General features: G+C 48.7%; 2 protein-coding genes across 4 annotated transcripts in view; both read right to left on the bottom strand.

Annotated features, from left to right (window-relative positions):
• Positions 1–25,241: 25,241 nt before the first annotated feature.
• Positions 25,242–77,169, bottom strand: Pitpnb (phosphatidylinositol transfer protein beta). 3 transcript variants are annotated; one of them, XM_032886379.1, is made up of 12 exons: positions 77,076–77,169; positions 74,673–74,703; positions 72,172–72,317; positions 64,746–64,837; positions 64,186–64,193; positions 63,327–63,401; positions 61,715–61,798; positions 42,699–42,776; positions 32,944–33,054; positions 30,377–30,499; positions 27,981–28,064; positions 25,242–27,050 (listed from the first exon to the last, which is right to left on the bottom strand). In XM_032886379.1, exons 1-11 carry the CDS (start codon positions 77,093–77,095, stop codon positions 28,017–28,019), a joined length of 816 nt encoding a protein of 271 aa, XP_032742270.1. In that variant the 5' UTR covers positions 77,096–77,169; the 3' UTR covers positions 25,242–27,050; positions 27,981–28,016. The 3 variants fall into 3 exon arrangements, with proteins under 3 accessions (XP_032742270.1, XP_032742269.1, XP_032742271.1); XM_032886378.1 differs by lacking the exon at positions 27,981–28,064; XM_032886380.1 differs by lacking the exon at positions 27,981–28,064 and having other exon boundaries at positions 72,172–72,286; positions 77,076–77,139.
• A 45,996-nt stretch (positions 77,170–123,165) lies between these two features.
• Ttc28 (tetratricopeptide repeat domain 28) overlaps positions 123,166–143,448 on the bottom strand; it is a 407,017-nt gene continuing 386,734 nt past the window's right edge. Inside the window, exons 14-23 of the mRNA XM_032886506.1 lie at positions 142,426–142,570; positions 134,511–134,690; positions 133,407–134,127; positions 132,266–132,390; positions 130,455–130,686; positions 129,878–129,954; positions 128,732–128,755; positions 127,331–127,460; positions 126,129–126,236; positions 123,166–125,639 (exon numbers count right to left, since the gene is read on the bottom strand). Coding sequence (XP_032742397.1) covers positions 124,081–125,639; positions 126,129–126,236; positions 127,331–127,460; positions 128,732–128,755; positions 129,878–129,954; positions 130,455–130,686; positions 132,266–132,390; positions 133,407–134,127; positions 134,511–134,690; positions 142,426–142,570 — 3,301 coding nt within the window. The 3' untranslated portion in view covers positions 123,166–124,080. The remainder of the gene's footprint in view (positions 125,640–126,128; positions 126,237–127,330; positions 127,461–128,731; positions 128,756–129,877; positions 129,955–130,454; positions 130,687–132,265; positions 132,391–133,406; positions 134,128–134,510; positions 134,691–142,425; positions 142,571–143,448) is intronic.

The raw sequence follows: 143,448 nt of genomic DNA on the forward strand, positions 1-143,448 counted from the left end.
CTGCCTCTGCCCTTTGGGTGCCCTCACCCCTGCCCTTGTATGCCTGTTGTCCTACTAGCAGGAGCTGGTGCTCGTCTGCCTGGGGCCTCTTGCACAACAGCGTGAACCCTCTATGGTGTGCACACACACACACACACACACACACACACACACACACACACACACACACACATATATATATATATATATATATATATATATATATATATATATATATATATAAGTTTCTTTCAAACAGACACATTGCCCCCTAGTGCTCAAACGAACTCAGAGTCCCTGCCGGCACCGAGCCAGGAGCTGCAGAGCCTCAGGCATCTAACAGGGCCTTCTCCTTCCTCTCCCCCTTCCTGTACCCCACCAACACCATCACGACTGAGCGTGTTGGCACCAGCAAAGGAAGGAAGGGACACAGATGGGCTGGGGCCCTGAGGCTACTGGGGGTGATCTGAGCTGGTAACATGTGAGGAACTGCCTGGAATGTCCCCCTAGCTGCTCAGAACAGCCTCTGACTGGGGCTGCAGAAGGGTTTCTGAAGTTCACATGCAACCAAACACACACTCAAAACGCCCAGCCCTAGGAGCAGGAGACACGGTGCTCCTATTTGCCCATCACCCCACACAGATCCAAAAGGGACCCGCCAGCACGTACACAGAAGACAGACGGTAGAGAGTCCTAGTAACAGGCCAGTGAAGTGGCCTCTCGACTGTGTACAAGAGCCTTCCCATCTAAAGTCCGACTTCATCTCCATGATCCCTTCAAGGTCCAGACCTTGACCCATTTGACAGATGGCCTCTCTTGGTCAAGGAATTCGCCCAGAGCGAAGTAACAGCGGATCCCAAATTCCAGTCCACAGACAGCATCCCGGGGCTACTGCCAGGCCTACATAGCTGTGCATGGCCACCCTGGAACTTTCCCCAACAAATGTTCTTTCCCTTCCCCAAGTCTCCCATGCACTCTAGAGCTTAGACATTTGACACTCCTCTAAAAATGTCTGGAGGAGCCCACTTCTCCAACATCTTGCCACAAGTAGCCCCAAGATGAAACTCTCTGTAGACCTATGGGTTTAAATCTTATCTTCACCTTCATGGGCTGTGTTACCTTGGGCAAAATACTACCCTCTCTGAGCTTCTGTTTTCTGTTTGGAAAGGAGCATAAGGGTGATTGATCATGTTTGCGAAGCCAACAGACCTCACATGTGGCCGGTGAGTAAGCCGCCCTCCAGCCACTGCTCTCATTGAGCCTCTGTTTACCTCTGCATTTGAATGAATGAAGGCAGTGGAAAACAGTGGCCCCACTCAGCCTTGCTCAGTAGCCCAGCTATCAAAGGTAGACATCACAACGGGCACTTTACCCCCACCCCCTACCCCACACCCACCCTCATTCCTCCAGACCCACCTCACCCCCCCATTCCCCTGCTCCAAACTAGTACCCGTGAAGCAGGCTAGATGGTACCCTGGACAGAAACCTCCAGGCAGCCCCAGTGTGACCAGGAGAGAAGACCAAGGGGCTGACTAGTAGGTGCAAGGGATGAGACCTTCCTGTAGCCACAGGCTGCTGGTTGCTAAGCAACAACGATTCCTCCTCTCTACACAGGATACCCGATATCGTCTGAGAGTGTCTCTTCTAGTTGTCCACTGAATGCCAAGGTTCCATCTGGAAACTCAAAGAAAGGTTAGAAACAATTTTGACCTTCAGATCAGATCAAGAGAGTCCCATTTTTTTGGGCATGAGGATTCCATCAGTAAGGGCTTAAAATACCTATGATGGGAGGGTAAAGAAACTAAAAAGTGTTCCCAAAGGTGGGTTTTGAAGGTAGAATAGGAGTATGAGAATCAGTTGAGGCCAAAGGACCTTTCCAGATATAGAAACCAGGTTAGAAGGATGTGGGACGTTTCAGGCAGCATTTGAGAGAACAAAAGGACCAAGACCTGGATCAAGAGACCCACCAGAGAGGGTGGACACGTGTGGGCCTGGGGAATACCATGAAAGATCAGAAGCAAATTCCTAGAGACCTGAGAACCATTCCTTTCTTTGCCCTTCAAGGTGGTCCCAGAAGTCATTCTCACCTGGTTTCCTTGGAAACCAGGCCTGGGAGAGGGAGTCCTGTGTTTGTCCCTAAGCAGCTAGCCTAGAATGTACCATACTATTTGAACAGACTGGAGTTTCGTCTTGTGGCACAAGGCTCGCTCCCTGGGAAACAGGTCTGCCCACTTGTCCCTCGTAAGAGCATTTGGGTATGAGAGTCATAACTCTCAGGTTCAGAGCCACTGCCACTGCCCTGACCGGGCAGCAGCCTCCTAAGGTGTCTTATACCTACAAAGCTGCCTACAGAGGTGTCTGGGAGGGAAAGACGTGCAAGAAAGAACCTGGATCACTGGATAGATGGATAGACAGACAGCTAGATAATTAAGAAAGGAAGGAAGAAAGAAAGAAAGAAAGAAGACAAATGAGGAAGATGGATTGGATGTATGGAAGACAGGTAAACAGATGATGAAAGAAAAGAAACAACAAGGAAACCAAGAAGCAGAAAGAAAGAAGGCAACTGGATAGACAACAGACAGCTAGATGGAGGATGGATAGATAGTAAGAAATGATGGATAGGGGTTGGGGATTTAGCTCAGTGGTAGAGCGCTTGCCTAGCAAGCGCAAGGCCCTGGGTTCGGTCCCCAGCTCCGGGGGGGGAAAAAAAAAGAAAAGAAAAAAAAAAGAAAAGAAAAGAAATGATGGATAGATGAATGGATGGATGGGTAGACAGACAGACAGACAGATGATAGAGGGATGATGTGTGATAAACGGGCCATTCGTAGGTAGGGATAGATGGTTAGTTTAGGTAAGCAGGTGATGTACAGGGTTAGTAGCAGGCAGGGTGACTATTAGGTCACTGTTAATATAACCAACAGCCGCCTTTGGTTATTAGCAAGTTCCATTGCTCTCCACTTTCTAAACTGTTTAAACTGAAGCTCAGATAGGGGAAGCGATGTACCCGAATTCACAAAGCAATGAGCCAGAACTAGCACCTAAGTGGCTGGTGCTGGCCAAGGCTCTCCCTGCTCCACTCTGCTCAGCTCCTCAGAATCCAAGCTGTCGTCCTAAGGGACTGGCCCGATGCCCTGGAGTCCCTCAGTCTAGAGAGGGAGGCTCCTCCACTCTTTGCTCCTCCGCTCTTTCCTTCCGGGCAGCCTGACCTCAGTGACCTTCCTGATGGTCCCCTCAGAAGGAAGGTTTTGGGGGGCAGGTGGATCCTGTGCCACAGAAGCCTTCTTGGCACTATAGACAGTTCAACTGCACGGTACCCAGCTGCTAGGGTGTGGGGACTCCATGAGTGCTTCAGGACTCGGCTGCACTGGGGCCCTTTGTGTCACACAAGGCAGTTAAGCACAGCCTGAAGCTGCCCAGCTGACCAGTGATTGAAGCTCAGGTAGCAGGCACTGGGGAAACACTGCCTTGGGCACACAAAAGTTGAGGGGAGACTAATGTCTAGAGGGAACATCCCAATAACAAGAGCTAGTCCTTCCTTTGTGTTCTTGTTTTCCTTGGTTTTGTTTGTGTTTTATGTTGTTTGTTTTGTTTTGTTTCTTTCTAAAGCGTCTTATAGCATAGCCCTGACTGGGAACTCACTAGATAGACTATCTGGGAATGAATTCTGATGAATCTCTTGCCTCTGCCTCCTGGAGTACCACGGTCACAAGCCTGCACCACTGCCTGGATGGGAGTCTTTTCTGAGCACACAGACACTTAGGGATTTCTGAACCCTGAGAGGTGTGGCTGCCTGCTCCAGGCCGCACAGATACCTCAGACCCCAGACTGTTGGATCCCAAAGCCTCTTCCCCAGTTACTAGCCAGGAGCTTCCATTCTTCATCCTGTAAGCCAAGTGTGATGAACCCAACTCCTGTCCCAAAATAACTCGCACCAGCCCCGCGGGCTGAAAAATGAAACCCAGCAACTCCAGGGCCTCCCTTAGAGTGCCCGATCAGCAATGGAAAATAAAATGGGAGTGAGCGAGAAGACACAAACCTGTCTAGCATGGTGATCACACACACACACACACACACACCACCACCACCACCACCACCACCACCACCACCACCACCACCACCACCACCACCATCTATTCTGGTGGCAATAGGACTCCGTCCCACTAGACCTGAGCAGCAAGTGAGCTTCTAAACAGGCTTCACAGAGCCTCCCAAATCACGTTATCCCCTCCTCTGTCCGCCTTTCTGCCTTCACCTCCTCAGCTGCCCACATCAAGACTATTGTGTCACTCCTGAGCTGAGGTTGGAGGTAGCTGCAGAGAGAAGCCCCCCACAGCCACAGAGAGGTCACCTGTCTCAGTGACTCCCCAGGCCAGTTGACCTGTGACAAACAAAAGACAGCAGCGATGGCTGCCCTGGGTGCTGGGCAGGTAGGACCCTGTTCTAAAGCGTCCTTAACCCCCTTCTACCAAGGAGAGGATGGTGCACAGCTTAGAGTAAATCCCCCAGGCCTCATTTTCTTTTGGCTTCAATACTGCCTACAAGGAGAGGTGTTAGCAGCTTGGGATGAGGAGATGGGGTTGGGTGTGGCCCTCCCGTGCGAACCCAGGAATGTAGAGAACCTAGTGGCTCCCTCTGCTGGACTTCTGAGGGTGTGGAAATGGTGGTGGCTTTGGGCATCCTCTTGGGACCCAGCTGGAGGGAAGTGATGGTCCTCTCATGAGGGCTCTCCAGAGGTCAGTCCTAAGTCCCACACCAGTCCCACCAAGGGATGTATATGTACCCATTTCACAGAAGGAAACATAGGGACAGCATCCCACAGAGGAGTGTACCTCCCTCTTCCTGCCCATAGGAGCTGTGGCACAGCTCAGTGGCAGGGCACTGGCCTACTACTACGTGCAAGACCCAGGACAAACCCAAGGGCCTAGCTAGGAAAAGAAGCTCTGAGGGGGAATCTTGGGAACGCCCCTCACCTTGTGAGGCTGTCAGGATGGGACAGGGTAGGAAGGAACTTGCTGGCCTTTAGAAGCAGCCTAGAGAGTTGTGGCTGGTCCTCTCCTTATATCTTCCAGCTGCCTCGGTTGTCCTGAATTTGCTGTGGCCATGTAGCCACCCATTCTCTGGATGCTGTACTGTAGCCAGCCAGGGAGAAGAAGGCTGTATGGATTCCATATTGGCCACTCATAGCTACCACACCCTCCTGGCCTCAGTTTCCCTACTTGCTAATTGGGAAGGGTAAGAGAGATCTTGAGAACATCAGGAGGGTGAATGGGGCCCAGGCACTTTGCACGTAGTTAACACTCAATAAACGGTTAGCTACTGCATTGGAGGGAGGCCCTGAGGCCCTGGAGAGTGGGTAGCTCCCTGGGGTAGCCCCAGGGAGGGCGGGAGCCAGGCTTCTCAGAGTGGCTTCCCCAGTCCCTGGCTGTGCTGCAAGGCTCCTGGCCAGTGCCTCCCTAGCTCTAAGGAAGGCCCCTACACAAAGAACCCACCCTATTCAGGCAGACCCAGCTGTGCAGGGGCCCACCCTGCCTTGCCTGCCTTCTTCCCAGCTGAGGCTTAGCCTCCTCCACCATTTGCCACCGGGGCCACCTGGGGAGCGCTGGTCGGGCTCCAGGCGCCAGCTGCCCCCACCTCTGGCTGAGATGAGCTCATCTGGGTCTGGTAACGTCTAAAGCAGCCAGGAATGTTTGCTCAAATGTTCCAGGCTCAGGGAGCAGAAAAGCAGCCAGTCGGCCTCCGCCCCTTCCCCTGCACAGAAAGCAATCTGCCATAACTCAGGCGGCCTCACCAAGCTGGGGATGGATGCTGCACCTCAGAATCTATATCACCCTAAAGGAAAATGCCTCTTAAATCACAGGGAGCCAGGAGAAATCGGGGGCGGGGTGCAGGGACACAGAGACGCTCCAAAGGAGAGGACTGTAGAGGAGGGGGTTGCCCCAGGCCCTGGGTCTCTTCCTGTCACAGCTACAACCACCACCCCAACCCTAGGGAAGTCTCGGATTGAGGGGGAGAAGCCTGGAACACCTCCCCACCCCGACATCCGAAGGATGCACATGTGTGTCTTGCACGCACGGGAGCACACACGCACACATGCACGTGAACAAATGCTACATACCCGTAGCCATGTCCTGGACTCCCCTCCCCAGCCCTTACCTAGACAGCAGCCAAGATCTAAGTGTGTTCAAACCAGGTCACACGCAGGCACCTACGCATCCCAGCAACATCACTTGAAGATGGCAACCGGGTTCTTCAGGGTTGTCTGTGAAGCCTGAAGAACTAGGCCATCCAGTCCCTTCAGCTTCTGCTCTGCTCCGCTGTCTGTTCGTGTACACATTGCATGCTCACCGCCCCACCCCACCCCTTCCCTAGTTACGATGCCCGCTGATGGGTGATGTAACCCCAGACATTCCTACAGTTGACCCCAGCTTTGAAGTACCCTCCCAACCTGAGCTCTGGGCGGCTCAACATTGCCCGATACCTCTGGGGAAACTCTATGTGACTGGGTCCTAGCAAGGCCCTGAGGTGGGAGAACGGAGACAAAGGGAAGAGAAGAAGCACAAGGCCTTCTGCAGAAGGCAAGCTGTTTTCAGACGTCACCTGCGCCTGCATGGACCTCTTGGTGAGCCCTGGATTCCAGGTTGGTGGACACGCTGCTCTGATCCCTCCTTCCTCACCCCGTGACTACCTTTGTGCCTCTGTTGGAGTTGTTCTCCTAAGGACGCCCTAGATTTAAGCTCCCTCCTCCCTCCATCCAGTACAAGGTTTTTATTTTTAAGGTAGGGTCTCCTATTAGCCCAGGCTATCCACAAACTCAGAAGCCAAGGATGGCTTTGAATTCCTGATTCCTCCTGCGTCTACCTCGTCAGTGATGATCTATCACAGATGTGCCCTACCATACGTGGTTTGGGCGGTACTGGCCATGGAACCCAGGGTTTCACGCACATTAGGGAAAAAAGTACTCTACCCACTGAGCCACACCTTCACCTGTGGCCAGGTGACTCCATCTGGACCCTATCTCCAAATTAGGCTCCCTGTGGACGTGAATATGGGGGTGGAGGGGGCACCATTAAATTCAGCACATGTCGATTCTTTCAAATGCCCTAGAATGTTTCCCCTGGGGAAACCAGAGTCTCCAAAAAACACTACATAAAATCTACAGTAAAAATGTCAGGCCATTTTGTCCAAATTCGGCTTGTGCCATTCAATTCGGCGTTCAAATGTATTTCTCTAATAACATCACAAAACACTTCATTCCTGCTACTGTGGCTCTGCCCTTCAGCTTGCACAGTTTTTAATACGTCCACTGCCCCCCTCCCTGGTCAACCAAAAAGCAGCTGGCTGTGTGCTAAGGGGAGGGCTCGACGCTGTGCGTGTTTGGCTTCAGTTCAAACTCGATTATGGGCTCGGCTCATAATAGGATGCATGTATTAATACATGAATTAAAAAGAAACAATTGTTTTTAGAAAATAATTAGAATTACCTTGTTATAGGTTTACGGTTGTCCTGGTAGCATCTTATAATAACTGAACGTAAACAACGAACGTGGGTCCACAGCTCAGCCGAGAGCCGGTGTTGACTATGCTTACTCGGAGAAAATAAAACTGCAAGATGGCTCAGTGGGCAAGCATGTTGGCTGCCTAGCCTGATGACCTGAGTTCAGTCCCCGAAACCCCAAGACATGGCAGATCTAACGTTCACGTGCTATCCTTTGACGGCCACATGAACTGAAGTTCATGCATGCCATCCCACAATAGTTTTTGTCTTCTGGTTTCTCGAGACAGGGTTTCTCTGTGTGTCGTCCTGGCTGTCCTGAAACTCGCTCTGTAGACCAGGCTGGCCTCAAACTCACCGAGATCCACCAACAGTTGGGATATGTGACCGTGTGAAGCTTTTTAATCCCTGAGGAGAGGAGTTGACGCCTTCATGCATTCAGCAAGCAGCCTTTGCAGAGAAATCGGTACTGGGGGAGTACAGCCTCAGGGTCAAATCCAAGTTCAAACTCCTGCTGGGTAACCAGCCACGACTGTGCAGGGGGAACCCAGACCGAGTTCATGTCCTGCTCCACTTCAAGAAATGGGAGTTGCTGGCCTGAGAACAGGACTACTGTATCATGGGGCTGGTAGCCTTTCCCGAAAAGGACCAGCTCGCAGCAGCTCTGCCACCACTACAGTGGGATACGTTTGTGTCCAGTAGCCACCGATCAGTGTTAGGGTAAGATCCCCACAAGGCTTCTGGCCCAGCTGACAACGGCCCTGTTTAGCAGTACAAAGCATTCACCTGCAAAACCTTCAGAAAGTGTTTGAGGAACATTTTTACAGGAATAATGTGTGGCCAGGCAGCCCTGGCTGGGAACTCTCTGGGGTCTCAGAAGGCTTCTGCTTCCCGTGGCGGATGTCCAGGTACGCCGGAAGCTCCTTCCAGACCCCAGCACCAGATTCAGGGGAAGCTCCCCGTCACACATACACCTACCCAACAGCCCCCTACCTGTTCCTTTTTCGGCTGCCCTCTGTCCTCTCTGCCCTGGAGCACTGAGTTGCAGAAGTGACAGGTGGCTGCTTCCCTAACTCTCAGGACCAGGAAATCACTATAGACCAGAGTTGGGGAAACTTACTTGATCTTGATTGTGGAAAACCGATTCAGACTCACTAGGAAGTGCTGGCTTCCCATTCTTGCTGACCCCTACACACACACACACACACACACACACACACACACACACACACACACACACAGAGGGGGGGAAGCAGGTGTTCCAATGAAACGTACACTCAACTGTTCCTACAACTCTTCCCAACAGCCCCACGTCCATCAGTAGATGGTGAAATCAACCAAGCGTGGTCTATTCGTGCAAAGGAATAGTATTCAGCCATGGAAAGGTGTGTGCCACACATACAGTGAGCCAGCGCTCGAAGCTGAGACATTGTGTGACAGACACTCAGGTTCTTTCCCAAGTGGTTCTATTCAGAAGTCATGGGTAGAACAGACAAAGCCAGAGACTCAGGAAGGCACGGAGCACTTACCAGCATAGGGGGCAGGCAGGGCAGAGAGACAGGAAGCAACTGTTCGGTGGCTGAGCAGCTGGGAGCTCGGTGGCATGGAGCTGGTGTGTAATTGACGATGGCTAACGCGTCTCTCTATCTATCACAACTGAGAAAATAACACAGTGGAACTAGCACTGGAAAGACCAGAAGACACAGGTTCGAGCCAAGGCCCAACTGATATGCTGGTTCACCTCAGGGACCCTCCTGGGATTGGCGTCATTGCCCCTGGCCTGGTAGTTCGCACAGCTCTGAGGTATAAGGATGTTCAGGGTGTGGTGTGACAGGCCAGTGAGGAAGAAACACTACCAGTGAGCAGCATGAGGCTCCCAGGACAGCAGGCAGCTGTGCTCTGACAGCTAACCCTCCTCCCTCTGACAAGGGCCCTTCCACGGGTGGTTTTTACGAATGCTCTGGAGGAAGACAAGCTCCACATCTGATGGGGCAGTGTCTCATCCTCGCTTGACCTTGCAAAACATACTCCTGAAAGTCTAATCAGGACGGTGGGAGCTCTCCAAGCTGTATTTGCCACAGACCTGGGTTAAAAGGATGGTAGCCCCTGACAGCACATGAAGGCATGGCCATGTCCTTTCTCATCCTGGACCTTTACCGATGATGCTGTTCCACCACCAGGAAACCCCTTCTGCAATATTTGATACTGCTGCTATAACAAACCACCACAGGCTTTTAACTTTAAATGACACAAATGATTTTTAATTAATTAATTGATCAAGGTCTTAAGGATCTCCACTAAAGGACTTGGTTCTAGGAATGGTTGTCCAAGGCCCAGACATCCAGACACTGTGCTACTAAAGGTGCCACTCTCCCATTTCTAGTTGGCTGGCAAGAGACTGAAAGCAGTCTTGGCTGGATGTTGAGCAGGATGAGCTGCACAAAGCAGGTGCTTGCACAGCAGAGTGAGCTGCACTGAGTAGGTGCTTGTTCAGCAGGGTGAGCTGCCCAGAGTAGGTGCTTGTTTAGCAGGGTGAGCTGCACAGAGTAGGTGCTTATTCAGCAGGGTGAGCTGCACAGAGTAGGTGCTTGTTCATCAGGGTGAGCTGCACTGAGTAGGTGCTTGTTCATCAGGGTGAGCTGCACAGAGTAGGTGCTTGTTCAGCAGGGTGAGCTGCACTGAGTAGGTGCTTGTTCAGCAGAGTGAGCTGCACAGAGTAGGTGCTTGTTCAGCAGGGTGAGCTGCACAGAGCAGGTGCTTGCACACAGCACCATGTGGTGCTGGACACATGGATCTAGTTCACGCCCTGTTCTCCCAGAACCAGCAAGGCACCTTGGACATCCATTGCTTCTTGGAAGTAGATTTACCTCTTAAGAAAATGGATTCAACCATAACAACACATTCGTAAGATGGGAGAGGCAGCTTGGGCTTGGAGTGAGAGCAAGAGCACAGTGGTGGGCAAGAACCAGAGCCTGCTGTCTCTGTGATAGAGGACGTGGCCACCACACACCCATGAAGCTACACAAGGTCAGGCTCCAGTTTCCCGTAAGGGTGACTCTGCTCACAGCCTGACTTCGGAAAATATTCCCAGCGTTTGCCGTTCTTGATCTGGGCCCAATGCTGAAATTATTCCAGGCCTTTTTCCTTCTCTTAGTTAGTCTTTCTTTTTGACATCTTGAGCAGAAGGAGCTGTTTTTTTCATTTCAGGAGGGGAAACACACACACACACATACACACAACACACACACACACACACACAGACACAGACACACACACACACACCCAGGAACATTTAACACACTAACACACACACACTCACACACACAGACACATACACACACACACACACCCCAGAAACATTTAACACACTAACACACACACACACACACACACACTCACACACACACACACCCCAGAAACATTTAACACACTAACATACACACATATACACACAGACACACACACAGAGACACACACACACCCCAGAAACATTTAACACACTAACACACACACACAGACACACACACACTCACACACACACACCCCAGAAACATTTAACACACTAACACACACACATACACACAGACACACACACACTCACACACACCCCAGAAACATTTAACACACTAACATACACACATATACACACAGACACACACAGACACACACACACGCACACACACCAGAGCCATTTAACACACTAACACACACACACATATACACACAGACACACACACACACATACGCACATGCACACACACTTACTCACACACCAGAACCATTTCAAGAGGACAGAATGTCCCCTGTCCTGGGAGAGCAAGGGGCCTACCTCTCAGCCAAGCTCACTCACTCGGCATCACCCTGGGTTACATAAGTGCGGTTTGGACTTGGAGGTTGAACACAGCCTTGGGTTTTGAAAGGAGGAGAAGGAGTTGGGAGTGAGGAGCTGCCTGGCTCAAAATAAATCTAGAAACTCAATGCAGGAGTGGGGAGGGGGGTGAGAGACTCTGATGGGGGAAATATTCAGACGTGCAGTCTGGAACGGCCGAGCTCGAGCCCGGCCATCACAGGCTGGGAAGAGGGTGGTCGGAAGTGAGGGGTGGTGCAGTGTGGCCTTAGAAGGGATGAAGACTGACACCATTCTCATTCCCCTGAAGGGAACAGCCAATCCCTCGGGTGTTCAAAGCCAGCTTGCACTTCCATGCAGAGCCTGAAGCCCCTGGGTTGGACGTTGGACATACTTGGCATTTTCCAAGTTCTGGTCAGGCAAGACATTGTTCCAGAACAAACAGTACAGGAGAGGCAGAGTTGCCAACTCATGGCTGGGTCTGACAGTCCCCACGCTTTGAGCCTCACCTTCAGAAAGACCCTTCAATTTGGGGCAGATGGAGACAGTTAATCACCTTGTAAGAGAGAACAGCGTTCCATCATGGTGGCTAGGGACCAGTGTCCTTGAGTGGCTTATGATCATGGGGTCCCTGGCTGCCTCTCCTGGTAGATTATTTATGCTCAACTTACACAGAGGGCAACTGAGGTTTGAAGATGTGCGGGGACAGGAGGGAAGGAAGATAGGTTATCTTCTCATTTGTTTTTGTGTGTTTTAGATAGGTCTATGTGGCCCAGGCTAGCCTCAAACTCATGATCCTCCCGCTTCAACCTCCTAAGTGTTAGAGCCACAAATGTGTGCCTTGTAAAAAATCCCAGCTTCCTTAGCTGCGTCCCAGGAAGTGAAGTTCTTCCTTTGAGGTGCCTGGGTTTAGGAGACATTCCTGAGTTTGCTTGGAGCAAGTGGCTTCAGCGTCACAACTCTTAAACTTAAACTGTGGAGATTGCCTATCCTAACGCGAGCAGGGTCTTGAGTATAGGGTGGGCAGGAAGGACATCAAGGACAGTGGCGATGAAATGAGACGGCGTTAAGGTAGGTACAAGCCTAGAGGGTTTGGATGGCAGCATGAGAAAGTGGGACTTCGTTCTGAGGGGGCTGGGGAGGCGTGGGAGTGTTTACACAGCACTTGCAGGGTCAAGTTTGTAAGTGAAAAGCTGCCTCTAGCTGTTAGCCCGGCAGCCATGTTGGAAGAAGAACAGCTGGAGGTAGGAGGACAGCTAGGAAAAAGAGAGAGACCGCACTTCCACTGGCTGACAGGAAACAGAAACCAAGACTACAGAGATGTCCGGTGGTTAAGAGGGCTGGCTTCCCCTGCAGAGGACCTGGTTCAGTTCCCAGCATCTACATGACAGCTCCCGACTATCTGTGTAACTCCAGTTCCTGGGAAATCGGATGCCTTCTTCTGATCTCTTTAGGCAGGAGGCAAACATATGGTACACATTCATGCATGTTGGCAAGCGTGTGATTTACATACATACATACATACATATATGCATACATACATGCATACATACACACATATATGCATGTTGGCAAGCGTGTGATATACATACACACATACATGCATGTTGGCAAGGGTGTGATATATATACATACATACATACATACGTGTTGGCAAAACACTCACACACATGCATTACAGTAAAAAAGTTCACAAAAAGCAATGGTCTTGTATTAACACATCCCCAGGCTCCGGGCTCCAGGGAACCCGGATCATCCTGCACCGGGTAGAATCCTCTCTGAGGAAAGCAGAAGTGGTGGTGTTTAATGGACAAGGCTGTTGTTACCCTTCCTGACTTAGCTTTGTGTTGTCCTTGTTGTTCTGCACATGCTGGATAGCTCTGGGAACCGCACAACTGAGGCAGGGCTCGGCGGAGCACAGAGGCTCTCACCGCGTGCCCTGCCCTCCAGACAGGGCTGAAACAGTCTCGGTCTCTGCCTCAGGAGCCCCACCTAGAATTGGCTCAGCAAGGACTAGGGCTAGAACTCTGAATGTATGTCAGATTCTGCGTGGCCAGGGAGAATGTCTTGACCAAAACAGGGGTAGCCTCTGAGTCCTACCTGATGGAGTTCACGATGGCCTTAGGGAACAAGGCTGAGGTGGGCTTCCCTGGGTGCTCACTGGTAGGGAGGCAATTCCCTTCCCTTCCATTCCAGGCAGCCTGTCCAGAGGCCCTGCAGTAGTACAGGCCACAGAGCACCTCAGGAATGAAATGATTTTTAACAGAATCAGGTACAGCAGTGTGTACCTAATCGCTACCCTACAGGCTGAGGTGGGAGAAAGCCAGACCCCAGAATCTGAATGAGGACCTGTCTTTTCTTGCGGGGTGGGGGAGCCGCTAGGACTGGCCAGGAGGCCACTTGCACATTGAAGCTGAGTTTCTACCCATGGGATCTCATACGCATGGGCTTTTGTAGGAGGGCATCTCCCCATTTACAGTAAAAAGGGAATGGAATGTGAGACTCTAGCCAGTCTGAGCCTGTAGGGGTGCCCCTGTAGGGGAATTGTGGGCCCAGCTTTGCATGACGAGCTCACTGTGTGTTACTCCATTACTGGGTCCCCTCTGTGACCTGTGGCACAGGGTTCACTTCAGAGAAGAAAGACGAAGCTCAGAGAAGTAATGGGACCCACAGTCTAGGAGACTTGGAACAGGGCTCCTGTAGACCACACTTAAAGCCTTGCGTCTTGCAGCCTCTCTGCGCCCATACCTAGCCCGTGGCTGTCACACAATGTGTGTAGTTTGTTCAGCTCCACCACCATCCAGATCTGTGGATGGCTTCGGCTGATCCGTAGGCTCCACCAGCCCCTGATCCCCAGGTTCTCAACCATCATGGACAGACCGCAGCGTCCTGCAGCGTGGGACCACTCCCACCATCCTGCCAGGCTCTCTCGTCGCCCATTCCTTCGTTCGGAGGACAATTTCACCACTGTAGCAAACGAGACCCCTTGGCAGAGATTAGGGGTAGGATTGTTACGTCAGGAGGTCCCAGGAAGTGACAGGAAAGCTGTGTTCTGGGCAGGAGTGCTAGGGACCTTGGGAGATCTGTGGGTTTCGCCCAAGATTCCCTAACGGGAGACCAGGGAGCTGGGCTATTTGTCCACCAACATTCATCTCTCTCCATCTGATGTGAGCTCCTGGGGGGATAGGGTATGTGTTCTTAGGCAGCCAGGGAGCATAAGAGCTGTGTATAGGTGGCGGCCAGGGTGGCAGAGATGTGGGTGGAGCAATAATCCATGGACCCCTCCTACCCACGTAACCTCCCTCCCCCAGCCAACGGGCCCTTACTCTGCTTCAGGCGTGTGATGCTGGCTTATCGAACTCTGTGCCTACGTCAGAAAGCAGCACAGGGGTTGCCACCTGCTGGGCATAGGACTCTTGAAACTGTGTTCCATCCAGCCACTTGGGGTTGTCGACCCCTTGGCAACGTTTGTGGAAGACAGGGGACATGTGTTAGGCCTGCTGCTTTTCTCTTATTGTGAGAGTGCATTACAGTCAAGACACCATTGCTTGTAAAAATCCATCTCGACTTTAGAGGTACAGAAAGAGTGCCTCTTTGAACAGATAGGCTGTGGTACTGTCCCAAGTTAAGATGCTGTTTTGTTCTTATGTCCGTAGCGTTGGGGATGGTCCAGTGGCTGACGCGTACTGGCCCAGTGCTTACCACTGAGCCCCGGCCCTAAACCAGAGCATTCCTGAGGCCTGTGTTGTCTTTAGCAGGTCACCCTGGTGTCAAGGCCAGGCACTTGTGTGGTTAAATGCCAGGATGGAGGAGAGTGAGCCACAGAGTGAAATCAGCCGGTGCTGGTCTGGAGCAATCACTACAGGGCCCCCACCCACCCAGCACCCTCCTGGGCCTCCACCAAGATGATTCAGCCCCAATTATCCCCTAATTGCCTCAGCCTGTGGACTCCCAGCTGGGGCCCTCCTCCCCAAGTCTTCTTGACTGGATCCTACAGGGCTACAGGCTGGCGGGCAGTCCCCTTTGCAATGGAATGCTACCTTCCAGGCTTCTCTAGGCTCTTCCGAGCCTGCTTTTGTCCCTCCTTCTGCAGGCCTCCCTCTGCACATAAACCTGCGGGTTCAAGCTGTTCATGAAGTTCCAGCTGTTGCAAAGCACTTCTTTGGAGGATCCCTGGGCCTCACGCTGACCCTGCTTCCTACCTACCCAATGACCCGCTTTGGGTAGGGACAGCAATGACTCTCAAGCCTCTTATAGAGGAACTACCTTACTCAACATCTCTGTCTCATGCAACAGCGTTGGCAGAGGAATCAGGAAAGACGCAGAGGGACTGCCCGTGGATGGAAAAAGACTCAGGAAGGGGTGCCAGAGCCAGAGGACAGGAAAACCCTGTACATGAGGCTCCCACAAAAACGAGAGGATGCTCTAGAATCTCGGGGGAGGGGAAAACACACTAGGATGGAGGTTTCCGTCTTTTCTTGGCCAAGTCCCTTTAATTTGAAGCCTGCCTTCTGAACACGTTGATCCAAACCCTGCAAATACTTAGGTATCTAGGAGACACAAACAACATTGCTCTGGGTAGAAAGAGCTCTAGGTCCCTAGCATTTCGGACTTGTGATGCCCAGATTAAGGATGTCGGCTGTGTAAATAGACTTCCAGCTCAGGGACACTGTCTGTGCCTGTGCTTGACAAGTGCAGATCTCCTGATCATCCATTTTGTGTGTGTGTGTGTGTGTGTGTGTGTGTGTGTGTGTGTGTTTATTTCTGTGTCTGTCTGTCTGTCCGTGTCAGTATATGTGGGTGCCCTTGGAAGCCATCTGGAGTTTTGGGCAGAAATGAGCTGCCTGGTGTGGGATCTGAATGGGCCTGGGTCCTTTGGACCTGGGGTCCTCTGGAAGAGCAGCATTCTTTTTTTTTTTTTTTTCTTTTTTTCGGAGCTGGGGACCGAACCCAGGGCCTTGCGGTTGCTAGGCAAGCGCTCTACCGCTGAGCTAAATCCCCAACCCTAAGAGCAGCATTCTTAACCCCTGAGCCATCTAGTTACCCTCTGACATACAGTTTTAGGACCCCTTGGGGAGGCAGGCTATGGCTCATAGGTTCCTCACTGTTTTTAAGCCCCCGGGACCATACCTGAACTTATTTCTTTGAGGACACATGTCTACAGGTAGGTCAGAGTCCTCATCCCTTGACAGTTCTCCTCTAGCTTGTTCTCTCCCCTGCCACGCCCCATGGTCTCACCCCCCCATCCAAGCCATTCTCTCTGTATGCTCATAGTCCAGGGCGACAGGCAGCTCTCCCTTGGTATATAGCTCTCGAGAGCATAAGTGGTGTTGCCCCCCTGCAGCTCACCACCACCTTCTCATTTCTGAGCTTCACTCTTGCGGGCAGATGACTGCTCACTTGCTTTTATTTTGGGGGAAGATGGAGATCAGGGCCATGGGGGAAGCTCTACACAGAGACTGGCACTTCTGGAAGGAGATGGGAGGCCAGTGAGTGCTGGCTGGGAGGGAAGAGTGGTGAGGCACACCTCAGATGGTTCCATTACACTGACTTGGTCCTCTCTAGCAGCCAGGGCTGGGCAGTGTTCTCATAGTGGAAATCGTTGCTTATACTATGCAAAGTCTGAGAACTTGTCCCTTGAATATACAGCCCACCGTCTGGAGATTAAATTTCTTTAGCGTGAGCCTCACTCTCCAGTATTGCCCTGCAGTCCGGACCACAGGGTCTGTCTTTGGGGGATCCAGATTTGTTGTTCTAGCAAAGAGAAACCAGAGCCCATGTTGAGTAAGCTCAGAATCAGATCTCAGCCCAGGGAAACACTGCCAGATGCTTAATTGTGCTCCAATTACACAGAACGCTCCAGAATGGCTGCTCTGGGCAGAACAACGTGGATGGCCATTATTACATTTGGACAGCCCTGTTCGGTTGTGTGTAATCTCTGTACTCCTGTGCGTCTTCTTGAAAGATGCCAGCCCACCCTAAAACTGAAGACAGTGACTGCTCAACTCATACTTAACAGCCACAGAGGCAGGGGTCTCCTGGAACGTCAGGTCTGGTGAGAGATGCCTCACTCCTCCGTCCTGTCCACCCACCCTGTGGTGAGTACTGAGCAAAGCCATGACTAGTTGCAAGAGAGTCCAAATGGTGGTTTGGGAGACAAGAAGAGGGGACACTGGACCTAGTGAGTCAGTGGAGGAGCCTTAAAGGGATACGGTGGGCATTCCGAGGAACAGATCAGCTACTGCTGAAGGGATCTGCATGGCAGGTCACAAACTAGCCAGGAGGAGTCAGTGTAGGTGGGACAGAATGAGGTGTTATGAGCAGAGGGGTCTGGAGAGCCACCAAGGAATCTGCACATGACCCTGTTTTGTGCGGGACAGCATTGAGCACAAGCATGTGACCTGTCTACTTTGGAGTCAGGAGGCTCCTTTGAGGGGGAGGGAGGAGCCCTGGTCAGGCAGTGAGAAAGGGAAGGCCTTCAGAGTTTTCTGAGGGTGGAGACCACAGGATACACGGCTGTATCCAACACTAGCGCAAAAGGTGTGTCCGACCCAGCCAGGGAGCTGGATTGAGCCAGCGTCCGACTTGGCTGCACCCTTAGCTCCCTCTACCACAGCCCGCGGCTGGAGCTTTGGTCAGCCCACCTGAACAAACATGCTGCCTGCCACCGAAGCCAGCGGGCTGCAGCCGGAGGCTCCGGTCCTGCTGGATGGACCCTGGGTTCCTTTTGGCAGCTCCTCATTGGCTGCTGATCTCTTGCCAACAATGCGTTTCAGGGCCCTGCTTAGAAGTCTTTCCGTCTGCACATTACCGGCCGGCCTCGAGCGAGTGGAGGTGGCGTGGCTTTGTGTGTGATTTGTAGATGGTTAGAAAAGCCTCTTGTTTTCTTGTCTCCATTGTTTTATTTCACTCTGAAAACTTTCAGGGTCTTGTTTTGGCTTGGTTTGTGTGTGTGTGTGTGTGTGTGTGTGTGTGTGTGTGTGTGTGTGTTTTTCTGTTTTGTTTTGTTTTGTTTTACACACACACACACACACACACACACACACACACCACTTCTTTTGTTTATTTGAGAAAGGGCCTCTCTATGTTCATCTGGATGACCTGGAACTCACTGGTAACCAAAGCTGGCCTCAGAGATCTCCCTGCTTCTACCCTGGGTGCTGGGATTAAAGGTGTGCACCGCTACACTTGGCTCCTTTTAAGTCTACACCTAATTCCTGTGTGTAGAATCAATCTCCTTGATCTAATGTCTAATCAAGTCTACCCAAGAACAATACCCTCTACACCCAAAGGCACATGAGATGCAGGCCATGGAGGCACTTGAGACTCACTGCTTGTGCTTCCCAAATCGTGCCCCCCCCGCCAGAATCACCCAGAGGACATGCCACAACACAGGACCTTCAGAATGAGCCCCAGGGGTTCTCTCTGCAGAACTAGACAGGGCCATAGGGTAGGCAATATGCCTCAGTTTTCCCAGCCCCGAGTGGTGCACAGGAGGTAGGGGCTAAGCCAGAGCATCCCTGGGTAACCTGGACCCATCTGGTAGAGGGAACCCTGCAGCTTTGGCACTCCCAGGTGGTCAGATGCAGGCTTCAGACTTCCCTGCACCACATGCTGAGGCCCAGGAGGAGTCTAGGGGACAGGACAGAGCCTGTGTAGAGAGGTAGTCAATATTCCCCAGAGTGCAAGCAATTCTCCCCTACCCCAAGATCTGCCTCTGCGTCCTTCAGCATAGCGGGTGAGCATGATCGGTAACAAGAGTGCAGATCAGCTCGTCTGAGAGGGGACAGCAGATTTGTTGGTATTTCGGGGCCAAGTTTCCCAGCAGCCCCCAGCTGGGCACAGCTGAGCTTCAGCTTCTGGGAGCTGCAGGGTATTTAGAATAAAGGCTCAACCTTGGAGAAGTATTAATGAAAATGTCACAGGCACTAAAGTCAAAGCAGATGTGAAGCCGGCTACACAGGCAGACCTAGCTGATAAGAAACAGCCCAGGAGAGAACAAAACCTCTTGAGATTAGGTCAAGGACAGAGGGGAGGGGAGGCACCCAGGGGTCCCCTGTGGCAACTCAGGGGAGCCCCGTCGCTCCTGCAGAACAAGCTGACATTTCTGTGCTGCTGTGTTATATATTGACATCCCGACAGGGCAGCGTTTGGAGGCCTCCACATCAGCAAATAAATATTACGTCTCCATCTTCAGCTAAGCAGAGCCGTGGTGCGTTCCCATTACTTCATGTGGATTAACCATCTGGAAGTTGAATCAAGCCACAGAGTAAAGAATGGGATCCAATTTTGCATTCACCAAAATAAGCCGTACTAGTCTCAATTTATGGCAGATGGTTATGCAGTCTCAGCGGGCCAAAGAATCTCTCTGCAGAAGAATAAAGTTCATGCCAATTACTGTAATAGGAACCGGTACAACAACTGTGTGGAGCTGACTAAGATCGCGGTGATCGCAGTACGGCTCGTAAACTGTGGGGGGCCAGGGAGCAACGGGCACCCAGTTAATTCATTAAGATGATGGGGGGGGGCGGAAGAGAGCGCATGCGGTCATAAAGCAGAAATGTCTTCTCGCAAAAAACGGGAGAGAGCTGAGCGGCCGTCGTTGGGTCATGCGTGCCACAGGCAGGGGGAAGAAACGGTTAACGGCGGCGGCAGGAGGCAAGCTAGCCAGGAAAGGGTTAAATCCTGGGCTGCTCCGTTCCATTCATTCAAAGCAGACCCATGAGCTCTCTGGTCTCAGAATCTGGCGTGAGGCCACTGTGGGTGGAGCCTTGGGATGAGTGGCAAGAATGAACCAGTGGGAACGCTGCGGGCTGCTGCCCAGAGGGCACCCTCCCACCACCCCTCCTCCGCGCCCCCCCCCCCGCACGCCTTTGGGAAAGGGTCTTTGGCTGCTGTAGAAAGCTCATACGCTTGGATGTACTTGCCCTAACTGTCCATGGCAGTCTGGGAGAACAGTGCACTGGGAGGAAAGGACGCTTTGGGCTCTCCCTGGCCTGGCTAAGTGTTTTCAGAGACTTCCTGTGAGAGTAGCTTCTCCTGCTCCTGCTTGCAGCTCTACAACCTGTGTGCTGGCAGAGCTGGAGGCCTTCAGGTTACAGCACTGCTTGTCTCCTATGCAGTGGCCCAGTGTTTACATCTTCCTTTACATCTGCCTTTAAGTGAAAGTGGCTGCATTCTTGTGATGGGGTGACCAATGGTTCAGGACTGTCCTGGTTTTAGCACCAAAGTCTGGCCTCCCAGGAATCCTTTGTCCTGGGTGATGTGGGCTGGCTGGTGACTTTAGCTAAGAGCCCAACCTGGGCAAGAAGTGTTGTTTTCATGTCTCCTTGTCATAGAGACATGTTCATGTTGGTGTTGACGACCCAGACTTCCACTGGCAGGACACCAAGGCTCAGAGGGGTCAAGGCTTAATTTTGGACCTATTGTTCAGTAAGTGGGGAGGGCAGGCATGAGGATGTACGTGCAAGACGCCAAAGCCCTTGAGCCAGCATGGCCTCTGGCAGTGTGAGCAGTCAGCTCCATGCTGACACTCCATGGTTTCAAGCACACTTGTAGGGCCCACTCACAGGAGACAGGCAGCAACAGTAGGTCCACTGAACAAGCACCGGGTCACCATCTCATCCTGGCACTTCCCTGCCTCAAGGCATCCCGAGACGATGGCTGCCTCATGCCCGAGTCTTGGGGTAGGTAGAAATGAGGTGTAGATCCAGGGCAGTGAAGCCCCACCATGGCCAGGTGCAGGTCTCAACCTCACAGGTGAAAGAGCTTTGCCTGTGACTCAAGAGGGGCTGAGAAAAGATTGGGATCTCATTAGACTTCTGGACCCCACATAACAGGACCCTGAGTTTGTGGCCCACTAGACGCTCAACAAATGCTGTCCCCAGCCAGAGAAGACAATGCTGAGCAGTTGTCTTTGGTGGAACAGCCCTGCTCAGGGGTTTACCATTGCTCCACCCAGATATTCACAGGCCAGGCTCCCTGTCATTCCTGATGGCTGTCAAGCACACTTAGAAGCCTCCTGGAGACCCCCCATGTCCATAGCACCAACACAAAGCCAGATGGGGGGTCCGGGGGTAGACATGGTGCACTGAGGCAGGGAGCCTCAGCGGGGGCTAAATGGTTGCCACCCCTTCTGTATCAGTGAGGCCTCCAAGTGTGGAGCCTTAGGGTTTCCTTGCCACCGTGGAGAAGCTCAGCTGTGCCTCAGAGGCCTTTATGAGCAGATGCTCTTAAGGTGTTGATTATCAGAGGTGGCATGGGCTGACGATCCAGCATGCAGGTGGGTCTTGGACTTTGAGGACACTGGTCTATAGAACAGAGCTACACAGAAACCCTTGTCACACCACACTCACACCCACACACACATACACACACACACCACACACACACACACACACACACACACACACACACACACACATAAAGGCTGTTCTGCCTTTATGCAATCCATATGCTTGGTGCTCCTGGAGAGATTGTAGTCTGGACAAGCAAGTGAACTGTAGGACCCTTGATCAGAAGGCAACCTGCCTCCGGTTTTAGCAGACAGTGGCAGCTACCTTATAGGCACTGTAAAGCTGCAAAGCCAGTGTGAGGTCTACTTGGACCGCGGTGCTGGCTGGCGGCGTTAGCGCTGTTTTTGAAGTATTAGATGATGCCTTAAGAGAAACAACTGTCGGGAGAAATCTGAAAAACTATTAGCAAGGGGTCACCCAGCCCATGTGGAGCCACACCCTTCATCCTTGGATGAAGCCATACCATTCCCTGTGATACCAAGGCTATCTGCCTGCTACAGGGGCAGCAAGAGACGGTTGTACAAGACTGGCATCAAAATCTCAATGAACACATTGGCCCTTTACAGGAAGCTTGCCAGCCCTTCAGTCTGCACAATCACTGTGGACCACAGCTGTCCTGGGGTCTTTCACAGATCCTCTCCTGCAAGGACACATGGGAGTGGAGCCTAGCTAGCACATGTTGGAGGGGAACTGAGAACAGCAGCACCTCTGGGTGGGTTACAAAGTAAGGGTGGTGCTCAGATGACGATATCAGCATTCGGGGATGCAGGAGCCATCGTGCCATGGGCCATTCAGAGTCAAAGCTTCTATTTTACATAAACATTAATGAACCACTCCTGTAGGCCACGCCTCTGTTCTGCTTCTCTGTGCCTCCCATGGTCTGGAATGTAATGTTATTTTACTATCAACATACAATAAAAGATCAACGCATAGGCAACATATGAGGTGCACCATAGCTTCTCAGAAACTAAGGCAAACCCCACCAGAAGCCGTGGCACAAAGCCTAGGTCAACAAGTTAGGAGCGCCAGTGCACACAGCCAAGAATTTAATCAGCATTGTCTTCGATGGCTTCTGTGAATTCACTGGAGTGCCACCCTGCAACTCTGGGTTTGTGCTGGCTGGAAATGAGATGCTTGTAATGATTTCTCTGAATGTCACAGATAGGGTAGCCTGCTGGCACCGTCAGGATAAAGCGTCTAGTGGAGACTCATCCTGGACCTCGTGGGGTCAGGAACACCCACCATCACAGAAAGCTGTTCTAGAAAGCTGCCTGTGGATATCCATACAGGGTCCTACGCTTCCGACATAGAAGGATGGCTTTTTGGCCACACGCTATACGAAGGTCACTGACTGTTTCTGTGTCAAGCGTAGACAAACAGCTGTCACAGGAAATATGACACAAAGCCTCAAATGCTGCACCACCTTTAAAAAAAAAAAAAAAGCAGTGTTTTGCTGTGCAACTGTGGCTCATATGGAACTCCCTATGTAGCCCAGTCTGGTCTTGAATTGAGAGATCTTGCCTTTCTTCTGAGTGCTAAGTTTGCAAGCTGTGTGCCACCAGGCCCAGGAAGCTTATCTTTTCCTATGAGACTTGTGGCCCCCTTCCCGATGGTGATCGGAACATGTCTTGGATTGGAAGGGTGGCTGCATCTCACCTGCAAATGCAAGAACACCCTTTGAGACTGGGGGAAGCAGCAAAGTTCCTACCTAGAGTGGCTAGGGCAATGCGCTGATTGACAGATTCTGGGCCCTGGAAGTTCTGGCTTTGTAGACTGAGGAGGAAGGAGTAGATCCAGGTTGGTCAAGAGCTGCTGAAGCTGCTCTTGTAGGTTCTGAGGGCAGAAACCAGATCGTGTTCCTCCTCTGCTAGACAAGGTGTCTTGTCACTAGAGGCGGACATCTGCTGTGGGAGAAATGAGGTCCATGACTGAAACCTCCACAACAGGAGGTGACAGAGGGCACAGCTGTGACCTGCCTCTGAGAAGCGCCCAAGCCAAAATAGGGTGTGAAACTGAGATTCAAGGGCACCATCCATCAGTCAGGAGTGATGGCCAGACAGAACTGGAACTGTAGCAGAGGCTGTTTCACAAGCGGCAGCTTCCTGTAGGAGTGGCGCCACTCCTAGGCTACGCTTTCAGGGACATAGCTACCCAGAGCGAGCTCAGGGTCTTCTAGCAGAGGACAGGGATTCTCTAGGCGCCTTTCCTGCTTTTGAAGTGCGGATGCCCAGAGACCAAGCCACAGAAAGATGGCAGGCGAGAAGGTGGTATCTGTAATGGTTTCCTTCCATTCATTTTCTAGGGTTTTCAAGTCGGCCTGCGGCATGGCACCATCAAACAGATGTGAGAGGTGAGCGGCAGACAGCCTGACACCCCAGAAGGTTCAGGGACATCGACCATTCCAACACTTCACCACATAGCCTGCTGGAGAGAATGTGAAGTCAGCTGCAGCTGCTTCTTTCCACATCAGATAATGTGACCAGAGGTATGAGCAGGTCTGTCCAAGGCATCCCAGACAAGATGGGCTGGGATTTGGTCTCCGCTGCTCTCCTTCCCAGGTCACGCCAAGCCAAGCCCTAGACTCCTGCAACTTTACAGACCGTCTGTGTCGCAGCTGACCTGAGCAAAGTCAGCATGCTCTCCATCTAGAGGGCTGGGGCACTCCAGTGTCCTCACAGGAGATGCTGAGGTGACTGAATACCTCTTACCTCCCGAGACATGTCTGCAGGGGCCTGAGGACGGGGTTGGGGAAGTGGACACATTAAACACCAAGCAGATGAGGCTGGAGGCCTGAGCAGCCTTGCACACATGGGGAGGCGGTGTGGAAAGTGCATGGGAACAGAAGGCTCAGCGAAGGCGGCTGCCATCTGTCAAAAGGGTGCAGGCTCTCACCTGCCCCACCTGCAGGCTTTAGAGCAGAACTCAGAGAGGTCCCAGAGCTTCTGGGGCCTACCTACAATTTTGATTTCTTATTTGCTGAGTGAATATCTAACATCTGTTCTCCAGCGCTACCCCTGGGAAGATACCACAGGAGCTTGTGTTAGCCTGTCCCCATGTCTGTCTCCCTCACTGACAGAATGTTTGCCTTTACTTGCCTCAGAACCTCTGCTGGGTTGACAAATGCAAGAGAGATACAGGTCATCGTGCACACTAACACTGCATGCCAACACCAAGAGGAAGCGCAGACACCGTGGAAACATGGTGCCCACTAAGTCTGACTAGGCAGTAGGCTTTCCTCAGGGCTTAGTGCTGCAAGCATACAGAGCACAGAACAACACTGTTCTAAAGGACAAAACACCTCAGAGCCACAAGCTTGGGACACTTAGATGTAACAGTAAAAGCTGACAGAGCACTTAAAAATGCCAAGTTCTCTGTATGCTTTCCTTTAAGAATAATCTTTTGAGGCTAATAGGACACGTACCTGACTCAACTCCAGTAAAGGCAGGAAACCACCTCGGAATCTGCGTGGGACAACCTGACAGGCACACATACTTCTCAGGAAAAGCGGACAGCAAAATCTTTTTGTCCTTTCAGAGCAGGGCTGTAAAAACCAGAACTCTCAAAGGCCAGCAGTGGTCTGTGCTGTCCCAAGCATGTGGCACCAGGGAAGTAACAATAAAGCACACAAGTGGCATTTTGAGATCAAATTTATTCTTGTTTCGATTTCACTTTGTTTTACTGTGATTTACACAGGAGACTGCCAAGTAAACTGGGTTCTTTGCATTCACCACATCCCTCGACCTCCACAGCTGCTAGAGCAACACGAGAGTCCATACTGGGCTCTGGTTTCCTTGTGTGCCCCAGCTCTCAGAGAAACTACGGATGTCTGAGTTGGTTTCACTGGAGGAGACAAGGCTGGCAGTGACCCTTCTGGTGGTGACCTTCCCAGCTCCCAACAGTGCCCAGGGAATAACCACCTTTACCTTGAGCTTAGAGGACATGGAACCCAGGGCTTGTTGCTGAGGCTAACAGGGCAGTGTGATGCAGTGGGGATCTCTGCCATTTCCCCCATGGGACACAGGGCAGGGCAGAGGGGACATGAAGGTCAAGCCTGTCAACAAAGGGGTGTCACCACCGTGCTCTGACTGCAGGGTGGAGGTTAAAAGGCAGTGTGTAACCTGAAGGATTCAACAGTGTGATGCTGGTCAGGGTTCCAGGACTGACGAGAGGAGAATAGCATCAGACAGAAAGGTAATAAAAAAAGAAAATCCTTCCCAGCTACTGCTCCTTTCTCTTAAAAAAAAAGGAGAAAGTAGAGACAGAAGAGGAAGGGGGAGGAGGCGTGGATACAGGAGGAGGAAGCAGAGCTGTCAGCAAGGCCCAGGTCTAGCTGGGCCTCAGGACGGGGACAGGCCTCTGCCATGCTCAAGCTGTGCCTGCTCCCATCAGCATTTCCTCCTGGCTTAGACTGTAACTGGAAACAGCCGGGCGGGACCACTCTCCTACCCTGTGAACTGTGAGCTGAGAGCAATACAGACCATCCAGTCTCCGGGCCGTAATTTCAGAAGAGCCATTTCAGAAACAAAACTCCACAGAAGTGCTCTGCACAGCCTGCAGTGCCACTCAGGTTAATTGCTTGATCACCCTGTTTGCTTAGCCAGAATCTGAATATTGTCTAGTGTTTATTATAAATCACAAACCGTCATCACTGTTTTTTGCTAGATTTGATATAGAAAAATACTTGAAATTCAAAATACAAAAATCCAATAAAAAGTGGCAATTTTTTAAAAAAGGATATCCCCAACCCTCGGGCAAACCAATAAAGAGCTTTCACTCCTTACTTGACAGATATTGTTGGATTTGGCTGGAAGATAGTGGCCACCCAGAAATAAATAGTTATAAATACATCCAGAGTTTACATTCCAGAGTCACTGGAGTATCTAAAAATTTGAAAAAATCTTTCTGTAGGAGTTGTTGCTGATGGGTTGAGACTAAATGTGTGTGTGTGGTGACTTGAAAAAAACAGAAACCTAACCAAAGGCTGTACACACTGGTCCACACCTGGCATTCACGAAGCACGCCAGCCAGCACCACCGGGCACCACATGGCAGTCCGTTTGTCCTTCCAGGGCATCATGTTGATGGTTATTAATATCTGTTCCAGGTATATATATTGAAAATATTTTCTTTAGTATTTTTGCTGAAGACAGGTGCAGTACTTTGGAGAAAAGGTACTGATCCCTTCCATCTTTACATGTACATATATATATATACACTCGTGTGTATCTAGGCCTGTAGCCATATGTGCTTTACATACAGCTACAGACATACATACAGTGTGAGTGTGTGTGCATGGGTGTGTGTGTGTGCCCTCGCGTGTGCACATGTGTGCTCGAGCCGTCAGAGGCACACACTGGAAACATCGTCAACACTGAGACGCTGGTGGCTTCAGTCGTCGCAGGCCGCACTGGTCCCCCTCACTTGGCCTTGACTCCGTAGCTGTGAGAAAAATAAAGAAGCACACAGTGAGTTAGCCACAGGCTCTCCTGAGACTCGACATGGAAAAACTTCAGTAGAAAATGTTCCCCACATACTGCACCCTAAACCTTGTTCTGTTTAAGAAGACTCTGGACATGCTAACGTAACGGCAAAGCATTGTGTCATTACGGGGAAAAGTAAATGTGAAGCAGAAACAAATCATAAGAAAGTTAACGATCAAAGTGACAACAACTACAAAATAAAACATGAACATGAAATATGAACTGTGGGGCATCTCAGAAGTATTACTCAATGTTGGTTGGACAAAGCAGCCCCCTCTCCTGACAGAACAGGTAGAGCTCCACTAAAGGAGCAGCAAGGGGGCTCAGTTAGGTGTGGCCCACGCCCGACTGCTGTCTCAGGGACATCTGCAGAGATTCTCTGCCTGGGCTGTGGGCGGGCCTGGATGCTCTCTGCTCCATCTATGGAAATGCCACTTGGGCATACAGGCTTTGATAAGGAACATCACAGAAAAATGTTAGGCGTACAGAGTCAAGTTGACTGCAAAGCAAACTGTGACGCTCGGGACAGTTTAGCCACAGTGAGCTACTGAAGTTGGCCTCACGGTGTGGCCAGAGGAATCCTGGATTTCCCTGGGAATGACAAAAGGCTCTATTGAGAACCAGGTCCACTAATTGGCCGGCTATCAAAAGGTCAACCAGCTTCTGGGGCAGTGACATTAAATAAGCAGCTACACTGACAGCGGATGGAGACTGTTACACTCAACCCAGTGAGACACGCACAGGCTCACGGTTTCTACAACAGATATGCATTCAATTCTAAACGTAGAATCCCGTCAACACTGGCAAGAGCCTGTGTGCTCATCAGTTAACTCCCCATCACCAAAAGGCACAGGCTTTTAGATACTCTTTTACCCGGGTCTTCACTTACACAGTTTGATAATGTCTCTGACCTACAGGGGCTCATCTAGGCATCAGCAGCCGACGTGCCTCGGACGGAACCCTTCTTACGCATCTAAATGTAAAATAAAATCATGAGCTGCTAAAATGATTCTATGTAGGGTTAGTAAGCAAGTGGAGAGAGGGGCTAGCAACAATTAGAGAGGCTGCCTGCTTCTCATGGATCCCCAGGAGGGATGGAGTTCTGAGACTCTTGAACTGGTCCTTGCTTCAACAAACTTATGGCGGATTCCTTTAACAGCCTGAAAAGTTAACTGCATCTGTCTCAAAACAAAGGCACCCACTATGAAAGCAAATTATCAGGGACACAACTGCAAGGGAAGTGTTGATATACTTTGAGAAAATGCCTTGGGGTCGGGGTTCTGGACAAGACAGGAGGCTATGAAGGTGCTGCCACTGTGGGTCTTTTTAAGAGCAGCTTCTCAATGCCTTCAGGTTTACTAGGAGCAAGGATCGAAGAAGAGACACGGAGGAACAGAACACGAAAAGAACCAGCAAAAGAGCAGGCATTTCTAACAGCTATAGACAAATCCCCCTCCCCTGCCCCCACCACAAACAAACAAAGAAACAAACAAACAAACAAAAGAAACCCTCAAAGGAGAACACCAGAGACAGAAAACAAACAATACTGTGTCTCTAAAACAACCCCTATCGCAGGAATAAAACACTGCTGTGACATCACAAGGAGCTATATAAGGACAGCCAGCCCAGAATGCTGAGATCTATGTAAAATAATTCTGAAGTATTCACAGATGAAAAGCTGCCTGCACAGAGCCCAGGACAGAGTGCAGCAGGTTCACAGGGGACTTTTTCAGCTTGAGCCCTGAGCATCTTCAGTTCTACTTCCAAATGGCTGACTGGTAGAGCTGCTGTTGACCTTCTGATCTATTGCCAGAGATGGGAACAGGAGTCAACACCTCCAGGCCAGGCTCTCTAGGGGTGTTCAGGTATCGGCAGCCCCCAGCCATGCTCTGTCCAAGGGTCAGGGGTCAGAGAGCTGAGCTCATCATCTAGTCAACAGTGATCAGTCTTCCTCAACGCAAAGTCCAGCACAAACTCACACTAGAGCCAAGGCTCTCCCCCGAGGGCTGGTTTTCTGTCTGCCTAGGCTCTGGGAAACATCAGCTGGAAGCAGCCATGCTATAGCTTGAGCAGCTGCTCCAGAGCTGACAGCACAACAGGTGAGTGTTCTGGAACCTGGAGGAAACTACAAGGGAGCACAGGGCAGGCGAAGGGTCTGTGCTAGGAGGGCTGGCATCTGGGCAGCTCCTCAGGAGCACTGACTGTTGAGAAGTGAGCATGGGAGTGGGGGCAATGGACCAAAAGACTGCAGCAGTGAGGCCTACATTTGCCTGCATGAATGAATAATGCCCATGGCCAACCTTACAACAGAGAGAAGGGGAGACTTCCATCATTCTACCACCTACCAGACCCAGTCTCAGCCTCAGTAAAAGTCTCTATGGGAAAGCAGCTTCCAAATTCAACCAAGCAAAAACAATCTGGGGCAAAATCCATTCATAAGCTGAAGTCTGTCTATAGTTTACTTCAAATATAAAGTAGGCTAAAGCATATGAAGAATATATACTATACTCCCGTCTGAGCATTTGTGTAAGGCTAATTAGAAGCAGGCCTGCTTCGATCACCCATAGTAACCAACTGCAGGCACAAATCCTTTACTGTGCTACAGCAGAGACACCATTCCCTTTGTACCAGAGATTCTGACTCCCTGCCGCTTGTCATGACCACATAGGGCTCGAGTCTCAGGGCCGTCAGATACCACACCTGAGAGCTCCCAGAGCCAGGTCTGTTAGCAGGACTCAAGATGACTGTTTGGAGGGTCCCGGACATGCCTTGGATTCACTTCCCACTCTGGGAATGAAATGCCAATTGCAGACAAGCACGGCCCAGGGAAAAATCAAAACCAAATCCTTGCTTAACCATGAAACTGTATCCTGACCTCCTGCCAAGAACCACTGGAGTGTTCCTAGAGCTTACCAAGGCAGAAGAGCTCACGGCTAGGTGGGCAGGGAGATGGCACTGTAGGAACCAGGAGGACTCAGCAGCCTTGCCTTGCCTATGGAGGGAACTGGGCTGACTGCGGGGCACACTGAGCCACAGGCACCTCCTCCTAAAAGGACCGAGACAGAGCCGCCATAGACACCGATGCCTGGTCTGGTACAAAGCACCTGGGTGTTTTCACAAGGAACGCGTTCTAGGCTAAGAAGGTTCCAGTCTACATTCAGGAGGGGTGAAGGGCATTAGTGTCTGGAAAACTTCATTCTGGTGAAAATAAACATGGAAAGAGAAACAGCCTCGCTAAGCATGTACAGTGTAGAGCGTAGACACAGTCACCACAGCAAGGCTTACTGTTTCTAGTTCTTTCTGAGTCTCATCCTCCATTCTCCTAATGTCTTCCATTGTCAAGTCAATCCACTTGTCAATCCAACAAAAGAGCTGGCGATGTAAGTTTGTAAATATCCGTTTTTCTTGCTTTTAAAACAAAGTGGCAAAAAAATATCTGATTAGTGATACATTAATTTTGTATGTCCCAAGCACCCCATAAAATGAGCATGAGCTTAGTTTGAAAAGTCCATTTTATACAGAAGCAGAAAGCAGGCAAGGGTGGTGGTGCACTCCTTTACTCCCAGTTATTACTCAGGAGACAGAGGCCAGCCTAGTCTATATGGTGAGTTCCAGAACAGCCAGGATATATAGAAAGGCTTTGTCTCAAAAAGAAAAAAAAACAAAAAAACCAAAAAAACCAACCAACCAAACAAACTAACAAAACAAAAAACCCCAGCTCAACTATATATGTATTTGTTTTCAAGACAGGGTTTCTCTGTGAAACCCTCAAGTTCACTCTGTAGATCAGGCTGGCCTCGAACTCAGAGATCGGCCTGCTTCTGCCTCCCAAGTGCTGGTTAAAGTGCATGTGCCCGCCGCTGCCTGGCTAAAATATAAAATCCTTATATAGCAACAGAAACCTTAATTCTACCCTATTATCATTATATACAAAACAAAAGTAATAAAATTCTATGAAGGCTGGCAAGACAGCTCAGCAGGTAATGGTGCTTGCCTCCAAGCATGATGGCTTCAGCTCGGTCTCTGGACCTATATGGCAGAAGACAAGACACAATTCCTGCCAACTTCCACTCTCCACACCACCCCAGTGTTATTCTCACCATGCGTGGCAAATAAACATATTCAAAAGCCCCTGTGAAATGAGACAGACTCTCCCCTGCAAAAGGATTAATGGTCTGACAGAGCCTGAAGCACACAGCACACAAGGCTGGATTCCATATGCTCCTGCTGGGCTCCATGCACTGACCGCACTCTAAATGCCAAGGGTCAAAAGTCAACCGTGCTCTTCTACAATAAGACTACACCTGCAGTCTTCACCTCTGATGAAGACACTGCACTAAGGAAAGCCCACCGTGCTCAGAGAGAAGCAAAAGGCATGAGGTGCCATCCATTAACTCCTCATTAATTCCTCTGTGCTGTGCTCTACTGCACTTGTGTGTCGCATGCACATACACACAAGCACGTGTACACAAAACACACAACCATGTACAGCAATGCTGCTTTAAACATCCAACTATTTAAGTTGCAGTCAACTCTCCCAGAGAGAGCACAGTAGATGCAACAGCGGACACTTTGCAGACACTTTCCCTTCTCCCCCATGAACAGAAGCTTCATGTTCACACAAGCAACTTCTCTGTATCCAAACTGGCCTGTCGATACAGTAACAATGATCAAGACGGAGAAGGCCAGCATGTAGAGTGTGCTCACAAGCCAGCTGTGACTAGGTAGAAGCAGCAAGGGTTCCGGTAGGTAGTTTAAAGGCAGGGAGGTTATCGAGGTGCAGAACCTCTGTGGGAATCCAGGGGGTTACAGGGGTGGGGATGACAGGGTGTCTTTTCCTCCCTAGGATATGCACTAAGTATGTTCATGCATGTCTATGTACTTCATGCTCACAGTGACTTTCGAGGCCAGAAAGGGGTGTGGATCCCTGCAACTGTGCTACAGATGTTGTAATCACCAATCACATGGATGATGGGATTCAAACTTGGGTCCTCTGAAAAGCAGCCAGTGCTCTTAACCACAAAGCCATCTATCCAGCCCCCAAGCACATCTTTGCAGTGAAGATGGGGGGAAATCCTATGGAAGAGTAAATAAGGTATTCCCACACCTTCCTGTTCATGGCCAGGGACATTTTGTTCTGTGTGATGTTGGGCAACACTGGGCACAAAACCGACTGCAGCACTGTGATCCTCTACATGTAGCTGTTTATGCTATCTTCATTGTTTAAAAAGTAATTAGGATTTGGATCCGTGGATCATGTCACCTATTCAGGGTCCATCTACTTTTGTCAAGACCTCTAAAGCAGACACTTCGGACAAAGGCAGCATAGTGCCAGAGAGCAGTGGTCAGGACACTGGGTCTCCTGAGGGGAGGCTCTGTGCTGAAGTGCTGCAACAACTGTCAGGAGAGCACCGCACTTCTCCCAAGGACGTCCCCTGAGGGATGGAGATGGCTCAGGGAGGTTAAGAACCAGGGAGGAGGCTGCTCCTCCTGAGGACCCAGGTGGGTTCCCAGTACCCACACAATAGCTCTCAACTGTCTCTAACTCCAGGTCTGCATCAGCTGATGCCCTCTTCTGGCTTCCACAGGCACTGCATGTATCATGCATGCATGCATGTATATCTATCTGGTACAGGTAAAACACTGCACATAATAAGATAAAATCTTAAACAGACAAAAAGTCTCTTGAAATCTCGATATATGGATTTGATGTTTTTAGAGTATCAGACATGTAGGGACTGTAACTCTCAGGTACATAAAGGAGAGCACACTCTCAGAGACCATTCTCCGACACCCATCTTCTCTCAGATCCTCCCCCACAGGAAGAAGTCCCACCCCTTGAGCAGACTTACCTTCTGGATGAAGTTCTCCACTTTGCTCTGCAGCCCCCACCACTTGAACTTGATGGTCACCAGCTTATAGGCACACATCTTAGGACAGTCAGGGGTGTTTGCCAGCTCCTTCTAGATGAGAAAATTAAGAAATCCTGACATCAGTATTTAGGTTTTGACCCAAACAGACTGCTATGTCCCACCACCATGGATCTGGAAGTTCTGAATCACTTGAACAGAAGAGCAGTGTTCCTCTCCTGCCATCCACCTGTGAGGTCAGCTGGTGTCACTGGAGCTGGTAAGTGCAGCAGGGAAGTCCCCCCGCCCCCAACCCCTACCTCCTGGGGATCTGCCCCCCACCCCCACCCCACACCCCAGGGGATCTGCTCAGGACCTTCCACTGTTTTCTGTGTTTCCAAGTGTCTCCAAGTACAGCAGCAGTTCACCATAGCAGAAGGCCACAGCTAGCGATGCAAATGCAGACTGCTAACAGCATGGCCTGCACATGCAGCTGCAGTTCCCAGAGCACCACACACTGGTGTTCACTCAAATGAGGTAGATGGGAAAAATCAAGTCTTGCTTGGATAAACAGGGATGTTGTGAGCAATGGTCCTCCAAACTGTGTAACTGTCCTGGAGAAGGGTTCAGCTGTACCCTTGAAAAGGAGTACCCCAGAGCTGGGCTTCTTGACTGGGAACACATACTCATGGAGGACTGGAGAGGGTGATGAGACCAGCACCTCAGTATCCAGCTGCTCTATCACCTATTATATGCAACTCTGCCTTAGCCACACATGGCCTCCGGGAGGGTGCGTGTGTGAGTGCATGTACACGAACAGGTACATTTACAATGACAGAGTAACAATGCTGTCCTTGGTGGGAGCTATTCATCTGTCACCCAATAGCACACACCACTGCTATCAGACACAGGGGTCATAAAGCATTGTCAGATCAGGTCAGGCCGCCTGTCTTCAGTCACCCAATAACAAGAGTCAGGTTAATAGTGGGAAGCAGAAAAAGGTTTACTTGATGCAGTCACACTGGGAGAGGGACTCAGAAACCCCTCAAGTCCACCTTTGGAGTCCTAAAGTGAGACTGAAGTTTAAATAGAGGGCCAAGGCTATGTACCTAAGCCCTCCACTGACCCATCATTGTCAGGGTTCAGTTTCATGCTGTAAGGGGTTGATGAACTGTTATTATGGAATCTCTTTCTGGAAGACAATGTCCCCTCTGACAAGCACGTTTTCCTCCTCCTGGCATAAAAGTCCTGGGAAATCTCCACTGCTATGAGTCCATTGTTTAAACAGTAAGTCAGAATGAGAGAAGCACAGTGTCTCTCTAGAATATCTTCATCTCCACCAGGCCAGCCAAACTGACATGTACCCCCCTGCCCTCGACTACAGGCCAGGCTCTAAGCTGGGCACTGGTATGGATGAGGGCAGTCAGCTTGCCTCAGATGGCCCAGTTCTCCAGAAAGGATGGTAAGGTGAGCCTCTCACAGATCATCTCTTCAATAAGCAATGAACCCATGCTGGGACCTTTAGCATGAGGACCTCTGAGCATGAGGAGAATGTGGCTCTGGGGTCAGTCGGGTCTAGCTGGCACTAGGTCAAGAGCATGGCACCCATCAGTGGCTCCTACTGTACAGAATCCTTACTTTCGCTGGCTTCACTCCTCTGTGTGAACAGGAAGAGCTAGACTATTAGATCACCCAGGTTCCTCTGAGGTGAATGGGGTGGTAAAGCAACCATGCCCTTCCCATTCAGTGCCTGTGAAGTCCCTGTCCACACCCTCAGGCTACACTTTTTCTACAGCTCAGCCCCTACCCTCTGTAACAGCCCTAAGCAACTTCCAGCTGGGACAAGTCCCTGGTACCACAAGTCACAAACAACTTCATTGTGACCCCTAGGAGTCTTCTCTACAAAAGCTTACCTGTGCGCTCTTCAACCTTCTCCCCACAGGAGAGGAGACTCACTCAGCTCTAGAGTGCGTCAAATGTAACATAAGCGCCCTCCACAGGCTGGACTCCAGCGCACAGCGACTTCACAGCGAGCCAGGCTTCCTAGTGATGCTGGCAAGCTACTTACGCCAATTAACACAGCAATTTATAGTTTGCACTGGGCTATAAGAATTATTTTAAAAATTAAATGAGCCAAAAAAAAAAAATTCTAGTTCTAAAAGCAATCGTTCTATACCTCACATGTTTATTTATTTTCAATCTTCTTGTTTTCCTTCCAATTTACAAGTAGTTATTAAAAACAAAACCAAAAACAACCCTTTGAGGGAAGAATATGCAAACCGACTAAACTCTGCTCATGTAGACACAGGTCTGCTGCCCGAACTTCCTGGCTGGCTGTCTTCCTGGAGGTGTCAGCATGCCACTGGAGTTACCAGAAAGCAGTGGCAAATGTGGCATCCAAGAAGAAAAGTGGAAACACACAAGCTACGTGGCTTCCTGCAGTAGCTGACATGTGCATGGTATTTCAGGCGTTGTTCCTGTTTGAAATGCCTGGGGCCAGGCCTCACTGCCTCAGTCCAACCTCTCGGTACCATATGAAAAGAAAGAACCAATTCCTGCAAGCTGCCCTCCAACCCTGATGCATGTTGTGGCATGCATACACATGTGCATTCAAGTACCTGTTCATGCCTACACATATGTATGTTCACCACATGTATGCCTGCCAGGAACTGGTCACTAGATAACATGTGGATGCTGGGAACCAAACCCAGGTTCTCTGCAAAAACCAATGGTTCTCCCACTAAGTTGCCTCGCTAGCCCCTAATTTAAAAAAAAGAAAAGAAAGAAATTTATAATCTTCAAAAAGGTATTCCATTGCTACAGAAAGAAGTTCCATCCTGTATCAAGTTCCTAGGAGCTCAACTGCTTTAAAAACAACTTCCTCTCAAAACAACCCAAAGGGCAGGGAACAGGATAGAATAAAGACCTTTCACACATTGCTTCAATCCAGCCCAAACTGAAAACTTCATTACCGCATCAAGGCAGCTAAGGCTAATTCCGATAGTTCATAAAACAATTATTCAGCCAATAAGTGAGCTGTACATAGATTAAATTTTTAAATGGGATTGGTTAACGGAAGAGCGACCAGCAGTTCCGTGAGACAGGTATCCCGAGCTCACAGAAGAGCTGAGCATCAGGTTATTTCCTACATAATTCAAATTTCAGCCATAATAAAACACATACTAGTAGTTAGCTACAAAATGTTTTCAAAATTGCATTGAACTCATTTGTACAGCCACGGAATTCCTTACATTTCACGTTACTAACTATAAATGAAGCTTCCCAAGTCCAATCATGTTTTCAATTTAAGAGTACATATTAGGTTACCCTGAGGCATGTGGCCGAGCGAGGCCTTCAGGGAAGCAAGGTTCGCAGCAGCCACACGTTGTGACTGAATACTTGAATGTGGAGCTTTGATGTAAGCAATCAGCCAGCATGAGCCTCCAGAACAACACAGAAAAGTAAGTGCACACGTTAGGAAGCAAAGGAGAGTCCAGGGTGCTCTCGGCCTCGCTACACCTCACTGTAGAATCCTGTGGGATCCGCAGAGCTGACGCTCCTCGGCAGCAGAGCAGTCTTCCATGCGGTTCACACTCCCTGGTATTTTAGCTTTTAGTGGTAGGCAATCAGAATGCTCAGTTTTGGCGGCCGAATTTGTAGTGTTAAGTTTCCAACCGAGATCACACTAAGAAAGTTAAAAATAAATGTGCTGTAAGGGCTGCTGCCAGTGTGCACCGGCAAATGTCAACACAGGATCACAGAATCCATGGTAAGCATGTGCACCGCAATCTCAGGCAAGCCCCACTCTCCACGCATGCTGTCTTCTCTTCTCTAGACAGCTTTCACTTTGAGTCTTGGGCTGGCCTGAGCGGACACATGTCAAGCCTTGTACCTTCCTAACTGGCACTGGTTTACTAACTCTGGACTAAGAGTATACTGAGGGCACATGTAAGCAAGGACTGCCACAAACCAAAGTGGTTTCACACTCAGAAGACAGGAAGTCTTGTTTAGAAGAACAAGGAGACCACCCTAACCTGAGGTACCAACAGTACCACAGGGGCACCCAGAAGCCTCTAGTGGGGTGGGGATTCATGGTGGGAAACTCTTTACTTTGAAACAAAGTTCCAAAGGATGGACCTAATCATAAGTACGATTATAAAAAACAGGTACAACAGACTCAGGAAGGCCATACTTGTGAGGGATCAAGAGCCAGTGTGTCACGCCCCTTCACAATAATCAGCGCAGTTCACACCCCCCTCATCAGGGATGAAGCCACACTGCAAGTGCACCTGCAAGGCTCTGCTCCATGGACTCAGAGCCCAACCACACCCTGCTCTGCCAAGTCATTTCCCAGACGTCAGCAGACAGTTCCAGAGGCCTGAATCCTACAGGTCTACAGAGAAGCAGAAGCATTCCATAGACAAGCCAAGGCAAGAGAAGCAGGCAGCCAGGGCACCATCATTTTTGAAGACATGGGCCTGTCCATTTTGACATCTTTGGGAGAAGTTCTACACATATGATTAAGGCATACTAAGTGCTAAATGCACTTCAGAGACTTCATCTAAAAAGTGGAGTCAACAAACCACGTAAACCTTCTCTGAGAACATGACATGTCTGTAAATGTCTGTATTATACAGAATCTAAAATGTGGCCTAACTAGAAACCAACTTGAGTTCTACACGTTACCTGCCATGGGGTTTCAAACAGTATAGGAAGGGTGCACACCCTCAGCTGCTTTGGGCCTCAGGCACGTCCGGTTAGGCATCTGTAGCGGCAGCACTCTCCATTAGAGAGAGAGCCACAGCGTCCACCTGTAAGCAGGCTTCCATAGCTGCACTGCGGCTTCTCCTCATCGCCCCTGTCTCCAGCACAACACCTCACACCTCAGCTGACAGACAAGGCTGCTGTCATCCTTTCACACGTGTGGGGTAGAAAGAGAAATCAATCATGAGGACACGGAAGAAACAAACTGGTGTTTCTACAATGTGAACAGGAACTCAGAATGACCACGAGGGCTGTCCTAGACAGTGACCGAGCAGTCGTCTCAAAGGCCAGGCTCCCGCTGCTGGCACTTGGAAGAACATTCTTGCACACATCAAACTTCCGGAATTTCTGGGACAACTCTGTTTCCTGACCTGATCGAAGCGGTGCCTTGGCACAGCCTCCTAGTCAGGACTGATCATCCATTTGTGGGCACAGACGCACTAACTCTTCAACAGCTGTCTGCTAAAATGAAGAGAGACACGAGGCCTTTCATTGGGTTAGAATGACACCATGATCTTCAATCTAAGCTGGGTCAGATGTGGCAAACTGGAGAGCAGGAGGAATACACGTGTAAAATAGCACCGAGAAGCCTTGTGATAGGGGGTTGTACCAGTGTCACAGACACACATCCTCCAGATGGAAACATAAACCTATACATACATATGCATGTGTGTGCATGCAAACAGTGCCACGGAAAAGGACGATGTTTGTCAGCAGTTCTGCCTTGGAGCAAAATTCTTAATCAGGTTATAAATTGCTCTATCAGCATGCACGAAGTCACTTCATGTTGAACTCCAAGTAATAAAGTATAATTCATGTGTTCAGATCTTTTAATTTCCTTCTTCTTGGGGGAAATGAGCAAATGACTAAGGCCTACTCTGGAGCTACAGTGCACTCCTGGTTTTGTTTGTTTTAAAAAATCTGTATCATATTGTTAAGTGGAGAAAAAGCCTGTGCTCATGACAAACTTGGGAAAGGAGTCTCCGTTGCACCACTCAGGTGGGAAATGCTCTGAGCTCTGTGGCCTTGGCTTAACAGCTAAGCCACACCAAGGACTCATTAAACACATGAGGACAAGGGGCATGGACTGAAAACCCAAGACAAATGAATCCTAACTACTAATGTACAATGGGGAGACATGGATGGACACAGACACATGCACACATGCTCATACAAGAAGGGGAGGCTCAAGAACTTGACCTTCTTGACATACTCATGTCCTTTAATCTTCCTAACAACTTCTGTGGTGGGTACTAATGCTTGAGTTTTAGAGGTATGGGAACTGAGGCTCAAAGCATACATCTCCACATCCTAATGTATGCACCTTCCCAGTACGTGATGAGTCTCCTTTGTACCTCTATCACTAGAGATGCCCTGACCATTCTGTGAATTGTCTAAACACAGAGTTAAACTGTTAATAACACATGACACACAAGAGGTAGAAGCATGACCTCCAGGTAAGGATCTGCCTCAGGGTCAAACCTCACTCACTCCATTGAGGAGCATTGTACCCAGGCCTGTGAACCTGCAGGCACCACAGTTTCTTTTACAAGTCTTATCTGGGTTTCTCTGGCCACATTTCTCATTTATAAACCAAAGCACCTGTACATGCCACTCAGCAAGGTTAACTGTGTCCTTGTATTACTGCCTGGGACCACAGGGAACCTCCTCTCAGCTGAACAGAGCCAGTAAATACCACAGGAAGTACCTCCATACAAGAAAGGGAGGTGTCAAAGCAGAGCTGGAGTGTAGCAGTAACAGAACACTTGTCCAAGGTTCTGGGTTTCCTGAGCACTGAAGACACACAGCCAGGCAAACCAATGGACCCTGAGCTTTTCTCTTACCCTGGAGCCATTCTGGATGTGGACTGGTAGTCACAGCCTTCTGCTGAAGTAGCAGCTGGAGGATGAAAGGTCTCACAGAGGCCACAGGCTCTCCAGCCTCCATGGCACCTCGAGTGTGGCACACCTCAGCAGTCGTCCTGTCACGCCCACACACACTTCTGCTACTTACACATATTTCTTTTTTTTAAACTTCATGACTGGTTGTTTTGAGAAACATTTCCATCTTGAGTTCCCATGAAAACAGAACTTTCCATCTGAGAAGGGGTATCCCCCGTAGGACCAGGGTCCCTGCTCCTCATGCTATGCCTTATCCTGCTCTGCACTGCTTTTCAGAAGTAGAGAAACCCCAACTACCACCCCTCCTTGGCCTGCTTATCACGTCCAGAAGTGCCTATTCCCACATGTGCTCAGCTACTGCCAAGGGGTTATCTTCATGTTCCTTCACACCAGTAAGTGGAGTTAGCTGTTTTACTTCACTACCTGGGATATTCACAAGTCATGAAGGTCAGTTAGCAGCTGCTTGTCTTTTAAGAGTGCCTGCAGCTACCACCACGTGACCAGCTCGAGCAAGTGATCCATCCACAGTAGATGGAAGGAGCTCTCTGCAGGGCACTATGAAGCCACTGTAGCATCTGCTCTGCAGGCACAGTAGTCCACCATGGCTCAAGCCTGTCCTCAGCATCTGTGAGGCTGAGGTGGGGGAGCTACCCACCCTTGAGTGTCCAAGGGCTGCCTGGCCTACATGGTGACCACAGGTAGCAGTGGCTCCCGCATGAAATCATGTCACCAAGCAAACTTAAGCTACTCCAGAATTTTAAATCATCAGAGATCAAGGACCGAGCATAAACACAGATCACCACAACAAAGCAGGAAGAAGCCATGCTAGTTGCACGCTCTTATTTCTTAAGAACCAGAAAAACGGAGCCAAAATCAAACATCAAGTAATTCCATGGCCAGTCAGGAGCCTTTCAGGAGTCCCGAGAATTCCTACCCTCTGCACTTAAGCAGAACAAGTGTGCAAAACCCATACTTCAAAAACACCGGCAACTGGGAGAAAAACCCAGAACTTTCTGAGACCTTCCGCCTCCTCATCCCCTGTAAAAGCATTGTTTGCCAGAGTCAACACCAGAGGAAGCAGGGCCACGTTGGCAGGGACGGTGCCTTGGAAAGTCACTATCCTGAATGAAGGGGCTGACCCTGGAGTTAGGTGGAGACACTTTGCAAATCCCTTGGCCTGGACTCAGATGATGCTCGTGGAATCTACTCGTCACTGTGAGTGACATCTGTCACTTCCTGAGTATTATGTCTCTAGTCAAGGTTACTAGACTGGAAGAGTTTTAAACTATACCCTGGAAAACAATTGTGAAAATAAGACAAGTTGTGCTTCTTTTCCTCCTAAGACAGGGTCTGACTATGTAGCTCTGGCTGGCCTTGAACATATCTATGTACATCTGGCCTTGACTCTCTGGGTCCTGAAATTAAAGGTGTGAACTACTATACCCTGCAGTGAGTCATCTCCCACGAAACAAAGTCAGATCCCTTCCCCCTTTCAGCTGATGCGCGACACTTTACGATACAGACAGAACAGCACTGCGCCACCTCAGTGTCCTCTGGAGGAGCAGCTGGGACCGCACTGCTCCAAGGTTGTCAGCAGCCTGTTAGAGCTTGGCTGCCAAGAAAATCCTGTGGGTGAACAGTCTGCTCCGGTCAGGCTTGGGTTTTTATACACCTCCTGTCTATCAAACTAATCAGAATAACCTGCCACCAAGCCCATAAGCTTTGTTAAGGGACTCTACTCAGTGTGGTACACTGCACTTCTGTAGTGGTTCCAATGACTTTGTTGGTGCTGCTTTTCCTACCTCATGAGTGGAGAGGAGGTGGTGGGAGGTGAGGGGAGAGGAGGGAGTGCAAAGGAGGTGGGAGGGAGGGGGGGGAGGGAGTGGAAAAGGAGGCAGAGGAAGGGGGGGGGGGGGAGTGGAAAGGAGGGGAGAGGAGGTGAGGGGGGGGGGAGGTGAGTGGAAAGGAGGGGGGGGGTGAGGGAGGGAGGTGGGGGGGGGAGGTGAGTGCAAAGGAGGGAGGGGAGGGAGGGGGGGGGGAGGGGAGGGGAGGGAGGGGAGGGGGGTGGAGGGGAGGGGGGGGGGAGGGGGAGTGGAGAGGGGGGTGGGGGGAGGGTGGTGGAAAGGAGGGGAGTGGAGGAGGGGAGGGGGGGGAGGTGAGGGAAAGGAGGGGGGTGGGGGGAGGGAGGGGGGAGGGAGGGGTGGAGAGGGGGGGGGGGAGGTGAGGGGGAGGAGGTGAGTGGAAAGGAGGGGGGGAGAGGTGGTGGGGGGGGTGAGGGAAAGGAGGGGAGTGGAGAGGAGGTGGGGGGAGGTGGGGTGGAGGGAGGGGAGGGAGAGGAGGGGGGGGTGAGGAGGAGGGGAGGGAGGGGGTGGGAGGAGGTGAGGGGGGGAGGTGGGGGGAGGGGGGAGGGGGGGAGTGAGTGGAAGGGAGGGGGAGTGGAGAGGGAGGGGGGAGGAGGGGGAGGTGGAGAGGGGAGGGGGAGGGGTGGAAAGGAGGGGAGTGAGTGGAGAGGAGGGGGCTGGGGGATTTGGAAAGGAGCTGAGGGGGGGGAGGTGGTGGAAAGGAGGGAGTGGAGAGGACCTGAGTGGAGAGGAGGGGAGTGGTGGAGGAGTGGAGAGAAGGTGCTGGGGAAAAAAGAAGGAAAAAAAAAAAAAAAAAAAAAAAAACACTTGCCACAAAAACCACTCTGGTGTCCTGTTTTCCAGATGTGTTAAGTATCAATAAATGCCAAAGAAACACCTGGGTGGAAGAGAACTTGTTTACAGCTGATACAGACTAGACCCTACTATAAACCTTCATTTAATACAGATTCTGTACCGTCTGGAGCCAGGTGAAGACATCACAGTCCCCAAAGACCATACCACTTGTCTCTCTTCGATTCCTCAGCATGGCATGGCACACTGAGGGTGACAGCCTGGCTCTGTTCTGTTTGTTAATGCAGCAAACACTCACAGGCCAACTGCAAATGGCCCTGAGTCTTTATCACAGACAAAATCCTCTGTGCAATTAAACACCACCATCTCTCTAAGACCTGGAACTTAGCACTGTTATATTTGCAAGACTCTGCTTATCAGCACAGTCAGCAGCCCATACCTTCCAGTTAGGTCCCAGGGGGCCTCTCTTGGTCTTGACTGACTGGAATAATGCAGGGTCCTCATCAGCTTTGTAGTCCTGCAAAACAAAACAGTCAGAGACAACGGAGAAACCAGAAGCCATCTCTCTCTCTCTCTCTCTCTCTCTCTCTCTCTCTCTCTCTCTCTCTCTCTCTCTCTCTTTCTCTGTGTGTGTGTGTGTGTGCGTGTCCACACACAGCATCAGTAGTTTGCATCCTGTTTCTTGCTGCAGGGCCCACAGGCGTTTTCAACAGTTTCAGGGCTCTGACAGCCATGTAGACATCTCACTGTCAACAAGACCTGCATTGGTGATTCTAGGCTGCTCTTGCCACTGTGAGCTCCTGCACTTTCCCCCTAACCCCTCGTTACACCCTACCTGATAGACTGTAGAAAACGAGTTAAGTCATTTTACTTCTCTGTAGTTCTCTCTCCTGCTCTTCTCATGTCCCTCCTTCCCCGTTCTCCCCCACGGAAGCAGTTATAACAAATAACAGACTCTGCACTAACTGTCATGACCCAGGCCAGGACCAAGGCCCGAGGGTCAGTCTAAAGCCTGGATAAGGTCCTTCTCCAGGCTGACTTCCGGGACCCAAGGTGCTTCACAGCATTTGTGAAGGGAACAACCACTGCAGAAAATGGCCAGACAGGCCGAGAGGAAACCTTGGGGGAAGCCATGTTCCAGATAAGAGCAGTTCAAGCAAAGCATACATGGAGCACACTCCAAAGTCCAGCACAAATGTTCCTAAGCCAAGAAGATACACTGGGAAGCGGCAGTTTAACCTGGAGGTTGGTAACGCACATGGTATGCTAATTCCGTGAGGGTTCTACATAAATCGCATGAGAGAAAGAGAGTGTGGACCAAGAAAAAAACTAAACGTGAAAGAAGCAGGCTTGTTAAACATGTGATCCTGGATTGGAAGCCTGCCTCAGCACTGTCTAAGAAGCTAGAGAAATTGTAAACTTGTAAACCTGGCCAGCTACACCAGGTTCCAATGATTTGGCGATTTGAAGCAGTTGATGTGGTACAGCCAGAGCATGAGGCCAGTTAGCTTTCCTCAGAAAGGACACACAAGGAGGAGCTGCCCTCAAGGGGCAAGACAACCAGAGTCATTTCACTTGTCTGGGCACAACAGCACTGACTTCAGTTGCTATCAGCGAGGATAAAGTCAAACTTCAACTTAGACCTGCACCATAGAAACTAGTGTGCTTGCTCAGACTCAGAAAAAGAGGAACTGAACAGGTTGTCCCAAGATTTGTCACAAGCAGAAGTAAGCCAGCCTAACACAAACGAGCCTATAAGCCTCTTCTAGCACAGAGGTTCAAAATTAAAGCAGAGACAGGCCTACCCACCCCATGTCCCCGCATGCTCACACACACACACACACACACACACACACACACACACACACACACACGCACGCACACACGCAAAGCATAGTTACATTAAACAATCACTTCCAGCATTTCACTATGGAACAGCTACCACACAGAGATGAGGGCCAGAGGACAGGGCTGGTCCCTAAGGTCAGTCAAGCTAAAAGAGGCAGACAAGACAAAACAAACGAAACCCCAAGAAGAATGTATGGACTATCAGAAGAGAGAATGTTCCTCCAGAATGAAAACAGAACAGCGTCAGTCAAGAACACATTACTTACAAGAGACAAGAGCACCACAACGTAGAGGAAAGGCATACCATGTTTAGGACATTGTAACAGTTAAATTCTAATCATCCATCTACTGCCCAGAAGACTAGCCATGATCTGCCCACTTACTCTCTTTGAGCAAGAAGCCCCACCTCCTTTCTCTTATGGACTGGGTGTGGCATGGCTGTGGTCATAGCAGCCATGTTTCCCCTCAGCTGTAGGGACTGCATAGAAAATACCCACATTCGGAGCAGACACAGAAGGCTAAGGCATGTCACAGCAGGGAGATAAACCTTGATACTGGAGGCATTAAAATGTGAAGGGAAAGAGAGAAATGGGATTTTAGAACTGAGGATGGAAAACTGGAGGTGCTGTGAACTTTAAACCACACCCACGGAAAAACTCTATGTGAATCCACAACGAAGTATACACGATTACCTCTAGTGTTGAATAAATAAAACCAATGGCATTAATAAAGGCAGTTCGGACACTAGACCAGACAACTTGTAAAGAAGGGAGAACTCAGCTTAAGCTCTGGTCTGTGCCAGTCATCTCCAGGTTGGCTGCTGGAGACCAGTGACGTGTAGCTAAAGGAGGTCAGAATAGACAGACACCTCTTCTCTGCGACCCCCGGCAGGCAACCACCTCACACACCTGCAGAGCCCATTTGCAGTAGATTCAGAAACTAAAGGACTGAAAACCCTGTGAAAACATCACTACAGACCTGACTGACACACTTGTCCACAAGGCACATCTGAGTCTTCGTCATCAATTCGAGCCACCGTGAAGAGCCAGCATGGCTTCCTATACCTAGACTTCTAAAAGGATTTGTTCATTTTATGTATGGGCGTTTTACCTGTGCACATCACACGTGTGCACTGCCCTTGGAGGCTAGAACGTGACATCAGATCCCCTGAAACTGGAGTTACAGAAGGTTGTGAGCCACTGCATAGACGATGGGAATTGAACCCTGGTCCTCTGGAAGAGCTCTTAACCTCTGATCAACATCTCTCCAGCCCCCCATTGAACTCTTTGATCTCTGCCTTGGCTCACATGTCTATACCATACAGGGCAACCAAAGGTGTCAGCAATCTGGGAAGTGAACATTTAAAAAGCCGAGCTGTCAGCCTCAGCACCAGGAATGTCCAAGTGGGTCTTTCTGAGACAGATACGTAGAATGAAACCTTCCCCTCTTTCAGCCAACATTAAAGGCATTATACTGAAAGTATAACACAGCCCAATTATTGACAATAGCACTGTAGCCCTGACAGGTGAGAATAATGCACCTTGTCAAAACCCAGACATTTTGCATTTGCTAGTTTGAATCTGTAAATGTTTAATCAGTTGAATTAAGTAGCACAATATGAAAAGGTGGGAAGTGGATGTAGTTTTCACAACCTCACATTTTGTATTAGTTTTCAAACAGTATCTTCTTGCTGCAGTTTTACTGTTTGGTATCTGATTTGGGCTCTGGATTTGAAAACTGGTCGATTTATATCCATATCAAAATGAACAAATATATTCCTTCATGTACAGCAGTCTCGGCACACAGAATGCAACCTCAGCTACCAATTACAGCTGCAAATGAGCAGCAGTGTGGAGTGAGACAGCCCGCTGCTTTGTTAGTACCCTGTCTCCTGTGGGGTCCCAGGGGAAGGGAGCTCTGATGGAGAGAAGCCCTGGCTCCTGGTTTACTGTGCTTGCCACAGCTGCAGCCCTCTCGTCTCATTAGCTCTCGTACAATACCGTGGGTGAAGACAGCTGCAGTCTACGTGCGTCTTCAGCTCCTGGGCATTCTGAAGGCTGAATCTGCTATGCACTTTCTGTAATCCTTGGGAAGAGAGAGAGCAAATTCACCAGGCCAAGGAAATGCACTTTAAAAAGAAAACGGGCTTTAAAGTCATGTTTAAATGGAGAAAAATCTTATTACTGAGGTGCATTGTGCTTAACATACTTTTGTGATCTAATTTTCATTACCTATACAGTGCCAGAGCCTGGTCAGGATAAGGGCCTGGTAAAAGCATCATTATCCAGCCAGGCGCACCTTTGGAGACACTACTTGTTCCTCCAACAACAGTCCCAACGACACAAAAGCACAGCGGCATCAGCAGAAGACTAGTGCTGGACTAGTGCGAACCAATGCTGTGTCACTGACACTCTCATTTAAGTAAAAAACGAAGGTGAATGGAAGCTAAGACTCCTCAGAGAACAAACTAAAGTATGATATGGTAAACCACTGGATTAGTGCCTCCATCCTGGAGTCCCAGAATGCAGTCATTAAATCCATATAAGACGCTGTTTGGCCCTGGCTCAGGAAAACTGTGCTGCCTCGTGGGTACACATCTGTTACTTACTGCCACCTTCAACAGAGAGACCCTCCACAGAAACCAGATTAATTCTGAAGACAAAGAATATTAGTTTTATGAATCTTTTAGCATAGTGGCTGTTCCCAAAAAATGCAAGCATAAAATCTGTGCTGAGCCAACCTAAATATGTCCTTGAGCCCAGATTGAACTCATGATTATGAATGGGGAAGGGAGTGGGTGGTGAGCTTGACAGCTTGTGGAAAATCAAGATGAGCCCCAGATACCAGCAACTGCTTAAAGCAAGCCTGGGTTAGCTATGGCAGGTGAGGGTAAGCCTGGGTTAGCTATGGCAGGTGAGGGTACACAGGAAGGAGCAGCTGCTCAAAAAAAAACCCCAGCCTTGGCAACTCGGATGACACCTGCTCACAAAGACCAGACCAGCCCAGCCCAGCCAGTGTAACCGGGTGGCCAGGGCAGTTTCAAAGTGAACGTTAGGGTCCTGTAGCCTGCTATCAAACGTTCTACCTTAGCATACGATGATTAATGAGGTGTCTATTCAAACAGCCCAGAGATAACCGCTAAGTTTAAAATGCATGGGCACTACTGTTCCACTTAGCAAAGCCTGGAGAGAGAAAGGCTGAATAATGGAAAGTGAGGACAGCCCAAGCACTCAAGGCTATCAGCACTGCTCCACCCTTAGAAGAGAGAAAACAACTGTCTCTGACCCCAGTGCTGACTGCATGCCTGGAGCTGACAACTCGGGTCAGCCTGCCTAAGTGTTGCGTTCAATGTTACTAGAGCAGGGAAACAGCTCTGCTATGTGGCATAAAATAGCAGAGAAAGAGATAACATTTACTAACTTGTTTAAGAAACTGATTTCAACAGTTATTTTCCAATCAGCAGCTTTCTTTTCTGTTTTTAATTACATATCCCCAGTGACTCCTCACCCTTGCAGGTTCCCACAGAGTACCATTAATACAGTATAAGTAAATCTCATTAATTCAGGTCCTACTACCTTGGAATTTATAATCACTGGCATAGGGGCTGGGCTGAAGTTTATCTTTGCATGATCTATGAAAAAAAGATTTGCTACACAAATTAATAGAGTAACAAGATCTCAGGAGGGTTGTTTAAACAGTTCAGAAGTGTTTTAGAGCAATTCAGAAGCCTTCATTTGCATATAATTATTATGCTAATTACAAATCATTCTTATCTATTCATTAAAGCAGAGTCCCAAAAGACCACTAATTGTCAATAACTTGTTGGCCTAGTTTCTGTTACTGAATGTATCTCAGAGGACCAAAACTGCATTAAAAATATTGTATGATCTAGCCCCTCATGGATCCTTCTGCTTTCCACCAATGAATCCGGAAAAGCTGCATTTACAAACACACACCTGTGATGAGATCAAAGGTGTGATCCTAGTGTTGGCTGGGAAATGTGGACAGAGCAGTCCATAGTCTTTTTAATGCCACAGAGACCCCCACACCATCCTGGAGTGGAGCGATGATCCCAGATGGACTGGGTGTTTACAACAGCCTAGCTACCTATGGTCATTCAGGTTGTGCCATGGGCACTGCCAGGTTAGAGAACAACCTAACCAGAGGCTTCTTCCTGCTTTCCTGCACTCTCCTTCCTTGCTGGAAGTCAATGGATGCTGTGTTTGCCGGCAGACCTCCCCCGAAAAACTAGCAATGTTAGAATTTCAGCTAGGAAAAGTTAACTATCCAATGCGTGATGTGACACACTGCACATCTGACACCAGAGCAGGGGGAACAAGTGGTGCCCCGAAAGGAAACAGGTGAGGTTCAGTGTGAAGGCTCAGAGAGCCTGAAGCAACTGCCTGTGCTCCCCTTTCCAGTCAAGGAGCTGGGTTTACTGGTGTGGGCATGTTGTGTGTACAGAATTACCACATACTGAATATTACCTTTCCCTTAGGTTTATACACTTATATAATTCTTAAGAATGAAGAGCCATGTATTAACTGTAGTACTCGGGAGGCAGAGACGGGCGACTCTGAGCTGGATGCTAGCCTGATCTTCAGAGACACTGTTTTAAAACAAAAATCAAAAAACAAAGGAACAGAAAAACAAAGAACCACACCCTACAAAAAAAACCTGAAGGCACTGGGGGGCCAAAGAGCTCAGCAGACCAAGGTGTTTGCTGTGTAAGCTGTGACTCAAGTTCAATCCCAGCACCCGCGTAAAGGCAGAAAAAGAGAATCCACTCCACAAAGAGGTCCTCTGACCTGTACCCTAGAGCAACATGTGCACACACACAGACGCACGCTAAGGCATTTGCAGGCATTTAAGACTGCAGGTGTCAATGAAATAGGTTAACCCATGAACATGTCCATGGCACAGGACGCTCCCTGAGTTCACCCATGTTAAAATCACACCACCTTTAGATGTGTCTGGCCCTGCCATAACAGTTCCTCAGCTTGTGTTCCCTTCAGCTGACAGTGCATCACAGAACATGCTACAGCAAATGCCGTCAACTAAGAGGGGAATGCCCACTGCCTGGTCAGGTGTGCCCCACCTACCCTGCAGCTCCTCAGTCCAAGTTCCTGTGCGGTCCTTCCTGGATGACAGGAAAATGACAAATACTATACAGCCATTTCCTTTCAGTAAAAGCAGACTCTGGAACAAAGCATCGTTCTTGCTGGACTGAACCAACAGCACAGCACCCCAGCAGTGCTATCTGCCCTAACCGTGGGGGAGGGGAAGAATGCTCTTTGCCTGACTACATCACTCATGCCCCAGAGCAGCGATTAGGCTGCCGTCTGCAAAACTCTAAGACCTCACTCCTGCTTAAGATAGAACAGTCTCTAAGTAGTCACATTGCCACCAAGCTGGCCACACCTTCAATCCCAGGACTGGGAGTCAGGGGACAGCCTGGCCTTCAAAGCAAGTTCTAGGTTAACCAGGGCTCCAGAGTAAGACTTCTCAAAAAAAAATTTTTTTTTTCTTTTTACATCTCTGAAAAAGGATTTTAACAGGAACCTGCTCAAAAACATTTTCTGGCTCTTAAGACTCCTCCCCTCACCCACCCTCTCCATTACTTTTCTCCTAAAATCAGAAGAAGCTTAAGTTGGTAGTGGTGTCCAGTCAGAAAGTACTTTTCGTGAAGAGGATTTTAGACTGATTTTCAACAGAACCAAACACATGGAACAAGCAGTACGTTATTTTCCCACAAGAGGGCGCTGCTACTCACCATGCCAAACACACTAGGCCTCTCTAAATCCATGGAAGTACTTGACCATGTAAGGCAGCAGACTAAAGTGGGAAAATATTTTCACATTTATTTTTAGTGGTAGCCATGCTTACATTTATTTATATCCTCTCTGAAGCTGGTGGTGGTGGGGAGAATCCTTTACAACTCGCTACACAAAAGAGAACCATAGTCAAAGGCTTGCTTTGTGGGAGGCAAAGGCTGCTGAGATGAGGATGCAAGGCAGGCAAACGCTTCCCCAGCACAGCCAGGCCAGACCTGCCATCTCTGCAGCACAGCCAGGCTGGGGAGACAGCACAGCCGCAGAGGTGCCGAGACACCAAGCCTGCTGACCTGACATCAACATGGCTGAAAGAAAACCAGCTCCTGCCGGCTGTGCATGCACATGCACATGCGCCCAGCCAAATTAGAGCTGCGTACACAAACAGCTTATCCTGGTCATCGGTGCCACCCTCCACAGTCAATCTGGAACTTTGGGTGAACTAAACCAGAAGAAAATGTCAGCTCAAAAGCTAACAAATAATAATGACCCCACATGGTTTAAACTAATTTTTTTATTAATCCAGCCAGATTCTATTCTATATAATTCTTAAGAAGGGGAAGACGAAGACCCCCCAATGTAGATTGTTTAGGAAACATATTCTTCTATCTCTAGACAGCACAGTAAAGCATATGTTATCAAGACTATCAAATACAATGTATAGACATGGTCTAACTGAACTCAAAATCAATGCCCAAGCCTTTCCAAAAACACCACAGTGGAGACCAACCAGCATGGCACAGAGTAGGGCCAAAATGAACACCCCTTGAAGCCATATCCTTACAAATTGAGCTATTCACCAGCTTGGTTAAAAAAAGTTTAAGAGCAAAATACCTTTTGTAGAAGTATGTAATATAAGCTCTACTGTTTTAATTTAAAACCGGCCAATTCCATTGTAGTCATGTATTTGTTTAGCAGACCCAGCCTACAGCAATCACTAGAGAAGCTGCCGTGGAGGGAAGGCTGCATTGCTGTCCAGACAAACATCAGCCATCAACACCAGAGCTCACTCACTGGCTAAGAACTTGTACTCTTCAGATGGGTACAATTATCCTTTTATCTTGAGATATATTTCCTAGACCAACAGATAGCAGACATTAAGCTCTAAGAAACACTTATCAAACAAGGAGATAAAAGCCTGCACAGGCAAAAGACATTGAGCTTCAAACTGGGACAAATGGCTGAGGTGCCTCTTTAATAATCAAAGCAGACCTGGCCTCCAGGTTCCCCCAGCATCCCTCAGGCCCTACCTTCTCTCCCACAGGGCCCAGCCCAACCTATTCATGTACACTATGAACTCTCCCAGATGTTTCTGCTTCTAGCCATGGGATCCCACATATCTATAATGAAGTTTCTCCTCTGCCTAACTTAGAAGCAGCTATGGCCTTTCCTTTTTATTTCCTTTTTTCATTAAATACCAAATATGCTGGGTTTTAATATTTAATTGCTTTTTAATTGAGGAAGTAACAAAGGCCTTGTTTTTCTGAGAACCAGGGAAAATGAACTATCAGGTGCTTTTTTGCCTTAAGTAAATTAATAGTGCTCTCTCAATCAACATACCAAATGGGTACCCACTCCTGGGTCTCGATTCTTTTTTTTCTTTTTTCCGGATTTGGGGACCGAACCCGGGGCCTTGCGCTTGCTAGGCAAGTGCTCTACCGCTGAGCTAAATCCCCAACCCCCTGGGTCTCGATTCTGCTCCCTGTCCTAGAACCTCCACTGGCTAACACTGGGAAATGTCAGCCCAGAAAAACCCTTAACAGAGCACATAAAGGTGAAGTGAATTCTGAGCCTTGACCTCTACCTGAGATGCCTCCTCCTCTCCAGCCTTGCCAGGATGTGAGAACACAGGCTCCCACAGTGAACAGGAGTCACTGACTGGGAAAGCTGGGTTGTCTGTGCTTCATGGGATCCTCCAAAAGAAGGGGATAGAGAGGTGTCCTCCTAATAAGGAGGTGGTACTACTAAGGAGAACCCCTACTCTGTTGCCAGACCCTATGTGGGAGAGCTGCTTATAAGAAGTCTTTCTACTGGGAAAAGATGGTGGTCTAGAGTCTGCAATCACCAACCCTAGGATCCTGGTCCAGGCAGCGCTCACAGGGCACAGTAGCACTCCAAGCCCACAATACAAGCCTGCGCAGACAGAGAATGTGCAAATGGGGGAGACAGGAACAAGGAAGGAGATCTGGATGAATATGACATGGAAACAACACACTGACTTCCAGGGGTAAACGCATTGGGGTGAAGAGCTCAAACAATCGAAGACGCCAAGTGAAGCCCAGCTTCTGGAACCTTCAAGCAGCCTGGCTTCCAGAGCAAGCACAACGACAGCTGTTCAAAGCTCGGCAGAGGACCACTGTGGGAAGGCCCTGTGTGCACTCTTTCCTGTGACCCAGATCACCATCTTCAGTGATCTATCATCACGCTCCTATAACTGTGTCCTTTTTGGTTTCAAAATGTCTCATTTGAAAAAAAACTTTGGCACAAATAAAATTACCAGTAATGCTGAAACATGAGGAGAAAACGGTATTCTCTTTGAACCTGCTCTATTTTATGATGTGGAAAAATACTGTGCATCACCATAGCGAGCTCTATTTCTATATTTAAAAAACCATTCCTGTGGGTGTGTGGTGCATCTGTGTACGTGTATGTGGAAGTGTAGACACCTGTACAGCACAGCACACGTGGGAGCCGGAGAACAACTCGCTGGCTCTCCTTGCACCACGTGCAGCCCGGGGAATGAACTCAGGTCACTGTTTGCAGCAAGCTCCCTTCTCTGCAGAGCCACCTCAGTGCCATACAACTGTCTTTTTCAATTTGATCTTTCCAGTGATCTAATACTTCAGAATCACTGATACAGGCTTATTACTAACTCTAACTCCTCTTAAGATACACTAATATCTTTAGATATAAAGCTAAAAATACCTTTAGATATAAATAAAACTTTAGATTTCAAAATTTTGAATTACCATTTTATCATTTCTACTATAGAAAAAAGAAACCCATCCAGGAAGTTATAGAGTCACACAGTATGTATTAACCTATGAGAAAGGCAGACAAGCTCTTTCTTGTTTCACATAAATACCTTTAAATGTGGTTCCAATTTCTCTTTTTTTAAAACTGCTCATTTCTTTCAAATTACTTCCAAAACTGAAGGTCTCTGATGTTAGTGGTGTGCACACTTCAAGCTCATGAGCCTTCCTCTCCTGGGAAGTGACTTTTGTATACAAATCATGGAAAGCTCCTTAGTCAGAGCTGGGCATGATTAAAAGGGCCACATTCAAACGCTCTACCTTAGCGAGCAAAGCAGAAGCAGATGTCCAGGGCTGCGTTTGTGTATGTTCTGGAAATGAGCTGAAGCTACACATGGGCATCTCATCAGGGCAGTCAAAGACGCCCAAACACTCAGTGCGGTTAGTATCAACAACTTCAGAAGGGGAAACCTTTAAACTCACAGTTGGATGTCGTATGCTGCAGTACTGACTCTTTACAATCTAAAGAGACAGTTTTTAACTTGAGCAGATCACAGGCAGCAGCCTAGAGTCTGCACAGCACAGGCATCAGGCACTGCCCCCGTGCGGGATGGGGAAAGGGTTGCAGCAGCACTCTGTCCGTTACTGCCTGCACAAGAAAACCCAGGCTCCGGGTAGCCTTTCCTCCTTTCTTCTTTTGATCTTGTTTTTCTGAGATGGGGTTTCCCCATGCTGACCATGCCGGTATTAAACTCCCAGGCACAAGGGACCCTGGTCCCTCAGCCTCTTCATTTCTGCCTTCGAAAACATCACCATCAGCAACAAAAACAGCAAAAGAAAACAACATCGTCCAGCAAAGCATCCCTAGAAAGTTCCCTCCCTCAGGCATCAGGAAGGTGCCTCTTGCTAGGCTGGCAAGACACAGATGAGCACCCTGCCGCCCCAACTGACTGAGAAAATGGAGGAGAGGCTGGGACACAGGGACCGGGGAAGAGGGTTTCTGACGGCACATTGTGTTCTGTGACTGCTCAACTCCAGCAGGAAGGACCCTACCTCCTTGAGAGGTAGAAGCCCTCGCTGCACTCCACTTCAACGCCTTCCCCTTAAATAGGAAGCCAGGCTTGCAAGGTGAATACAATCTAAAGAGGCAGCGAACCTGAGTGGAGATATTTATACAGAAATATCAGACCCCCCACTAATGGTTTCTTTAAGCAATAATGTACCTAAACCAAGTCTTTACAAACATTTTCCAAAAGGCATCAACAAAATAACCGACATGTTTACATGTACATGGTTCCTATGGCAACTGTGCTGTGAACCTAAGCTGCACTGACAGATTTTTACAACAAATCTTTGTTTCTAGAGTTATTCTGACAATGTCACTTCAATTATACAAACATGTCAAAGCATTCAGCCAAGTATGCAATACACCACGGGTCAAATAAGTCTCTTCAATACATGGTGAAATACAGTTCCTAAGAATGAGCAAACACAGCAAGTCAACAAGAGTGAAACACATCAGGGCATCTAGCAGTCCAGCAGAGGCTGAGCGAGCCCTAAAGCAGGCACAAGTCACTCTGAACTGAACCGCTTACAACAAACCCACCTGCAGTGACAGAGAGCCTCCACGAGGTGGAGTGAAAAGACTCAAACTTACATTTCAAATTCTTGGTTTTCACTCTCAACTATTTCACACCTGCCCTGTTTCTGACAGGTCCTGGCTACCTACTTTCTCAAAGTTACTAATGCAGTTATTTTGTTTCTTATAAAAAGTGAACAGCAGGATGGAAGTGAACCTAACCATGTGAAGTGTGTTGCTCACTATACGCTCACTCCAAGCTGAGGACACAGGTCTTATACCTGCTTGCAGTACAACCAGGAAACCGAGTTCAGTTCTAACACTCATGCAGCAAGCTGAGTGTGGTCTCACACATCCTGCAATCCCAACACTGAGGGTGGAAAGAGGTTCCAGGACCTCCGAGGCTTGCACAGACAAAATAAACCAACCATGCTCTGGGTTCAGGGAGAGAGTAAGGTTGGAGTTAAGATGCTTGATGCCCTCTGGTTTCTGTGTGTGCTCAGGAACTGTGCATGAAGGATTGAAAAGTTTCTGAGAAAGAGAGGGAAAGTCAGCAAAAAAAGAGCAAGCTTGCTAGCTCAGCGTAAAGACCTACACAGTTCAACATAAATATATTACAGCCAGTTAAGTAAGATGGGGTCGGGGAGACACACAACTTCAACTGAGGGTCCCACTGCCTACAGAAGGCTCGTGAATTCCTTTTTTCCAAGTTGCCATCAATGTTTATTTGAGTCAACTTGACTGTTCAGAGCAAGACTTCACACAGGTAACCAGATATGACAGGGTCTACGGCTATCAATAAAAATCTGTGAGACTATGACCCAGACCATGAAAGCAGTTTTACTGTAGAACCACGAAGGCAGAGAGCACTGCCAGTCAAGAGTCCTAGCACAGGGGGCTGGAGAGGTCCTGAGTTTAATTCTCAGCAACCACGTGGTGGTTCACAACCATCTATAACAGGATCTGATGCCTACTTAAGTCTGATGCTGTCTTCTGTCACGCAAGCATACAAACAGTGTTCTGTTGTGGTTTGCCTTGGGGTTTTCTCTGAATTTGTTAAATAAAGGCAAGAGCGTGAGATTTGGGCAGAGGTAGGAGTTGGGAGTGAGAGGGGGATTAGATTCAGAGGTTAGGTTGACAGTTGACAGTTGGAGACAGTTGAGCGAGTGGAACCTGAGGAGGGGGGGTGAGGATTGACAGTTGAGGGAGGAGGGTTAGAGAAGGAAGCCAGGAGAAGAAGAGGGGGAGTTGGAGAGACGATGGGGAACTGAGAGGAGTTAGAGGTACCAGGGGGAGAAAAGCTGGAGACTTGGTAAATAAAAGGTGCAGGGATGAGTAATTTGGGAACTGGGATTGGGACAGTGTAATGTGGATCTGCCAAATCTAGACGCTGGATTGCTTTAATGCTAAATGAGTGTGTTTTTTTTTTAAGAAAGAGTCTCAATTTAAGTAAGTGTGGCTGGGCTGAGTTTATGCCAAGATATCCAGCAGATATCTGGGGCACTGAGGTGTGGAACCCTAGCAGGGTAAAAACACCAGTTGTATGCTCTTTTGTGTAAGAGTCTCAGTATAAGAAAGTGTGTGGCTGGGTTGTGTTTATGCCAAGATATCCAGAAGATATCTGGGGAAGCGAGGTGTGGAACCCTAGCAGGGAAAAACACCCTGAGGGAAAACATTCCACCCCTGGTTTTCGTTTACATTTTACTTTTTACTTTTTTTTTATTTATTTACGACAACATATGTGCTCCAACTTTTCATTAGAACTCAACTAACCTGAGATAAAAGTTTACTTCCTCTCAACCCCAGAATAGGCAGGAGTACTAGTGGATTGGGAATTGACTGGTCTGGAGGGTCTCTGAAGAATCTCAGAGGACTGCACGTATTCTGAAGCAGAGGGAGAAAAAAGGTACAAGGGGCTTAGATCAGATACTACTTTGATGTAAAGAGATATATAACTTTATGATACTTAAAGATGAGAAACATAATGAATATCTTTTGGGCCTTATGGAATGATATTTTGAATGGTCTGACAGTTGAGAATTTTGAGGAAAAAGACACTTTATCATTTACCAGTATTGCAATATTCATTCTTCTGATTTACTATATCTTCTCAAAAGACAGGGCCCTAAATAACAAATTTCTACATTTAGAACAGAAGATACAGGTAATTATGGAACAACATGAACAACAGAAAGAGAAAATTAAATCTTGGCAATATAGCCTAGAAGGAACACTAGAATTGAAGACACAGAAAATTATAGATCAGAATAAGAGACAGAAAGATGAAAATGAAAGTGATAGACAGGAACTAGAAAGGATGTTAGAACAGAACAGTCAGGGAAGGCAGGATATAAATCGGAAAATGTAAACAAGGTGACTGAGAGTCCCTATAAGTCAGTTCAAAAATCTGAACTGTATGCAATACTCATGGTGTTGTCAGATTTTCGAGAGCCTCTTAATATAGTAACTGACTCTCAATATGCAGAAAGGGTTGTTTTGCACATAGAGACTGCTGAACTTATTCAGGATGATTCCGAATTGACATCACTATTTATTCAGCTACAACAAAAAATCAGAAATAGGAGTTACCCACTATATATAACACACATAAGATCCCATACAGGTCTGCCAGGCCCTCTGACACAAGGTAATAATGAAATTGACCAGCTACTGATAGGAAGTGTACTAGATGCTTCAGAATTTCATAAAAAACACCATATTAACAAAAAGGCTTAAAGAAAGAATTTTCTATCACTTGGCAATAAAGCCAAAGAGATTGTGAGGCAATGTCCTACTTGCTAGATTATATAATCAAACTCCATTGCCTACAGGAACTAACCCTATGGAATTTTAAAGAAATGAAATTTGGCAAATGGATGTTCTCCATTTTACAGAGTTTGGTAAGCTGAAATACACACATCATACTATAGATACATATTCAGGATTTCAATGGGCAACTGCCTTAACGTCGAAAAAGGCGATTCTGTAATTACACATTTGTTAGAAGTTATGGCTATAATGGGAATACCTACAAATTAAAACGGACAATGGTCCAGCATATATCTCTAACAAGATTAAGCGCTTCTTTGACTATTATAATATAAAAAACATGTTACAGGTATACCACACAATCCTACAGGACAAGCGATTGTGGAGAGATCTGTCAAGTCTAAAGGAGATGCTTAACAGGCAAAAAGGGGTCAACAAAAAACTCCCAGAGATAGGATACATAGTGCTTTATTAACCTTAAATTTTTAAATGCTGATGAACAAAAACAGCACAGCTGCTGAAAGACATTGGATTGTGGAAAGACTACTGAACTAAACCAGCCTGTTTATATTAAGGATATTCTGACGTCAGAATGGAAAATGGGAAATGTGTTACGCTGGGGAAGGGTTATGCCTATGTTTCTACAGGAGAAGAAAAAAAGCTGTGGGTTCCTTCCAAGCTGATAAAAATCAGAAATGACAGGGGAGACCTCCTGAAGTCCTTGGCAACACAGAAGAAAAAAGGAGACTAAGACGATCAACAAATAGGTGATGTATATATGAGGTTGTTTAGGTCTCCGTGTATGAACAGCTGAGACTGAAATGTCTATAAACAGCCAGTGATATTTTGAGGCAAATTCCTCATAACTTGTAATCGTATGTATTACAAAATTTATGTTACGTTTGATTATATGATTAACCTAACCTGAAAAAGGTAGTCATTTTTTTTTTGATCTTTATTTACTAAACTGTGCACCCTGCTTATCCCATTTGAAAATGCTTGAGAACTATATAATGCTTGTAAAGTTTTGTGTGCTGCAGGATGAAGGAAGAGAAAGATAGCTCTGAAATGTAATACACACTCTGGGATGCTGAGATTCGGACTTTCCAGTCCAACCGTGTTTGATTCTCCCTTAATTACACTGAAGATGCTTGATTTAAGGCCTGCTTTCAGAACTTTCCCAGAATGGACAATTTATCCAGCCCCTTCAGACTGTCATAGTCAAGATGTCAGCCGATGAACTTTCTCAGCACAGAATGACTGGCAGGCAAATCCCGGCTAGCTCTCATCGACAAAGCCAACTTTTCCTAATACCCCTTGGGCCCCAGAAGAATTCTTCGCCCCAATCCAGCTAGAAGCAGACAAGGAAGACGTCGTCCCATTTCCTTATGTTGGGGTGGATGGTTCTGTTTATTTTAAGAACTGTGGATAAGTTTTTCTTTTAAGGGATACAATACAAATGTAGCTTTGGGCAGGAAACTAGAGAATGTAAACTCAGGGATTGCTACTTTTCCTTTCCTTTTTGTATCCTTCTTAGATATAGTAATAGAAATTAGAGAAATAGACAAACAGATAGATTGGCAAACTTACTTTTAAACAAAATTTTACCGCTATATTTTACATTGATAGAAATGTTTGTAATTGATACAAAGTTGAAGCTGTAATCTTTTCATTGGTATAGAATGCATTTTACACAAATCGAGGTTTTCAATGGTATACTTTCTTGTTGATTTATAATTGAGATTAATATTGCTACTTTAACATGGGCATTGTGCCTCCACTACGCATCTAAGAATACAAGTCTTAGACCCGGTCCTATAACTGCTGTTATACATTATTTTTAGTTGATTAACCAGTACCAGCTAAGGGTCAGATGGCAAGGTTATGGTTCTAAGTCAGTTTAGATGGGTTTTGTAAATACTTCGATTAGAGAGGGCCAACGGTACTCTATGCTTAACAGTTCAGAAACGCCTATGTAGATAGGAAATCTTCAAGGCATCAGAAGTCCAAAGAATAACCTGTTTATGGACATTTCTTCATCTAGATCATTTTACTAGAACTTGTCTGCCCTGACAGGGCCCTTAGACTCGAAGAAGAACTTGAGCATCAATGGAAGTGCTCCAATGGGGGTAACGGAGCCACTGAGCAAATTGCTTCAATTCATCTACAGACAAGACACTGTCCAGAAAGGGACAAATTATGCAGAATAATAGATTGATAATCTCTGCGAGGCAGGGTGATCAGCCCTTCAAAATCTGCATTGATAAGGTCTGTCAGATGATCCTGGGCCAGAAGGCTGAAGACTGATGCTCCAGCATATTAAGGAATAAGGGACTGTCCAGGTGATCAGCAGTCTTTATAAAATTGGCTAAGCTTGGAAGCCATGTTTTGTGCCCTATGTTTTCAGGTAATATTAATCATTCTTGGATTTCTGATGTGGTTGGAGACTAGTAGTCTCATAGACAACCTAATGGTTTAGTATTGAGAAAGATGATAAATCGGTTAGAGTAGTTTTAGGGTGGCATAGGATCTAGAACCAGGATATAGTCAAGTATAGTTTTTAGTATAGATGACATGGTTAATGAACAAAATTGATGGACTGGGTGATCAGCGTATTGTTGGTTTTATAAATTGCAGAATGGTAATAATGATGCTTAGTTCACCTATGTATAGGAAAAAAAGTTTTTAACTGGACAAAAAGGGGGGGAAATGTTGTGGTTTGCCTTGCCAAGATGTGGTGTGGATAACATGGTTGGTGAACAGAGTTGGTGGACTGGGTGATCAGCATATTGTTGGTTTTATAAATTGCAGAATGGTAATAATGATGCTTAGTTCACCTATGTATAGGAAAAAGTTTTTTAACTGGACAAAAAGGGGGAAATGTTGTGGTTTGCCTTGGGGTTTTCTCTGAATTTGTTAAATAAAGGCAAGAGCGTGAGATTTGGGCAGAGGTAGGAGTTGGGAGTGAGAGGGGGATTAGATTCAGAGGTTAGGTTGACAGTTGACAGTTGGAGACAGTTGAGCGAGTGGAACCTGAGGAGGGGGGGGTGAGGATTGACAGTTGAGGGAGGAGGGGTTAGAAGGAAGCCAGGAGGAAGAAGAGGGGAGTTGGAGAGACGATGGGGAACTGAGAGGAGTTAGAGTACCAGGGGGAGAAGAAGCTGGAGACTTGGTAAATAAAAGGTGCAGGGATGAGTAATTTGGGAACTGGGATTAGGACAGTGTAATGGATCTGCCAAATCTAGACGCTGGATTGCTTTAATGCTAAATGAGTGTGTTTTTTTTAAGAAAGAGTCTCAATTTAAGTAAGTGTGGCTGGGCTGAGTTTATGCCAAGATATCCAGCAGATATCTGGGGCACTGAGGTGTGGAACCCTAGCAGGGTAAAAAACACCAGTTGTATGCTCTTTTTGTAAGAGTCTCAGTATAAGAAAGTGTGTGGCTGGGTTGTGTTTCTGCCAAGATATCCAGAAGATATCTGGGGAAGGAGGTGTGGAACCCTAGCAGGAAAAACACCCTGAGGGAAAAAACATTCCACCCCGGTTTCGTTTTATACATTTTTACTTTTACTTTATTTTTATTTATTTACGACAACATGTTCATATACAGAAATTTAAAAAAAAACTAAAAGAGTTGGGCTAGACTCAAAGGTGCTTCTTTACAAAGCAAGTAGTAAGACTTGGCTCTGGGCTGCAGGGCTCACCTGGGGCAGTAGAGACTACCTACTGCGTGCAGTAACCCCTGTCCCCTGTACCCCCATCTCATACCAGAAGCAAGTTTTCAGCATCTTACTGGCTTGCTCTTGATCCAACATCACCCATCCTCAGAGAAGCCCTCTTCAAGTTTTCAGCAATATATAATAAATAAATAAATCTTTAAAAAAAAAAAAAAGAAGTGGTGACTGGCATGATATGCACTCTAAAGACAGCTTTGTTTGTCCATCGAGTCCTCTGACCTCCATGTGTGCTGTGGCAATCTGCTTACACATGCACACACAAACGCACACACAAAATTTAAGAAGCTATAAAAAAAAAAAAAACAAAAAAAGAAAACAAAAAAAAAAAAACCAAAACCCGAAGTCAATAGAGCTTGCTAGCTGGTTAAAGCATTTCTAACAGGCTAGCCTTAACTGAGCTCACAAACCTCATGTTAGAAAGACGTTTACTTTCTTACTCTTACGTGGGAAGTAAAAGGAATCTGTGTGACTCCAAGCAGAAAACAGAACACTTTTAGAAACACTTCTTGAGCAAACACTCTCCAACATAGGCACGGTATTCTCCCCTTTCTTAAAGGGCCCATCTACAACACCGAAGAGACCCACTCTCTTCCTCCAGGGCCTCTGTAGCCCAGAGCAGACCTGAGCTCCAGGACCATTTCAGTGTAGAATCACAGACCACATAGAAGACAGAACTGTGAGCTGTGAAAGGGACATCGAGATGCCATCAAGTAGTACTCACTGCTGGTTCAACCTGACTTCGATCCGCAATGTCTATGTGGACAATTTCAACGGTTTTCCATGTGTTTGGATCTAAACCGTGAACCTGTGAGAAACAGAAAACGTCAGTGTGTTCATCATCAGGAAAGTACTACACTCCATACCCATTCCTTAGGACATCTGGACAACATTTACTCTTTCTATAGCTTCCCTAGTGAGGGGTGGATGTATGCATGAAACCTATGTCTGGGCTACTTTATAGCAGTACTAATAGGTCATTCATGTAACAAAATGTATCTTCCCTGTCTATTGCAAATGATACAAGCTTCTAACCCTTAAATCCTATGCTAGCAAAGGTAACATGACAACCAGACTTTCAAAGCTACATTAGGGGCTGCAGAGATTGCTCAGTGGTTAGGAACACTAACTGCTCTTGCAGAGAGCATCAGAGTTCAATTCCTAGCATTCATGCTAGTTAGGCCATAGCTGCAGGGGACAAGGAAGGCTCTGACCTCCTCTGGTACCCACACTCATGTGTACCCCAGCCCTTCCTAAAGAAACCACTTTTAAAGATCTTTTAAAAAGGAGGATTTAGCTGGCTGATAGTGCTTCATGTCTTTAATCCCAGCACGTGGGAAGCAGAGGTCTTCAAACAGATCTGAGTTCAAGGCCAGCCTGGTCTTCAGAGTGAATTCCAGGACAACTAGGGTCACACAGAAAAACCCTGTCTCAAACCACCCCACAACACTCCAAAGAGAAGGATTTGCCTATTCTACAGCTCGTTTTCAGTGTTCACTTCTTGACACTTCTTACTCAGTGATTTCTCAAACCATGTAAACTGTTTTAAAGCTGGGAACGGCAGGGTGAGTCACACAGAAGTTAAGACATCTTTTCACTTAGACCATTGTTTTAAAGAATTTCTATGAAAAACAGGGTCTGTCACAGGATCAGCTGACAAGTACACACATTTGAGTTTTGGTTCCATGAATGGGAACCAGTGATGAACCAGCACAGCGGCAGAGCAGCTGAACTAGAAATCACTTAGCCCTTCACTAAGTCACACTTCTGGAGAGCATGTGGGTGCAGCAGAAGGCAGGCTGTTGGGCAGCCTGAGCGTATGGAGTCTATGGCTTCTAGATGCTGGTGCTCCAGGTCCACAGACACATTGAGACCACGGGGTAACGGCACTGAAGGAAGCCTTCTCGGCTACTGTCCAGTGTCTTGGCAGGTGTTCTTGACGCCCAGGTCTGAATGTGTGCTACCTTATCATAATGGGGTCAGGAGCTTGTAAACATTCTCTGTAAACAAGGCACCTACCCATTCCTGCCTTTGGTCATTTCCCTGACATCACTCTGGCCCAGAAGTGAAGTGGCAGTAAACATTAGTGCAATCAATTCTGCTAAATACAACTGCTCTGGTGAGCACACGGAAACAATCTAAAACACCAGGTAAGAATGGACTGCAGCCTTCACCTTGCTCCAAACAAGAGCTGCTGATAAAAACAACTTCCATCTCCATAGCCTTCATCACTTGAGTGCAAAGCTGGAACCATCCTGATGGTGCCAGAGCCTTGTGCACGTTGACCACGCATTCCACAAAGCAGCCGTGCCCCAGCCTTTGGAGTGTAAACTTACATTTTCTAATGTTCCCAAGTCAGGTTTGTGCCATGTTTCGATTTTGATGAAGAAGTCATCTTTCATGTACTCATTCTGCAGAAAACACAAGAATGTGACCCACCCTTCACAGTTCTGTAGGAATCTCCTTAGCACAGCACCCCAGTGTGGATCTCTTTCCAAATTCAGAGCCATTAGCCTCTGTTCCCCATGTCATTTTAGAGTGTGTGTGTGTGTGTGTGTGTGTGTGTGTCTGTCTGTCTCTCTCTGTGTGTCTGTCTCTCTGTCTCTGTCTCTGTGTGTGTGTGTCTGTGTCTCTCTGTCTCTCTCTGTGTGTGTGTGTGTGTGTGTGTGTGTGTGTGTGTGTGTGTGTGTTGCCTACATCCATGTATATGGGCACAGGTGTGTTTGTACCTATGAAGTCAGAAGAGAGTATCAGATTCCCTGGAACTTGATTTAAGGATGGTTGTGGTTCTAGGAACGAAACCTATGTCCTGTGGAAGAGCAGCCCATGCTCTTAATGGTCAAGCTGAATTTCCAGCCCCAGCTCCTGATTTTTAAAAACTTGCTGAGTACAGCAAATGATGCTTTTGTATATTTCAAGCACTCCCACTTGTCATGCAGCACAGGGGCAGAAACAAACAAACATGAGGTTTGCTAAGCAATTCTACATTTAGAGGAAGTAGCAAAAGCAAAATAAAAACAGTAAGCAGTGTGGAACAAACCTGGGAGCTGTGAGTCCAGGAAATCTGAGGTGGGCGTGGCAGGGGAGGACAAGGGAGAGGCCGTAAAGCAATGGGAGTTTAAGGCAAAGGCCAGCAGCAGTCGGGAATCAGCAAAATATAAAAGCAAAGTTAAAAGAAGAGGGTGTACTACTCACCGTTACAACTGAGGCAGAGAGGTGAGGCGGCACCGAAACAGGAAAAACTTCAGTTAGAAGGAGTCAAGACAGCCTATCCCAGTACCTTAAGTCAGGTGGACTAAGCTATTCCAAACATGTAACATTTAGTAGCTTATGTCTTCAAAATGGTCTCTACACAAGTGACACATACCAAGAGAGCCTCAGTTTAGGTTGTGGAGTACAAAGGCAGTATGCAGAATACTCTACCTTAATTTAAAATAATGCAGTGAGAGCATCTCAATAGCCTGACAGCATTTACGACACTCGCTTGGCAAATAAATCTGCAACTCCCTCCCAGAGTGCCTCGCCTCTGAGTGCAAGTGTTCACCCCAAAGCCGGCATTAGCTGGACCACCGTATGGCTGACATCTGGGAGTGAACCTAGGGGTACACACAGGTCTGGGGAGGAAAATCTGGGGCTCCCTGGCCATCACCCAAGCAGTGAAGGTTTGTTTGATCTAAGCCTGAGAGACTGGGGCATGTAGTGTCCCTCTCCTCATCCTAAGGGCAGCAGGGTGCAATACTGTGGGGCCAGCTTACTTGTTCTGCAGTAGGGGTAAGCATTCCAGGCTTTCTCATGGAACACCAAGGAGCCCTCGGGAGCAATCATCCTCACGAACGCAGGGACTTTGCTGTGAGGAGAAAGAGATAGGTATCTTCAACTGCATCATCAATTCTGTTTCTATCCAAGATGTCATCACATGATAAGCTACATGGCACTAACAGTTCATTTCATCACCAAAGCAATCATGTGGCAAATTAATGTTTAAAAAGTGATCAAGGAAGTTAGCTATGTAAAGGGTCACTGCTCATTTGTGTGTTTTATGTTTTGGTAGAACTGAAGATGGCTTTACACATGGTAGGCAAGTCCTGTACCACTAAGCGTCACTACCACCCTCTTAAAGAAAAGCACGCGCGCGCGCGCGCGTGTGTGTGTGTGTGCGTGTGTGTGTGTGCGCAGTGCATCACTGTTCATGTGAGGTCAGCAGGCAAATCTGACCCTTAAGGTGAAGCTGGTCCACACACTGCACACTGCTACAACCCTGGCATTCACACAGTTGAGGTCCACCTGCCAGAAGGAAGCCATGAATACACGGCTGTGTCCAGACAACAGTCACATAATGCAGTGACACAGCAGACCTCAGAACGGAACCAATGTGTAGGAGAGGTAAAGCACACCCACATCAGATGCTTTAGGAAAGCAAGGGTGGGGCTCACGCCTGTCACGCCAGCACTCAGGAGGCTGAGAAAGGAGATCTCCTGAGCCTGGGGTTAGAGTGAAGCCTGTCTCATTTAAGAAAAACAAAGCGCTGGGCATGGCTGGGCACGGTACACACACCTATAATCCCAGCATTGGGAGGCAGAATCTGTGAGTTCAAGGCTAGACAGGATGAATGAGTTGCAGGATAAGTCAGACCTATCTTACAGAAAGAAAGAAAAGGAAAGAACAGAGAGAGAATGTGGGGGGGGGGGGAGCAAGCCAGGTAGGGGACAATAGTGACTCACATCTTTAATCCTGGCACTTGAGAGGCAGGTAGATCTCGAGTTCATGGCCAACCTGGTCTAGAATGAGTTCCAGGATAGCCAAAGATACACAGAAAAGCCTTGCCTTGAAAACCCCACAAGAAAGAAATTCTGTAAATTCAAGAAATGGCTGTCACTAGCCACCTCAAATGTGATCAGAGGAAAAAGGTTAAATATATGACTGATGCCACAAGCTTGTGAAAACTCCTATCCATCAGCAACCCCAAAGGCAACTGCATCTACTCTCAACCAGAAAACACCAGTCACTGACAAGTAGGAAGAATGGCATTTGCAGTTTACACAGAAATACAAGTGAGCTGCACATGCTGTGAGCAGAGACAACTGTAAGGAGCAGCTCCTTACAGTCTAAATTCTACTCCCAAACCCCAACCTCCAATCCTGGGCCAGCACTGGGCACAACGCAGTAACCCTACAAGGCAAGTTCTGTTTCAGCATCTGAGCTGTCTAGTAATTAAGACGCTAAATTACATAAGTCACCACGTTGTATCCTCCCTCCAACTCCAAGAATTGTATATATCCTTTCTGTATCACAGCAAACTTCAAGCTCATTTGTTCAATAAGATAAAGAACAAAGTTAAGGAGGCTTGGGAGCCAGGGAGGATTTCTGACTGCAGTGAGTGAGCAGCTGGCAGGAGCAAGCCCTCAGCACAGAGCAGGAGGCTAAACAAAGCAGATGGTGAAGAGCCTCACACCAACCAGAAAGCTGTGCAGCACAGGTCGAGGAGCCCCAATGCTAGGTCCAGAGGACATGACATGGGGACACAGCTTGGAAGTTTCACTACTCAGACAGTTACATCACAGGGGAAAAGGTATTTTGAGTAGTAGAGTAAGTGGCAATCCTAGAACAGTCATATTTTCCATGTGCCTTCACGCCCTTCAAAATTGGCAATGAACGATGGCCAATTCTGAATGCTTACTCTTTAAAAACTGTAATTGTCATGTATGTGAGTGTCACGTATGTGAGCGCTCTGTTTGCCTGTACACCTGCGTGCCAGAAGAGGGCATCGGATCCCATTACAGGTGATGTGAACCACCACATGGTTGCTAAGAATTGAACTTAGGACCTCTGAGTTGTTTGCCAGTGCTCTTAACTGTTGAGCCATTTCTCCAGCCTCGAAGAACTAGAACCAAGTTTCTTTATTTTCTGTAATTAGAAGGAGCTACAGGATTCCAGTTTCATCCCAGAGTATGGCAAACACTTGCCAGTAGTTCAGTCAGTCAACTTAGAAAAAAGGGCTGACAAGACCCCTGTAGATCACATCAGACAGAGTTTATCCCATTTGGCCAAATGGGGGAAAAGCTAATTACCTATAACCAGTATCAGACCTGCTGACTCCCCAGTGTGCAATCAAGGCCAGAGGATGCCAAGTGCTCTGTCCAATGACTCTCAACCTCGTCACTGTCACCAAACCCAGAGCTGTACTGGATGCCAGCAAGCCCCTGTCATCTTCCCATCTGAGGTTACAGGTATGCACAGCCACATTCAGTCTTTACGTGGGTTTTAGGGATTTGAACTTAGATCCTCATTCTGCAAGTGCTATTACCCCCTGCGTCATCACCCCAGGCCCACTTTTAGTATTTCTCTATCCGAATCTCAACTGTCCCCTATCAGATTTCCAAGACTGATTCTACCACTTAAGTTCCTTCTTAAAAAAATCTCAAGTTAATAAAATTCCCATCTTTGCTAGGTGCTCCAAACTTACTACCCTTCTGCACCAGCATGAGAACACTCAAGAGTAATCTGGCTTCATGTGTCCAGTAACGATTGAATCTGGAGAAATATGCACATGGAATAAACAAACTGTAATTCAAATCCAGCTTTTCAGAAGAGAAATCTTCATGAGTGGGCGTCTTCCACACTCTTAACAAGGCAGTTGGCTGCATGGCCACCATTTTTCCTCTCTGAGAAGCCACTTTGACGAATGAAAATCACCTTGTGAGTTTAAGGAGCCTGAGAAAAATCAGTGACAGTAAACAGATTACAACATGGAGCTAGGCCTTCAAGGTGCACACAGGAGACATTCCTGCTGTCTCCACTAAGCAGTCAAAGGATGGTGATTCCTTCTGCTGTTCTTAGCAGGCTTCACATCAAGGTACCCTGTGCAGATCTGATGGAGACCAGCACTCCCATAGCATGAAGCTCCTTTCAGAAGGCAGGCCCTGCCTCCCACTTGAGAGTATCTGACCTAGGGATTGAAGTGCAGAGCTCTATCCTACTACACTGAAAGGAGGTCCTATTAAGATCCAGTCACAATGGAATGATGGCTGTTACCCCTCTGTTCCCAGCCAGGGCAACTGGAGACAAAAATGCTAAGATTTCTGTCCGCACACATGTGGGTGCAGGTGCCTTCAGAACCCCTGAAGCATTCTGGCCTCTCCAGCCTGGGGAAGGAGAGTCACAGGAAGAGTAAAGCACACAGGTGGCTCGGACACTGCCACCACCTTGCTGGGAGCAGAGAGAGCAGCATAAGACAAAGGGTCAGCTCAGCACAGGACAAGGGTGGATGGTGCTGAAGAGGAGAGTGAGCACAGGTCAGTGAGGCCCACGCCTCCACAGTTCCCGCATGGAAAAGCACGGCAGACAGGGCTGGCTGGTGAGCTGTGGGCAGGCAGACTAGGCGGACCGCTTGCCTACAGGCTAGAGTGTGAGGTTCATTCTTGGTCATCTGGAAGCAGCTGAAAGCTTTGAGAACAACAACACAACCTTTAAGATTACTCTGACTCTGTGTGTGAATTAAACACAGTGGGGGAGTGGGCAGATGGCGTCAAAATCATTTCCAAGTGGACTTAATGGTGAAGGGTGGAGTCTACCAGTGACTTGGGATAAGCATAAACCAATGAATTGGAACTTCATAAAACAATAAACTTTTCTGGCTTCAAAAGGCACTGTTTAAAAAACAAAAATTTACCCAGGACAGTCAGGACTACACAGAGAAACCGTGTCCCACCTCTGATAGGGTCCTAACACACAGAGTTCTGTACAGTAAGGGAAGGTGAGACAGGGCAGTAGAGCTTACAGTTCCCAAACCCAAGAGGCCGGGGAAGGAGAATCACAGTGTGAGCCTGAGCTGCACGGAGAATCCGACCAAAAAAAAAAAAAAAAAAAAAAAAAAAAAAAAATCAAGAAAACAAAGAAACAAAACAGAAGATTTGAACACTATTTATGCAATAGTGTATATGCAAAGTCCATAGAATTGATAAGGAAATTCCAACATCCTTAATTATCAATACCTCAAAACCAAAAGCAGGTGCTCTTCATACGCAAATGGCTATCAGCAGTAAGCCGCCAAGGGGTCTGGACTTTGATTACTCTGGGTCAAGTGAAACCCAGAATTTCACAAATTTGGTAAAGTAAGGTGTTGGTGGTCTTAGCCAAACGTGCAATTCTACTGATGGTTAAGTGGGGACAGGACGCATAACTTGGCTTAAATAGTTAAATGCTACCCTTGCAAATTCAGCTACTTCCTTAGGTGCAGAGTTGAAGATGCTCCAGGGACAGCAGGCACCATCTACAATGCTCACACAATGCCCTCAAGGAAGTGGACCCTGACGGCCTTAGTTGCTAAGTGATCTGTGTCCCTCTGTAATGTAGCTACCTGGTGGCTAATCAGCAGTCAGTGTGACACTAATAAGGCGGAGAGTTTGCCCTTGTCCCCCAGCAGCAGCAGCAGGGCCCCTGTCTGGTCACTCTCATCCTGCTCTGTCAATGCTGCCCTCTCTCCCTTTCTCCTTTCCTGCTCTCCCGTGTTTCTGTTCACAGCTACCATCTTTGGTCAGGGCTTGAATGGCCTGCTAAGAACGAGTATGAGAGTCAAGCAGCCGCCACCATCCCCTTGGTCACATTCTGCTCCTTCTCGAGGACCTCAGTGGGTTCCCAACTGGGTTCCTCAGGCCTTGCACTTCACACTCTGACCCAGTCTCTGTCATTTACTGACCACAGCAAGGGTGCATCTGTCTTCCTGTGTGAAACTCATAAACTGCCTACCTCAGGACGGTACACAGAAAAGGTGCTGTGGAGCCTGCAGGGACCCTGCACTGCAGTATGAACCACGTCCCAGTAAGTTGTTAACCAATGGTGTTACCTGCAGGGACCTATTTATAGCTCTTCAACTAAGAGTCACCACTACTGTCTGGAGGGTTACCTATATCAGACGATTCCAAAAACCCTTTTAACAATCTCCTTTCCCATAAAAATGAAACCACCTACATCTCAGCAGGAAACGATCAACATTTCTAACATTTTAATGACTTTCTAGGCTTCTTATTTGATTAGATTTTAAAAACATGGAACTCGGTATGAATACCTAATGACCCAGTAATAGACCTTTTCTATATAAGGTGCTGTTTCTCTATTATCTGAACCCTTAGGTTTCAAACAAAGGATGTTACACATCTTTAAAAAAGATATTACACATTTTTAAAGGTTGGTTTTTGTCAACTTGATACAAGCTAGTCAGGTGGAAAGAACTTTTAAGAAAAGGCCTCAACCAAGGCCTACAGGCAAGTTTGTAAGGATATCTTCTTGATTAACGATGGAGAAGGGAGACCTACCCTGGGCAGGTGGTCTTGGGTAGTTAAGAAGGCAGGCTGAGCAGCCATGGGAGCGGGTTGGAGAGTGGTGGTGCTCCTCCATGGTCTGTGCCTCAGTTCTAGCTCCAGGTTCCTGCTCTGGCTTGCCTGAAGATGGGCTGTGACTTGTAAGGCAAACGAACACTTTCCTCACCAAGTTGGTTTTGGTCATGGAGTTTTGTCACAGCAATGAAACAAACTAATGCTTTTACATTTGGAATATTAATCTATAAAGGACCTCACAGACCAATACAGAATTTCCTACATCAAACCCTTTGGCTTATTTTAGAACTCCCAGAAAGAGTCCACTGCTTTCAATAAAGAACTTCTAGCTGTTTGTAAAATTCAAGAAATGGGTAAATAAAATTTTTTAGTGGAAAAGAGGCTGCAGAAATGGCTCAGTGGTTGAGAGTGCTTGCCAGAGTTCAGCACACACACAGGACGGTTCACTATAGTCTGCAACCCTCTTCTACCCTCCAAAGGCAACTCCACTCTTATGACATACAACACACACATACACATACATGGAAATATGACCTTAAAAAAGAAAATGATGATAAAGTTTAAGCTTAATCATGTGAAGTCGTCTACACTGCAGGAACGTAAGTCAGAGTTATATCTATAGCAGGAGGCCCTTCCAAGCTTAGCAGACAAAGAGGTACTCAGAGCCATCTCTAGTCTCTAGAATGCATTTCTTATTGAAAAATATCTACAGAAAATCAGAGACAAGGCTGTCAGGCTTAAAAAGTGCACACAAACAAACTCAAACAAAACAGAAGGAAAAATAAACATTGGTGTGTGAGGACCATCAGGCACAGATGCATCCAGCCACCCCACAATGAAACACAAGTGGAAGTGTGGTCCATCTGCCTGTGAGACTAGCAAAAATTCAAACAGAAAAATGAGGAAAATCAATAGTATGGAACTGTGGAGGATTGTTTGAATGGCCGTGGCTCTCCAGCAGTCCCTTTGTCCTAAAAAGTACGGCCCTTGGGACAAGTCAGAGTATTCCATAGCTACGAAAACATACTAAACGATAAATGACCCAAAATGTGTGAATGATCTTCATTCCCTATCCTGTAGAGAACAATTAAATAAACTAGAGGCACACCAGGAAATTTTACTTGGCTTAAAGAAAAAAAAAAAAAAACAAACAGGCAAGGCTGCGGGGTTTACTCAATTGGTAGAGTTCTTGTCTTGTAAGCACGAGGCCCTTTTGTTCAATCCCCAAAACCACGTCTAAGTGCTGGGCTCAGTGACCTACACCCACAATCCCAGTGCCAGTCAGTCTGGTGTAGCTAGTAAGCTCCAGGTCAATAGGAGCCTATCTCAGAGGGAACCTTCGTCCTGAGCACAGGAGCTGAGGCTCCCACACAGACATTTAAAAAAAAAAAGACTCCTACAGATATCAAATAAAAACACGAGTGAGCTAGGATCTGGAAGGATAACCCTTGAAGTACTTCAAGTGTGCATGTGTGTACATACTACATGCATGCCTGGTACTCATAGTGGTGAGAAGTACCTGATATCTGTGGTGCTAGATCCTGTTGAGAGATAATGAGCTCTATGTGGGCGCTAGGAACCAAACCTGGGCCCTCTGCAAGAGCGGCATGCGCCTGACTGCTAACCACCCTCTCCAGACTGAGGATGAAGGTTTAATTTTATAGTCTTCCCTAGTGTTTGAACTTCTGTTACAGGCAGACGTATTGCTTTCATAATTTAGTATAAAAACAAGGGGGCCCACAACAAAGCATAACACATGGTCACAGAATATTAGAGTTCATGGGGCCTACTGATAAGGAGACTGCCAGACAGACAGACAGATGTGCAGGCCAAGGTGGAGCCCACTTGCCTCTTCAGGTGGTAGATTTTGTGTGTGTACTGTCCCTTCTCGCCATCATTTTCATAAGGTTCATTCTTCAAGACTTCGATTCCTTCTCCACCACCAGTTTCATTCTTACTCGCTTCTGCAACAGAGTAAAGCTGTCCAACCTGATACTGAAATTCCAAAGAGCAGAGTTTTACTAAGTCAATAGAAGCTGCAGAACTTTCCCATGCTAAAACCATAACAAAGATGATACAGAAAACTCCACACAAACCATTCAGCACATGTTCTACATGAAAACAGAACTCAAGTGACAAATGCTGGATGATCACAGGATTTCCAGTGTTCACAAACAAGATAGTCACTAACATTTTCTTTGTATAATAATGTATCAGGAAAATGCCAGCACTTAGTTTAACTTCTGAATGATGAATTTGTACTCTGAGACATTTTTATTTCTCTTATGTCTTAAGAGTGTAACCTTAAGGCAGGGCAACAGCTAGCTCTCCATTCTCAGTACCGAAATATGGTAGGGAAAACCTCCAGAGCTTTTAGCACAGCGGAGAAGACAGAGTGCTGGTATCCAAGATCAGAGCTTCTAATAAAATTCTCCAATGAAACACAAACTTTCTGGAAATATAAGCATTAAGTATTAGCACGAAAGGCTGGTGAGTGCCCAGTCGTTCCTATTTCATAGGGAACCAGAGCTCTCAGTGGTAGGGCAGTTCCCGTGAGTCGGCAGTACCAAACTGTGCCACTGTCTCCACGAGGAACAAACTGAGGCTCCTATGGCCCTGCTTGTTCAGGGACCAACCATGAGACTATTGCCAATCTATAATTTGACTGTCAGCCTGAAGAAGTATTTTTCTTCTTTATAATCTTGTTTTCAAAGAAAAGGCACAAAATTTTATCTCTAAAAACTCATAATTCAAAGCTAAAATTTTAATTGAGAGAATTAAAGCTTTGTCATAATCCTAGAAAATATTCTATCTAAAAAGCTCATGGATGCAACAGTATCATGCTAGTTAACTTAATAGTCTCCTTTCTCCCCCCCCCCCCCACACCCTACACACACACACACACACACACACACACACACACACACACACACACACACACAGCATCGCTCAATTTGGAAGTCTATAACTAAACAAATTTCATAAGTGCTCACAGTATCTACTTAAGATCAGTTTTCCAACATGCTATTTGAGTGTCTAATGCCACAATTCTTAAATGCTTCAAAACCAGATTAAAATGTCTTTAAAACAGAGGACAAATTTGGTCTAACAAAAATACATGAAGAAATCAAATGACTGGACTCCCCAAGATTAAAGAGCTGGTAACCTGAAGAAGATACTAGGTCTTCTTACTGGTGCGGTTTGAGAAGTAACTCAGTCTTGGGTGATTTCAACAAGTTGTTTCCCTCAGCTATTCCCCACCCCCAACTTCCAAGGCACCTGCAAAAATAAACATCAGGTTCCACCTCTGGGTTCAAATAATCAATTGTGCAAATAAAGAGCAGGCCTGGCCTGATGCAGCCATGCTGTGTGCCCTGGGGAAACCCCAGCTCTACTCAAGCCAGCACAAGGCTGCACTGGGGTCACTCTGAGAAGAGCTGCTGCTGCTCTTCCTCAGCTCCGCTTTCTCCTGCTGCTTTCTGTCACGTCTTAGCTTATCAGTTTGTTTTGTCCAACTTCTAATTCTCTCACTTAAACTCCACTGTCAACTAAGGAACTTGGACGCTCCAGGTCAGCCTCTCTGATTTGTCCTCCATGCTGGCTGCCGGGAGTGACTGCAGGGTGTAGGTTCTCCACCACGTGATCAAGGTCATAAACATGCTGTCAGCTGAAGGTAAGATCACATCTGGAATACCATTTCAGTGCAGAGAAGTAACTCTGCCGTACGTAGCCACGAGGCCAGCCGTGCAAAGTCATGAGGTCACATCACACTAGCACAAACGGATGTGCTGGGAATGTTTAACTCCATGATCTGTTACAGTCTAACAGGCCTCAAGGGTAGTGAGGTTGCTGCCACCAGAAGAGCTCAAGTGTTACCACAGGCAAGACAGAGGCTTAACTCACCCTGCCCAGGTGGGGTGAACTGTGTTAACAGAAAAGCAAGCTCTGTGGAAAAGACAAATGTCCAGCACTCAAGGAGATCAGGTCTTCCCTCAGCAGCGAGCTCTCTCACTGACATGGAGGCTGGAACCTCATTTTCCTAGGACAGTGTTGAAGAGTTTCTACACTTGTTACACTCTCTCTATAGACCCTTCCAAGTAAGAAAATATAATATAATATTTGCAATCATCTGTCACAGTTCATTCTATCACATAAACTGGAATAAAAAGGAAATGAAGGCTGAGAGTTGAGCTCTTGGGTAGACTGCTTGCCTAATGCTTTTGAGGCCCTGGGCCCAGATCCCTGGACTGCATCAAAAGAGAAGACAAATCAAATATGTATTATAAAACAGCATAGACTGGCATATCAGTAAATAACACCAATAGAATTTGAAGAAGCAAAACTACTTACCTCTTGAACAGAACACGGCAAAACTACACGGCTGAAAAGGAAAAAAAATACATATATACGTTACGTATTGATATGGCTTTAGAACAAGATCTCTAGACAATGGAACTTTAAATCTAGTGAGACAGTGGACAAGAAAGCCATTTATAGGAGTGGGTGTTTATGAGTCTAAGACCTTGAGGGTCTCCAGTAACAGTAAACTGTCTTTCTCTTAAGGAGAAAGGTTTTGATGAAAACAGTTAAATGTTAGACACACCACTTGCTAACTTAGCTCATAAAGTAAAGGTAGGCAAAACACAGGCCTGGAGAGATAGCAGATAGCAGAGGTGTTGCTCGTGCGGAGAGCCTCAGATCAATTTCAAGCACCCACGTTAAGCAACTCCCAATCATCTCTAACACCAGCACCAACTGGCTGCAGTGCCTCTGGCCTCCATGGGCATCTGTACTGAGGTACACACACTGTCAAAGAGGGCTACTCAAGAGTTAACTGACCAGCTGGAGAGATGGCTCAGTGGTTAAGGGCAATGACTGCTCTTCCTAGAAGGTCCTGGGTTCAAGTACCAGCACCCACATGGTGGTCAACAACCATCTGTAATGAGATCTGAAGCCCTCTTCTGGTGTGTCTGAAAGCAGCCACAGTGTACTCATATATGCAAAGTGAATAAATAATTCTTAAAGAGTTAATTGACGTTTTGAAGACAGGAAGTAACTAATAAATTAGGAAACACTAAATGCCTTATTCTCAGTCAGTGCAGCATCTCTCTTGCTGTGTGGCTTGGCATCTCATATTCCCGTCTATCTCATATTCTCCTGTTTTAATATCTGCCAGCAGAATTATAAACTAGGTGATGCTCCCAGGATACACTGTTAAAAGTTTTCATAAGCTCAAAACTTGGTACTTTGATTATGCTTTAAATGTAAATCTTTGCTCTGTGAAGACTGCAAAGGGATGCCTTTTTTCCAGACTCCCTGTCACTGACAAAAAAGTAGTAAAATTTCAAGTCAGAGATGGCCCAGCAGGCAAAGGCATGATGGGAGCTCCAGGTGCAGGACCCTAATGGGAGCAGAGAACTGACTCCTCCAAGTTGTCTGACCTCCAAAAGCACTCTGTGGCACCATCCGGCGCACACCATACAAATATAACTTAAAATTCCTTTCCTAAAAGTAAAAAGGAATAATCATCACGTCACTTCACAAGTGTCTGCTGAAGGGCTGGAGAAATGGCTCAGTAGCTAAGAGGGCTTTCTGCTCTTTGAGTAAACTGGGTTCGGTTTCCAGTGCCTGCACGGTGGCTCATGGTGGCTACTCTAGTTCCTGGGGACCCAGTGCCCTTTTATTCCCTCCAAGAGCACTGTATGAATGCAGTACACATGCAAACACTTATACAGACAAAAATAGGCAAATCATCTTTTAAAACGCCAAATGTTTGCTGAGTATCTGCTAAGCACTAAAGAGTGCTCCAAAAGCTGGAGGTATCAGAGTGAGTATAGTATAGTGAGTGATGTTGGGAGAACACTCAGAAAGACAAAAATTACACACTTCCCAAGCCCTAGAAGATGAGCCACTGATTTGATTGGGGGAGAGCATCGAGTCAGCTGAAAGAGAAGGAAAGCCTAAGCCTACATACAGAGCAACAGAGGAACAGCAAGGGGTCTTGTCATGATGAAATGGGCAAGAAGAAAAATTACATATGAGCAGAAAATAGAATCTGGGCAGTGTTAAGTAGAGGAATCTTGTTAGTGATTTCTACGATTTTTACAGGGTTGATGTTAATACAGACACGATCTAGACAGCTAACTTAGGGCCTCTTTTTTCTTCTTTTAAGAATCTGAAAAGAAATTAGGACTGGGGAAGAACAACAACAAAATGGGTCACACTTGAAATTGCACAAGGGACACCGACTCAGGTATGACAGCCGAACATTCCCCGCCACCATGGTTTCCTGTGGTGTTCATGGCTCTAAGGAGAGGGGAGAGCCACAACTTTTCAACAAAATGACGGGGCCAGTCCGATGCACCTGGGAAAAGTCTTCATTTGCCATGTTAAACACCATGTGTTTAACGCCGCACCGAACCCCGTGAAGCAGGTGGGGCCGGTGTCGCCCAGAGGTGAGGGATCTGAGATCGACCCCTGGGGGATGGTCTATAGTAGGGTTCACTGAGCCTGAGGGGGGGGGGGTCGGGCTCGAATTAGAGGGCGACACCTCGCCCGGCATTCCCGGCTCCCCCGGGAGCCCCAGCCGTACCGCCGAGTCTGGGGCTGACTGCAGAGGGCGGCGGCGCCGCACAGGGCCTTGAGGCTCAAAGAGGGAGCCTACGGAGACCCGGGAGCGCCCTCCACGCTGAGCCCACCGATCCTCCCCAGCCCGCATCCCGGAGCCTCGCTCGAGCCCACAGATCCACTCACAATTCCTTAATCAGCACCATCTTCCGGGAAGCCCTCACAGCTGCCGCCGCCAGCCGCCACCGCCGGGCCTCTCAACACGCATGCGCAGCCCCGCCTCTCAATCGTCCGAGCCCCGAGCGCGCCTGCGCGTCCGCACCCTTCCGCCGCGGGCCATTGCGTCAGCGCGCCTGGGGGCTAACCCCGCCTAGTCCACGCCCCGTTCTCGGCGCACGAGACCTCTACTGCGGCTGCGTGGCCCCTTGGCGCGCTCCTGAAGCTTGGAGTGCGCCTGCGTACACTCGGCGGGTGCTGGGGCTGCACGCCCCGACGTTCTCACGCCAGCCTGTGTCTCTCAGGCCAACTGTGCAGCCTGCGTTTTCGAGTGAATTCTCCTTTCGGGGCCCTAAACGACATCATGCTCACACAGGTGTGGAAGCCGGCGACGCGCCTCAGGTTTAGCAGGAGCGTGTTCTAGAAACCCAGACCAGTGTTTCAACCCTGATGTGTTCGCCCCTTGTCCTAGCTAACCTTTTTAAGGGTACGTCTGGTTGGCCTGTGTTGTGTCTGCTCTATGCTTGTCTGATGCCTACTGAGGCTCTGGATCACGTGGAACTGGAGTTGCAGACTGTTGTGAAATGCCTTGTGGGTGCCGGGAACCAAACCTGGGTCCTCTGCCAGAACCCCAGTGTTCTCAACAGCTCAGCCCCTGTCCAAAACGTTCAGTCCTCAACCAATTCAACTTTCGCATGACAGAGAGACCCAGACCCAGTTGGATTAGGCGAATTCTACCTGCCCTTGGGCATTGGTTTCATCATTATGTGCTCTCAGGGCAAAGACCTCATTACAGGGTGAATGAAAGTTAAATTTTACTAAGACTAATCAAAAATCCGTCCAACACGGGCTTTAAGCACTACTTGATGTAACAACTCTGATAAAACAATTTTGAAACAGTCACTTCTTAAGTACTACTCTTGGACACAGTCTTTCACTCTGCTTCCTCCATCCGTGAAATTCATAACTTAGCATCCAATGACCTTTTAGTGGGGTTTCTAGGGAACTAGTGAACTGCAGAAATTATAGGCATAATTTCATGTCAACGGGCATTTTAGCTTAAATTTGCTTACTCTGTACTTTGTGTCAGACCATATTTTTTCCCTCCTCAGATGATCTTGAAATTATTTTCATGAAAACTAGAAATAGTCCCAAGCGTTCTCTTGGTGTGTGTGTGTGTGTGTTTTAAGTAATTTATTTCTCTTTGCCTGTCTGTATACCTGGGTGAGACAGATCCCCTGGTACTGGAGTTTCAAAGGGTTGTGAGTTGCCATGTGGGTGCTGGAAATTGAACCCAGATCCTCTGGAAGAACCACCAGTGCTCTTAACTGCTGAGCCAGCCATCTCTCCAACCCCAGTCCCAAGCATTCTTTAATTTTGTTAGATTATCAGAGAATAGGTCAGTTGTCCCAATTTGAGAAACTAGGTTGGACATTGGAGTTGAAGACCTGGGCCTGAATCCTGGCTGGTTGACTTTCAAGATGCCTGGAGTAAAGAATCTTGCAGAGACTTAATTTATACAACCAAAAATAGGTGACTATTTAGAGAATGAAGGGTAAGAAGGGGCTGGAGATAAAGCTCGTTTATAGAGTACTTGCCTAATGTGCTAGCAGTGAGTTCAGTCTTCAACACCACAAAAAAGTCAAAGTTACATGAAGCACCTATGTAATATATCACGTGGTAATCGATAGCTTTTGAATGGTAACCATATAAAAACTTGCAGGAATCAGCAACGGTAAATTAAAATGTGAAGCCAAATTGGGGACTAGAGAGATAAAACTACTTACTGCTCTTCCAGAAGACCAGGACCTACCTACTATCAGGTGGCTCATAGCCACCTGTAACTCCAGTTCCAGGAGACCATACATGTAACTTTTTTATTATTAAGTAATGATTTTGTCTATTCTTTGAGAATTTCATATATATTATTTCTTCTCTCCCTTCCCCTCCCATGTCTGACCACATTCTTCCCCCCTCCCCGCAAACTGAAGGCCTTCTTTTATCATTATTATTGCAAATACATATAAATGAATGAGCACATAAATACAAAACATAGCAGGCGGCATGGTGGTGCATGCCCTTAATCCCAGCACTTGGGAGGTAGAGGCAGGCCCACCTCTGAGTTCAGTGCCAGCCTGGTCTACACAGAGACCCTGTCTCAAAAAACCAAATACAAACGTATATGTATACATACAATACATACAACTTGTGAGTCCATTCAGTGTTTGTCTACATGTATAAGTTTCTAGGGCTGACCACTCAGTATTAGATAACCAGTCAGGGGGCTCATCCCTAGGGAAGGCTAATTCTCTGTTTGCTTCTGTCTGGAGTGCAGTTGTTACTTGCCCATGGATCTTCATCTAGGGGTGGGGGTAAGATTTTTTTTTCCATCTACCTTGGGATGTCAAATGTCTTTGGCATTGTTCCAGTCTTGTTAAGGCAGCCATGTTGAGATTTAGGGGAAGGCTAACTTCCTGGCTCTTGCAATCCTCCCACCCCCTCTTCTGTCTTGTTCCCTGAGGATTAATGGGGTTGAAGACCTGGGCCTGAATCCTGGCTCATTGACTTGAAGATACCTGAAGTAAAGAATCTTGCAAGGATTGTGTTGTAGATGTATCAGCCGGGGATGGGCTCCCCATGTCAGTGCCCTGTGCATTTTGACCACTGCGGCTTTCTGCAGTGGTCTCCTGCTGCTGCAGAAAGGATCTTTGATGAGGGCTGAGATACACTCTTACGGGCTGGTATAAGGACAAATACTTAGAATGCAGGTAGGGATTCTGCAGGTAAAGCGGCAGTTGTAGGTTCTCCTCCGAGATCCGTGGCTTCCCTAGACACATGTAGTTGGCTGCGTTTTCAGAACTAGCATCGTGTCCTTCCTGTTAATTGGGCCTTTTTCCAATTAGACAGCAGCTGGTTACTGTGTTTGTAGGGATACCCTAGAGGAATGGAACCGATAGAATAAATACACAAGAACAGTTGCTCAGACCACGAGGCTGGTCTTCGGTATATGTCGTAATCCTGAAGTTGTAGCAAGGGAAGCAGGCAAAGAGGAAAAACTTCTTTTCTCCTTGTCCTTCATATCAGCTGCCACCAGAGTGTGACCCAGATTCAAGGTAGGTCCTCTGACCACAAATGATCCACTTCACTAAAATCCCTCACAGGCGTGCACAGTGTATAGGCTTAGATTTTTAATAAGGGCTCTCAAACACTTCAACACCACCTCCCCACCCCCACCCTCCCGCTTCTAGCCCACCATCCAAAGGGAGGGGAGAAAAGACGGTAAATAGGACAAGGGGATGTGGACCTGTTTAGAAGTGGTTCTTTGGGGGTGATTCCAATCTGTCAGGATACCAGCAGCCCAGTTGAGTAGTGTCAGGATACCAAACACAGTCAGCAGGGGTGGCATGATCCAGCAGAAACAGCCAGGCCTCTCCTGAATTGGCACGAGTCAGTGGGAGCTACCAGGTCCATCAGGGATGCCAGGAAAAGTTCTCTGCAGTGCCTCTCAATGAAGGGAAGATCAGCGAAGATAAAACCAAAGAAGCAGTTGCAAGGCCACCTATGCAAGCACACAGTAACTGATCGTTGAGTTCTGTTTATACTCTCTCCAAACATCACATTCCCTCCCATAGGTCTCAACTCAGCAAAACACCATGTGAGTCTGTATCACATGACACTACCAGACATTTCCACACCAACGGTGACTTGGGTTTGTAGTTGATTCCGCATGTCATAAGGATGACAACCAAGAGTAGCCACAATAAGTTCACCTCTTGCCCACTTGGCACACAGTCATGTCTCCTTACGCTGTGCTTAGTTTCCAAATGAAAGCAAACAAGTTATAGTTATGTCTAACGCAGTGTAACTATCTGCAAACAACCACAAACGCATTATATAAGAATAGGTAGAGGGTTGGGGATTTAGCTCAGTGGTAGAGCGCTTGCCTAGCAAGCACAAGGCCCTGGGTTCGGTCCCCAGCCCCGAAAAAAAAAAAAAAAAGAATAGGTAGCAGCATCCTTTTTAATATCTCAACTCTTAGTATGATAACTGAGCAAAAAAAAGAAAAAGTAAGGACATGACTGCCTGTAGATGTGGTGAAGAAGGTTTATTATAGATAAAGGAAGAACATAATCAGAGACAGGGACATCTGGGAGAAACCAGAATGAACGTAACCCTGAGCTGGTCCACGTGAGGAGAGGGGGAGAGAAGAGCCAAATCAAGAGGTCATGAGGGTAAAGGGTAGACTGAAAGAGAGCTGGGGGAAGGGCAGCCCAGCCTCTGGACTGGAGACATTTAGAGGACAGAACAGGGTATGTTAGCCATACCCTGTAACAGGTAGGGACTGAGGGATGCTGGGAGAACCTGACAGCCATGTCTGCTTTGATGCGTTACTCAGGTACCTGTCCTGCTTTGAATATGCTTGGCCCAGGGAGTGGCATTATTTGGAGGTATTGCCTTGTTGGAATAGATAAGTCACTGTGGGCATGGGCTTTAAGACCCTCATCCTAGCTGCCTGGAAATCAGTCTTCCACTAGCAGCTTTAAGGTGAAGAGGTAGAACTCTCAGCTCCTCCTGCACCATGCCTGCCTGGATGCTGCCATGCTCCCCCCTTGGTGATAATGGACTGAACCTGTAAGCCAGCCCCAAATAAATGTTGTCTCTATAAGAGTTGCCTTAGTCATGGTGTCTCTCACAGCAGTAAAACCCTGAGACAGTACCTCAGACATTTGTCCAGGGTACGAGACCTAACGATATCCACTGATATTATCTCAATTAATATTGCATTACATGATGAGGAAAGAGAGCACAAATATCTACACAAACACAATTAACAAAATATGACGGAAACACTCATGTAAATTGCAGTCCTTGTTTCTGCAACTGGTCACATGGCCTTAGATGGTATTTAGAACTGCCTTCCTCTGTTACCCATTCTGTATTAACTCCCACCCCCAGCAAGCACCTCAGCAGGTCTTAGTTCTTTCCTGGAGGAGTGACCCATACCTTCCTTCCTGAAGGATCTGTGCTCTTCGTCATCCTGCCGGTTTGGGATGTTATAGTTTCCTGTTGACATGGTATCACAGGACATAGCAGCACAACAAATGCCCTAGCAGGTCTCCTAAACTCCATTCATAGCCTTTTTCACTTCCATTGTGGAGAAGCATTCTGATTTCTCCTTCATAATATGGATTTCTCTCATAATCTGTTATTCCTTTCTTAGCCTGTTGCCTTAAGGGCATCAGAATCTCAAAATGGCCATGGTGAAGTCTGAGCTCCCCCTGTTGAGTGCAATGTTTGTTGTCTTTCCTGGCAGAAGCATTCCCACCACCTGTAGAACCAAAACTTCTAGGCCTGAAGAACTTAAGTTAGCAAGAACAGGAAGTAAACATCTTCCTAGTGGGTCAGTAGGGATGAGAGTGAGATCCCCTCCACCCTCTTTTCATCCCCTGCTTCCTGGACCCATGAATCCTGGCTGTGTGTCTTAGGGTTTCCATTGTTGTGAAGAGACACCATGACCAAGGCAACTCTCATAAGGGACAACATCTATTTAGGGCTGGCTTATAGTTCCAGAGGTTCAGTCCATTATCATGGCAGGAAAACTGGCAGCATCCAAGCAGACATGGTGCTGGAGGAGCTGAGAGTGCAGCATCTTGATCCAAAGGTAGCAGGGGGAGACTGTCATCCAATGGCAGCCAGAAAGAAGGTCTCTCTTTTGCAGTGGGTGGGGCTCGAGCATAGGACCTCAAAGCCCACCCCCACGGTGACAAACTTCCTCCAACAAGGCCACACCCACTCCAACAAGACGGCAGCTTCTAATGGTACCAGTTACCATGGGCCAAGCATGTTCAAGCCACCATCCTGTGGAAGAAACTATACCATATATTAGACAATGAGTCAAAGTACATAATCCCTTTTAGACAACCCTAGCTCTCCAGGCTACTGCTCCCCCACCCCATCGCCGTTACACGGCACTGTAACTGTGTCTTCAAAAGGCTATTTCATTACTTTGTAAAGCCAACGAATTCATGTGGCTTCAGAGGACTTGGTAGGGCCAGTGATTTTATGAGCACAGGCCCACTGTTAAACTTCTTTGAACTGTCGAGTGAGTTCCTTGGTCAGAAGCAGTACTGCATGGAATACCATGATGGCGGATAAGTCATTCTGTTAATTCCATGAGTGGTAGTGTTGGCAGAAGCGTTACATTCAGGAAAGGCAAACCCATATCGAATATGAATATCTAATCTAGTAAGGACAAAGCATTGTCCTTTCCACAGAGGAAGTGATCCAATGTAGTTAGCCTGCCACCAGGTCACTGGGGGGGGCACCCAGGGCAATGGTACCACATTTGGGGCTGAGTGTTGTTCTCTGCTGTTGGCAGATCTGGCACTCAGTGACAGCCAGAGCCTTGGTGAGTGGAAGTCCATGTTGTCGAGTCCATGTTTAACCCCCATCTCTGCCACCATAGCTGTTCTGTTCATATGCCCATTGGGCAGTGGCAGGGAATGCTGGGGAAAGAGGCTGACTGTCCAATGAACAGGTCATCCTGTCTACTTTATTATTGAACTCTTCCTCTGCTGAAGTCACCTTGTGATGATCATTTACTTGGGATACAGTGTCTTTACGTCTTTTGCCAATTCAGAGGTCTATCCAGATACTTCTGCCCCAGATGTCTTTCTCACCAATTTTCCAATCACGTTATTTCCAGAGTCCCCAAACATCCAGCCAACACATTGGTTACAGACTATCAGTCAGTACATGTAGATCTGGCCATATGTACTTCCAAGCAGAATGTACAGCCACGTGTACTACCCAGAGCTCTGCCCACTGTGAAGATTTTCCTTCACTTGCATCTTTCAGGGTCATCCCAGGGGTTGCAACGCTTCAGCTATCCACTTCTGGGTGGTGCTTGCAAAATGTGTAGAACAATTAGTAAATCATGCCCTAGCCTTCCTCAGTCAACTGATCATAGGGTACATTCCATGAGCCTATAGGCGCATGCTTGGCAGTAGACCCCATTGGAACAGGAGTAGAAAAGATAATTTGGGCAACTTCTTCTGTACCTTGCCTTTGCTTTCAGTACCTGCTCAGGCATGACCACATACATATACATTTGATAATGGCTGACTGACATGCACATCCTACTTTATAGCTCGATGGGTCAGATAATATCTAGCTCAGGCCACATGGTAACCTAGTGGTCTACTGTCAAAAGTTCAGGTTTCCACTGAGGCCCAGTAGCAAGCCAAGAGCTGTCTATCTTAAGGGAGAATAGTTGTCTGCAGGATGGTAAACCCTTACTCCAAAATCCCAAGAATCTCCCCTGTGATTCACCTATAGGGACCTATCAAAGGCTCCAACTAGCATCCCTGTCTGCCACTGACACTTCAAGTACCATTGGGTCTGCTGGATCATACTGTCCAAGTGGTAGAGCAGCCTGGACCTGTTGAAGAGCCCTCTGTTCCATGCTTTACTGAAAGCTAGGATTTTTCCCTTGTCACTTGGTAGATAGATGTAGTCAAGCTGGCAACCAAGAATAGCCATCACTATTTAATGCCACGACATTGTACATCTAGGGATACCTTGCCCATTGGTTCTTGTTATGGCTCAAAGACACCACAGCTAGGTGAGTCTGTTGATTGCTTTCCTCCCTCAGGTGCTTGCATGCCTCATTAGACTATAGTGAAAGCTAGTAGTGTTCGGAGAGGAAGCTTTTGGGTTGGGTCCAGCTCACATATTTTGTCCAAAGTGCATGGTGTCTTCAGCAATAAAGGCTTACCTCCAACTTGTAGGGGGCAGCCAAGAGCAATAGCAATAGGCTGTATTATTTTGGGGAGTCTCTTGTGCTCCCCTGACCACTCAAAAAAAGTTTTTCATACCCGGTACTGGGGGGTTTATTAGACAGTCTATGGCTCTTGTGAGGAGTGTTATCACCCTAATTGGCATCAGTTCATTTAAGCCATATATGTGTATTATACATTATGTGTATTGAATGTAGCAATTCTCTATGTCTTTTTCAAATGCTCTTAGTTTTCTTTTTTCTTTTTTTGCTCCTCCTTCCTTCTCTTGTATTGTTGCCTATGGTTCCTCTCCAGTTAAAGCCTAACACCTGGTTTTGTTTTTTCCATTTCCCTCTTTGGGTCTCCTGATGTTTCCCTCTCTAGAGCTCTCTTCCCTCTCCTATCTTTGCTTCACTTTCCTGGTCTGTGGTTACTCCAGGTTATTTATTTAGCTGAAGATACTCATGTAGAAACCACAGGCTAGAGAGAAGACGCAGCGTTTGTCTTTCTGGGTCTGGGATATATATTATATAATATATCCGAGGTGTGTCCATTACCTGCAAATTCCATGGTTTTCCTTTTCCTCACTGCTGAAAACTATTCCATTGTATATGTGTAGCACATTGCATCATCGTTGGAAGGACATATACATTGTTTCTATCTCCTGAGGATGGGTACATTGTTTCCATTTCCTGGCTAGTGTTACTTCAGCCACAGCAAGCTGAGCATTTATCTGTGGAGTTCTTCACCAGTGCAACAGCTGAGTCTTATAATAGGTTTAGTTTTTTGAGGGTTCTCCACAGGGCTTTCCAGAGAAGCTGACCAGTTTACACTCCCACCACCAGTTACTGAGGTTCTCTCTCTCTCTCAGGATCACAACGCTTGTCAGTTGTGCCATTGCTCTTTGCCATTCTGACTGGGGGTGGGATTAAATCTCAGTGTTGTTTTTCTTTTAAGATTTATTTATTTTATATATGTTAGTATACTGACACACTGTCTTCAGACACACCAGAACAGGGCATCAGATCCCATTACAGATTGTTGTGAACCACCATGTGGTTGCTGGGAAGTGAACTCAGAACCTCTGGAAGAGCAGTGGGTGCTCTTAATCACTCACTGAACCATCTCTCCAGCCCCTCAGTGTTGTTTTAATTTGCATTTTCCTAATTGTTAAACACTTACTGAGATATTTCTTAGTCTTTTATTAAAAACTGGATTGTTTTCTTGATTTTTTTTTAGCTCTTTATGTATTCTGGATATTAATCCTCTGTCAGATGTATAGCTAGCAAATATTCTCTCCCACTCAACTGTTTCTTTAGCTGTGCAGGAGCTTCTGAGTGTGAGGAACCACTTGTTATTTGTTGTCTTTGACTCCTGGGCAAATGGAATCCTCTGCAGAAAGTCCTAACCCTCCAAGCCTATTTATGACTTTTACATTTATTGACTTGCATATGTCGAACCATCTCTGCATCTTTGATGGAATTCCACTGTGAATCCATCTGTGCCTGACATTCTTACTAGTTATATGATTTTGTTTTGTTTTTTTGTAACTGTTCCAGTCCTCTCTGTGTGTAAGTCTTTGATCTCTTCTTAGTTTAAGCTCTGTGGTTTGGATGAACCTAAAATCCATCTGCTTCTTTTAGATTTTCCAATTTAATGGAATACAGATTTTCACAGTACTGTCTTATAATGTTTAGGTTTCTTTGGTGCCTGTTGTAATGTTTCCTTGTTCATTCTTACATATGTTAATTTGGGTTCTTTATTTCTCGGTTGGTTGGGTCAAGGTTCTGTCAGTCTTGCTCATCTTCTCAATGAACCAGTCTTTAAATTGATTCTTTTTCCTATTTCATTAATTTCTGCTGATTTTTATTATTTCTAGCCTTCTACAAGATTTAAGTTTGATTTGTTCTTGTTTTCCTAAATTCTTGATTTGCATCATTAAGTCATTTATTTGTATCCTGATTTTTTTTTCTGTAGGCAGTTAGAGCTATGAATTTCTCTCAAATGGATGCTTTTGATGTGTCTTAAGAGGTTTTGTTGTTTTAGTTTAGTTCCAGGAATTTTAGAAAATGCTTTCATGATTCTGTCATCATTCAGTAATGATTTGTTTAGTCTCATGAGTCGTGGACTTGCTAGAGATTTGTTTGCTGTTGATTTTAAGTTGTATTGCATTATGTTCAGACAGGATGCAGATTCATTTTGTATCCCAGGCTGTGGTCTATTTTAGAAAAGCTGTCCAGAGCCACTGAGTAGCATGTACGTTCTTTAGTATCTGGGTAGGATATTCTGTAGAGATACCTGTTAGGTCCGTGTACGGTATCATTTAATTCTACTTTATTATAATCATTGTTGTCCAGTGACCTGTCCATTGGAGGAAGTGGCATATTGAAATCACCCATTATTGGTTGGTATTAGTCTGTCTTTCCACTTGTATGCTTTTTATTAAATTGGATGCACTGGGGTTTGGTACACATACATTTAGTATTATAAAGTCTTCTTGGCTAATCAATCCCTTAACAAGAATGAAGTGCCCTTCTAGATTGAAACCTGGTTGTCAGATATCAGGCTAGGAGTACCTACTTGCTTCCTGGTCCCATTCGCTTGGAATAATTTTTTCTGTCCTTTCACTGCAAGCTGGTACCTCCCTTTAAAGTTAAGGTGAGTTTCTTGTAGACCAAAGAAAGATGTGCTTGGTTTTGCAGTCCACTCGGCTAGCCTGTATCTTTTGACTAGCCAGTTGAGGTCATTGATGTTTAAAGTTATTATTGAAAAGTGTGTGCTGGTTGCTGTCATTTTGGTTCGTTGTTGTTGTTTGTGGCCTCGTTCATCTGTTTTTGTTTCCTTTGTAGAGTCTTTTGAGTAACACCTCTCTTCATTTCAAAGCATTGCTTCTAGTATTCTCTTTAGGGTTGGTTTGGTGGACATGAATCCTTTTAGACTAGGTGTACCACGCAGAGGTCTTTCTCTCTTCGACTACGGCAGATAGTTTTTCTGGGTATAGTAGTCTAGATAGTCATGGTCTTTAAGAATCTGAAGTACACTGCTCCAGACTTTTTGTGGGTACAATGCTTTTGTGCACTGTAAAGATTATCTTTGTATTATTCAAATGCTGATTTCTCTGTCCCCCTATCCTGTTGCAATAGGGACATGGTATTATAATTCTCATTCCGAGTATTTCCTGTTTAAATGGTTGTGTAAACATTGCCCTCCATTTATTCACTGACTTGTTAATGAAAGCTGAGCAGTCGAGAGTTTGTCCTGCAGGATTGTGTGGTATATCTCTAACAGGCATGTATTCATCAGCTTTAATTTTGAAAGGAGTTTTCAAGAAAACTATCATCTCTAGTAAATGTGCAATCTCAGACTTGGCCTTTCCAGAAATCAGGGCAGAAGCTCTTTGGAATTCTGAGTATGTATCAATTGTACGATGTATCAACACGTGCACCCATCTCAATTCTTCAAATTCTACAAAATGAAACACATAAGCTATTGTAATATATTGCTCTAAGTTAGTATCCATAAGTAGAGTCTGGATTCTTAATTCAATATATTGCATTTTTTTATGGGCTGCCATTCTAAAATTTAATAGCCCTGTGGATATCTTTCATCTGGAACTACCACTTTCGGTGTTATTGTAAGTTCCAGATTGGATTCTTTTGAAGGTTTTTAATTTTAATTTAAAATATCCTCTAGCCTCTGTTTTATGGCCTCTATTCTGACGTCTAATTTCTTATTCTCCTCTTTTTTCAAAGTCTGTTTGAGTTCGATCTTTCTTAGAACTGATATATAGAACTACAGTTATTACTGAACATATTATTGTCTGTTGTCAGCCAAAACAAAAACACACTTCCCTCTTTTACAGTGTTTCCATCTTTTAATGGGTTCCTGGAAAAAAGACACACACAACCTTTATATTCATAATAAGCCTTTAACAGCACAAGAGCTTGGTAGAATACCTACCCTCTATGCTATTAGAATTACTTTCCTATGGATAAGACCAAAATAACATTATTATCCAAATAATATGGATAACATTGTTACTATGTTTCATCTTGGCTGGTCTTAACTACAGTTGGCCAGCCCTCAGGGCCACGTTTTCATGACTCTATCTAACTGATGGCAGCTTATCTCTCCTCCTCCACCTTCTTCTTCTCTGACCCCAAGCCTGGGAAACCTAAACCCCACCGTTGTCTCTTCTGCCCAGCTATTGGCTGCTGACATCTTTATTTACCAACCAGAAATAACTTGAGGGCAGGGTCACAGGTCTAAATACAGATTCCAGGTTTTGAGGGCCCGCACCTAGCCTTACAGTAGACAGCAAGACCAAACCTCAACAGGTTGGTCCAGTGGTTTGTGTACAAATGTTAAATTCTGAACCCTAAGATCTGGTTACGGTCCAGGTGAGTTCTCACAGACAACAGCCTTTGCTGTGAAAAACTTGCTCCCCAATTTAATTCCTAATTGGTCAATAAATGGCTGGGCATATGACTGGGCAGAAAGTATAGGAAGGCGGGCCTTAGAATGAAGAGGAGGGGATCTCAAGAGAGACCATGGAGGAGAAGGAAGAGGAGGAGGGGGGAAGGAGGAGGAAGAAGAGGACTGGGAGAGCAGGAGGTCCTCATTAGATGAGATAGGCTAAGAGCATGTGGCCAAGAGAAGTACACCCGGAGGTCAGACTAATTGGAGCAAAAACGGCCCAGGAGACATCAGTTTGGTAAGAGGTGACTGGCGTGTGCATAGGTTTTAGCAGGTGGAGGGATTAATATAGCTCAGTGCCTGCCCAGCTCAGAGCCAACAGCTTTTTAACAAATTACAGTGTTTCTATGTCGTTTACTTGGGAACTTACAGACAAGAAGTGGGGTAGAAACTCCCAGTACACATTAAGGAGTAAAAAGGGGTTGTACTGATCCCCAGAAAAATAAGCACTGCAATAGCTCTTCTAGAATTCAATGGAGAAACAAGCTGAGTTTTGGATGGATTTTCCTTTACATGTGAGTTTGTTTCTTTCTTTTGTTGTTTTTTGTTTTTCCCTGCTGCCTTTCATGCTCATGATATGCCATGGGGAGTTTTCTTTTTCTTGTCTTGTGTATTTGGTGTTCTGTGTGCTTTTTGGATCTGTTTTGGTATGCCTCCCCTCAGTTTGGGGAAGTTTTCTTCTATAATCTTGTTTAAGTTCAATGCTCTATGCCACTGAGCTGGGGTCTTCCCCTTCGTCTATAATCAAAGATTTGGTCTTCTGTGATGTCTCAGTGTTCCTGCACATTCCTCCCGTCTGCTTTTAGTATTTTTCATATTTACTTCTGTGGTTCTAATTTCTCAGCTCCATCTTTGAGACCTGATATTCTGTTTTCTCTTTGATTACCATCCTGTGTTGTCTATCCATCCTCTCTTTTTCTTTGTCTATGTCTCTCTCTTTGACTCTCTCTGACTCTCTCTCTCTCTCTCTCTCTCTCTCTCTCTCTCTCTCTCTCTGTGTGTGTGTGTCTGTCTGTCTGTCTGTCTCTGTCTGTCTGTGTCTGTCTATCTCTGTGTCTGTGTCTGTGTCTCTGTCTCTCTCTCGCCCTCCCTCTCTCCTCCCTCCCTCCCTCCCTCCCTCCTTTCTTTCCTTCCTTCCTTCCACTGGGTTGTGTACCACAGTGTGCATGGAGGTCAGAGGGCAGATGGCCGGAGTCAGTTCTCTCCTTTTACCATGTAAGTCTCAGGGACTGAACTCGGGTCAGTAGGCTTGGTGGTTGGCACGGCACCTGATGAACCCTATCAGCAGGCTGATCACTGTACTTGTGAGACTTCCCCTTTGCGTTTTCTGATTGGGTTATTGAGATGTGCAATTCCATCTTCATTTCAGCATGAGTTCTCATCAGTACTTCTCTTACTAATTTGACTTTGAGGCCCTGGAGTGGGTCTGTCTTTCTGTGCAGCCATCTTTGTCTTCTCTTGGGCATCACTCAGCATTTATTCTCTTTCCATTCATTAAACCGTTTCTGTTTACTTTAAACTCTGTGCCTTCCTTGATGTCCGTGATTGTTGGTTAAAGATCTGTGTCCTGAGGTACATGTAAGTAATTCTCACTGGAGGACATTTCCATGCGACTGATTGATGGTGCTGCTGGTAGTGGTGGTGGTGAGGGTTGGTGTGTTGTTTGTGTTTTTGCAGTGAGACCTGGACATCTGGACTTTTTTTCACTGGTTGTGTGTCTGACATGGACACACACAGCTGGCTGGGTTGGCACACAGGTTGTGCATCCTGAACAAAGCCCTGGAGGCTGGGAAAAGGCGTGGGACCAGATGAGGCGGAAGAATGGTACGTGGGACCTGGGCCTAGAAGATGGATGTGGCATGGGGTCGGGAGGAAACAAGATCTTGAGGTCCATATCTTTTTTTTTTCAATCCTAAAAATATATAAAAAAGAAAAAGAAAGCCAGGATCCTAAACATTGTTCTCAGCACCTGTTCTTTGTTCTGATACACGAATGATTATGTGCCTGCTGTATAGCGAGATGGCTCAGCAAGTAAGCGAGGTGCTGCCAAGCCTGATGATCCGAGTTCAATCCCAGGTAGAAGGAGAAAACTAACTTCCACAAGCTGCCCTCTGACCGTCACACATGACATCATGTATGTACATCACACACACACACACACACACACACACAGAGAGAGAGAGAGAGAGAGAGAGAGAGAGAGAGAGAGAGAGAGAGAGAAATAAATGACTGGGAAAACATTTAAGAGTGTGTGTTTATCGGGCCAGTGAGATGATCCACTGGTGAACAGTTAGTGCTAGCCAAATGACCCAGACTCCTTCTTTGGACCTACGCAATGGTGGAAGGAGAGAACTGCCTCTACAAACTGTCCTCTTGAGGCAGGATAGGGAGGGCAACATGGGGATATCAGGGAGAGAGGAGCACCTCATCCTGGGGTCTGAGCGGAGCAACAAGAACTGCAGCACAGGGGACAACATTTGCCGAGGAGCTGCTGACATAAGTGAATACTCCTGTCCCATAGAGATGCTGTGTGCTAAAGTGGCAGTGACACAGGCATAAGAATTATGGCCTGGGGCAGGGACTCATTCCTTTCTGTAGAAAGTGCTTGAGAATCTAAAACAGAAGCGTTCAGAGTAAAGATACCTTCCATACTGCCATGGGACAGACTAATTCTTTCATACCACAATCCTACCAAGTGCCCCTCAGGAACTAACTTTAACCCCACCAGGACCCCGAATATGACTGTTGTAGGAACAACAAACTGTGACTCATTTTGGGGTGCTCACACTCTTAGGAGCCACACTTTCTTACAAACAGATCTCTTTGTCCTAACCATCATATTTAAGACTGTAGTCAGTACCTTTAATGTAGCCTCCAGTTCTGCCTCACCAGCCGGCTCCCTGAAACTCCCTCCAGTGTGGAGACTGCAAATCTTGGTTTGCTCTGAGCCAAGGTCCTTAAAACTTGAGGGGACCCCCTTGGGCTGCTAAAGGTAGCATTGGGGAGCTTTGCCTCCTGTACCTGCTACCCCAAATACTGACATTCCGACTTCCACACACATGCTGTGGTACAACCCCATCTCCTTTCATTTCAGCAATGCATGGATAAGCGACAGAGTTTATAAGACAGAGTGTACCTGTATGTGTGTTCCTGTGTTGACAATGGCTATAATACTTGACTTCCCCTACAATGCATAGACAGATTGCAGAACTGTGTCACGTTGTCTGTGGGTTTGGGGCAATGTATTAATTTTTTTTTTTTTTTGAGACAAGGTCTCAGGTAGTCCTGGCTGGCCTTGAACTCCTGACCGTCCTGCTCCCACCCCCAAATGCTGGGTTGCCTCACCTGGCCTTGGCACTTCGCTTACCTCTGAGTTTCTCTGCTTCTGTGTTGGGCATTTTGGACCAGAGGATTATTTTGTGCAGAAGTTCTTCAAGTAGAAAGTCTTCTAACATCCTGTTCTATCCACTGCCTAGTTCCCCCTAGGTCCTGGAAATCCTAATTGTCTCCAGATCTCACTCATTGTCACCTGTGACAAAACTGCCTCTAGTTGAGAATGACTATGTACACTTACTGAAGAGAAGGTTCCACCAACACTGGGTTCTCAGTCTTCCCAGCCACTGCTCCGTCTTCTAATGCGTGGGTGGTGCTGAGTAATAAAGGGGGTACCCAAAGGGGCATACCGATTCAGATGGATAGTTTAAATATTCTGTCAAATACCTCTTTGTTAAGCTTACCTTTCTAAGAGCTTCACGCCACCGACGTACACAGATGTGTCTGGCTGTACCCCACACATCCTGGGTTAGTCACTCTACCAGAGGCGTGGTGCATGTCATCCCGGCCATTTTTAGGTTTGTTTGTTTTCTTACTGGGTTGTAAGAGGTTATTTATGTATATTCCAAATATTGGTCCTTTCTCAGACCTGTGTGTTATGAGTGTCTGCTCCAAAGGCAGTAGCTTGCCTTTCTGTTTTTAAAAGAAAGTCTCAGGTGTCTGGTGGCACACTGCCTAAAGCCTGGCAACCAGAGGAGGGTCCATCCCTGGGACCCACATTGTACAAGGACGCGAATGGGCCCCAAGAACACAGATGAGCCCCACGGACGGGGATGAGCCCCATGGACAGGGGTGAGCCCCACGGACAGGGGTGAGCCCCACGGACAGGGGTGAGCCCCACGGACAGGGGTGAACCCCAAGCATTCAGATGAGTGCCAAGGATGGGGATGGATGGCCCCATGGACTCGATGGGTCCCACAGACACGGATAAGCCCCATGGATGGGCATGAGCTCCACAGACACAGATGAGCCCCATGCTCTGCTCTCTCATTTCTGCACATGTACTGTGCATGGGTTCTTTGTGAATTTTAAAATTTCCATGAAACGTTATTACCATTTTTTTTCCTTCACAGCTCATTGTTTTTCTGTCCTATTTAGGAAATCTTTGCATCCTGGATCACACAGCTTTCGATTTTGTTCTTGAACAGTTTTCCAGAGTGGAATCTGAGACTGACCTTTTCCATTCACTCGGGTTTCCTGACCTTTCGTTCATTCACTTTTTAAAACAGTCTCATTTGTGTGGGGCTATTTCTCGCCTAGTTTCACTTCCCTCCTTCGCTGAAAATCAATTGGCCACATGCTGTGTCTGTCTTTAATTTTTACATGTTTACTTTATGCATGTGGTGTTTTATGCGTATGTGCATGGATGAGCATCTGAGGATGCCCAGTGTCTTTGGAGACTGGAGGAGGAAACCCTGTAGGACATCCTGGAACTGGAGTTATAGATGGTCGTGAGCTGCCACGCAGAGACTGGGGATATAACTTGGATCCTCCGAAAGAGCATCAAGCGCTGAACCACTGAACTGTCTCTCCAGCCTGCAGCTCAGAGTCTTAACTGAATCCACTGATCCGAGTGAATCATGCTAACAGATGCCACTTTTGAAATGGTGTGTTGTGGACACCTGCGCCACAGCACACGTGGCGGTCAGAGGACAGCCTTGTGGAGTTTGTTCTCTCCCTCCACCTTCACACAGGTTTCAGGGATTGGACTCAGGTGACTGGGCTTTCATGGCAGACAACTGTGCTAATTAACTTCCTGTCAATTTGACATAAGCTAGAGTTATCAGAGACGAGGGTAGGTTCATCAGCTGAGGTCTCCATTAGATGGCCTGTGGGTAAGACTGTGGGACATGATCGTGATCAGTGATTGATGTGGGAGGGCCCAGGTGGTCCTAGGTCGTATATGAAAGATATGAACCCAGCAGGAGCAAGCCAGTAAGCAGCACATATCTCTAAGCCTATATGTTCCAAAGTCTACTTTGATAAGTGTTTTTAAACTCTTTAACCTCCCCTCTAGCCCACACCCACCAGAGGTAGTGGAAAAGAAAGGCTAATAAGGCAAAGAGGAATGTGGACTTGTTTAGAGATGGTTCTTTGGAGTGAACCCAGACTTCGTTGTCAGGATATCAGCAGTTCAGGTCACAGAGTCAGCAGCAGTAGCTCAATCCACTCACAATCAGCAAGGGCAGTTCAATCCAGAAACAAACATGAGGCTATACCAATCAGCCCAGTCCGAGGAAGCAGCAAGAAGCCACCAGAACACCACCAGAAGTTTTTTTGATGCATGTCTTAGTTAGGGTTTTACTGCTGTGAGCAGACACCATGACCAAGGCAGCTCTTATAAGGACAACAGTTAATTGTGACTGGCTTACAGGTTCAGAGGTTCAGCCCATTATCATCAAGGTGAGAGCAGGGCAGCATCCAGGCAGGCCTGGTGCAGGAGGAGCTGAGAGTTCTACATTTTCATCTGAAGGCTGTAGGAGAATACTGGCTTCCAGGCAGCTAGGATGAGGGTCTTAAAGGCCACACCCACCATAACACACTAACACACCTATTCCAACAGGGCCACATCTACTCCAACAAGGCCATACCTTCTAATTGTGCCACTCCCTGGGCCAAGCATAAACAAACCATAACTGCATTTCTCTCTACAAAGTTCTAACGAATGATAGTGAGCAAAGAAGGCAAAGTGAACCAACGCCACCACATCATCAGCGAAGAGCAGCATCAGCAAAGCCCAAGGAAGACCAACAAAGAGTGGCAAGATGAGCCAGTGACGTACGGTGTCACCCACTGTCTATTGGGTTATACTAATATCCTTTCCAAACACCACGTGTGCTCTGTCCGCTCTAGCAAAACAGCACATGCCCCTTTCCCAGGCAGCTTCTAGAAAAACACCACATGTCCGTTCTCAGCAAAACATCCTCCCACATGTCTGCTTCAGCAAAAACATCCTCTCATAACATGGTTTCCAGATAAACACCACACGACACAACCGAGTCTCTGAAGGAACCAGAAATTTCAGCTTCACTTCTCCGTACCCTTTGCTTCAGTTCCTGCCTCCAGGTTTCTGAGTTGCCTTCATAATGAACCGTGATTTGGACATAGGCTTCAACAAAACACTTTACTCCCTGTGTTTGTTTGAAAGAGATATCCCAGATTAGCTTCCATCATTCAAATATTTGGTGCCTGTTTGGAAAGAATTAGGAGGTATAGCCTTGTTGGAGAAGGTGTGTCACTGGGGAACAGGTTAAGGTTTAAAAAGTCTTCCCACCATCTCCAAGTCTGCTTCCCCCAACCCCATCCTCCTCACCCCAAGTTGGCAGATCAAGATGTGAACTCTCAGCTATTCCTGCCCCTATGCCATTGTGAACACTTAACCCTTTGACACCATGAATCTAATTAAATGCCTTGGCTGCCTTGGTCATGGTGTTTTATCATAGTAGGAGATGAAGACACACTTTTTTTTTTTTTTCTTTTTTATCGGAACTGGGGACCGAACCCAGGGCCTTGTGCTTGCTAGGCAAGCGCTCTACCGCTGAGCTAAATCCCCAACCCCTATGAAGACACTCTCTAAGTTGCTTTTGGTCATGGTATTTATTACAGCAACAGAGAGCAAACTAGGACCAAAACTGGTACCAAGGACATAGGATATTGTTGTGACAGATCTGGCCATATTGGTTTTGGGAGGATTGTGGACATGTTTGGAAATTTGGGCTAGAAAACCCATAGTGTGTTCAGAATGGAAATGGGCTATTCTGTGGGAGCTTATGAAGCAGGTCTCTGCTTGAACTCCTGTCCTGACTTTCCTCAGGGTTGGATCATGATCTCAATGTGCAAGCCAGACAAACTTTCCTCCCCCAAGTTGGCTTTGGTCAGCATTTTATCATAGATATAGAAAGCAAAGTAGAATGCCACTTTCACCCACTGAGCCATCTTGCCTGCCTACAATATTGTTTTGATTATTATGGCTAGGCAGTGAGTCTTCAAAGTTTAATTAATCTAGTTTCTTCATGTAGCTTTATTTTTGTATCTCCACAAACAAGTGTTAATTAATTTTTACCAACAAAGCGTTTGTATACACCAACAAATTAACCAAACCATATGGAGCGTTTTGGGAAGCTTACTCATCTATTGAACAGCTATATCTTAGTCAGCGCTCTGTCGCTGTGAAGAGACACCATGACCACAGCAACTCTTCTGAGGGAAAGCATTTAACTGGGTTTTAGCCTGTTGTTACCATGGAGGGAAGAATGGAGGCATGCAGGCAGACATGGAGAAGTAGCTGAGAGTTCTGCAGCTGGATGCACAGGCAGCAGGAAGAGGTCATCGAGCATTTGAAACCCCAAATCCCACCCCCAGTGACACACTTCCTCCAGGAAGACTTTACCTCCTAATCCCTGCCAGGTAGAGCCACTCCTAGTGAGTGAGGCTCAAATCTGTGAGCCTTGTGAACCATTCCTAATTTAAACTACTGTTGTGGGTCTGCTTTAATCCACCATAAACCCAACATAACTCAAACACCAGGTCAGTGCAGTGACAAAAGTGTATTTTAATCAAACTGCTACCGATTGATCAGGGCCACAGAACAGAATCAGGATCTAAACTATGACCCTGAAGGGACATTGCACAGCGTATTTAAGGGATGAAACCATAAAGAGAGGGGGAGCTGGGTGGGCTGTAGCATTGTCCAATCATATTTTGACATAAAGGGTTGAACAAGGGAATTTCCATTAATCAGGATAGGAGTTGGTTCCTGGGCCTGGGATCGTGAACTTGCTTGACCCTGGCAGCAAGACGGAGAAGTTGTCCTTGAGATGACTGGACTCAGACAGCTGTTTGCCTACAACAGAAGCCGTTCAGCTATTGGTAAGTCCCCAGCTCCCCTAGGGCCTGGGACTTTGAATTTGGTTTTTCCCTATGATTAAATGGAATCTGAAAGTGAGATAGCAGCACTTAGAATAAGTTTCTTTTGCTTGTTCCAAACGAAACTATCACAAGCTGGGAAGAAGTGAAATGGCAACCACACCCTCATGAATGGTGGAGGACTTCCCTACCCCCCAAATCCAAGATGAGGGAGAGCTGGAGCCCAAGAGCCACACCTTCCTATGCCTTCAGTGCTTTGCCTTGGTTTACACTGTCCTCGATGAGCTGATGGTCCTCAGAAAACATCCCGAGATGAGGTCCCCAAAGTGTTACCATCTTGGGGCCTGGATCAGGTTCCTCTTCTCTGCCAGCTAAAGAGTTTAAAGACAGGGAAAACCTTGAATGCAACAGGTGTCAAGCAGGGAAGATGTCAGTGGGGAGAAAGACCCTCCTCGGTAGCCTGAGGTAGCCCTCAGATTTTGAGCGCCAGCAATTATGGGCCTTCAAGTTCAGTGGATTGTAGTTCCCCGGCCCAGAGGCTTATAGCTCCAGTCAAGTCGGTTATAGTCTTATTGCTGTGGTTTTCATCTCTTATGATTATTTTTGAGACATCCTTTCTCTGTGTAGCCCCAGCTTTTTTGGAACTTGCTCTGTAGATCAGGCTGGCCTTGAACTCACAGAGATCCTCCTGCTTCTTTGTTCTAATGCAGGGATAAAGATGGCCCTGCCCATCATTTATACTTTTAAAGATGGCGTTTGTTTATATTCATTTGTATATGTGTGCCCATGCACTTTCCCATATAGACCGGAGCTTCTAGGAGGTCAGAGTGGATTCTCATCTCCTTCCATGCGGGTCCCAGAGACTAAACTCAGATCATCACAGTCAGGTTTGAGATGTATTCTGTCATCCACCAGCTCCCAAAATGAGAAGCCATTTCCTATCATCCATAATGCATGGTCATTATGTACAAGCTCAGCTAGTTGTAGGCAAACAGCTGAAGCCTGGTGTGGGAGACATACTCACTATCTTGTAATCCAGCGGTCCTCATACTGCGACCCTTTAACACAGTTCCTCAGATCGTGATGACCCCCCAACCAAGAAAAAAATGTATTTTCACTGCTACTACATAACTAATTTTGCTACCATTATGAGTTATAATGTAAAAATGTGTGTTTTCTGATGGTTCTAGGTGACCCCTGTGAAAGGGTCATTTGATCCTCCAGGGGTCGAGACCCACAGATTGAGAATGGCTGGGGAATTAATGTTGATTAGTTCCACTGGGTGGAAGGAGAAGCCAGATTGGGGGAATCCAAGGCCTCCCTTGGCTACATGACACATTACGTGAAAGAAAAAGTGATGAGCAATCTTAATGTAGGTTTAACATGGTTGAAGGCCAGTGTGGGTTTAACTTGGCATTCTGACTACCTTCATCCTGGCAAGTCTCTGCGTGATATCTCCAGATGGATTTGGTGTGTCCTGTAGCCCTTGCTAGCTTTCTCAGTTGGACAAGTCCCAGCACGAACTAGCTGAGCTTGTACATACGGTGTTGGTGCTTGTAAGCAGACCCTGTGGTTTAGTGAAGCCAGGCGGCTTCTTAACCGGGAGGCAGTCCTCTGCCTCGTGTCTCACGGCTTCCTATTCCTCGTGGCTCTAGGCCTTTTTCATAGCTAGAGCTAAATTCTCTACATGTTTATAGTATAACTTCAATCTTGTATAAACACCTGTGCCATGTGAATATGACCAATGTACTAGATAAGTAAAATCTGTCTATCTTCTAAATGCATAGTTTAACACATTTCAATGGAATTTGTTGTTTTTGGTTTTTTGAACCGGGGTCTCAGTGTGTAGCCTTGACTGCTCTGGAACTCTCTTTGTAGACCAGCCTGGCATGGACCTCAGAGGTCTTTGCCTCCCAGGGCTGGGATTAAATGTGTGCACTGTCACAAGTGGCCTTGGTAGGTATTATACATGAAGGACTTTATCTTTTTTCCTTTTGAGTTTCACTAGGTAATCCTGGTTGACCTGGAACTTGCCATATAAACCAGGATGGCAGTGAGCTCACAGAGATCCACCTGCCTCTGCCTCCTGAGTGCTGGGATTACGAGCAGGTGCAAACAATTTTTTCTTTATATTTTCTGTTAGTGTGTGTTTGGGATGTTTGCACATATATGTGTGAATACATGTTCATTTGTGCCAGTAGTAAACATGGCAGACAGAGGACAACCCTCAAGAGTTAGTTCTCTCCTTCCGCCTTTCTGTTCTGGGAATCAAACCAAGTCTTTGGGCGCGGGTGTGTGTGTGTGTGTGTGTGTGTGTGTGTGTATGTGCGTCTCATGACAGAAAGGCCAAGAGTCCAATAATTGTTCAGCCCATGAAGCTGGGTGTCTCTGCAGTCCCTGTCTAGTGCTGGAGTCCTGGGAAGCTGCTGGTCTTACGTCTACACTGGTCTCCTGAAGAAACTGGATTTAATACCAGCTGCAGCAACAGAGTAGATGGACTTGCCAGAGAGAGAGCGAGAGAAAGCAGGCAAAGAACAAAAGTTTCCTTCTTCCGAGTAATTTTCTGGGCTGTCACCAGAAGGTGCAGCTCAGACGGAAGGTCTTCCTGCCTCGAGTCATCTAATTAAGAAAACCCCTCACGGGCGTGCCTAGGCAGCCCGAGCTTTAGTTAATTCCCAATGGAATCAAGTTGACAACTACAAGTAGCCACAAGTGTTTTAGTATCTTTCCCTTTTCAGTTTGGGCCGCAGTGTTCTGCCTACAAACACCAGGTAGGTTTATCAGTGACCTGGCTCAATCCTCTCTCTCCTCGGTGACTTGGATTTGTGTGTTCAACACCTAGGAACAGAAAGAAGCATGCCAGAATTCTCTGGTGTAGTAGGTGACAGCCTCTCATCCTGTGTGTGTTTGTGTGTGTGTGTGTGTGGCGGGTCAGTCATATATATTTGCGGCTGTGCTTTTGGATACAGGGGAAAAAAAGACACACAAAAAAAGTATGTTTTAATCTTTCAGGTTCCCTTATTGTGTGTGACATATTTCGGGTCTGTTGGTTGCCTCACGGAGTGCGATGTCTCTCCCTGTAATCTCACCTGCACCTGATCAGTTAGAATTCTCCTGGAATATTTTTCTTCTTTCTGCATATCTATTGATTCTTCCTGTACTCCAGTCTGGAATACACAGAAAGATCTTGTCTCAAAAAAAAACCAGAGAGACAAAGAGAGGGAGAGAGGGAGACATTAACGGTCACAGAGCCGTACTTGCGGCTGGAAGAACAGCAGCTCCTGGTGAGCTGTCACGATCATCCAGCGACGGGCAGGTCACTTCACATTGCTGTTCATCCCCTCCCCGACACGGCTGTTGGGAGATCTTTTAAAGCAGTGAAATGGCATCCAGGCCCCTCCCTAAGTGCTGTTCTCCACTCTCAGACTCCAAGATGAAGCTTGTCTGAGCCTGCCTCTCCTTAGCACACTGTACCTGGATGGTCTGTGTTCAGCACCAATTGTCTCATGATTTTATGCTCGGCTGCATTTACATTCTGAGCAATGCCTTCACCCTTGTCCTTTAATGGTGAGCTCACTGCTGAGGCTTCAGTCTTCTTACTCCCTTCCCCCACGAGGTTTGAGAATCCACGGGCAGGTCAGAGCTCCTGTGTGTGTGTGTGTGTGTGTGTGTGTGTGTGTGAATGATGGGTTTTCCAGATGATTGCATCTTGAAAGCTCTGACTTGAGGGATGGTTTGACAATATGATGGCATTACCAGAAGGTGGCAAAAGGAGGCAGGCCTAGCTGGAGGAAGCAGGCCACTGAGGTGTGCTCTCAGGGCCTGGCAGGGTTTCCATTGTAGTGAAGAGGCACCATGGCCACAGCAGCTCTTGTAAAGGAAAACATTTAATTGGGGCTGGTTTACTGTTCAGAGGTTCAGTCCATTCAACATCATGGTAGGATGCAGGCAGATGTGGTGAAGGCATAGAGAAGGAGCTGAGAATTCTGCATCCAGATTAGCAGGCACCAGGACCAGAAAGTCCCACTAGGTCGGGTTTGAGCATCTGAGACCTCAAAGCTTGCCCCCAGGTACACACCTTCTCCAACAAGGCCACACCTCCTCCAACAAGGCCACACCTCCTCCAACAAGGCCACACCTCCTCCAACAAGGCCACACCTCCTCCAACAAGGCTACACCTCCTCCAATAAGGCCATGCCTCCTCCAACAAGGCCACACCTTCTCCAACAAGGCTACACCTCCTAATAGTGCCCCTTCCTAGTAGGCAATTTTTATTCAAACCACCACACAGCCTTTGTCATCTTCCTTTGCTTCCTGGTCACAGTGATGTGCTCTGCTCTGCTCTGACACACTTCACTAGCTCATGCCAACCAACACATCTGGAAGCCTGAGGCAAAGCAAACCTTTCCTTATTTTAAAATTCTCTGTCAGTTATTTTGTCACAGCCATTAAAAAAAAAAAAAAAAAACAAAAAAAACAAAAAAACCTCACCCCCCATTTCTGCCTGTGTTCTAACAGGCCTTCCTCTGCATTAGGGAGAGTGCTGCTTTGCTCTGGTTGAAATCCATCATTTGATGGACAGGCATGCTGTTTTCATTCCCTGGCTGTTGTGAATAGGATAGCAGTGAACATGGATAACCAGACATCTCTATAGCAGACTACAGAATCATGGATGACCAGGCCTCTCTACAGCAGAATACAGAATCATGGATGACCAGGCCTCTCTACAGCAGAATACAGAATCATGGATGACCAGGCCTCTCTACAGCAGAATACAGAATCATGGATGACCAGGCCTCTCTACAGCAGAATACAGAATCATGGATGACCAGGCCTCTCTATAACAGAATACAGAATCATGGATGGCCAGGCCTCTCTACAGCAGAATACAGAATCCTAAAGGGTTAAAGGGAAAGGTTGTAACAGGAAGGGAAGGGAGGACAGGGTGGACAAGGGAATATGGAAAGGAGTAATCATGCCACAGACCTTTTTGAGAAAGTCATGGAAACTGACTGTAGAAGCTTCCTTACCTCTAGTTTGCTCTCTACTTCCACGGCAGTCACAACTAAAAGCATTTGGAGAGAGGTTTTGTTTTATCCTAAATAGCCATGCCATACCCGGTCACCGAGGGAAGTCAGGGCAGGAACTGTGTAGCAGGGGCCGTGGAGGAAGGGTGTTCTCTGGCTCGCCTCAGGCTCACTCCCAGCTACCTTTCTTGTGTTCCCACTGCCCACATTGACTGGGCCCTTGTGCAAGCAGTCACTGAGACATTACCGCGGACCACAACTATCACAAGAGAAAGCATTTAACTAGACGCTTGCTTACAGTGTTAAGGTTATCACCATGACAGGAAGCATGACAGCATCTAAGCAGACTCTGCAGCAATGGCTGAGAACTACATCCTGGTTTGCACACACAGGGAAAAAAAAACTGGGCTTGGCACAGGCTTTTGAAATCTCAAGGCCATCCCCAGTGACACATTTCCTGTCACAGGGCCACATCTCTTAATCCTTCTGACCCTTTCAAAAAGCACCACTCCTTGGTGACTGAACTTTCAAATGTCTGAGCCCGTGGGGGCCATCTTATTCCAACAACCACACAGTGTGTGAGCACAAGGCAGCTCCACGGACGCACTCAAAGCAGCCGCACCAGCATGTGCAGACCTGTGCAAGCCCAAGCCTGCGCACACTCCAGCGTTGAGGGGGAGACTGGGCACACGACTCCACTCTTAGCCAAGGAACGGTTGTCAGCTGGTAGCCTATGGAAGTCTACCATACTCCACTGGAAGGCCACACATCCAAGAATATTTGGGCAGCAAAAATTGGCCTTGAAGGGTTTCTTGTTGTTTTACACAAAGCTGGGTGGATCTGGAAGGAGTTGGGGGAGCAAGGCAAAAATGGCGAAAGGAGATGCCATGTTCTCAAAGAAAACTCACAAAGATGCGTACACTTTAATAGTGAAGTCGGCAGACCTGAACCTCTTACCCCTCCACAAAAGGGCAGCATAGAGTTAAGTCGAGCTCTTGCAGCAGGTTCCACCCTACGCTTGCTTCTGCAGCATTTCCCCGACGGACGTCTACGATGAGGAAGTCTGTGGACTTTTTTAAAAGATTTATTTATTTATTATATATGAGTACACTGCAGCTGTCTTCAGACACCAGAAGAGGGCATCAGATCTCATTACAGATGCTTGTGAGCCACCATGTGGCTGCTGGGAATTGAACTCAGGACCTCTAGAAGAGCAGTCAGTGCTCCTAACCACTGAGCCACCTCTCCAGCCTATCTGTGGACTTTTTAAACCCAAGCTAACACTGACACATGGCATGGACTGCAGCCTGCAAAAGGAGAGAGAGCTCCCTGATGACCCCAAGACTTTCTGGTTTTGACTCCCCAGTCCTTTTAGATGATGGCATGGTTTCACTATTGTGTTCAGAATGTACAGATATATACAATTTTTTTTTGATAGGGTACACCTGGCCACGTGACAGTAAAATCTATTGTCTTTTAAAGATGTATGTAGTTTTTATAGACTCCCAGTGTGTCTCTTAAAGAAGATGTGAACACCATCACATGTCAAGCGGTAGCACCCCTTCTCTCCTAGCTCTGGGTCTTACATTTGACCATAGTAATGGACCAGGCACCGAAGTTAGCTGTATTGAACCAGGGCCTGCATGGAGCTGTGTAACGAGTACACTGCAAGCTTCACAGAGCCAGGAGTTCCAACACATCTTAAGTTTCTTTTCCACAGAGAACCAAATAGGGAAAGGCCATGTCATGCGGTCAGTCAAGTTTTAAATCATTATGAAAAACGGCTTTAGCTATTATCAATGATTCCAAAAGTCGATGTAATTGAGAGTAGTGATGGATTTGGGTGTGCCCAAGGAAAAGAAAATTGCCTATAATATTAGGAAGTTCAAGATAACCATCTGTGGCTTGATGAAGGGGGTATAACATAAAGATATATGAAGCCATTTGTAAAACTAATTTCTCTTTCCATTTAATCTCTCGTTGCCTCAGAAAATGCGGCTAGTAATTAAGACACCATTTTGGTGTTGCTTGTAAATGCTGTCGCCTCCATTAAACTTCACACTTGTGAAAAGGAGCCATTAAAAGCCAGCCCGAGGCAACACTTTTGAATAGCTAACTTTGTTAAAAATATGTTTCCCAAATTTCTTGCAATAAAACGTAATTGCATTCTCTGTTTTCCCTTGCATAGACTCGTCTCACAGGCGCCGCGGTCTGGGTGCTGGAGGGAAGGTTTCGTTAGACTGGTGCAGCAGACTGATTTTTGACACACACACACACACACACACACACACACACACACACACACACACACACACACTTCCTTGCCATTCATAATATAAAAGTTTTCTGGCTTCTCTGATAGTTTTTTTTTCTCTAAATAGTTCAGTCACAATGTTAAAGAGCAACAGAAGAGAGGTTCAGATCGAACGCTACTCAGAAAACGTCACAATGTAAAAGTTACCCGAAGTTTCTAGGAAGCCATGGATAAATCAACCAAGGCATCACTGGGCACTGGATTGGCGGAGGGAATCTGTGAAGGTAGGAGTCAAGGTGGGATGTGTGGCATGTGGGTTGGGGGTGGAGAGGGAGCCATACTCAGAGCAGGTGGGGGGAAGGAGACACGAGGGAGTGCTATCCAATGGTCTGCTTTACATCATCTCACAGTAGGTTCCAACATGTCGTCATGTCGTGGTCTGAGTCTTCCCTTTCAAATTTGCAGTGCTTGCTTCTGCAACCCATCCGTAGTGAGTATATAAGCAGCCGGTTGTTTTAGACTGAACATCCTCACAGCCCTTAAGCATCCTGCCTCTGTCTATCCAAAAACCAACCTTCTCTCAGTCACACCTGTGTCTCAATGTTAAGGAACGATGGGGCAGTCATGTGGCTCAGTGGGTAATGACACTTGCCTGACAACCTGAGTTCAATCCCTGACACTCACACGGTGGGGAGAGAACCAGTTCCCACAGGTTGACTTCCACACATGGGCACCCATACCCATATAAATAAGTGAAATTTAAAAGAAGTGGTGACTGGAGAGATGTCCCAGTTTGTAAAGTGCTGTCTGTGCAAGCGTGAGGCCCCAAATTCAATCTCCAGTGCTGATGTGAAAAGCCAGGCTTGGTGGCAACAGGGAAGGATCCCTTGGGTCCTGTGGCTACCCAGCCTGGCTGAATAAATGAACTGAAGACCAATGAGAGACCCCAACAATAAAACAAGGTAGGCTGGGTATGGTAGCACACAGTTAATCCCAGACTGCAGGGTGCAAAGGCGAGATCTCTGTGACTTGGAGATCAGCCTGGTTCATATAGTTTCAGGTCAGTCAGACCCTGGCTCACAAATAAATAAATAAATAAATAAATAAATAAAGGTGGACAGTTCAGAGGTGCAACACACACACACAACACACACACACACACACACACACACACAGAGAGAGAGAGAGAGAGAGAGAGAGAGAGAGAGAGAGAGAGAGAGAGAGAGAGGAAGAGAGAGTATATACTGCGCATTTGGGATTCTTCTCCAGCCACTGATAAATGTTCTTGGGGAGGATGAGATAGCTCAGTAGTGCTTGCCACCAAACCTGTCAGCCTGTATTTGAGACCCATGAGACACACGAGTTGGAAGGAGAGAACTGACTCCTACAGCTTGACCTCTGACCTATACACACACACACACATACACACACACACACACACAAAACAAAATTTTAAAAAAGTATTCTGTTTTTTTACAGTAATTATAACATTAGAAGAACATTGAAGGATGTGTAGTTTTCTGCTTAATTTGCCCTTTTCTTTTTCCTGGTGTATTAGTCAGGTTTTTCTAGAACAGTACTCATAGAATGTAGCTGTCTGTCTGTCTGTCGTCTGTCTATCTTTTTATCATCTGCCTATCAAAAGGATTTATTAGAGTAGTTCACAGGCTGTGGTCCAGCTAGTCCAACACTCTGTCTACCAATGGAAAGTCCAAGAATCTGCTAATTGTTAAGTCCATGAGTCTGGATGTCTGAGCTGCTTTTCAGGGTATATCAGAATCCTGAATGAATAGGCTTTAATGCCAGTGAGGGGATGAACTTAGCAGCAAGAGAGAGAACCAGCAGGCAAAGAACAAAGGCTTGCCTTCTTCCATGCCGGCCACGAGAAGCTGTTGCTCAGATTTAGGGTAGGGCTTCCCGCCTCAAGAGCTCTAGATTTAAGGTGGGTCTTCCTATCTCCAGTTAACTAAAAAACCCTCAGAGGTGTGCACAGTGGCTTGCACTTTTAGCGAATTCCAGGTGTAGTCAAACGCACAACCCAGAATGGCCACCACACCTGGGATTGTCAGCAAACTCAGTTGGTGTGGATGGCCATGCTATCTTAGATCCTGAGTGTAGGTGAGGTCCTGCAGGGTGGTTGCCGCTCAGCCGAGCTTCTGCTTTATATGGCTACATTTGCCTGTGGTCAACCAAAGTGCAAAATATTAGCTGGAAAATCCCACAAGTAGATGGTTGCTAAGTTTTAGACTTAATGCTGTCCTGAATAACAGAATGAGGTTCCACACCAAGGACATGAGTCCTGCCTTTGTCCTGCACCCTTACCACCTGTCAAACCACATCGCTATTCTAGTCTTTGATGTGGTATTCCTGCCCCAGGATGAGGGAGAAGGTCTGTGTTTGTCTCTCAGCAACGAGCTCCAGGCTTACCCACATCATTGCAGACAACAGAAATCTTCTCTTTAGAGGCGGTATAGGATTTTATTATATATTATGATAGTTTGTATATGCTCGGCCCAGGGAGTGGCACTATTAGAAGGTGTGACCTTGTTGAAGCAGGTGTGGCCTTGTTGAAGTAGGTGTGACCTTATTGGAGTGGGTGTGGCCTTGTTGTGGTAGACATGGCCTTGTTGGAGTGGGTGTGGCCTTGTTGGAGTAGGTATGGCCTTGTTGGAGTGGGTGTGGCTTTGTTAGAGGAGGTGTGGCCCTGTTAGAGTGGGTGTGGCCTTGTTAGAGGAGGTGTGTCACTGTGGGTGTGGGCTTTAAGACCCTTATCCTAGCTACCTGAAGTCAGTACTCTGCTAGCAGCTTTCAGATGAAGATGTAGAACTCTCAGCTCCTGCACCATGCCTGTCTGGATGCTACCATGCTCCCGCCTTGATGATAATGGGCTGAATGAAACTCTGAACGTGTAAGACAGCCTTAATTAAATGTTGTCCTTATAAGAATTGCCTTGGTCATGGTGTCTGTTCACAGCAGTAAAACCCTAACTGAGACATATATCGTGCTGTATATTGTCTTCATCCATTCACTGGTTGACAGACACTTAACTTGATTCAGTGCCTTGTCCATGGTACATGATGCTGTCCTGAACACGGAAGCACTCGTGCCTGCATACTGACTCCCTCTCCTTTGTACTTAAGAAACAGTACGGGTTGTAGAATGGCTCTGTTTCATCATTTCCAGGAATGCACAGCCCCGTCTCCTCTGTCTGTTCCCACTGGCTGTGTGAGCAAGTGTGAGGAGCACCGGGGGGGGGGGTTGCCTTTCCCTGGCAGCAGATGCTGCAGAGCATGCTGCCTTGTGCTGCAGAGCACGCTGCAGAGCACGCTGCAGAGCACGCTGCCTTGTTGCTGCTGCACTCTGTCTGCCTCTTCTCCTATGCGTCTCTTCAGTTCCCATGATGACTTGAGTGAGCTGTTTGAACCTGGTTTATGTGCTCTGTATTAACCTCTTATCAGGCTCGTGTCATACAGGCGCCATCTCCCACTGGGCAGGCTGGCTCTTCCCTCTACTGATCGTTTCTTTCTCTGTGTAGATGCTGGCGTCGTTGGCTTTTTTGCTCCCATGTTTAGAGTCATATAAATAAAATCCACCAGGCTACAATTAAAGCTTTTCTGTGTTTATTTGGATTGGTGTCCAATACTGAGTATGGTGGTGGGCATTATGTGCCCTGAATTTGGGAAGCTGATCAGAGGGTATCTTAGTTACTGTTCTATTGCTGCGAGCAGGCACCACAACTAAGGCAAAGGCCACTTGTATAAAAGAAAAGTGTCAATTAGGGTCTGGCTTACAGCTTCAGAGGGCCAGTCCATTATCAACAGGCAGGGTGGAGCGGTAGCTGAGAGTTTTACATCCTAATCCAAAGGCAGACACACACAACACACACACACACACACACACAGAGAGAGAGAGAGAGAGAGACAGAGAGACAGAGACAGAAACAGAGAAGAGACAGGGAGAGAGGGAGGGAGGGAGGGAAGGAGGGAAGGAGGTGGCGCTCAGGGGAGAGCTGGGCCTGGTATGGACTTTTGAAACTTAAAAGCTCAACCCTAGCAACATACTTTCTTCAACAAGGCCACACCTCCTAATCCTTCCCAGTTTATCATCTAGGGAGTAAGAATGCAATATATGAGCCCATGGATGTAGTTAGAATTCTGGAATTTTGGTTTCTTTAAAAACAGAAATATTATAAGAATGTTTTCGTTTTAATCCCAGGTGTGGGATGTAGGGTCCCTTTTGTCTGTCCACAGCAGCTGACTGTTGATTTTCCTCGTGCTCTAGCAGAGGCATGGTTTTGCCAGTTGCAGATAGTTTCTGTGATTGTGTGATGTTTGGAATTCTGGGAACTTTTCATAGGGTATATAAATGCTAGGGCCCTGAGAGGCAGGGTCAGTGGCTGTTGGTCATTCAGGGGGGAATTGTTTGTAGTTTGTTAGTAGTCGTGCTCAAAGAAGAAACAAAAGAAATTAGATTCAGGGATCTCTCTCTCCCCTCTATCCTTTTTTCTCTCCTATCTAGTAGGGGTGAAACCAGCGGGATAAAAGGTGGGAAAAAGAACCCACAAAGTATCAAAAATCAGCTACAAGTAAAGAAGAAACAAGGAAATCAGATTCACATCTTCCTTTCTCTTTTTCTATCTAGTGAAAGGGGGCAAAAATGGGAGGGGGGATAAAGGGTGAGAAAAAGAACCCACAAAGTAGCAAAGATCAGCTACATATTGGAGCCATTCTCATTCAAACCACCATAGGAGGGATAGCAAATATGTAGCAAGACTGAGTCACCCAGAGTTCTTAGCTAGCCTGGGCTTCATAGTAAAGCCTGTCTGAATAACTGACAGAGAGAGGGAAGGGAGAAAAGAAACTATTGATAAATGTGACTATGTAAAAAATAAAGACCATGTAAATTCCAAAACCACTTCAAACAAACAATTAGGAAATAGCAACAAAAGTTACTAAATAGCAAAAAGTTACTAACAGAAGGGGCTAATCTCATCCATATAGTAGGAACTCTCAGAACATGATCAAGGCTCAGTGGTAAAGTTGCCGGTCATCTTTACCAGCAAACAAACAAACAAACAAACAAACCAGACCCTTGACTACAATCTTCATGTTTAGTAATTCTGCCCCACCCTCTGTATGTGTGTGTGGTGGGGGGAACAGTTTGATACAAAGTAGCTATCGCCTTTGGGAAGAAGAACCTCAGCTAAAAAAATGCCTCCATGAGGTCAGCCCGTGTTGCATTTTCTTGATTAATGATTGATGTGGGAGGGCCCGGCCTACTGTGGGTGGAGCCTTCCCTGGGCAGGGGTTTCTGGGCTCTATAAGAAAGCAGGCTGGGCAAGCCATGGGATGCAATTTGCCCGGGTCTCTGCTTTAGCTCCTGGTCTCCAAGCTCCTGCTCCGACTACCTTCAGCGATGGACTGATGTGGAACTGTAAGCTAAATCACTTTTCCTCTCCAGGTTGCTCTTGGAGATTTGTTGTTATTGTTGGGTTTTTTTGTTTGTTTGTTTTGTTTTGTTTTGACACCAATAGAGAACTAAGACACCACCTTAACAGGCTTCAGATGACGAGTTATTTTCGAACGTTTTATTCTTGAGAATTTAAGGTACTTAGATCATATTCTTTCCCCCTTCCCTACCTCTGCCAGGATTCTCATCTCCCTGAACACCTAAATTCATGTTCTTTCTCTCTTTTAAAAACAAACAGAAGAACCCTGGGGTTTGATTTTTCTTTAGCCAACTGTCCCTGAGCATGGGACCTACCTGGGGTATGGTTGATGTGCCCAGTGCAGAAGTCAGAATGTTGATTAATGTTCTTCTGCCCTAGTTAATATTAATGTTCTGCAGTTTCTCTGGTGATGGGAAGTAAAACTGAAGACTCATGGATTGCCAGTGGTCTTTAAAAGGAGAGCGTGGGGAGGGAGACTGCTTGGGAAAGCCCTGAGACTGAGTTTAAAGGGCCACAGGTGTGAGGTCCTGAGGCAGGAGCCTGCTGGGCACAGCTGAGGAATGTGGGCGGGCTCTGTGCAAGGTTGGATGGGGCGGGGGCTCTGTCTGCATTCCGCTGAGTGACTAGGGGAGGTGAGCTGTCCTGTTGGCAAAACTCACTACAACTGCTGTGTAGAGAAAAGACTGAGAGGAGGAAGGCAGTCCCAGAGCAGGGAAGAGACCCCACAGATAGCTAGGCCAGGACAAGTAGGGAAGCTGGGAACCCACAGGGTTCTGGGGGCTCCTGTGGTGTTAGGCAAAGGAAGCAGCTCTCCTGGGTTTTGTCATGAAAAGCTGGTGTCTCCTGAGTAGTGTCTCAGAGGGGACAGTGCTGAGAAGGAAAACCACTGTGGGTTGTGGGGGTTTTAAATGTCTTAGCAGTGCTAGGGGTGGAACCCAGGGCCTTGAAAATGTCAGGGTAGCACTTGCCACTGACTGTGTCCCCAGGGGAGCACTCACCACTGGCTGGATCCCCAGGGGAGCACTCACCACTGGCTGGGTCCCCAGGGGAGCACTCACCACTGGCTGTGTCTGAGGTGAGTACTCACCACTGGCTATATGCAGGTGCATTTGGGGGTGTGTGTTCAAATGTGTGGAGGTGCACATATATATCGTACATATATATTGTGGGTGCACATGTTTGAATGTGTGGAGGTGCATGTGGGTGTGCATGTTTGGATGTGTGGAAGTATATGTGTGTAATATATAATATATATGTATTTGGATGTGCATGTTTGTATATATGTGAAGGAGCATGTGGGCCTGCACTCTTGGATGTGTGAATTGTACATATGTATGTGGGTGTGCATATTTGGATGTGTGGAGGTGCATTTGTGTATTGTACATATGTATGTGGGTGTGTATGTTCAAGTGTGTGGAGGCGCATGTGGACATGCACTCTTGGATGTGTGCAAGTGTGTGTGGGAGTGTGTCGGGAGTGGTAGTTGCAGCTTTCCTGCAGGTGTTGGGGACAGAACTATGGTCTTTTCCTTGCTCAGCAGGTTCATTACCCACCGAGCCCCTCCAGAGCCTCAAGCTGAACTTTTTCTATCTATCCCTTCCCTGGCCCACTGTGATACTGTGTCCTCTTGTCACAAATTAGGTGCCACAGAGAAGCGGTTTGTTTTGGAACTGTGCAGTTTCAGCCATGAGCAGAGCCTATCCCCATCTTAGCACAGCTGTGGGAACTTCGTGTCTGGGAGCTTGGCTGTCCTGTTGTGCTCTTCAGCCTGCTGGATAGTCTAAGTCTCTGCATTTCTACATATAATGTCTACCAAAGAAAACAACACTCTTCTGGAGCCTTTAATATAATAAAAGCCATAAGTCCTGAGTTTTGGCAAATGCCTGAATTGTAGCCTGTACCAGCTCAGGTGGAGAGGTGTCCCTCAGGCTCAGCCATCTTCATGTCCCTCCACTGAGTCTGTCAGAGTGACCGGTGTGTGGAGTCACGCAGTGTGAACTCTGACTTCGTGGTTCCCACTGTGTTGCTTACAGCTGCTCTTGGCTATTGTATCACTCACTCTTTCTTACTGTTGAATGGTTCCACCCCTGTCCCACTGGTAGGCACTAGGGCTCATTCCAGTTTGAGGTTGGGGAAAAAAAAAAAGAATAGAACATTTTTGTGCAAATCTCTCGGTGGACAAGTTTCTTCCTTTTTCTTGGGCAAATGCTGAGGAAGATGGTAGCTAGGGCTCGGGGAGCTCAGACTCTGTTTTTTAGGGAGCTGCCAAGCAATTCCACAGTGGCTATACCACTTCATACCCCACAGACATTCTATGTGCCTGGCACTCATAGCAGCTGACACAGCAAGAGGTGTCCCCAGGGGAGACAGTCTTTCCATTTTAGCTATTGCTGGAGGTATAACATTTTTGTTTTTAAAATCGGAGTAGCAGAATTTTTTTGTGGCATTCTTACAGGTACAGCTCTTGTCTCTCCCTTGTCTTGTCATTCGCCATAGTGTCCCTTCACGTGGATCTATTACCTGCCCTGCCTCTCTTTTCTAAAGCCTCCTTTTCCTGCCTTTCTCAGGCCGCCACACAAACACACAAGCATGAAAGCAGAAAGGGAAAGTCCGCACATGAGAGAACGCGCCATGTTTGTCCTCTGAGCCTGGGCGCTTCACTCCATGGAACGCTCTCTTCCTATCCGCATCCCTATGATTCTGCGTTTCTTCAAGGCCCGTGTTCACCTAGGCTGTTCCTTGTTCACCTGTGCTTCCTTGCTGTTGTGAGTAGAGCGGCAGTAGAGGTGAACACGCAGAGTCTCCCGTTGAGTGGTCAAGTCCCGTGAGTCTGTAGCCAGGACTGGAGTAGCCGGGCCCTACGTCCTCAACAGCGTTTGCTGTTGTCTGCTTTCCTGGAGATTGCAATTCTGACTGGGGTGACATGGCACCTTCAACTACTTCTGTCTGCTGTGCTTCCCTGGTGGGCGAATGCTTTTTAAAATACTTGTTACCCTTTGTGTTTCTTCCTTTGAGAGCTATGTTCAGCTCCTTGGTCCTCCTTTCTGTTTGTGGTATTTCTTACAGTTTAGGGTTTGGGTTTTTAATTTTTTTTTATTCCCTTTACATCTTGATCGCTGCCCCCACTCCAGGTCACCTTCTCCCATGATCTCTCCCCTCCTCCCCCCTCCCCTCCTCCTCTGAGGGTGGAGACCCCTCCTGGGTATCCCCCCACCCTGGCACATCAAGACACTGCCGGACTAGGTGCATCTTGTCCCACGGAGGCCAGACGAGGCAGCCCAGTTAGAAGAACATATCCCATGGACAGGTAACAACTTTTGGGATAGCCCCCGCTCCAGTTGTTGGGAAATCCACATGAAGACAGAGCTGTACGTCTGCTATACATGTGTGCTAAGGGCCTAGGTCCAGCCTGTGTATGCTCTTTGGTTGGTGGTTCAGTCTCTGAGACCCCCAGGGCTCCAGGTTAGTTGATTCTGTTGGTCTTCAGTCTTCTGCAGGGTTCTTCTCCACCTTCTATCCATCCCCCCATCCCTCAATCCTTCCCACAACTCTTAGGAGTCCCTGCACTCTGTCCAGTGTTTGGTTGTGGGTCTCTGTATGCATCTGAGACAGCTGCTGGTGAAGCCTCTGAGAGGACAGCCTTGATAGACTCCTGTCTGCAAGCACAACAGTATTATTAATAGTGTCAGGGATTGGTGCTTGTCCATGGGTTAGGTCTTTAACTGGGCCCATTCTCTCAGTCTGGGTTCCACCCCCTGTCCCTGCATTTCTTGTAGACAGGATAGATTTTGGGTTGAAAGTTTTGTGGATGGGTTGGTGTCCCTATCACTCCACTGGCTACAGGAGGCAGACTCTTCAGGTTCCACTTCAGGACTCCCACTGCTGTGAGTCACAGTGAAGGTTGCCCTCATTGATTCTTGGGTGCCTCCCCTGTACCAGACCTTGGCACATCCTTGAGATGCTCCCAACCCCCCACTCCCTACCCATCAGTTGCAGACTTCCATTCATTCTCATGGCCCTCTGGCCATTTCTTCCGTCTCTCCCCACACATCTGATCCTGAATGCCCCCATTCCCCTCCCCGTTCCCTCCTCCACCAAGTTCCCTCCCTCTACCTCCTACAACTCAAGTGATAGCACATGCTGTCGAGGATATAGAGCAAGGGGGAACACTCCTCCGTTGCTGGTGGGAGTACAAACTTGTATGACCAGTTTGGAAATCAATTTGGTGGTTTCTTAGAAACCTAGGAGTATCTACCTCAAGATACCACTCCTGGGCATTTACCCAAAGATGCCCCACTATACCACAGGGACACTCCCTCAACTATGTTGATAGCAGCTTTACTCATAATAGCCAGAAACAACCTAGATGTCCCTCATCTGAAGAATGCATAAAGAAAATGCAGTACCAATACACAATGCAGTGCTATCCAGCTATTAAAAACAAAGACGTCATGAGTTTTGTAGGCAAATGGACGGAATTGAGAATATCATCCTTAGTAAGGCAACCCAGTCCCAAAAGGACAAAATGGTATGTACTCACTTGTAAGTGAATATTACATAAAACACAGGACACCCAGGCTACACTCCACAGACCCAAAGAAGCGAACCAAGAGGGAAGACTCAAGTTAGGATGCTTGAGTCTCACTTTGAAGGGGGAATAAAATAGTTTAGTTTTTAAAAAGTTCTTTGTTTATGCTAGATATCCTCCATGAGATTGATAGCTAGCAAAGATTTCTCTCCCACTCTGTAGGTCTTGACCCAATTAACCACGATGTGCAGAAAGGTATTAACATCACGAGGTCTTGCTTGGAACCCATTGCCTTAATTCCCAAGTTGCTGCAGTCCTGTGAGAAGGCCTCACCTGTGTTTTCCCTGCTTTCAGTACTCGCAGTGTCAGAGTTTCTGGTCTTACGCTGAGGGCTTCGATGTATTTGGAGTTCAGTTTGTGCAGGGTGAGGATAAGGATGTAGTTTCTTCCTCCTGTGGGTACCCAGTTTTCCTACTGAGTATTTGGCATCTTTGTGAAAGACCACGTAGCTGTATGTTTTGTGTCTGGATCTTCTGTTCTGTTGCACCAGTTGGTCCGTCTGTGTGCCAGCGCTATGCTGATTTTGTTTCTGAGGCTCTGAGGTTCAACTTCAAATCAGCCATCCTTTTAGCCTGAGGTGATGTCTGTCCTTGATGCTAAGGTGTGTTTCTTGGATGTAGCAGAAGGATGGATTCTGTTTTTGTATCTACCTTTTTAAACTATTGCTGTTGAGAGAGATCAATGAGCAATATTAATTCCTATTATTGGTGTGTGTGTGTGTGCGTGCACGCATGTATGTGTGTGCATGTGTGTGTGTGTGTGCACGTGCATGCGTGTGTGTGTGTGTGTGTGTGAGTGAGTGTGCGCATGTTTGGGTGTGGTTAGCCTCTTTAGGTTGAAATTTTGCTTCTCTTCCCTTCCGTAGGGCAGGATTTGTAGATAAATTATTTTTTTAATCATGGAATGCCTTGTTTTCTCCATCTATGGTGGTTGAATATTTTAGTGGTTGTAGCAGTCAGGGCTGGCATCCATGGTCTCTTAGAGTCTGCAGAACAGCTCCGGGTCCTTCTGGCTTTAGTCTCCTTGAGAAGTCGGGTGTTTCTCGAATAAGCCCGCCTTTGTCTTTTCCATTGCATCTTTTGCTATCCTTGCTTTGTTTTGTATGTGTAGTGTTTTGATTGTTATGCACCAAAGGGACTTTTTTTTTAATCTTCTCCTGTCACCTTTTTCCTTGTCCTCATTGCTAGATTTAGTTCCAACACCATCTGCTGTCAGCAGGTATCTCGATACGTAAGAATTTCCTTTTTCCTAATTACATGTCGGTCCTATTTTACAGTTACATTGTTACTTCACAAAGAAAATGGCTGTGTTTCTAAACGCTCCACCCAGGGTCTAAAGAGCCGACTCCATGACTGGGAGCACAGGCTGCTTCAGTTCCCAGCACCTACCTGGTGTGGCACACGGTTGTTTGTGACTCCAGTCTCGGGGGATCTGATGCCCTCTTTTTAACTTCTGTGTGCACTGCACGTACATGGTGCACAGACATACTTGTAGGCGGAACACCCATACACATAAAGAAATTCTAAAAAGAAAAAAGAAAGGGCAAGACCCTGCCGGGCAGAGCAGAACTAAAATTCATCCCCCGCCTGGTGACTCAAAGGGCTGGCCATGAGCTCTGCTTCTATGAGTTGACTCAGTTTTTGTTTAATATGGCTGTGTAGAGGATATTTATACAGTGGAGAGTATTATTCTCTCCCGAAGCCCAATGCACAGTTGCTACCAATGCAAAAAGTCTGAAGGCCTGGGTGAGGTCACCCTGTCCCTTTAGTGTATTTGGACCCAGATGTTTGGCCTAGTTTTCTGGAACAGACAAAGGCTCTCCCTCTGCCACACGGTGGTGCTGTGAAGCGTAAGCATCTGGTAGTAAAGACTGGGCAGGTAGCTTCTCGCTCTGCAGGTATGAATGACACCTCTGGCTGTGCTGTACTTGCAGCCTGCTCCAGGCTCTGGGCTGTAGGCCTGGGCACTCAATTCTACCACAGCCATGACAGCCAGTTACAGCTGCAGTGTCTTAAAATGTTATAGACCTGTTCACCACCAGGAAGAGAGGCAGGGGGACCAGTTCAAGGCTAGCCTGGGCTACATGAGACCCTGCCTCAAAACAAAAAAGTAAGGGAGGGAGGGGGACAGAGGGTAGAGTAAGGGAGCACCCTGAGAGGAAGACGTCACCCCCAGTCACCCCCACACATTCTTCACTGCTGTCGCTAGGCAGGCTTCAGCACAGTCCCACCGTGAATGCACAGTGAACTGCATGTACTCAGCCCCAGCAGCACCCACTGGTTAACACTTTGGGGTTTCTATATCGGAGGGCATTTGCAGATGCTCCCTTAAGGCCAGCACTCTGACCTCTTTGGAGTATCAGTGTGCATGTTCGCCAACATGTCAGCAACACATCTGTTTCAAAGTCGTCTTTGCTATTTTCTTTTCTGTTTGCATTTGTTTTGAGACAGAGTCTCGTGTAGCCCTGTGCCAATAAGGCTGACTTTGAACTTCCGAACTCGCCTCTACTTTCCAGTTCTGGGACACAGGCAGTGCTACCCTGCTCTGCTTTTTTCTTAAGGTGGGAGCGGCAGTGGACAGATGGTTGGGTGGTTATAAGTACTTGCTGCTCTCACAGAGGACCCAAGTTCAGTTCCCAGTGTCCACATTAGATGATCCACACCACCTGTCACTTTAGCTCCAGGGGATTCCAACATCCTCTTCTGTCCTCCAAGGCACTGCCACACCCCAATCCACACATATAAATATAATTTTTTCTTCTAAATCTACAAGAACGGGCAGGGTTTTAAAAGCCATTTCTGTTTGTAATAACATTGGTCTCTCTCTCTCTTTTTTTTTTTTTACACATTTTATTTCAAGGGGGAATATTTTGAACATATCTTTTATATTTTTTGAAGATTTATTTATTATATATAAGCACACTGTAGCTGTCTTCAGACACACCAGAAGCGGTCATCAGATCTCATTACAGATGGTTGTGACTCACCATGTGGTTGCTGGGATTTGAACTCAGGTCTTCTGGAAGAGCAGTCAGTGCTCTTAACCTGAGCCATCTCTCCAGCCCTGTATTTTCTAAATAATTGGAAAGGCAGAGCATCCGGCCCCTGGAACACAGCTGGTCTTTCATCTTAGAAACGGTTGGCTAGGCTGAGGGTGGGCAACCGTGACTGCTCTTTGTCCCTGGCTTCTCCCCCTCCAGTCCTGTTCGGAACTTTCGCATCTTTTTTAACTGAAGTTTAGCTGAACAGCCACGCCTTTCACCAGGAAACAGCTGAGATGCGCGAAAAAGCAGGACTGTAAGGTGCTTAGTGACACTGCTGTGGTTCTGCCCCCAGCATCCCCCCCAAGCTGCCTGTGCTGATGGGAGCTGCAGGAACCAGTAAGAGGTGGGTCAGTGTCTGCGGTCCTTCTTGGGCTCTCAACATGATGCTCTCCCCTGCCCCCCAAAAGGCTCAGAGCAGTGGCCAAGCCAAAGATCTTGAACTCACCTGAGAGATGAAATCCCCTGTTCTCTTTGGAAATGGATCTGTCTCTGTCTGTCTCTGTCTCTGTCTCTCTCTGTCTTTCTTACAGTATCAGAAAGCCAGATAGCAAGATGTCAAGCGCCTGCCACTGTCCTCTCCAGCCTTGCTACTGTGCTTTGAGCTCAGTCTAGGGAGCTGTGCATCTGCCTTGTATCCTCTCTGAGCTCAGCCTCAGGAGCTGCACTTCACCTCCTCTCTGCCTTCCTGCTTTGACCGTGTGTGAAAATTTGCATTTTTCCCCTGCAGCGCTTCAAGTCCAGTGCCCATAAGCCTTTCTCGGCATGCACACTCCTTGTGTGACTTCCGCTGTGTTTCTGGTTATAGTCTTCCCTCCTGCCCATCCATCAGCCCTGTGCTTCTGACTCCCTCCTCCCCCCAGCTGTTGTGGGTTGCAGCCTCTGCCGCCTTCTTGATTCTCCAGGCTTTTCTGTCTGAGCGTCTCCTCTGATTTCCTGAATTGCCTCCCTTGGGCCCAGAGTTGACCCATGGCACTTGCAACTTAGAGCTGCAGCCTCCTCCAGGGTTGGGGATCCTTGCAGTTACATATAGAATTTTAAAAAAGGGTGTGTGTGTGTGTGTGTGTGTGTGCGCGCATTTTACGTATGTGGGTGCTTTGTCTGTGTCTGCACACCAGAAGATGGCATCAGATGGTTGTGAGCTGTGTGTGGGTGCTGGGAATTGAACTCAAGACCTTCAGAAGAGCAGTGAGCGCTCTTAACCATTGAGCCATCTCTCTGGTCCCAATATAAGAAAAATTTAAGCCCATATATTCCACTTATTTTGTGGAATTACAGTTTTTTTATGACAGGATTTTTTCTGTTATGTCCTGGAACTAGCTTTTTTGACCAGGCTGGCCTCAAACTCAGATCTCTGCCTGGCTCTGCCTTCCAAGTGCTGGGGCATGCACCACCATGGCCAGCCCAGTTTTATTCTCATGACTTTACTCATAGCTGGTTTTCTGTATCCTACCCATGGGTTCCTCATATATGGGTTCAACCAACCATGAATTGAAAGTTTTGGGAAAGTGCGTCCAGATACGCCCTATGCTGTCCTTACTCCCTGACGACACAGCCCAGCAGATGCAATAGCAAGCTCTTGGGCCAGTGGGTCATCTGCATTTACACTGAGAAAGGCTGACAGGAGGATGTGTCTGGCTTAGGTATGGAGACGTGGAGTTGAGTTTAAGGAGGCTAAGACGGCCACTGTCTTCAACGTTTTTGTTTTATTGGAGCCCACTGTCAGCTTCCACAGGTCTGGAAAGAAGGTGTATACTTGAGACACCCCTACCAGGAGCAGAAGCAAGCTCAGGGTGGCTGGAGGTGTCCATCGACAGTGTGGTGTGTGGTGTGTGCTTTCTCCCGGTGGTGCTGGGGGTGCAAACTGGGGCCTCACACATTCTAGAACAACGCTCTACCAGGACTCTACCCCAGCCCGTATTTTCGTGTTGATTACTTCTGTGTAGGGAACGCACTTGAAACATAGGCTGAAGAGCTGTAGTGCATATGTGTCCCCACTGTGACGACTTGCACGCCACACTGCGACCGTGTGGTGGTGACCAGTGTTCTCTGCTGCTGTCTTGGAGTGAGCGTGTGGTCTGCATATGTGCTATGTTCATGAGACACCCTCCTGCACGTGCATGTGAGGAACGTGGCTTCACTGTTCGGAGGCAGGTTTCCTGTTCACTGGATTGTCTAACCTACGGCACACCCTGGTCTTTCGTCTGTGCAGGGTTATGGGATGAAATCTCTTTATGACAGAACATTTCTCAGCACTGGACTGTCTGTCCACTTCCCTCTCCCCTATGTGAGTTTTGAGACTATGTTGTCAGTGGCAGCCAAATCTAGCTTTTTGCCTTTTTGCCAAGGCCACCGTGAGGCAGCAGGGCTGTTTTTCCTGTTGTCTGTTTCTTTGGGCTGGAGTTTTTGCATCCTCAGATGCAAAAGCATCTGGGACTGGGCTGCGGTGAGCCTTGCTAACAGCATGGACATCAATGTTGTATACATTGCTGCTTAGTATTTCTGCTGTCACCCAGTAGGATGTCACCCCTTCAGTGCCTGTGTTCCCACACCCCGAGCCTCTCCATAGAGGATGGCTTTCTTCCTGAAAAGGCTCCTTCAAAGTCTCTTGAGGTCGTGGGAGGGGGAAATCAGGTGGCTAAAACCTATGTGATGTGTTTCCCCTTCCGAGCAGCCATTCAACGGTAGCCATCTCTGGCTCTCCACTGTAAGTCTGCAGGAGCCAAAGTGTTGGCCATCTAAGGTTCTGTGTGGCTAGAGTGCCCAGGGCAGCTTCCTAAGGTGTGCTCAGGTCTGTGCTCCTTTGTGAACGTGGGTACTCTGGAATTATGGGAAAGGAGTAGAAAGAGACTCAGAGACGGCATTTAAAACTGACAGGCTCATGCTTTAATAGACACTGAATCACAAAGGAAGGGCCAAGCGCCCGCAGCCTCAATAAAAATATGAAGTTCTTTTTACATGGCAAATCTCATAATATAAAAAGTTTAATGCTGTCTGGAAATTGTGTAATTTACAAAAAGAGTCCGTGTAGGCCAAAGGTGGCTAACAATGCATCTAAGGAGAGTGAATGCCAAGGAGGGAGGTGCCCAGGATGGGGGCATGAGTGCTGGCGTGGGCGCTTTCTGAAGGATCCTCTACAAACAGGCCCAGTTCACAGGCCTCGAGTACAGCCAATTCCAACAACAGTGTGTGAGGGGAAGCCGCACTGTTGCATTTGCCCACTTACAAGGTGCTAAGGAACACTGAAGCCACCGTGTGCATGGCCAGGGCAGCTGGACCCTATGGGCAGCACCTCACCACCGATCAGGGTGGACTGATTTTTTTTTTTTTTTTTTTTTAAGGGAGGAAGGTGAGACCTGCACACTGGTGCAGAAACAACGTGTAAGTTTTGGTAGGTGATTTTCTTGGGTGTGTTTACAGTTAGGAGTCATTGCTGGTGAAAACTGGGGCAGCCTACGGCCTTGCTTTGCGGTCTCACCAAGCTCCCCAAGGAAGCCGCTGCTTGTCTGGAGCATGTCTTTGTCTGGTAGAGCCGGGGTAGAACATTTAAGAAAAAATTTATTAAAAACTTTTATTTCCTGAGCTTAAGGGAATTTCTCTACACTACCAGCAGAGGGGAAGCAGAGACCACTTTTGTAACTTTGACTCCTATCTGTCGACTTCTCCCACGGGGGATGAGGAGCCAAGAGCTGGGTAGGGGCCGTCTGCACCAGGTGTGAGCCCTCGAGGCTTCCGGCCCCATGGGCCAGTCGGTCTCCCCTGCTTCCTTGAATACTTCCTGGCCGTGGAACAAAATTTCAGTTGCGTTTTTCTGTTGTGTGCACCAGGAGTTGCCAACCTTCCTTTTTAAGAGGCTGGGTTAACAGGCGACTTCAGGCTTTGTGAACCAAGAGGCAAAAATCAGGACTTCTGCTGTACTCATTAACCATTTTAAAAGGTGAAATCCACCACTGGCTTACGGCCGAAACAAACAAACGGAACTTCAAACTCATTCACCAGCTTAGCTTGTGGGTCACGGTCGCCAACCCCTGACCCATACAGAACTCTGATCAAACAGTCTCATGATTTTTAAGTGTCCTCTTCTCGACGTAGCTGAGAACTTCACTTGACTTTATTCACATGCATGGAGTCGCCAAGACTGACATAAACGATGACTTGGGTCTGCACACCGGTCCCGTTATCTTGCCAACTCTGTTTTCCTTCATTGAAACTTACAAATAAAAAGCATCCCAGGTACTGATTAGCTCTTCTGTGCCGATCAGAAAAACGACAGTGTACCTAGGCGTTCACCAGGGCAGCCTGGGAGTTGTCCTCCATGGCTTAACAACCACACATGGTCTGAGGGGTGGAGGTATTTGCTGATGGTGGGCTGCATCCTGGACAGAGCACAAAGAGCCAGGCTCCTGGGCACTTTGGGGGAGAGGCTGAGGTGGTGGCTGGGAAGGACAGAGCCCAGCCACCCACGTTTGTGTTGAGGTTGAATCTTGGTTGCCGAGGACCTGACTTCTTTGCAAGTGGTATGCACAGTGCTGGGTTTGGTTTTCATTCTGCTACATAGCCAGTTAGCTCCCTGCTAAGCTAAGATAGTACACGCTGCTTCATGAAGTATTTCTCTCCTAGAGCCAGGGCCAGGTCAGAATGTGACAGCCTCCTTATTGTGGTTGTCAGCAAGGTTGTTGGGTCAAATGTAGAATCCTCTACAGCAAGACTCAGTGGAGCATAACATGGAGTCAATTTGCAAAACAGCACACTGAGGCAGAGGTCCGTGAGTGGATAGAGTGAGGTCCTAGCGTGGTGTGTTGGTGCAGGCTGAGGCACACAGATCCCTGCAAATCTGAAAGGCTAGCTTGGGCTGGAGACCCCATAACCAAGAACAAACCCAAGTCAGGGCCTACTCAAGGTCAGAAGTGCCCTTCGGGTCATGATGCCAGCTAGGCCCCCAGACCCCTGTGATGATGGATCTCGGCCCAGATGACTGCTCTCATAGTGAGGAGGGAAGGAGGGTCTCAATCTCAGTGCTCATGGGGAGTATTCCCCTGACCTGGTGGTGCAGCTCAAACTGTTGCAGCATTTGCAAAGACTGACCTGGAGAGTGGCAGCCAGCAGTCACAAGAGACCAGACGGGCTGTGGGGCCTGGTGACCAACTGAGGAGAGAGGTCTGCAGGGAGAAGAGACGCAGCAAGGCAGCTGATGGAGTGGCAGGGGTTCTGGTCTAGCTGGCCAGGGGACTGGATATTTGTTTTTTTGTTATTTTTTTCTCTTTCTCTCTCTCTCTCTTTTTTTTTTTTAAATAAGGAAATTGAATAATTTCAACCATACCACCAGGAAAACTTGATTACTTCTTACGGATGAATATTCAAAATTTGGCATTTAAAATTTCTTGAGCTTTTAAAAATAACAGCTATAAATGCAAAGTACTATTGATAATAAAACCAAGTGTTTATCCATGTACAAAAAAGGTCAGTTATGTTTTAAAAGTACAATGTTGTGTTTTAAACCACAATTGCATAGTTCTAAAATGCCTGGACAAGAGTACAGAATTTTTATTTTTATTATTATTTTTTTTAAGAAAATTCAAGTTTGGCCAGCAGTGGGGTCTAAAGAACCCCTGGCCTAGCTCATGGGGAGCAGCTGGGGATGCAAGCTTTCAACATGAGTTATTGCATTGTGGCTGTGACTTCCGTATCCACCAGAATGGCTACAATTTAATCACAAAGAATTGGCATTTTAAAAACCACAGTTCTCCTTTTGGCTAATGTAACGCATCAGTGCAGAACTTGACTTAGAACATTATTTATCCCACCAGCACCTGGAAGCCCAACAAGAGCTGTCTGTGCTCCTGAGGGAAAGGTATGCATAGAGACTTGGTAGCAAGCCCTGTGCTCTCGCCTCCCACAGGCCCTGCGGCAGGAGCGTCACCGAGACTCGAGACTCGAGACTCGAGCAGGGCAGCAGCAGAGAAGGCACTGCCATTCCCATGCAAGACCTGCTTTTGGTGAATCTGGCCCAGGGGCTACCCTTGAGTACTGCGGTATTTGGCATGGCAGTGACCTTGCCCAGGGGGCCCACCTGTCCGGGGAGAGATGGCATCAGCGGCTGTGTGAGCAGGTGACCGCAAGGGATGAGGGACCCCTGGACTCTGAGTCAGGGTCAAGAAGATGCTCTAACATTTGGAGGAAGGGAAGAGCCTTCCTGGGGGCAGGAATTTGTAACCGTTGGCCAAGGGAAGTCTCAGAGGGCGAGAGGCAGCTGCTGTGGTGCTGCGGCCACTGGCTGTTGTCAGTGTTGCTGCATCCGAACACCAGTGGCCATTGGTGGGAACTTTGGGTGGCACCTCGTCACGCCGCTGCACAGACAGCTCCTTCAGTTCCAGCCTGTCTGCCTCGCCCTCCTCCTTGCCATGGCGAGGGGACAAGTTCAGCAGGCTGAGGACATCTCTTTTGGATGTCAAGGTTCCTGGTGCACCTCGACATATTTTTCGGGGGCCCCTGGGGGGCTGGGGTGTGCTCTGCCAGAGCATCTTGAGGCTGTGCACCGCCTGCACCTTCTCATCGGGGGCATCAGCAGGACTGGAGCGAGCAGAGCCAGCTGAAGAGTAGGAGAGCGCAGGAGATGGCGCACTGCACGCAGGGGATGTGTTCCGGGGGGACTTGGAAATGTGAGCGCTGTACGGAGAGCTGGGGTACTTGAGTCTGAAGAGCGGAGGGTCTGCCGGGGAGACTGGGGTGTCACGGCCGGGCGATGGGTGGCTGCTGCCAGGCGGGCTCAGGCCATCCTTGCCTGACACCTCTGATGCGGCAGGGCTGCTTACCTTGGGAAGGGAAGAGCTCCTGGCTGGGGGCTGTGGTTTGATAGTGAGTGGGGATAGCTGGCTCCTCTGATGAGAGAGGATAGGCTTGCTGAAGGCGCTGGTCTCTGAGGCCCTGAAGACTGTGGTGCTGCTGGGTGCTACCACCCCATCTTCTCGGTCAGGGCTGGCTGGGCCACCGTTCCGCTGAAGGCGCTCTACCGCCAGGAGGTGGCTTTTGGTCTCCTCTAGGATCCTCTGGGCCAGCTCCTGGGGGTCCAGCTTTGGGGTGCTCTCCTCCTGGGACTTCACAGTGCTGTCGGTCTCCGTGCTGGACTGGTCCGACTCACCTGTGTCTGAACTTGCCAGTTTACCCACTTTCTGGAAGGGTGAGTTCGGGCTGGGGATCAGGGTCATCTTCACGGGGGAGTTGGGAGTGCTGACACTGCCCTTGGAGCTGACCGAAAGCCTCACCCCACCTGGTGCCTTGACACAGGGCTGCTTGGGGTCTGGGGAGAAGCGCGCCTTCCCCTCGCCTTGGTAGGTCGCCAGAGGTTCCATGCTGATGATGGAGAACCCCTCGTATTCTTCTTCTTCCTTGCTGGCCCCACGTCTGGCCTGGGGGGACATCTGGCGCCGTGGCAGGGTGGCTCGTTGAGGGTGTGTGCTCTTGGACCTATCATAGTCCTGTCGTCCTCGGGGAACCCCGCTTTCCAGTCCCCCCTCGGGCTTGGAAACAAAACTCATGGAGGAGGCAATTGAGCTGAGGCTGTACACGGAGATGGCGTCCGAGGCGATGCTGTCTGCCCCCGTGGGTGAGAAAGGAGGATGCTGGTAACCCAAGGGCAGAGTGTTGGACACAGACTGTGCAGATGCCAGGGACTCCAGGGAGGATGAGCTGTCCAGGCTGAGGCGCTTGGGGAGCTCGGTGGAATCTAGAACGGAAAGAGCCATTAGGATTTGACAGACTGGCCTTTCCTTCATGAGGCTTCCTAATGCTGGGAGCTAGCTAAGACTTACTACATATGTACAACTTGAACTAACCCCGTCCTCCTGAACAAGAAGTAAAGACCCTACTACTTGCCTAGCCGTGCACCACAGGCTACCACTCAGCTGCCAACTTACTATCCCTGGGAGGACAGCAGGGCCCGGCACAGTCCCATGGACCTCCTCTTACACTGTGTTTATGGCCATGGAGTAGGAATACCCTGACACCATGCCATGTCCCATTAACTCCACTGTCCCTCGTTTTGTCCCCACATTGCTGTCTGTCCCTGAGGTGCTGGCCTCAGGCAAGCTAATGAGCTTGCTGCCTGTATGCCCCAAGGATGAAGCTCTCCAGAGCTAGGAGCTCTGTGGGCCTCTCTTCCAGAAGACAGAGGCATCACTCAACTCTCCTGGAGGGGGACAGGGGAGGAGCTTACCGAAGAGTGACAGTAGGGACTGGAGAGCAAAGTGGGTGGTGCGCCGACTAGCCTGTTTACCGGTTTTCAGGATCACTTCCTCTTGGCCTACTTCGCATAGGTCAAACCCTAGAGGAACACAGAAGATGCATGGTCTCACCATGGGCAGTATGGCAGGGGTGCCAGTGAGTACCCAGCTGAGGTTTCCCAGCTGAGCCATCAGGAGGTCAGGCTGCCTTTCTCAGAAGAGCTACAGGGCACAGCCTCACCTCCTGATGTGGAATGTTGCCTGACTCTTCTGCAGTCTTCTTGGAGTCAGGCTACGTGAGACTGGACACTTAGCCACAGGATGGTTTGCTCAGACTCTCCAGGGCAAAAGTGGCTGCTACGCTTAGCACTGGGGCAGGACTTCAGGTTGGCATCCAGGAAGGAGGCCTCTCTGTGCCTGAGGACAAGGTCTGCCTGCATGCCCTCCATATCTGTTGTCCTTGGGGTCTTGGATGTACTTCTACTAAATGGAAGACTCCCTTTTGTGCCTAAAGGGCTGCCAGGTCCCCCTCCTGTGGGTTTTAATGGGCTTTAGAGTAGCGCAGAGGGCATCTGCTTCCCTGAGTGAGAGGCTGGCTAATGAGTTGTTGATGCTGCAGTTCAATGACTTCAGAGACACCATAGCAGCCACACTGAGGTGGGGGGCATCCCTTGAGCCTAGGAGTTCCAAGTTAGCTGAGCATCACAGAGGCAGCCAGCCAATACTCTCTCAGGCATTGTGGACAGAGACTATCCCGAGAAGAGACCAGCTAAGCTCCCTCCTTGAGACATCACTGAGCCTGCTGGAGATGGTGGGGTAGGGTAGGGCAGGGAAGGAAAGGGCGCTTATATGAGGGTTCCTTACTGGCCTGGAGGCCCTGCCCTGCCCTGCCCGAGGCCTGGTGTGCCCCCTTCTGACTCTACTCTGGTGCTGCTCTTGGTTCTTCTGTCTTGACTACTAGTCACTGAGGTCTGGCCTGGCCACTGTCCCTTCCACCAGCCAGTAGCCCCCTGGACACGTGGTAAAGCTTGTGTGGGTGTTGGTGAGGTCAAGACAGATCAGAGTGGACGCAGTGATGGAGGGAAGGGGGCTACAGCATTAGCATTCTTTGGTTAATAATTTCTACAACACTGGGTCTGACCCAACAGAAAACAGGAGGGAAAACAGAAATTAAGTCCAAGGCGGTTGGTCCTACCGAGAGCTGCCAGGAACTCATGACACCCTGGGAGCCGCCAGAGCTGGACACTCAGGGAGACTGGAATGGGAGCTGAGGCAAAGTCCTGTTCCTTCTCACAGGCCTGCAGCTGAACCAGCACTTGATGGAGCTGAGGGAGGGACAGACAGATGTGAGCATGGGCATGCAGAATTCTGAGCACCCCACCCAAGCTTCATGTCACCTGTCACGTAGCGCTGACCTCTCATGACACCTGCAACCCCTGAGGTCACATCTACTGCAGACCCCACCCTGTGTACACTCACTGCAGCTGCACCCTTAGTCACACCTAGTGTAGCCCCCCATTCACACCTACTGCAGACACCCTGGTCACACCTACTGCAGCCCTCCCCAGTCGCACCCACTACAGATCCCACCCTGTGCACACTCACTGCAGCTGCCCCCTTAGTCACACCTAGTGTAGCCCCCCATTCACACCTACTGCAGACCCCACCCTGTGCACACTCACTGCAGCCCCCCCTTTAGTCACACCTATTGTAGTTCGCCATTCACACTTACTGCAGCCCCCCATGCACACCTACTGCCACCCCTGGTCACACCTACTGCAGCCCCCCTGCACACTTACTGCTGTCCTCCCTGGCCACACCTGCTGCTGGCCGCCTCCCGTCACACCTGCTGCTGCCCCCCCCGCCACACCTATTGCAGGCCCCCCAGTCACACCTACTGCTGTCCCCCTTCCCCCATGCACACCTCCTTCAGCCCCCCCTGGTTATACCTACTGCTGACCTCCCTGGTCACAGCTGCTGCCACCCCTTCACCCCCAGTCACACCTGCTGCTGCCCCCATCCCCCACCTCATGACACCTCCATCAGACCCCCCTGGTCACACCTACTGCCCTCTGCTGGCCATGGGTAGTATGGCAAGGAGCTATGTGGAACAAAGGTGGAGGAGCCTCCGAGGGCCCAAGCTCTGCTTCAGCCTCTGCCTTCCCTAAAGCACAGGAGAGGCTGTGGGATTCGGGGAGGGGAGCTGGGACTGGTTGCCTCTGTTTTGCTCACATGTCTAAAGGTAGGCCATCTTTAGGGTCTGGTATTAGATGGGGAAGATTTGAACACTACATTTTGTGACCGCAACACTCGTGTGACTACTCAGGTGTCAGGTGAACTCTGCTTCTCGGGTAGGGGGTGTTCTCCCTCCCTGTGTTTGTCACTGGTTTTGCCTCTGCTGCTCTAGTGAAACTTGAGGTCAAATCAGGACAGAGTGGAACAGGAAAGGGGTAGCCAGAGCAGAGGTGGGGACAAGCCCCAGCCCAGAGCCCTGTGCCAGTGTGCATGGCATGGCCAGCGAGCTCAGAGCCAGGGTGCTAGGGTGGGCGGGCAGGCGCTCACCTGACAGCAGCCGCTAAGTTAGAGTTGTACTTACCATTCCCACCATATTTTTAACAGCCTTCAGCCAGCAGAGTATGAGAAAAGGAGAGAGAGAGAAAGAGAGAGAGAGAGAGAATTTAGATCCAAGCACAGCAGTTATGCACACAAGCTGATTGCTGCCTTAGGAGGTGCTGCACCAGCCTGGCTCTGACTGGAGAGGAATGAGAGGCAGCAAGGGGAACACAAGAGACGAGCACACAGGAGACACTTCGGCCAGCGTCCAGTTATTCGGGGCTCCACAGTCCCATTGTTCCATAAAAGCAAGAGACAAAGAGCTGGCACTTTGAGGCTCTTGGCTTTGCCCACAGTGTAGGAGTGCAAGTTCTGCATTCCTGTCTGGAGAACACAGAGCTGTGTTCTGGATCTTTGAACATGCAACATTCTAGAAGTATCCTCTGATGCTATTCAGTGAGCAGATGAGGCATGCTAATTATAAAACCAGCGGGAACTCAAGCCAGGTCATTGACTGGTTCTGTGTCTCAGTGATGGTGCCAACAGCCCTGGGGGTGGGGAATCCAGGAGCCACTGAGGGTGTCTACCCTGGCGAAGCTCACATAGGGTACCATACTGCACATGGCTGAGACTGGGTCAATATACTTCAGCAACATGCACTACTGTGCCAAGTTATAGCTTCCAGGATGGCCAGGGACTCTGCTTCCTTGAAGAATGCCATACAGACCCCACACACACACCTGTACGTACACCTGGGTGGACTCTGGATTCTCAGTGGCCAGAAGGAAAGTCGGGGGGACAGAGAAGCTGCTGGGAGTGGGGCTGCTTTTGGAGCTCAGAGTCAGAATTCAAATCCCTGAATTCCACCCACATTTCCTCAAAGCTGCCTCTCCTCTACAAGGCTTTGCCCTCAGGGTCTGACCCAACACTGTGATACTGGTCCATTATCTGGGAGAGCTGGGGGAGGTGGCAGGACACGAGAAGACGGTGAAAGAGGGTTCTGGAGACACCTGGACCAGCAGCAAGGCTGTGAGCCCAGAGATGCTGTCCCAGCCCTTTCTCTTCACACTCCACATTCCTGACAGGCCCACCTGCCCAGCCTGCACCTGGCCCAGCCCACCTGGCCCAGCCTGCACCTGGCCCAGCCTGCACCTGGCCCAGCCTGCACCTGGCGCCTGGCTGTACTCACCCGGCTGATGAGCTGCTCTCCCGTCTCTGAGGCTGTGATGAGCTTGCACAGTGCTTGGAGAGCTGGGTTGGGCAGACCTGAGCCGAGACAGAGGAGCAGGAGTCACCTCCCAGGGAAAGTGTTCCAGGCACTTAGCACTGAGGGCAGTTAGCTACAGGTTGGCCAGGCCAGAGACATGTTCCTGTGTGGCCTGGGACAGGAACACGTGGCCTCCAGAGGAGAGGGACCCTGACACTGTGCTTCACTCTCCCAGTTACGGCTCCAGGATAGCCTGGATCCCAGGTGGTGGTGCACCTACGTCACCCTGGTGGTTCTGTGGTTTTGCCAGAAGCATAGCCACTGATGACAGGATCTGCCCAGGGCCACTTTCATCCCCCGGGACAGGACAGAGCCCAGGTGGGGCCAGCACACCATCATAGACAGGAAGACCGGGTAAGGTGGGTATCAGCCATGCATCCATGGCAGTGTCTCAGGGACCCTGTCACCTCTGGGGATGCTTCTAGGGACAAGACCCAGCATCCTTGTGCCGACTCAGTACACCCCACCCCACCCCACTCCCCGTGCCGTAGCAGCTTACCCAGCAGGGCCTGGAGAGTGCTGCTGCATTGCTGCAACCTGTCGCCTGGGTCTGAGGTTGGAAAGAAGACGGCTGCTGGCAGGCCGCTGGCAGCAGGGTCCAGCCGGAAGCCCACTGCTGTGAGGAGAGCCTGCCACCCAGGGATGCCGCCCACTTTGTTCTCGACGCTCTGCTGAGACGTGTACATGGCGTTGCGCTGTCCATTCTGGATCCGCTGCAGGGACTTCTCCACCTGATGGGGATGAGGCAGAGACCCAGGTCAGCCTGTTCTCCTCCTGGGGCTTTGGGGAAAGTCGGTGTCATGCTGACTACTGCCACCTGGGAAGGCCATTTGGACAGGCCTAAGGACATGATGTCGAGGCCTTATGCATAGGAGGGCGTGACTGCCAAGAGCTGGTCTTCAGAGCTGCAGGGCTAGGGCAAAGGAGGGGTCTTCCCTTCTCCACTCCACAGAAAGCGGCCTCAGTCCAGAGCCTGCTCCAGCCAGAGCCTGCCCAGGCCTATACCCTCACTACCCTGCCAGTGCCTGCCAGTGCCTGCCAGTGCCTGCCAGATCCTCATTTTCTGCACAACTCTCTCAGTGGACACCTGACTCTGTCCTGAGATGTCACAGGCCCCTGAGGCACATGTGTCCCCATAGAGGCTTGCAGACTATCCAGCATGTCACCCGAGGCTTCTCTTAGAGTGAAGCATGAATCCGACATTTTGGGGAAAAGAAGTGTCCATTTACTAAGGGTCAGGAGTGTCTGTCCTTGGGTCTCAGAGGCACATTGCCTCCTGCAGGAGAAACGGGTATTGTTACCAGAAGGGTTATCAGGGGAGCTTGGGGTGTGGTTCTGACTGTTAACCCAAAAGAGGAAAGCAGTAAATATACCCATGGCTGTAGGCCTTGTGAGGCCCTGAGGGTGCCGGCTGGACAGAGACTCCACTGCAGGAAGGGTGACTAGGAGAAGTCTGTGGTAGCATGGAAACAGTGCCTTGGGTGTAGGAGGGACTCAGAAGGGCTCACAGATATGGGGTGACGGAGAAAGCTAATGTCTCAGCATCCTTGAGCCTGGAGTGTCACTGATCACAGCAGCTAGGCTCCCCTAGGTACAGCACCTAAGGTTCAGAAACTCCACACAGACCCAAGCTTGAAGAATGGTGTGTACCTTCTCTTTCACTGATGTGCACAGAGCCCCAGACCCAGGGTGTGGGGCTGATGGGCCTGGCTTGAGTTGTCTCCGTGCGCTAAGATGCCTAGATGGCCTGCCCACCTACTTCCCACTCCCGCAGGGGGGGTCCTCTGAAGCTATGGTGCTTGCTCTAGCCCTGTGAGGTGAGCACAGAAAACTGTGTCCAGGGTTGGGCTGGCATGACTGGAGACTGCTCTCCCTGTTCTCAGCAAAGGGGAAAGATAGGACAAGTTTGTGTCACCGTTTTATTTTGGGGGTAGGCAGTAGTAGTAGTCCGGGTCAACCTTTAACCCCTGATCCTTTCAGCTGTACCTTCTGAATGGCTGCCTTAACTGGTAATTTCTGACTGTACAGGAGCCTTCAGGCCTCATGGACACTGGGGCTGGCCGAGGGCACAACCAGCCCTTTCCTGAATCCAGGGAAAGCCTCTGGTGACGAAGTCTGTCAGCTGCTGGGGTCTTACTGCTGGTCTGGGACTCATCCCGATCATGCACCCTGAGACCTTGAAGAGTCCTCTCACCCCCTCCAGGTAGGGAACTGGGCAGTTGGATCCAGCCACCCCCATCACATGCTGTCCCAGCTGGTTCTCGCTGGCACCTTACCCAAGTTCCCCAGAGGGGCCCCATTGGCCCTTACCAGGTGCAGCAGCACGCGTAGAGCGTCCCGTGCCCGCTCCGGGTGCTGCAGGATCTCCGTGAGCGCCTGGCCGATGAGCGACGAGGGGCTGTTCAGTTTTATGTCGTTCCCGATGAGTGTGAAACCTGAGGACAGCACAGCGGGCTCCTCAGGGGACAGCACTGCCACCCTACCCTGAACATTTCCTCCCAACTGCCCAGCAAGAGAGCCAGCGCTGGTGGGCGTGGGCTCAGTCCCTGGCCTCTTGGGCATCCATGCTCCTGGCTGTCTCTGTGAGCCATGGGAAGGTACTCCAGAGCGGCCCCTGGGCTGGGCAGCCCCAAGCTTCCTTGTCAGAGAGAGAGAGGCCTAGTGGGAGAGAACTTGGGGCAGGAACCAGCAACCAGACGGGTAAAGGCATGTCCCTCCGACTCAGGAGGAACAGCCTGAGCTAGCAGAAAAGGCCAGACAGTTAAGCAACAGGAGCCCATTAGTCTCCTATCTGGACCCCTTAGCTCCTTTGCCTGCCTAGGTCATCTATCAAAACAACACAAAACAAAACAAAAAACAAGTGAATGCCACTTCCAAACAAGTGCAGTGGCCCAGGAGCCTGCACAGGCAGGGAACCTGCAGGAAGGAAGGGCCAGGCAAAGGGTCCGGTCTCTTACATGGGTGCTGTGGGGCCTAGACAGGACAGGTTGGTCTGACGAGAGGCCGTGGGTCACTTGTGCTCTACCAGAGCACCAGCCATTCAGTGGCACAGCCACACTGAAGCCTTGTGCTGCTAGGTGGAAGGCAAGGCTACCCTGGAGGAACCATGGCACCCGCTAGGCGTGATGTGCTGGACTACAGGGGGCAGGTAACTTCTACATGGCACACAACCCTGCTTACACCTTCCCACGACCACATCAAGGGTCTTCTTTCCTAACACGGGGTTTTGAACTAGGTGCCCTGGTGACAGACAGGCACTGGTGACAGACAGGCACTGTCCACTGATGCCGAGAGCCGTGGATTCCTTCTGAGTCTGGAAGGCGGTGGCTGTGCCTCCAGGGGCCGAGTATGAGGGCCTTGGCACCCAGAGCCTGCTTCCCGCCCTCCCACAGCTGCAGAATGGGACTGTGGGGGACCACCCAGCGCCCACCAGCAGGCTTCAGCTCCCTACCTGCCCAGTTGGAGGGATGTGAGAAGGCCTTGCTGCTCTGCACTGCCTTCATGGCCTCACCCAGGGAGGCGCTGGCCTTCAGGCCGTTCAGCAGGGATGAGTAGAAGGCGTGGACAAACATCTTGGAAGCTGCGACTGGAACGGGCCACAGAGCCACGAGTACGCACTGCGCACCAGCAGCTAGGAAGGCCCGTGTCAGTGCTACCAGGCCATCCGCTGTGACACGGCTGTTGGCCTCCTGGGAAGAGCTGAGCACCACTAGCTTCACAGACAGCCGCAGGTCCAGGAGGTCGGCCGCGGTGAGGAGCAGCTCCCGCAGCGGTGGGCAGTCTGAGATGCTTTCCACATCACTTGCGTCATCCTGCACCCGCAGCGACTCGGGGATCGTGTAGGGGTGACCAAAGGAGCTCTTGCTGCTGGCGGGGTTGCCCTCTGTGTTGGGCGTGAGGACTAAGGCCGAGAGTTTCCAAGAGACATGGGTAGCAAAGTGGATACACTCAGCCTGGGTCAGGGCACTCATGACCCTTTCCTTGGTGGCCATACTGCCCACAAGGGGCTGGCAGCCCAGAAGCTCTGACACCATGTATGCCTCCTCTTCTGCCGAGGGCATCGGCCCCCACAGCCACCTGTCCATCACTGCTGAGGGGAGCTTAGGGTTGCCTATGACAGCTGCCATGGCGGTGGAGCTGGAATACGTGGGCGGGGTCTTCCTCAGGTGACCCTGTAAGGAGAGGAGACCCTGTCAGCTGGGCATCTGGTGTCCTGGTATCGTCACTCAGCCTGGGTGTTGAGCATCTTTGTGATCAGTAGAGCCAGTCCCCGCTGCCAGCAGGGTAGAGGCTTCTGCCAGCCAGTGCCTAATGTGCTTTGTAAGCCTGCCAGCGTCAGAGACACCGGCTCCCTTCCCACCTGGGACCTGTACTCCGCCACGGAGACTCCAGAAGCTCGCTCCTTTCCCTCTGCCTCTTGAGAAACATAATCCGACAACAAACCACCGAGGCAGAACCTACCCCATATACACTGGGCCCTGGGCCTGGGCCTGGGCGCTAAGCCTGTCAGCCCTCCAGGCTGCATGGGAGACCCCAGAGTCGGGCAGTGTGTTACCTTGGAGTGCGGACCAAGCGAGCGGACGGCAGGCACGGCGATGAGGGTAAAGCGCTCATACAGGTACTCGTTGGAGGCGCTGCCCTTCAGGAGAGCAAAGGGGACAAGGTAGAGCTCCCCCTCCAGAACCAGAACCAGCTGCCGGTGCCGGCCCACGGGGCCGCTGGAGTGCATCAAGCCCTGCAGAGTAAGAGCAAGAGTTGACTCAGGGAAAGAGGCAACGCCCAGGACTGCACTGGTCGACTGTCAGGGCTGGTCTGGAAGCTGGATACTGGACATGCTACCCTGTACAAGTGTCAGCAGGTATCCTGCCTGACTCAGAGGTGAGGCCCTTGTGTGCCTCGCTGGGAGATAGAAGGTTAAGTAGTGGACAGTCTGTCAAGGTCTGGGAGAGACTGAGGCAGGGAGATGACAGTCACCAAGCCTGAAGGGGAATGGCACCCAAAGAAAGCAGCTGTTGGTGGACCCAGGTGTTTTACCTGGAGTCTGAGGATGAGTGCAGAGGGAGCTGCCCTAGAGGCACCCCAAGACAGCAGGAAGACTGGGCTGACACCATGACCCAGGAGTGCACGCAAGGACCCTCTTGGGCAGCAAGGACTCCATGATGTGAGCCTGACGAGTCTCCCATTTGGTGAGCACAAGGCCAGATACTCAGAGCGAGAATGAAGGATTTGGGGTCACGGCATGTGTCTGTGGCCCAGGAACTACCGTGATGATCGGGCCTCTTCCCCAGGGCCTGGCTTTGAAGGTGCTGTCTCCACTTATGGCTTCTGGGGATGAGAAGGTATCAGAGAGGCAGCATCTCTCCCGACAGAATTTAGGTTGAGGACCTGGGGCAGTCGGTGTGCAAGGTAGACACCGGTTCGCTCTGCCCAGAAGTAGCCTTTTCCAAAGTGGGGCTGTGATGTGGAAGAGGAAAGCCAGCTGGGAAGATGACCCAGAACCCAGGCGTGGTGATGCACACCCATAATCCCAATACTCTGGGGAGAGGAGGCCGGGGGGCGGTGTGTGTGTGTGCATACCCATAATCCCAATACTCTGGGGAGAGGAGGTGGGGGGGTGCATACCCATAATCCCAATACTCTGGGGAGAGGGGGCGGAGGGGTGCATACCCATAATCCCAATACTCTGTCTGGGGAGATGCACACCCATAATCCCAATACTCTGTCTGGGGGGGGGGGGTGGGCACACCCACAATCCCAATACTCTGTCTGGGGAGAGGGGGGGGGTGGGTATACCCTAACACTGGAGACCGGGGCCTACACTGGAGACCAGGACTGTACTTGAGGAGAAGCATGGGAGGAAGTGGGGGAGGAGAGAGGGAGGCTGTGAGTGAGGAGTGTGGCCGATGGTCAACAGAGATGGAGTGGAAGCCGCCGCAGCCCCGGGGTCGTCTACAAACGCCTGCCTCATGGTCCAGCACGTTTCCTGCCGACACGGCGAGGTTGACAGGCTGTGCCCTCAGGAAGCGAATGTGCTCATTCGACCCAGTTGCCTGCTCCTGGGGGCACCTGGCCGAGGGTGGCAGAAATGCTGGCTAACCCAAAGTGACATGTGCCTAGTGGGAAGGCCAGGCTTCGCGGCCCTCAGGCCTTGCTTCCTTTATAATCTGGCTAACACTGGAGGAGAGTGGAGAATTGAAATCACTGCGCTGCTTGTTTGCTTTACAAGCCATTCCCAAGAAGAGCTAAATGAGCTGTTGTGGGGCACAGGGAGTAGGAACGGCTTCCCCGAGCTGCCCGAAGGGCGTGTGTGCTCACAGAGGGTCAGTAGGAGTGTAGGCATCTAGGTCTTATGCACACCAAGGCCTGAGCTAGACCTCAGTGGCAGGAATGGCAGGGCCGTGAGCTCAGAGAGGTCACCATGAGGTCATCAGGTAGGTCATCTGGAGGCTCTACAGAGAAAATGCACCCTGGTGCACGGTCACAGGGGCTCTGCTAACTCCACACATGCCACAGGACCTGGGCCACAAGCACAGACAGTGGCCATGTGTCCTGGAGGACAGTGTCCACTAACATGGCTGTGCTATTGTGAGTCCCTCCCCAGAGGCCTCGGCTTTCCGATGCACTGCTGGGCAGTGCCCATCCTGTGTTTGCAGCAAAGCAGTGTAAGTGTGTGAGAGGGCCTGCTCATGAGCGTACAGTGTGTGTGTGTGCAGAAAAGCAGTGTGTTTAAGAAGCCGTTACTGAGTAAGACTCGGCTGTGTTAGCCCGACACCGTTACAGACATAGGATGCCAGTTCAGAGGGTGGCAGGTACCAGCATGGGTGCCAGGCTGGGTCCTGCACTGGAGGCTGGAAAGGGCCAGGAAGACCTGGCTCAGGAAGGTGGGTCCATTAAGATGAGAGCAGAGCCAGACAGCAGGGTGCCCTGACCTGGGAATAAGTGGCCCATTGTGCAGTGTGAGTGAGGACGCTCTGGTGAGGTTAGGGAACAGCCTGCCATGTGTCAGTCCCACCTGGAGACACACTGGAAGAATAGAGGAAAGATGTGCCAATGCACGGTAGCCAGTGCTCCCAGGTGAGCCACAGGATGGGGGACACCCTTGAGCCTCACAGCCTGATCTTGCTGTCTGGGCTCCTCGGATGTTGCCTCATTGGACAGCACCAAGCCTGGCACAGACCTGAGCATATAAGACCTCTCTCTGGTTGTGTGAAAGGAGGAGGGTGGGGGTGGGTTGGGGGACCAGCTAGTGCCAGCTCCTAAGGGAGGTGTGGGGAGCTGAGGGGTGGGTGGAAGGGAGGAGGAGAGGTGGTGGTGCTTCACACACCGCACACAGGGCAGACACACAGGACCTGTGCGGATCTGGCTGGGAAAGGGCTCTGGCTCCTGTACTCTTCTCTATAAGAGAATGACTCAGAGCCCAGACAAGCCCACCAGAGACAGGTTTTTCTGACTCCTGATATTTTCAGAACAAGATGGGGTGGGAGTAGGGGAGAGAGTCCTGATGTCTGTCTGCTCCATGGTGCAGCCTTCTGTGGGTCTAAGCCTTGCTGAGGACTGAGTGGTGTGGGAGAGGAAGGCACCGCCTGCAAGACCTGCACTGTGGCCCAGGAAGGATGGGGGCAGCCTTTGCAGAGGAAAGGAAGGGCTGTCCTGTTGCAGGTGGGTGGAGGTAGCCCTCCGTAACCAAGGAGGTGCCTCAGCGTCCACTCAAGGATTGGCTGTGTCCTCTGAGGGAGGAGGCCATCCTACGAGACAGTCAGACGGTGGGAAGGTGGACGGTGGCATCTCAGCTATGGGCCAGGCCACTCAGCCACCTTCCTCTCAACCTTCTCCTTGTTGGTCTCTGGTGGCCTGCCTGCCCTCCAGGGTGGCCTAGCAGCACACATCATGCTGTATGGGCCAGCCACAGTCTTTCTCGGTTTGTCTTGGACATGCACCCACAGTTCTGGAGTGTCTACAGAGCTCCCTCATACTGATGGCTCCTCTTACCCCTAGCTAGTGCCTTCCAGGTAGCCTAGGGTGCGACTTTACCTCCCGACTACTGTGATGGCGGGCATTTCTGGAGTGGAGACGGAGGCTAAGGAGAAACAGCAAGATGGGGTGGGAGGCTCCTTTGTCCTCTGCATGGCATGGGCAGAGCTCCCACTACCTGCACAGGACAATGCCAGCGTCCCTTCCTCACAGCCCAGGAAGCAAAGGGAGCTGCTGTAGCACGGGCCACAGCACAGGCTGTCAAGTGTGAGGTGTGGCTATCCACAGTGACTCGGCCATGCTGGAACAGCCAGTGGTTGGTGCCACACCTGGCCTCCAGCCACATGTCATTTTCCCTCTGGCCTTTGCAGACAGCTGTGTATCTAAACCGTGTAAATGGCCTCTTGGAGCGCCAGATTCAAATTTTACTTCAAGCAGAGTGGAAGCAAAGGGGGATACAACGGTGAGGCTGTGAGCCCAGAGTCTGAGGGTCCAGAGGCCTCTCGGGGTCCGCAGAGTGAGTGACTGCCCCTCCCCCCCTGGAGAAGGCCCTGCTGCAGCCTGCCTCGAGGGCACGGTGCCTTGCACTGGGTGACACTTGCCTGCAGTGCGGAAGGTCTGCATGTGGGTGGAGGAACATCATACATGTTGCTGGTAATGTACAGGGCCACACTCCAAGTCAGCCCTGAAAACACCCCTGGCCACAGGTTGTCTGGCCACATGGGCTTCAGAGATGAGATGGATCCTTTGTCCTCTCTCAACGGAAGGGCAGACCTTGTCTCAGGGCCACTGCTGTTCTTAACACCTTTAATTAAACCGGTTGGGACCACCTCACCCCACCTCCTGCCAGCCTTTCACTCAAACATTCCATTCTGTTCCTTGGTGACATTAGGCTGGGTCTGACTTAGCACTTGCCGATGGCCCCTGTCACCCATCCTGACAGCACAGGACAGTACACTTCCTGGGCAAAATATTCAGCCAGAGGCTGGTGTTCCACCCCTACAGTAGAATATTCCGTCCCACTTTCCGTACTGCCGGCCTGTTCCCTAACAACAAGACCACAGCTAAAAGAAGGCACTTGTTCAGATAATCACATGCTCCATATGATGGGACCAGTGCTTAGGCTCGAAGCATCCACGATTCTGTCTCAGGGCTCCAGTCCTGATCTCAGGTTTCTGTGAAAACGTGGAGGGAGGGAACTGGCTGTTTCTGGAAGCTGACAGTGGGACTCCCCATAAGGCTGGCGGCATCACGCGCCCTCTGGTGGTCTCTGGAGAGGAGTGGCACGTTTACAGAAGGATTCCCAGAGGACGGCCATGAGAGGCCGGGAGCTCCTGGAATTGATGGGTTATGACAGCTGCTGGGCTGTCGCCAGATTCAGGGCAGTGTGTACCTGGCATGTCTACATACGCATGCTAAATATGCAGCTTCAGCTGGACGGGAAGAGGAATCCCAGGTTCTCAGACGTGCTCTCCTTGAGACACAGTGGATCCCTGAGCAGAGGCTCGCCATGCTGCATAGGGTGCCTGAGAGCTCCTGGCTCACACTGTCCTGCATCCCGAGCGCTGGGACTGCAGGATAGGCCTCAGCCAAGGGGTGAGCAGGGGTCACTCCATTCTCACAGTTTATTCCAAGGCCTTGCACAACTTTGGCCAGATCTCCCCTCCCCTCCCCCCTTTTGAAGCTGCTGAGCTCATGGATTGTGTTTAAACCTCTGACAAAGGAATCTTTTTTAGATTCCAGGGGTCCAAGAAACGCTTTGAATCGTGGAGTGAGCCCACAGCCTTCGGACAGAGGCATCGGTCCCTGGCCTGCAGTGGACACAGTCCTGGTGGGTACCTGGTGGTCATGTGAAGGTGCTTTCTGATGGCTGTTTTACCCCTTTAAAGCTGAGACCACCCTCCCTTGCACCTCTGCAGGAACAAGAGGGTGTGTGGACGTGGCTTAACGCACTTAGTCTGGGGGTGTGACCACAGAAGAGAGACTGTGGGAGAGGGACTGTCTGAAGCACACCCCGCTGACTCCAGGCACTTGGTGAGCCCTGCCCCCAGCAACCTCCTGGCCTCAGCTTCCTCTGCTGACTCCCAGCTCAGCTTGGACTCACCAAGTGTTGGTCTCCTAGGGTGAACAGCGCCTCCACCAGGTACTGCCAGGTACTGCCCCAGCCTTGTACACAGGAAACTTGGCTTGGGTGGCTATAATCCCTGGGGGCTGTCTGGCTTCTAGTTCTTGGAAAGCCCCCAGTTTACCACAGGTGGCCACAAAAGCCATCGCCCTGTTTCTCCCTAGGGCCCCCTGCTTTCTGTGCTGTGTCAGACCCCATGCAAATGTGCTTCTGAGAGCAGCTCTATCAGGTGCCCAAATGCTCTAGGCCTCACACCAGCTGCTGAGGGACAAGAAGCCGAGGGGTGGTCCTGGCCCTGACTGGGGAGTGAGAAATAGCCAAGAGCCAAGTCCTGAGACACCATGTTGCTGTGTGGATGGCAGAGACCAGGGGACAGGGTTTCAGGATGGAGGCCTTGCTGAGCTGGGCAGGGGAGGAGCCAGGCAGGCAGAGCCCACAGTCGCAGTCGTCTTCCTCAGCATTGGTAGAGCAAAGGATGGAGGGGGCTCAGGCAAGTGAAGGATGGGGAGTGGGGAGCACTGATGGACTGCAGGGAGTGGGGAGCACTGATGGACTGCAGAGGGCTGCAGGGAGTGGGGAGCACTGATGGACTGCAGAGGACTGCAGGGAGTGGGGAGCACTGATGGACTGCAGAGGGCTGCCGGGAGTGGGGAGCACTGATGGACTGCAGAGGGCTGCAGGGAGTGGGGATCACTGCAGGGTAGTGGGGAGCACTGATGGACTGCAGAGGGCTGCAGGGAGTGGGGAGCACTGATGGACTGCACTGATGGACTGCAGAGGACTGCAGGGAGTGGGGAGCACTGATGGACTGCAGAGGGCTGCCGGGAGTGGGGAGCACTGATGGACTGCAGAGGACTGCCGGGAGTGGGGAGCACTGATGGACTGCAGAGGACTGCAGGGAGTGGGGAGCACTGATGGACTGCAGAGGACTGCAGGGAGTGGGGAGCACTGATGGACTGCAGAGGACTGCAGGGAGTGGGGAGCACTGATGGACTGCAGAGGGCTGCGGGAGTGGGGAGCACTGATGGACTGCAGAGGACTGCAGGGAGTGGGGAGCACTGATGGACTGCAGGGAGTGGGGAGCACTGATGGACTGCAGAGGGCTGCCGGGAGTGGGGAGCACTGATGGACTGCAGAGGGCTGCAGGGAGTGGGGAGCACTGATGGACTGCAGAGGGCTGCCGGGAGTGGGGATGGACTGCCTGGCGGGGTGGGAGCTCGGAGGGACTGCTGGGAGCTGAGATGGGGGGACTGCAGAGGAGTGCAGAGGACTGCAGGGAGTGGGGAGCACTGATGGACTGCAGAGGACTGCAGGGAGTGGGGAGCACTGATGGACTGCAGAGGGCTGCCAGGAGTGGGGAGCCCTGCTGGGACTGAGAAGGAGTGCAGAGGACTGCAGGGAGTGGGGAGCACTGATGGACTGCAGAGGGCTGCCAGGAGTGGGGAGCCCTGCTGGGACTGAGAAGGAGTGCAGAGGACTGCAGGGAGTGGGGAGCACTGATGGACTGCAGAGGGCTGCCAGGAGTGGGGAGCCCTGCTGGGACTGAGAAGGAGTGCAGAGGACTGCCGGGAGTGGGGAGCACAGACAGGAATGCAGAGGAGTGCTGGTGGCAGTGGGGGGTGGGGGCAGGAGGCTGGACACCGCAGTTCCCCCTGCCTGCAGCCCTGATGTGTTTTGCACCCTGACCTTTATCCCTGTGCTAACCAGACATGTCCTCCAGATGGTCCTCATGTCCTACAGAGGAAAGGCATCAGGAAGGGTAGCCAGGGTCACTTGTCAGGAAAGGGTGCCAGTAGGCAGAACAGTCACCCACAACTGTTAGGCCAGCTGAGGTACCCATTCAGGGGATGGGGAAATCATACGAGAACTGTGAGTTGCTGAGGGATGCTCCCGCCTCTGTAGACAGAATAACTGCCTGCGATGGTCCTGCCTGAAACAGGCCCCTGAACGTTCAGATCCACCAAGGTCCCCGCACCATCAAAGAGCACCGTTTAAATTAAGCAGGGACGTGGCAGCCAGAGAGCAGGGTGGGTTGTAGTCGGTGTCTACAGCACTGGACACTGGTTCTGTGTTTGAGACCCAGGCAAAGAGCAAGGGGGATGGCCTGGGTCATCGGGATAAACACCCAGGATTAGGTAGGCGTGGCTGGCATTCACTCCTAGCACCAACAGGGGGCTTCGCTGAGCCTCGTGGCCTGAATGCGTGCAGCCTGTGTAGAGCAGAGTGAAGCACACGCTCAGACCCACCAACCTGACTATCAGCAGCCAGTGGAGAATGTGTGTCCGCAGAGTGCTCTAGGTGGGTGTGCACGGGCACTGACCAGAAAACGATGTATTCTGATATCAAGGAGCCTCCCGTCCCAGGAACCACTTACCCCTTCCATGGGCGCGATGAGCAGATCGTACAGGGCACGGAGTGGGGGCTTGGCCAGTGAGTTCTGCCTCCTGGGCAGGGAGGAGGTCCCGTCCTTGCTGGGTGACACCGTACCACTGAACAAGCTTGTCATGCTGTGGCAGCTCCTGTGGAGACAGGACCAGGGTCGGAATCAGGCTCACCCGCCTTCGTTCTGGTGGCCTGCAGGGCCTCACAGCATGACTGCCAACTGCAGCTCATGCTTGTCCCTTGCAGGGGGTGGGGGTGTGGGCTGTCATACAACATGTGAGTTCTGTACATAACAGCACGCATGAATCTCTGTGGTGTCAGCTACATAATCGGACATCCTGGAGTGCTGGTCCTGCACGGAGCAATTGTGCTCTGTCAAGGACGAGGATTAGGAAGGGCGAGTGCAGATGCCAGGCTGACAAGGAAGGTGACATCCAGTAGCAGTGAACTCGCCTTCTAAGACAGCGATCGGCAGGCAAACCCCAGCCAGACCCTGGCGGGGGCCCCTCCATTTCACAGGGGTCCCTTGAGAGATTGGAAAGTGCTTGTAGAGGAAACACTCTGCAGCTATTTGGGGCAGTTTCACTAACACAGAGGCATCTTCATCCACAGGACCCCTGAGTCACACTCTCAAAGGATGACAAGGACACATGCTGACGAATGCAGAAAATGTGTCTAAGCACTGGCTGGCTGCTAGGCACAGTCATGGCCTCCGGGCCCTGGATGAGCACTAAGGTTGCAGGTAAATGGGGAGGAGGTGGCAGACTCTGCCTGTCTGCTTGGCAGCCTGACTTGAGGACTCAACATGGCCAGCTGGTAGCGCTCTCTGTGAGACTGCCCAGTGTTAGCAGTGAATTCCACTGTATGCCACAGGACCTACACTGGCAGGGACTGTGCCAGGTGCTGGATGGAGCAGCCGGCTGTGGCAAGTGCTCTGCCTGCTGGTGTGTGACAGCTGGGGTTCCCAGAAGCCCCCCCAACTCCCACCCCCACCCCCGTGTGCCTTTCTCACCCA

Source organism: Rattus rattus, chromosome 16 (genome assembly GCF_011064425.1).
Source record: "Rattus rattus isolate New Zealand chromosome 16, Rrattus_CSIRO_v1, whole genome shotgun sequence".
Lineage (NCBI taxonomy): Eukaryota > Metazoa > Chordata > Mammalia > Rodentia > Muridae > Rattus > Rattus rattus.

Coding starts and splice junctions, on each gene's coding strand:
- Pitpnb (XM_032886378.1), bottom strand. CDS start 77,095: ATGGTGCTGATTAAGGAATT. Junction 74,704..77,075: donor ATGGTGCTGATTAAGGAATT/GTGAGTGGATCT, acceptor TTTCCTTTTCAG/CCGTGTAGTTTTGCCGTGTT. Junction 42,777..61,714: donor GAAGTCAGGTTGAACCAGCA/GTGAGTACTACT, acceptor TTTGTTTTGCAG/GACTACAAAGCTGATGAGGA.